The following is a 144,179-nucleotide window of genomic DNA, read 5'->3' on the forward strand; positions in this document are numbered from 1 at the left end:
ATTAATAGAGTCCAGTATCTTTTGGCCTCTTCACGACTGAAAAGAGAGATGCATGCATGTCTGTTTTATGTGAATATGGATGTGTGTAAGTGTCTACATCTGCGACTTCCCCCGTCAGTCGTTGAAGGAAAGCCCCTTATGAATTTTAGAACAGTAAAGCTCTGTAACTTTCCTTATGGAATGGGCTAAAACTCAACAAACAAGCATGAATATATGGAAATCTCAGCCTGTAAGAATTAGCCTTTCGCTTGACTTAAAAACAAAAACAAAAAAAAAAAATAAACAAAAACAAAAAAACAAAATCCAATCTCCTTAAAACTCAGACAAGGAAACCCTGCTTGAATATATACACTAGTTAGAGCCTATATGAACCAACTCACGTATTCGTTTGAGCATACTGCAAGAATATTTATTGAGCTCAAGCTCAATCACTGCATTGAACGCCAAGCCTGGCAAGCAAATGCATTTGCAATCTCGGAGCAGCTCTGAATCAACTCTTTTAAACCACACACAAAAAAATACCTATGTACGTATCTAACATGTATGCACGGATGGCACAGTCATTCGCAACCCTACCGCGGGCTGAGCACCCGTAATAGCAGCACCTTGGCTCAGAGCAGGAAAGGCACCCCGACGTGTGGAAAACCTACCTTTCACACATGTCACCGTCATTAAAAGGACCAGGTTCCACAAGGCAAATCCACTTTTAATCCCCATGCTCGGCACGCAGCTGAAGTCCACCCGGCCACATTGAGCACACCCGCGGTGGCAGACGCCTGGCGCGGGAGACTGCCTCTTTGCCCGGATTTCCCCCTTGCAGATCGCCTTCATGTTATTCTGGAGCGCCTCCGGTAACTAATCCCCCGGTCCTCGGCCAGGCGCAGTCGAGCTGCTGCTGCCGCTGCTGCTGCTGCTGCTGTAGCTGGTGCTCGGTCACAGCACAGAGTGAATGGTGTTTCTGGGATACCACAGCAACCTTGACGAGGACTCAACCCATCTCTCTCTCCAACGGGGGCACAAAGTCTCAGCTAACTCGATTTCATTTCCCCCTTCTTTGCTCTCTTCCTTCCCACACCCCGACCAAATCTACCTCCGTTTTTTTTTTTTTTTTTGGCTTGCCCCCGGAGAAGAAAAGGGAGCACGTTCGAAGCACGGAACACCGGCGCGAACAGTCACAAAATGATATTATTTAGCAGAGCGGTTGCGATTTTTTTTTCCCTCCTCCCAGGAAGATCAGTTCTGCCTGGGAAAAGGCTAAAATAAATAAATAACGAAATAGAAGAAAATATATGAGATTTTCACTGCCGCCCGAAGGAAAATATAGGAACTGATACAAGAGAACCATTTTGCTCTCAATGAAATAAAAAGTCCGTGTATGTATGTATGCAGAAGACTGATATCTTGGCTGTACATGGACTTGCACTCAGAATTAATACACTTTGTCTTAATGTGGTGCATTGGTAGTTTTAACCTGCCATTTCCAGTACTTCGTATCTCTTAGTTCTGAATCCACGAGCAGACAGATACAAGGCTGCACAGACTAGCTCATCGCAACTTCCAAGTATTCGCTTACGCGAAATGTGCAACAAAATGTTACAACACATAATTGTAACGATCATCAGCGCTCCCGGCTCCGAAGAGTTAACGACAAAGCAGGAAAGAGCACTTGTGCCATCTACAGGCTGCCATTCGATGATCTGTTAATTACCGCAATTCCTGCCGGGGCGCCCAGTTTTGACACGAGTACACGGAGATGTACGTGCTTATTTTTGCACCATTACTGTACAGAGATGGGAAACAGAAAGCGAGAGAGAGATAAAGTGAGAGGGAGAAGCAGCATCCCAGACTCCTACTCCCAAGACCTGCGAGCTAGGACTGGAGGGAGGGGGAGGGGGGGACGGACGGGACTCTTTCTTTCTGCGGATCAAAATAATTTAAACCACAAAAAGAGCAAGAACTCCCCCCCCCCCCCCCCCACACACACACACACACAAAAAAAGAAATCCCAGCAGGAAGTAAAAGAGAAAGACCGCATTCCTTTCGGGGCGGTCCCGCTCGATGCTTGTTGAGCTCGCCAGAACGTTTAATATGAAGGATGAACCTTGCCTACGCTTTGCATTCGGAGTGCAAAACGTCGCTGTTCTGCGGGTGTTTTCAGTTCTTCAGAGGCGCGATGAGTGTTAAAACTGATGGGGGGGGGGGGGGGGGGGGGGGGGGCGTTTGGAAGGAGGATCATTAGAGCTTGGCTGGTGAAACTGCCCATAGTGACTGTTGCATCCCCCCTCCTATCCCAACCTCTTTCCCCCCTTCCCCGGAACCTGGAGGTAGGAGAGCAAATGAGAGGAAACACTGTCCGGGCGCAAAGCAGGCTGCTGAGAGGCGAATGCCGGAGCAGCTCTAGTGGCAAATGCCGCTGGCTGCCCATCTACTGTATCATCCTATCTCTAATCTTTCTATCACTATGCAGCAAGCTCACCCATGTTGACGATGTTTACAGACACATTCTAGTTTGATTATCTGATTTTTATTTTCCTCACAGGGCTGTAACTGGACTGCGTCAGGCTGGGATCATCAATGGGGACTTGATGCAGAAGACCTAATGGAAGAGAGACGTCAGCTTTGACTGCTCAGGGGCCACCCTGGGTAAGACTCAAACAGGTCTCTCCAGCGCAAATGACAGTGTCAGTTCGACAGATCCCAGGATAAAAGAGCTGACGTCAGTTTAAGGCTGGGCGTGCTGCTCCTTCTCATCAGGAACGGCGCGATTAGCCTGCTCTTTTTTTTTTTTTTTTTTGGGTTCATATTTTTTAAAATTGTTTTCAGTGAAGTGTCTTGTTGAATAAGCCTGCCCCCTCCTCTGTAATGCTTATGACAAACCCTAAAAAAAAATATGTTGTAAGACTACAGGTACTAAATTGTAAAATTTGAAGTGCGAATCTGTATACTTTTGAACAGTTTATTTTTGCATGAAGAATACAATTTTTGGTCTGGTTTCAACACAGGTATAAATAAAATGCATTGCAGATAAGTATAATCGGCTAATTCCAGGTTCTGAGACAATAGTTTTGGAAACCTTGTAATAACAATATAAGTGAATGGGGAGCTACTTATAGGTAGGGATTGCTCTTTTCATGCTTGGTAGATACAGGTTTTTTTTTCTTGTTGGCACGGCAAAAGCCTATTGATCTTCCCGGTTACAGGTCAAGGATGAAAGTGGCTTGGCAAAGAGCATGAAGTCAATCACTATGATTAAACACTCTCAGGAGTTCTTAAAGGGTGTCCAGATTACAGCTCCATGCTAATGGAGCATCATAAACCTTGACAGTGGCTCTCTATCTCGTTAGAAATGTAAATGTTAATATTTGTGATGGATGCTTAATCAAACCACGAGTGTCCAAATGTCTAATGCCTTTTCTCTTTTGTATCCACATCATCATTTGCGTTGGCGAAAGTGAAAAGGGAGAAATAAACCATACATGTTAAAATATTTTAAACCTGTTATTTTCTCCATTTTTAGCACAGGTGCCTAATAAGAAATTGGTCTTGTAAGATTATTATGTGTTTTACTACTTGTCCATCTATTTGTCTGTTCCACTTATAAGCATATGCACCTTTCCTCTGTAACTTTTGCGCTATTCATACAATTTCTTTCAGATATCTGACACAGATAGTAGGACACTAATTCACCACTCAACTCAAGCAACTCACAATTTTTATACACTCCTGACACTCCCACATTTAGAAGTACGAGTTGTTTGTTTTCTGTCCTTAGTTTCCTATAGTTCAACTTGGTTCAGTTTCAAGGTAATCCCAGGCAGGTAAATCAGAGCACACTGTAATGTCATCAAGCATTTGTAAAGCTGCCCTGCTCTTGGTTCCTCATCCAATAGTCTGCAATACAGCAACATGCCACACAAGTTAGCTCAAAAAAAGCAAGGGACAAATTGAAATTGCAAGGAGGTCAAGGCATAAGGTAAATATCATGGAGAATTTTCAAAACTGCCCTGCCGTTAACTGTTGTTGAATATTTTGAACTGTCCTGCCAATGGTTAGAGTCATAGCCATATGCAAATTTCTATGCCAGACATCATGACAGGGCACATAGCTTCTTGTTTTATTTATCACCTTGTTATTTTTTTTCTGGAAGACAAAAAAATAACATTATATAAATAAGCTACACTAGGTAAGAAAAGGGACTGATCTATTTCTCATGACTTACATCATATAGCCTTATCTTCTGGTTAATTTAACTTCTGTGAAACATTTCAAAATCTAGGCACCTTATGCACCAGTAGATTATCCCCCGTGTGTATGCAGGAAAATCTATTGTACAATTAGTTCATATACTGCAATGTTCATTTGGATATGCCAGCTTAATTAATGATTTATATGTATCTGATCACTATCAGTTACAACTTTTCTAAAAGTACAATGTTTTAGAAATAATTGACAGCCCTTTAAATAGAAATGAAAGCCCATTTCTCTAGGTCTTTAATCTAGAAAAGCATTAAATGGTAATTAAAAGACCAGAGATGATTATTGATATTATAAATGTGAACTCTATCTTTGCTACTACAAATCCATTTGTTTTATGAGTGTTGATTTTTCAATGCAGACAATTTTTTTAATAGAAAGTTTCTGAGGTGCAGCTTTACTTTAATCCATGCTACAATTACTGTTGTAAAAATATAGAAACATAGATATTAGTAGGGATGTGCAGTGGCAACATTTTTGTTTTGGATCATTAATTATTTTTTTTAAGTTGCCTCTGTCTGGTTTATTGCAAATGGAAAAAAATACATTTATTCATTTTTTTGTTCATTCAAGGCAATGAGGAAAGCACAATTGGCCACCAAGATTGGGATTTTCTTATCAATTCTAAATACTTTTTTAGAAAGAAATTAGCAAAGGGGGACAGAAGTTCAAACAACTAGACTGCAGCAAATTGCACCAAAAGTGGCATGAATGGCCTAAGGCACTGTAAAGGGGAAAAGGGGTACCAGCTGTGGCAAGAGTTCTCCAAGACGTTGTGAAAGGAGCAAAGAAGCAGCAAGAGTGGAAAGTAGAGATGTGCTTCGGGTAAAAATTTTGTGTTCGGCTTCATTTCAGGGGCCCCCCACAGGAATTTCGATTTTCCCGCGATTTGGGTTTTTTTTTTTCGGGGGCCCCGATTTTCAGGTTAGTGCGCGCTAACTCAGAAATGAATTTTTTCCGAAATTTTGGAAAAAATTCAATCATTTTTGGTTTTCCCGAACCATTTCAAGTTAGGCATTTTCGTTGACATTGCCTAATTCTGGAAAAATGATTGCACATCCCTAGTGGAAAGAACACCTCAGGTCTTCAAAAGAAGGCATCAACACTAATGGCATGAACCCTCAAAAGCAGCATGAAAGGCAAAGTGGCACCAAAATGGGAATGAAGATCCTAAGGCACCAAGAAGGGGGAATGAGGCAGAAAATGTAGCAGGAAATATGCCAGCATATCAATAATGGAACAAAGCTGCACAAAAGAGTGGCACCAACAGATCGAGGCACCATGAGAGGTGCAAAGCAGCTCATCACAGTGGCAAGAACACCCCAAGTTATAGAGTCTGGGGTATGACAGCAAGGCAGAGTGACAGCAAGACCTCATGGTGCAAAGTCTGTGTATGGTAGTAATGCTGAATGGAAGAAATACTCCTATGATGTAAAATAAGGGGTACAGCAGCAAGGCAGAGCATCATGGGAGATGCTTTTCTTCCTCTTGAAACACTTATAACTTCTCAGATTTAGTACCAAAGAACAGTACCATTTTCATTTTAGTGACATAAGCTTTTATTACATTGCCTACTTGAAAATGATCTTGCTGCTGGATGGAATTTGGGGTTTCTTGTGAAATATGCTTTCTTATTTAAAATAGCATTACCATAAGAACATGGTAATGCCCTTTCATCCTTGTGGCTTTCCTGGTAATTTGTGAGGTTTGCTGTAATAAGAAAGTTTTTCACAGTTTTGGTAGCTGAACACAGTCTCTTCCCTTTGTTTATTTTCTCTTCCCATTGAAACAATTTGCACATTCGGAACCTATGAAAGGTCTCTCCCGTATATTTTTTCTTTTATGCTTGCATGAATTTTTTTCAGGCTTAGGGTATATATATATATATATATATATATATATATATATCTTCAGTATTAGATATCAGTATTAGATATCAGTATTAGATATCTTCAGTATTAGATATCTGCTGAGAATTTGCAACTGCATTTCCTGCTGGAATTCTTTGAACTTTTGCAGATACATGTATTCCTGTTCCCTTTCTTTTTTCTGCATCTTGTATTTCGGGGAAATTTCTTCCCTTCTAGATTCTTACAAAGCCCCCAGTGATGTGTCCCTGTATTGCTGTTTCTGAGATCATCTTTTTATGAAGATTAGATAGTAAAATGGGATAAACAGAGGGGATCCCTAATGGCTAAAGAATGGAGATGAAGGAAAGCTATAATCTAAGTTATTTGGGGTAACCTTCACAGAACAAAAGTTACTACTTTTTATTTAATTTGTTAAATTATTATATCACTTTTATGTATTTTATTAATGCAGTATTGTTATTTTGTACATATATGTGAAATTAGATTATGCATTTATTGATGTAAACCACTATGTACTGCCTATGGAACATGTGGATTATACATTTTATTAATAAATGAATAAATCAATAAATAAATACTACTATAAGGAACAAAAAATATCTGTCTATATGATGAAAATATTAGGGGCTCCATGTTTGCACATGCGCAATACAATGACATCACCCAAAGCATTATGAAAGGCTGTAGGCAGCAAGGGAGGACCACCAACATTTGGAAAGCAGAGCCAACCAATGTAACAGCAGTGCCAGCAACAGAAAATCTGATGGAGCTTCCTGGACCTCACCAGTGACAGTGGAGCAGGCAGCACAAGGGCTGGTGGAGGATTCCCAGGCTCAACCAGCACAAGGAAATAAAATGAAAAAGAACAATAAATTGAAGCACCAGCAGAAGAATATCTGGTGGGCTCCACCAGTGAAATAAAAGTAGTGACACAGGTAGCAGAAAAGCTGATGTGGTTTCCTGGGCCCCTCTAGTGCAGGAGAGAAAGAGAAGTCAAAGCAGGCAGCAGGTGGGCTGCTGGGGGTTCCTAAGCCCCAACTGTACATAAATGGAGAGGACTAGGAGGGGTAAGATAGTGAGAGAGAGTAGGGCCAGAGTACAAAGAGGAGGATGAAGAGGGAGATTAGTGGAAGAGTAATGAGGAAGAGGATAAGACTGGGGAGGGAGGAGTTAGGAGCACTAGGAGAGTGAGCGGTTTAGTGGGTGTTGGAGAGTGGACCCTTGAACCGAGGGGGAGTTGGCGCTGCCTGTGAGGGGAAGCACCCACAGGCCCCCACCATCAGTAGGCAAGGATGGATGGGAAGCAGAGGCCAGCTGGGGTTTCACCAATACCAGCCCACGTTCCCCGCAGGTTGAGCCCTTGGGTGCCAGGGCCAGCTGGACTTAGGTGGGCCTCTGCAAGGATGATCCCATTGGGAGATGGCCAGGAGGGAAGGGGTGAAGACAGACAGTGATATTTGTGGTTGAGCCCAGGCAAAAGGTATGGGGCATGCCGCAATACTCAAGGTTGGGCCAGGCACAAGGTTAGAGGCAGGTGGCAATGTTTGAGGTCAGGTCAAGGCAGAAGGTCAGAGGCAGGAGGCAATACTCATGGTCAGGTCCAAGCAGAAGGTCAGAGGCAGGCAGCAATACTCATGGTCAGCTTCAAGCAGAAGGTCAAAAACCAAGGGTCCATCCAAGGGCAGGAGCAGCAGGGAAGCAGGGAGGCAGGGCCATAGGAAGGCTGGAACACAGAAAAGCTGGAATGCAGAAAGGCTGGAACACAGGCACTCTGGAACATAATTCAAAGAGAGCAGTGGGACCTCTTGCCACGGCAAGTTCTGACTGTTACAGCTTGCGTTAAATAGGAGGATACTGATGATATCATCAGCGAGGGCAGCAGGTAATTTCCTGCCTCGGGCCCTTTATGTCTTCAAGAGCGACACGCGCACATGCCTAGGGGTTCACCCAGCCCAGAAGGAAGGCGACAGCATCTCAAGTGTGGCCGCCAACAGTGTTAGCAAGGTGGCTCGGCCCAGGGAGGGCTACCACATTGGTGAGAGTGGTGGGAGATGACAGGGCTGTGCGGCATTGGTGGCGGCTTCTTGCTTTGATCAGGGAGCCTGGGCTCGCCTCGGCAGGCTAGCGTCTGAGGGTGAGTGTAGCCGGCGCAGGGCCCTACGGTCAGCAAATATAAAAGTGGGAGAGAGAGGTATGAGGAGGGCTAGAGGAAGGGACAGGAGAGGAGCAGGGAGGGAGCTGGAGGAGAGGGGCAGTGGGGTAGGAGGAAAGTGAGGGGGCAGTGGGAGAGAGGAGAGGTGCAGGTGGAGATCTTTGGATGAGTGAGGGGGATGGGGCTGCTGGAGGAGAGTAGTGGGACAGAGACAAAGTTGTGGGAAAGAAAGAGGGAAGTGGGAGAGAGGGGGATCAATGGAAATGGGAGAGTGGATTGGGCTGGAGGAGGGGAAAAGTGGAGATTAAGAAAGGAGAAGGGCAGTGGAGGAGGGTGGAGGAGGGGAAGGACGGTGGGGGACTGAAGGGAAGTAGATGAGAAGGGGAGGTGGAAAAGGGGCTAGAGGGGGATAGAATGTACTTCCCCCTGACAGTTCCACACTCCATTGTCCCACATGCACACAGCCTCCATGCACATACCTCCCACTCTCCCATACCCACAGCCACAGGCATCCCCCAAAAGCTATGTGCACCTCAAACAGCCATGGAGCCCTCACTCCCTCACACACTCCCCAGACAAGCACACCCTCCAGAGACACATACATCTCCCACCTCCTCATACAGAAACACACCCCACCTACATCTGCACACACCTTCACACACACACATACACACACGCACCCACTCAGCGAAATGCACACCCATACACTGATTCACCTCTATACACTCTTGACATACCCAATCATTCCTCCACACCCCCAACACCCCCAACACTCCTGACACACCCAATCAAATCCCCACTTATAGACATTCCTAGTCACCCCCCACATGCATACACCTCATGCCCAATCACTTCCCTGCGTACATACACACACTTCAGTTATTCCCCAATGCACATCAGTCGCTCACACCAACCCCATAATACATACACAACCCCTCCCCCCACACTCACATACATTCCTGGAGGGAGGAGAGAGGTGGAGGGGTAAAATAGAGTGTGAGGAGAGAGTTCAGACAGACAGACAGACACACACCCAGCTCACTACCCCCCAGACATGCATACTACCCCCCAGACATGCATACACATGCATCCCTAATACCACTCACACCAGCTACATAATAAACACATACACTTTCTCTCACCATCCCCCCTCACACACACAAAGGGAGGGGAAGTCTGGAGTTGCTAAGAGGAAAGATTCCGTCCTCCAACACACCGCACCTCACTCTCATCTTCCCTCAAAACATTCTCACACACACAGACACATACCTCTCCTGCTCATAGATTCATTGGGAAGAAGGGGAAATGGAGAGCACATTGGGTGAAAGTGAGAATGTGCATTGGGAGAAAGGGAGAATGTGCACATGCACACACACACACACACACATACATTTGCACCGCCATACTGTTCCTCCTCAACACACACAATCACACACATTCCACTCACCTCCTGATACTACTTGCACATTCACCACACTCACATACATACCATTTCCATACAGGTTAGAAGGAGAGGGGTAGGGGGAGGATGTGGAGCATGTAAAGGGGAAAGTGCCCATTCAACCAACACCATTCAGACTTCTACCCCAATTCAATGACACTTCCAATGACACATCTAATCCACAACCAATGACAATCATCATAGACCCCACACCTACCCGCATCCTGCATGCCCACCACCACCAACTGCACCTCACCACCTTCACCGCAATCTGCAATCCTTCTGTCCTGTCCCTTCTCCACTGAAACCTTCCACCCACCACCCCATTCCTCCACCTCCAACAAAACAAGTACAATATACTGATAATTTACACATCCGGCTAATGGCGGCATAAACCCACTTTTTGTCTTTGCCATGCAATTATCACTTTCTCTTTTTTTTAGGGGGAGGGGTTCCCTTAATATCCACACACACTCAGTCAAGGAGTTAAAAAAGGATGCCTGGGGTGTAGAATTTCTGTAGCTTTCTCCCCATCCTTCCTTTCATTAAAGTCAGTTGCCTTACCCATCCATTTCTTGTATTCCCCCCCTAGGCACAAGAATTGGCAGGGTTGGTGAGTGAAGCGAGCAGGGCCACAGTTCCAAGAAAAATAAAATAGAAATTAAATTGCTGGGCAGATAGGATGGAAGGGAATTTTTCACCCATTATTTACTATGTTACTGTGCTACTGTGTGTTAGCACCAGAAAAGACGTTTTACTTTATTTTGTGTGTATGTGTGGGGGTGGGGCGACTAGCACCCAGTATAAACAAGAAAGAAGTAGGAAGGAGAACTAGGCTGGAATCCTAGAGCTATACAAACGAATAAAAAGTGGAGAATCAGGAAAGATGTGGGGTAGAAGGAAACATTGTATTTTTATTTTTTTTTCAATTTTTTTAACATTTTGTCTTGTGGACAAAACTCCCCAGGGTAACCAAAAAAGAAGGGTGAGAGAACTAGACTGGGATCCTAAAGATGTATAGCAAAATATTAAGGTAAGAAACCAGAAAAGAGGTGGAGTGGGAGGAGAATTTTTTTTTTTATTTTATTTTGGGAGAAAAGCTGCTCCCCCTTCCCTAGTATAACTAAGGAAAAAGTAGGATGGAAGAACTAGGCTGGGATCTAAGCAGAAAATAAAAAGAAGGATAGTGTAGAATCTGGGGCATGGCATCTAGGCCTAGTGGCAACAAAACTCTCAAGGTGGTTCATCTAGGGCCTGGCAACAAGACTTTGTGGCAATAAGAGCCACAGGAATAAATTCTAAAAAAGGACGTACAATTTTATAACACGCGCATGCTGGCGCACGCATTTTATAAAATCCTGGTCGGCGCGCGCAAGGGGGGAGTAGAATTTCATGAATTTGCACAGCGACACATCGTCGGGCTTTCCCAGTTCCCTCCCAGTCCTCTCCAATTAAGGAGTGGACTGGGAGGGAACTTCCCTACCCCCTACCCTACCCTAACCTCCCTTCCCCTTCCCCTATCCTAACCGACCACTATCCCATTCCTAGGCCCTCCCCATTTTTTTACTTACTTTTTACTCCTGGAGCAAGATCCCCTGGCACAGCGGCAAATGGTCACTATACCAGGCGCTTCTAGCCCTGCCCTGCCCCCCCCCCCCGCCCCCGGACCGCCCCTCTGCTGAGGCCTGGCTCATGTGTGCGTGCAACCAGGCCCCTTTCAAAATGCACGTGGCATGTGCAAGACCCGGCCGCACACGTAACCCCCGTGTTTTATGCGCCCTGGCCATTAAAAATCCAGCCGACAGTGTCTTACATCAGGGGCATGGTATACAGACAGATATACCCCTAAAGTGGTATATCTGTTGCATGGCAGATAGGCATAGTGTTATCATCATGACTAAAGAGGTATATTTGGGGAATGGTAGAAGAAAGATTGCCAAGGTAGTATATTAAGGTATGACATGTAGGCATGGTAAAAGTATCACACACAAGGTGGTATATCTGGGGCTTGGCGGGTAGGCAGAGTGGCATCAAGACCCCTAAGGTGGAATATCTGGAGCACAGGAGGTAAAAAAGTTCAACAACAAAACCTCCAATATTATTTCAGTCATCTTGCCATTCACATGGAAATTCTGGAAAGCCCAGCAAAGGCAGATTGCTTTTTAAAACACCAAATTTTCCATGCCAGTCTTGAATGATGAGGGCACACGATGTCCCCTGTCATTGAGAAGAAATGTTCACCGAGCATGCTGCTTGATGGGCAGTAAAGATAGAGCTGAGCCACTTTGGCTAGCTCCGGCCACACTGCTAACTTGTGAGCCTAATATGAAAATGCATCTGTGTCTATGCCCTCAATGGACTTTGCGAGTTAGCATTTCACAGAAATTTCTGCTGGAGTCTCCTTTGGGCAGAGGGACTCTCTTTCCAGCTGCTTTAGCAATGGCCTGTGTCAGGAGAGATGTTTCTTTTTAGGCAATACGGCTTTGCAGCTGACAGGGTGCTGCTTATGCTTGTACTACTCTCAGTTGTGATCACTCTTTCCTGTGCTTTATCCCCACTGTTCCTCTGCCTCTGGTGCTCTTGTTCACACATCCAAGATACCAGCATCTCCTTCATAGATGCTGGGAGTGGAGGATGAGATTCCCATTCACCCAAGGATTACAAACATAATATATTGGGTTTTTTTGTCATAGCTTTCAGTCTCACTTTCACCTCCTGCTGCAAGGCGTCCATAAAGTGCAACATCTCTGCTTCCATTTTTTTCTTATGTAAACACCTGGGTGGGGCAAACTATTCCTCAACATGTTCACGCAGGTAAACAAGGGCTTCAGTCTTTAGAGGTTTCCATTTTGAAGTTGTTAAACTGAAATAGTTTGTTAGATGTTGCACCCAAGGTAGATTCATCATTTAAAAACTCCAGTAGAATGAACATGTTTTATTAAAGAGCTTGTTTTATTAAAGAGCTAAACTGGCAACCATGAAGGTGTTTTTTTTTTTCTCTTCTTAGTCACTTTAAGAAATGGTGTTACTTACTGTACATATCAAGAATTTCACAGTGCAATAGTGCATTAATGTAATCAAGACAAGATAATTATGCAAAACATTCAGATAACACTTTGTTTTAATAATCCAACTATTTTAGGTTTCAGATATTCTACTTTGGAGCAAGTACTTTGAATGAACTCCAGAATAACTTCAGATACATGAATGTATCTTATATTTTATTATCCTTTTCTTTAGCTATTGCTAAACTCTTATTTTAACCTTAAGAATGGATTCTTTGTGCATTCTATATTTCAAGTATTAAAAAAAAAAAAACATGTCAATGGACTCAAGACACCTGTGTGTTTCTATCCCAAGTGAGTATTTTCCTTTCTCTATTTTCTATTTTTTTTTTAAATAAACTCTCTTTTTTTTCTCACTGCTTTTTGAATGTCTCTGTGTAAACATTCTTCTCGGGTTCCCACATAGTAGCAGCTTCTGAGCGGAGTTTGTAATCATTGCTTGAGGGCAATGAATCTGGTTACCAGGGATAATGAAAAGCTTTAGTGGAACTAAGAACAAAGCTAGCATTTGTGGCTTGATAACTTTTGACCACAATGTTCATCCATGTTGCAGGCAACATCTCTAACTACTACACTACCTTTAACCAAATTCTAAAGATGTACTATCTTCCTCCTTCTGAGATTTCTTCCACCAGCTAAATGTATCCTAGGTGTATGTCTTGCCAGCTTATTGTACTTATCCGCTAGCTATTTAAAATGAAAGGATAATTACAGTAACCTAACAATAGGTGCAGTAAGGGACATGAGACATGTGAACTGAAACTTGAGATGATGATGTAAACTTATAGAGAAGAAACCCGTATGAATTGTCTTAAATCCACTCCCCAAATCTCTTCCACTAATTTTATGTAAGACTACCCTGATAAACTTCACCTTATTTATCTCAAGGCCCCACTCTACACCAAATACAACAAGCCACGCTGTTAGGCAGATACAAGATAAAAAGTCACCTAGATTTAATAGAAAATCTTCCTGACAATAAACAAAATATAATTCATAATAGCATGTCTGTCCAGCCCTTACGTCACTACAAGGCCCTGACCTCAAAGGCTGTGCCTGCCTATCCAGCCCTTTCATCACTACAAGGGCCTGTCCCCAAATGCTGTGCCTGTCTGTCCAGCCCTTACATGACTACAAGGGCCTGACCTCAAATGCTGTGCCTGCCCGTCCAGCCCTTACATCACTACAAGGGCCGGACCCCAAAAGCTGTGCCTTTCCATCCAGCCCTTATGTCACTACAAGGGCCTGATCTCAAATGCTGTGCCTGCCTGTCCAGCCCTTACGTCACAACAAGGGCCTGACCTCAACCACTGTGCCTGTCTGTCCATCCCTTACGTTACTACAAGGGCCTGTCTGAGTTTAGATCTAATATCTCTAATTTCAGTTTCATGTATTTGTGCATCACTTCTTTCCAGAATATTCTTTTTCCTGTTTTGCAACATTTGGAATGTAAGAACATAAAAAGCTGACTTAAGATGTTTGGAGCTTGCTTATTTCATATGCTCAATAGTTTTCATGACCTTCATAATATAGGCCATTTTTCCTAAATGTTTCTTAGGTGCCTACATTAATGTTTCTAGTACTATAGAAAACTCGTGGTAGTTGTTCTCTAGTTCATCCTCTGTGTTCCCATAGCTTACAGAGGCAGTGTGGGGTACAAAATCAATATATTTTGTAGATTTGGACTTGAGTAGCAGATTTGGACTTGAGTAGCAGTTTTCTTATTTCTGAGAGCTCTTCAAGTTCCTTTGTCATCAGCTGAAGTGCATAACTACAGTTAATAGCTTCTGGGTATTCACTAGACACCAACGGAACCACCACATGTTCGGGCCAGACCCATTCCAGGAAGCCCTTTCCTGTGCAAAAGAAAGGGAGCTCTCCCCGGGTGTAGCCAGCCTATCTCTTAGTACCCGCTGACCCATGTTGATCCAGAACAGCTGTTCACATGGAAATGTCCTCCACGTCGACTTGCCACTATCATGGTTCCTCAGTGTGTTGATGCTAGTCTTTCTGCTTCCTATGTTCCCCCTTTATTGTGATGTAGGATGTTGATGCCACTTATCTTGCCACTTTGCCTGTCGTGCTACCTTCGAGGGTTCATGTAACTGTTATCGGTGCTCTCTTTTGAAGTTGTGGTGTGTTTTTGACACTCTCATTGCTGCTTTGCACCTCTGTTAAAGCACTCTTGCCACTCCTGGTACTCCTTTACCCCTTTACAGTGCCTTAGGCTACTCATACCTCTTTGATGCCACTTTGCCACAGTCTAAGTACCTTGGAGCTCTTTTCTCATTCCAATGATTGCTCCCCTGAAGTTTAATCAGAATTGATAAGAAAACCCCAATTCTGCAGCCAAAAATAGGCTACAAATACTTCCCCCTTTGACTTTAATAGGAAGTGAAAAACGAATGAAACTAATAAACAAAATAGTTTCCCCCCTATGAAACTAATGAAATGTATTTGGGTACTGGCGAAACGAAAAATAAAATGAAACTATTTTTTTCCTTCTGCACATCCCTAATATATACTGCAACCTGGATAATAATTTTTCATCTTGGCAGTAATGCTATAGTTCATGTAGGGATGTGAATCGTTTTTTGATGATTTAAAACAATCGTCAGATATATTTTAAATCGTCAAAAATCGTTAGAGCCACGATACAATAACAATTCCCCCGATTTATCGTCAAAAAATCCCCCGATTTATCGTCGTATGCCCTCACTATGTCATACGACCCGTATGACATAGTGAGGGCAAAAGAAGCGCCGGCGCCATTTTGAATATTGGCAATACGGCGCGAGTGCAGGAGGTCGCTCCCAGACCCCCGCTGGACTTTTGGCAAGTCTTGTGGGGGTCAGGAGGCCCCTCCAAGCTGGCCAAAAGTCCCTGGGGGTCCAGCGGGGGTCCGGGAGTGATCTCCTGCCCTCGTGACATCGGGTGACAGGAACCAAAATGGCGCCGGTGCTACCTTTGCCCAGTCATATGGTAAGGGCAAAGGGCCACCGGCGCCATTTCTATTAATGCAGCCGTGGCCTGAGAGTGGGAGATCGCGGGAGATCACGCCGGAACCCCCCCACTGGACCCCAGGTAATTTAAAACTTTTTGGAGGGGTTCGGGAGGGTGGGGGATTTGTTTTAAAGGGTCAGGGTGGGTTTTAGGATTGTTTTGGTGTGCCGGTTTTCCCGCCCTCCCCCGATTTATGATTTTTTACGATTTAAAAAAAACAAAAAACCATGACGATCAGATTTACCTCCCCCCCCAGCCAAAATCGATCGTTAAGATGATCGATCACACGATTCACATCCCTAGTATGCAGAGTGTGGTGAGAGTTAAGAAACTGCAGATTGATTTACTTTCAATCTCTTCTTTGTTTCCACATACATGGGTTGTTTGTTCTCAGATTATTCCCAAGTGGTGTGGTATGGAGTAGTGTCTTTTTTTGTGGTTCAAAGGACACAAAAGAAATTTGATCATTGGATGCAGACATTTGTAAATATTTTGGGATTTTATTAATTTGTGATGATTTGATTACTGGGGATTGTCCTTGCCTTTATACGCCTGATAGTGGTTATCAGTCTGATATGTCTTAATTCTGTTCAAAAATATTTGGAATTTCTGAGGTCAATATTTACAATTTATCCATGTAAATGGCAAGTTTCTGAAAACTAAGCCACTTGTCAGGCTAGATTTTTGCCTGACTAGTCATTAACTGGCTAAAACCTAGCCAGTTAAAAATGAGACATTCCGGAGACATTTCAGGAAGTAATTAAGTTATGCATCTAACTTATCTGGATTTCAGTTCTTTCTGGCTGTTAGCTGGATAATTCGTGGCATGGATGGCACTCTCCAGGGTCCTGCCTCCTACCTGCCTCTGGGGGCTCTCTGAAGCATTGCCCTTGCAACTGGTCCTCCTCTTCTAGTTGCCTTGGCTCCATGGTTTCCAGAACCTGCCCTCTCCGTGCCGTGAGTCTTGCCTGACTACGCTGACCGCTCCAAGCCTGACCATTGCCTACCTGAATATGCTGACCTCTCCAAGCCTGATCTTTGCTCGTGGTGAGCACACCTCTCCGCTACCTCGCCAGGAGACTCTTGGAGGCCCACCTAAGTCCAGGCGGTCCGGGTACCCAATAGCTCAACCTGAGGAAACCCCGGATTGCTATTGGTGAAGCCCCAGCTAGCCTTGGTCTCCTTGTGTGCTCTGCCTCCTGGTGGCAGGCACTCTCTGGGTCCGACCAGAGGGCCATACCAATCCTGCACCATGCCAAGGGTCCACCTCCAGCATAACAAAATGGAGCCACAATTTCAAAACTAGGTGGGCGAGTGGTCTTCAGGGGGAGGATGGCGGCATGTGAAGAGTGTTGAGGGAGGTGGCAATATGTCCATTATTTTTTTATTTATCAGAGAGGAAGGGGGAGGGTTGGAGGGCTGGCACATATAAATTCATTCCTATTTAAATTTTTAAGGGTTTGGAGGGGTTCTGTCAGCAGGGACTTTTGACATTTGTGCTAGGTGGGTGGGTTGGAAATTGGCCAGCAATCCAGCGATTATGGTTTGTTTGTTTTTTTTAAGGAAAGGCATGCTACTTAGCCAGAGAGCTTCAAAAGATATCTGATTAAATTGCTAGTTGTCCAGCCACACAAGGCTGGATACTTTTAGACCTAACTAGACATAAGAAAAATCTGATTGGTTAGTTTAAAGTTATCCCTCTGTATGTAGCTAGATAATTTTAGTCAACTATATTGAGCTCGATATTTATCCCACTGGATATCTGGACAAGTTATGTGGCTATTTTTAATTGGATAACTTGTCCACTCACTGCTTGTTTACTGAATATGACCACCCTTCTAGGAATGACCTCAGCAACTTATAATACTTGGGGGAGTCTTTGCCAAGTGAAGATTCACTGCAAGAGCCTCATGGTGATTTTCAGGCACTCTAATGGAAATAATGATTGTAACACTGGTTTAATTGTGAGGGAGCAGGGACCCTAATGAACCTTTGATGGGCTTTTCTGGTTTCTTGGCATGAGCTAAATCTAAACAAAGCTTGATGATAGCATGTAGGTCAGATTTAGAGTTTCACTGGAAGGGTGATCTGTTCATTCTTCAGTTTCTACAGCAGGAATGAGATTATCCCTCATATTATATATAGGTTAGAAGATAATGCTAGTGGAGGTCTGGCCACAACCCATCTTTAATGTATAGGGTGGGTTTTCCCATAACCTTAAAAGGCACAAAAGCTGTTTTGCACTTGTCTTGAAAGTCATCAGGTCAGGGTGTCTTAGGATTGGCACACACACAGCTTAATTATCAGAGAGATAGGTTTTATACAGCCTACCTCTATTTTCCTCTGCATAAATGCATGTAAAATGTGGTTTGTTATGATGATGCCATGAACCCCTAAATTGGTATTTTGGAATACTAAACTTTATTTGTTGGGTTCAATATGTTATTCAGTTTCAAATATTATGGTAACTTTAAAACATGTGCACATATGGGTGCATGAGCAGATATACGCTGGAATTTCATGGACACAGTGTTGTACTCCCCAGCCATGGCAGGCCCGTGGCCAGGTTCACTCACCTACGACACTGGGTCTCCGGAGCTGGCCTGACTTCCTTGGCAGTGGTGGGCAGTCACCTCCAGCTCATGCTCCCTTCATGACCCCGGGGCCCTCCCGTGCTGCCGCAAGTTCCTCTGGGGCCGACCAAGTCTCCCCACATGCGGCGCGGGAAGATGCCGCCACCTCTTTCTCTCAAGCCTGTCAGCCTTAGGCACACTCAACCCTCCAGGATTTAAAGGTGCCATGGCAGTAAAGACTCCCATAGCCCCAGGTGATGATGTCAACCGGCTCCACTATATAATGCAGGCTCAGACGTCAGAGCTTGCCTTGTCAACAGGTCTCTATGCTTCTTCGCTCTGTGCTTCATTGCTGATCCAGTTCCTGATCCAGTTCCTGTTTCAGTACCTGTTTCAGTTCTTGTTCCTGTTCCATTACCTGTTTCAGTTCCAGTTCCTGATACAATACCTGTTCCAGTTCCAGTTCTTGCTCTAGCTTCTGTTCCTGTTCCTGCCATACCTTTGGATGGACTTCCTTTGCTGGACCCAGACCTGAACCTGACCTTGCCTACAGCCGCCTGCCTCTGACCTCTTGCCTGGACCTGATCTCACCTATAGACACCTGCCTTCGACCACTCAGCCTGAACCTGACCTTGTCTCTAGCTGCTTGCCTTCGAACCTCTGCCTGGACTCAACCTTGGCTCTCATCTCACCTTGCTGAGACCCTATGACTCCGCTGCCTTCTGGACACCTCTATTGGGATCAACCATACGTTGGCCCACCTGTTCAGCCGGCACTGGTACCCAAGGGCTCAACCTGCTGGGAATGAGGGCTGGTATTGGCGAAGATTCAGCCAGCCTCCGATTCCCACTTGGTCTTGCCTCCCGACAGTAGGGACCTATGGGAGTTTTCCCCACAGGTGGTGCCAACACCACTTCGGGCCAGGGGTCCACCTCCTCAGCAAACAGTTGCATGTGTATGATTTAAAATATGCCTGGTGGCATAAAATTATTGGGTGGGTTATGGTGTTTGGGAATGGATTTGAGGAGGGTAATTTCTTTTTGAAAACTGATGTAAAGTGTGCAGGTTAAAAGTAGCCAAAAACTTTGCACCTGCTCTTTTGTACAGGAGGCTGAGAAAGAAATAGCATGGGAAAGAGTGTATTTATGTCACGTTATTTCAATTTTTTTTCTTTTGTTTTCTTTCCCTACATACATAAAATGCATGCTTGCATACATGTGACTGCTTATTAGCAGTTTTATGTGCATAAATATGTGCATAGGTTCAATCATTTTAAAAGTGGATAAAGGAACGGAAGTCAGCTTTGAAAATTATCCCTACAACTATACCCATACAGTTACCCTTTTTATTTGATGTGCATTGTTTTGCTAAGGTAATTTTTGATCAGAGATGTTAACTTTCATACCCCCCCAAAAGTTTTATCATACCTGCCGGCATGTGATCCTCCGAAACAGCGGCAATGGCCGCTGCGTCGGAAGCCTCTGGCCCTGCCACCACCCTGCCCCACCCACATCCCACCCCCTCCCCACCCCCTTTAGTAAAGCCCTGGGACTTACACTTATCTTGGGGCTTTACGCGCGTCGCCGGGCCTTTTTAAAATAGGCCCGGCGCGCTTAACCTTTTTAAAGTCCAACCCTTTATCTTTTTCTTTCTGGTTAAATCTTTTGCTAAGGTTTCCCATCTTGTCTCTCAATTGCCTTGTTGCCATCTTGATAAATTTGAGCTTATTGCATATGATCAACTCCAGATCCCTCTTCCAAATGTGTCCCTCAGTTCTTCAAACCCATCCTGTATTGCTTTCCTGGCTGGAGTTTTATGTCCAAGTTGCATGGCTTTGTACACTTTTCAATAAATCATACCTGTTATACTTTTGACAACATTATATATTTCACTTTTTAATTTAGTTTGGTTTTTACTAGATTTGAAGTGTCAACACTATAGCAGATATATTAGTGTTAATTGCAGAGACATACATATTATGCCTTTCTGCACTGTTGCGTATAAGGATTTTAAATATAATTGCCTTCAAGACAGATTATCATAGCATCTCCCCACTAATGCTCTTCTTTTTGAAGTGAATTTTGTCACCAACATTCAACAAGTTCAGAACCTAGCTTGTAGCCTTGAGACCCAACTTAAACCTGTTGAACTACTTAGACTTGCTTTGTTCTAATTCTTGGTCTCAATTTATTGTGTAATTTGTAAATTGCCTTGGGCTCTCAGGATAGCTGACAGATAAATTAAGTTAATTAATATAGATGTAGCTATCTATCTAGCATTTATATATGTCTGTATTGTTGCTCTAACATCAGTTCAGATGTGGGTATATTCTAGTGCTAAAGTAGAAGTATATACTAGATTCTTGAAAATATCAGTTTATCTTTTTTGACATATTGTTTCAAAGTTTAGACTTAAACTGTCTCTCCTTATTGGCTTTCACAGATTATAATTGTTCTTCACATGGTTATGTACACGGATTGTTTTTTCTAGTAATGATTACAAATTAAGGTCTGCTTGTCTAGCAGTGTTACATCCTGTCACATCCGCATGCAGCTAAAGCCATAGCACTATGAACTGGCTTTTCCATCCTGTTTTTTGGAGTCATTTATTTAAGGAATTTATTAATTCTAAAGAAGGAATTTATAATTTTCATACATTTCAGAACACTTGTTTTGATATAGTCATAAATAATGTGTGAAGAAAAATTATAATATGTGTAAGCCAATGAAAAAAGTATGACTGATAATTCTGGCATGTTACCAGCTTTTATAGCTTGCAAAAATAATGATGATATGGCTCAATACACCTTGAATCCTGAAACAGGAGCCTCTGTATACTGCATCCTGAATACTAAACGAGAAACCCCAATAAAGGCTTCCATGTCACCATATACCATATCAAGGCTTAAGAGGGATTGTAAAGATTCATTGCTGACATTATTTTCATTTGGTCAGCTTCTAGAGAATGAGAGTGGATCAGCTTTGGGGGTTATGCTTCTGTGTGTGTGTGTGTGTGTGTGTGTGTGTGTGTGTGAGAGAGAGAGAGAGAGAGAGAGAGAGAGAAAGGAGAATGGAAGGAGGGGAAGAGGGGCAGTGCTTGGGTGTGTAAGAGAGAGGGGAATGGAAGAAGGGGAAGAGGGGTCATGCTTGGGTGTTTGTGAGAAAGAGAAAGGAAAGGAGCCAGATGTGTGTGTTTGTGTTTGGATTTATCTATCTATCTATCTATCTATCTATCTATCTATCTATCTATCTATCTATGCCTATTACACAATGGGGCGGATTTTCAGAGCCCTGCTCGCCTAAATCCGCCCAAATCCGGGCAGATTTAGGCGAGCAGGGCCCTGCGCGCCGGTGAGCCTATTTTACATAGGCCTACCGGCGCGCGCAGAGCCCCGGGACTCGCGTAAGTCCCGGGGTTTTCGGAGGGGGGCGTGTTGGGGACGGGCCCGAACTGCGCTGCGTTTTTGGGGCGTGTCGGGAGCATTCCAGGGGCGGGCCCGGGGGCATGGCTACGGCCCGGGGCGGCCCGGGGGCGTGGCCGTGCCCTCCGGACCCGCCCCCAGGTCGCGTCCCGGCGCGCAGGAGGCCCGCTAGCGCGCGGGGATTTACGCCTCCGGGAGGCGTAAATCCCCCGACAAAGGTAAGGGGGGGGCTTAGACAGGGCCGGGTGGGTGGGTTAGGTAGGGGAAGGGAGGGGAAGGTGAGGGGAGGGCAAAAGGAAGTTCCCTCCAAGGCCGCTCTGATTTCGGAGCGGCCTCGGAGGGAACGGGGGTAGGCTGCGCGGCTCGGCGTGCGCCGGCTATACAAAATCCATAGCCTTGCGCGCGCCGATCCCGGATTTTAGTGGATACGCGCGGCTCCGCGCGTATCTACTAAAATCCAGCGTACTTTTGCTTGCGCCTGATGCGCCAGCAAAAGTACGCCTATTCGCGCGGTCTGAAAATCTACCCCAATATAAATAAATTGAGAAAACTGCATATAGATAGATAGATAGATAGATTGATTGATTAAAACACAAAAACATATAGCTGGCACCATTCTCTTCTCTTTCACACACACATCCAAGTGTTACCCCATTCTATATCTATCTATCTAGCTAGCTATCTATCTATCTATCTAGATAAAGATACAGCTAGATAGATAACTAGTTTGTGGGGAGAAGGGGGAGCATGCAGGTTCCCCAGCCATTCTCCACTTGCATAACCTCTCTAACCTCCCACCTAATCTGGTACATATTTAGATAGATAGATAGATAGATAGATAGATCCATATGTGTCTGTCTGTCTGTCTGTCTGTCTCTCTCTCTCTACATCTAGATAGAGATAGATTGATAGATAGAGGAGAGTCTAATGCAACCAGTGTGGTAGGATGGAGGAAAGGAGGTAGAAGAGGTAGAATATGGTAATGTCAAGGAATGGAGAAGGTAGAGAACTGGTATTGGGGAAGGAAGGAGGAGAGTGCTGTGGTCAGGGTAGTGTAAAGATAACTTTTTGATGACAGTCCAGCTGGTGGTGCATGTTGAACAGTAATGCAGGGAATGTTGTATCAGAGAAGGAAGACAGAGAACTGCTGAGGTCAGGAGGGGAAAGAGGGAAGCTGGTTTGGGAATGAGAGGGGGACAATGTTGGAGTTATACTATGGAAAGGAGGAGTCAGGTAGATTAAGGAAAGCCATTGCTGGGATACTATCCCTGAAAACATGTGAGCCAAGATAGGATGTTGCTATGACTCTCTTCATTAGAAGTCATCCAAAGTAGAGTCATCTCAAGCAGATCATTGCCATCTATAACCAGTAAGACAGCTGAGTAAGATAAGTTTGGTTTACAATTAATAGGCTGGACCATTGTTAACATCCCCTTAGGAAGTCCTACCTGGCAAAACAAGGACCGTTGTAAGGCCTTTAATGGTTCCAGGTTAAAAAACTTAGAACTAACAACTGAGATCAAATCAGGCTTCATTTAAAAACTCTCTTTGAAGACATATTACAGCTTGAAAATATGTTATAATTCAATGTGGATGTAAAAGATGTTTTTGACATCTCTTGTTTTCATAGGTTTTGGAGGTCTTACTGGGCTTTATTTGAAGACATTTATTATAACTGAAGCATTTAAAGACAATCTTTGAAGGATCAGTACAACTGAAGTATGGGGGGGCTGAATAAACTGCTTTCTATATTATGATTTGAAGCTTTGCTATCATTGTTCTGTATTTTAAATCCTATTAAGTCAATAATGCCATTGTTGATAAGGCATGACATGTATATTGTGTTTAATGGGATATTTTATATGTTTATAAACATGTGAAAATGAAAGGAATAGGTATTATTTAGTAATTTGGGGTTTGATTATATAAACATATTTATATTCACTAAGCAGCCACGCTGCCAACCAATGCTCAATGCTCCCTTTTTGTTCCTCTTTAAGTTGCTGATAGGAATAAACTCACACATATACACACATATGGGCACAGAGTGTTATGACCATCGGTAGCAGACAGCTGCGACCGATTTAACTCATATCATGTGCTGCCCTGCTCTCTTCTCCAGGTCTACTTGCGACTGAGGTTAGCTGCTACCGCTGCATACCTCTGCGTTCTCTGGGTCCTTGCGGCATCCGGGACACTGCCTCCATTCACACCAACCCCAGGCCTTCCTAGGCGCGTGTGCGCGTGCCACCAGGTCTCCCTTTGAAGGCCCAATGGCGGGAACCTCAGGGGTGTTCCTGACTGATGACATCACAAGGTTGGGATTCTTAAGCACCACCTTCGGCCCTTGCAAAGTGACTTAGCAACGAGTTCTTACACTACTGGTAGTGCTCCTGTCTCCGCGGACCATGGTTCCGGTAACGGACCTTCCTGCAACTCTGGACTCTGGTTCTGGAACCCGCTCCTCGGGGGCCTGCTTGCGCTCCAGTTGGATACCCTGTCTCCAGGCTTCCCCTGCTCCTCGAGCTAGCCCTGCGCCTTCCAGAGGTCCTGCCTGCTGGCCTCCCTGCTCCTTGGGGTTGTCCCTCAAGCTGCCTTACTGCTTTGGATACTCGACTCGGCATTTCCTCGCTCCTCGGAGCAGTGCCTAGACCAGTGACTGTGCCTGCGCTTCCACGCTCCTCGGGGCAGTACCTACATTCTACACCTGTGACTGTACTCTGTACCTCCCTGCTCTTCAGGGTAGCTCCTCCATTTCTCTATCAGAGATTCCTTCATGCGCAGCCCCGCTCCTTGGGGTTCCTTACATCACAACTTCAGAGATTCGACTCAGGCTTCCCTGCTCCATAGGACAGCCTACATCATCATACCAGAGCTTCTCTCGCTATGCAGCCCCGCCCCTCGGGACAGTCTCTGATGCATTCCTCCAGAATTTCCTGTCTTGTGCTCCCCACTCCTCAGGGCCTGCCTAGCACTTCTCTGTCAGAGGTCCCTGCTCTGGTACCTACTGCTGTTAGGAGGGACCAGTCTTGGCATTCTGGGGCATTAAGGGGCTCATAGGAAAGCCCCTGGATGATAGAGGACATGTAAGCCGGCAATCCTAAAGCATCAATCTTGTCACTTCCTATTCCAAGGCTAGAATTCCAGTGAAATTAAAACTGAAAAGTAAAACTAAACAAAAATAAATTACAACAATCAAAGAATTAAGGTGGGGAGGCCTTAAATCGCTTCCATGCAACTTTTAACATTCCAGGTGCATTTAAATTGATTCAATAAAAAAAGTGTTCAAAAATGGATTAAAACATCAAAAATAACTAAATAAAGTCTTGGGAATGTATGAGGGTGGGGGGGAATATCAAGGACCTATATTCTGAATGGCTAGTTAAAACCCTATCAACTATAGTGAACACTAGTATAAGGTTTCTAATTCTTAAAAGGGCTTTTATTCATTTAAAAATTGGAAAATCAGAAAATCAGATATGTTTGATTTTTTTTTATTATTTAAAGAATTAATAGAAGGGTTCAATAAAGCCTAAAATGAATGGAGACTTCATAAAACATCTTAGAAATGTTTAATTAGTAATATTTGAGGTAAATATTATTAAAAAATGCAAATAAATTGTACAAAATATCTCAGACCCATACATTTTTAACTAACTTGGTCCAGATTTTACCACAGTCAACAGTTCAGAGCATATTTTGGCAATATTGTATGGCTGTCACATATAGTTAGAGCCTGTGAAGAGGCTGATATAGTAATACTGTAAAAAATACAGTGATGAGTCATCACTAAGGACTTGGAAAACAATGTTACTTTAGAAAAGCACAAAAAAAAAATACACATTCATTCATTTCTTTACTAATCAGAGAAATTGAGAAGAGAGGTTTTAAATATTTTAACCACTGGTTTACTACATTCCCTGGTACTATTTTTCCCATACAATGTCATCCATGAAAAATTTACATTCAGTAATAGAGAACTGAATGGAACCTGAGGTAGCACAAAGAGTGCAGAGGTAATGTGTGGTTTTTCTTGACACAGGATCTGCTAAAATGCTATTAAAATGTTGAAACATGAACAGGGGACTTGTGGAGACATAATTTTTAGTGAATAAGTTTGTATGTGTGTTTTCTTTTTCTTTTTAATTTTTCTTTATTGTTTCCTGACCTGTCAGTAAGAACTAGGAAAAGAAGTCAGATAATTAAATTAAATGCTGAAGGCAGGTGAAAAATGTTCAGCTTAATTAGAAGATAAAGCAAGTATTAGAGCTGAGAGTGAGGTTGCTGTTAAAACAACATAACAGAAAGAAAACTCTCAGACATAAAAGAGGATTTGAATTTCTCAAAGGAGAGTTAACTTTTATCCCACTTTCAACAGCAATATTGAGTTTAAGTGTACTTTAAATGAATTTTAATTGGAAACTTTGAAGAAGTCAGAACTCAGAGTTAATACTCACCAAGAGGGTATTAGGGAGTTTGCCCATGAGTCCTCCCTGAGGGAACTTTGGGTTATTAAAATTGTGAGTGTCCTCTGAACTGAATATAAACTAAGTACAGTGTTAGAACTGTCCTTTAAAGAATCAGCAGTAGATTTGATAGTCTAAGGGATAAAAGGACAGTTGGTCTTACCCTGAGGAAAAAAAAATCTTTAAATGAGACTTGAATGTTCCTGAGTTGAATAAAGTTGCAGGAATAGAATCTCAGATCCCTATAGTTTTATCAAGGGTGGGGTTGATTTTTAAATTTTCCAGCACCAGAATAACAACAATTTCAGGATGAAATAAACAGATGGATCAGCTCAAGTATTTAAAGAAGAGAAATGGGAATATATATACGGTAGGCTGACTTCCTCCAGAAAACTTTAATTGCCTCACAGGACATCTAGGTGCAGGATACACAATTATTGTCCCAAAGCTGTTTTAAAAGAAAAGAGAAAGGTTTTAAAAGGAAAGACATGCATCAGTCCAAAGCTGCAAAATATGAGAGACTGAGACATAAGACAAAGAGCAAGGTAATGTATGTGTTTGTGACACAAGTCCACCTGGTATTACCAGAGGTAGGGATAATTAATTATCTTTTGTTTTTCAAATTAGATAGCGATCAGAACAACAAGCTAGCCAGACAACATCTAGGGAACATTCTAGATTTCTTTTTGGAAGATATGTGAGTTAGACTAAACAGACTCTTTCCTTTTTATTTTTTAAACTGCAGGCAGTAGGGTTCTGGAACCAGGAACAGAATCAAGATTGGAGCAATCAAGGACACAGGGACAGGATGAAAGGTCTCCCTAGCACTCAAGCTCTACCCACTAACAGTTCTCCCTAACATCAAAAGCCAGCTGTGGTAGGATGTTGAAATGGCATCCCCGTACTGATTAACATTTACTTGTTCCATTCCACTCATATTTTTTATAGATTTTTATCATATCTCCCCTCAATCGTCTCTTCTCCAAGCTGAAGAGACTTAACCTCTTTAGCCTTTCTTCATAGGGGAATTGTTCCTTTCCCTTTATCTGTGAGGTTCTTCCCATTTTTTAAGTTGGATTATAGAGATATAGAGATAGATATACACATACCTGGCTAGAATTGATCTGTCTATAAGGGTACAGGTAAATGTGGTAGTAAAAGCAGCCATTTTCAAATTTTGTATAATACTTAAGCTGAGGTGCCTTCCAATGTTGCAAGAATTGGTAATATCAACAATAGACTATTGTAACTCCACTTATTTTGGCAAGCCAGCAAATATTATAAGGGCCCAACAGATAGTTTAGAACTCCTCTGTCAGAGTTTTGACAAACACCAGATTGAGGGAGAACATTATTCCAGTGCTTTGCTCACTTCACATGCTACAAGTGAACTGGAGAATCAAATTTAAGACAATATGTTCATCCATAAGCTTCTAGGCAATAATACTCGACATTGGATCTGGACCATCTGTGCCATGTTGCCGATTTATAATCCTTCATAAGCTCAGTGTGGCCTATTTAAAGTCCTCTCTCCGCTTTTAGCCCATCTTTCTGAAACATGTGATTGGTCTTTTCCAGTAGCTGGCCCTATTTACTAAAATAACCTACAAAAAAGCTTGTGCACCATGATCTCTACAAATGCTTTGAAAAAGCAACTACATAATTTTCTGTTCAAATAAGCTTTTGAGCTTGAGATTTAGCATATCTAAGCTTTTTAAACAGATTTGTTATTGAATGATCTAAGCAGGCTTGCTGTGTATTTATTCGTTTCGATGTCTGTTAATGATTGTATTATTGCCATTATATGATTGTTCTTTGATATACCATGGTTTAAATTATGGAAATAAATAATTAAAATCTATCCTTCTCAATCCAGTTCTTGGGGCACACCTAACAAATGAAGTTTTCAGAATATTACAATAAATATATATGAGATAAATTTGCATACAATGGAAGCAGTGCATGCAAATCTATCCAGCGAGGAGTCAGGACGCCATTTCTGAACTCCTTTGCGAGGCATCACGTGATTCCCCACGGGTTCCCTCCGGCACCCTCGTTCGACCCAAAAGGAACTTTTGGCCAGCTTGGGGGGGCCTCCTGACACCCCCAAGCTGGCCAAAAGTTCCTTTTGGGCCGAACGAGGATCCCGGAAGCGACCCCACGGGGAATCACGTGACGTCGGCGCCACGTCGGAGTGACGCGGCGTCACGTGATTCCCCGCGGGTTCCCTCCGGCACCCTCGTTCGACCCAAAAGGAACTTTGGCCAGCTTGGGGGGGCCTCCTGACACCCCCAAGCTGGCCAAAAGTTCCTTTTGGGCCAAACGAGGATCCCGGAAGCGACCCCGCGGGAAATCATGTGACGCCGCGTCACTCCGACGTGGCGCAGACGTCACGTGATTCCCCGCGGGGTCGCTTCCGGGATCCTCGTTCGGCCCAAAAGGAACTTTTGGCCAGCTTGGGGGTGTCAGGAGGCCCCCCCAAGCTGGCCAAAAGTTCCTTTTGGGTCGAACGAGGGTGCCGGAGGGAACCCGCGGGGAATCACGTGACGCCGCGTCACTCCGACGTGGCGCCGACGTCACGTGATTCCCCGCGGGGTCACTTCCGGGATCCTTATTCGGCCCAAAAGGAACTTTTGGCCAGCTTGGGGGTGTCAGGAGGCCCCCCCAAGCTGGCCAAAAGTTCCTTTTGGGTCGAACGAGGGTGCCGGAGGGAACCCGCGGGGAATCACGTGATGCCGCGTCACTCCGACGTGACGCCGACGTCACGTGCTCCTTGCAAAGTTGGTCAGAAATGGCGTCCTGACCCCGCTGGACCACCAGGGAGTTTTGGTAAGTCTTGGGGTGGGGGGGGGGGGGATTAAGGAGGGTGAGGGGTTTAAATTTTTATTTGCACATATGGACATAGACTCAACTTATGGAATTCTCCATATGTCCATATTGACCGCAAATGAGACCCCCTTTCGACTTATGGACATATGAACTTAAACTTTTGCTCTGCACATCCCTAGTGGGTGGCATGCGCGCGCACACCCTAGTAGGCCCTTGGGAGGAGCATGGTGGGAGGCAGCATCATAGCCATTCTTGGGACACTGGTGAAGTCAGTTTGTAGACGCAGCGGTAGCCATTTTCCCAAGGTAAGCGGGAGGAGCCGTGAACAAGGTGAGGCCAACGGGACGAAGCCATCTAGCACCGATGGACGCAACATCACCATTCATTCAGTAATGGATTTAGGATTATGCTACCCATAAGCATTACTGGTGCTGAGCTCCCATCTCCCTCACCCTTAAGATCAGTCTACAGGGAGAAAAAAAGGCTTGTGACCTGCTTATTTCTATCAGATCTCACACAGGAATCAAAGGATTCACAGTAACAAACATTCAAGGAAGCCAGCATCAAAAATGATTTTTCAGGAGGTCATGTGATGTGGTGAAGCTGGAAGGACGTGCTTCGTGCCAGCTCTAAGCACCATCCACCTTAATCCACTGTAATCTGCCTCCATAGACTGGAAAAAACTATTCTTTCTGCAACAGATAAGTGCTGTACATGTCTATCGATAAATTTATGCTTAAATCGGCAACTAGCATGCCCTTGAGAGGGGGAAAAAAAGAAAAAGATAAAGCTAAGGAAACCTCAGACAAGATGGTGCTGGCACCAGGCCGAAATCCCCCCTCCCCCCAAGCCACAGAGCAGCATAGAGACATTATGCCAGATTTAACAACTCAAGTTACAGAAGCGGTGGTGAAGGCTTTAGACTCCCGATTTGCTGAGTTGGCCTCTCAGTTTCAGGAACTTAAAAACACCATCAGCGAACTTCCACCTCGCTTAGACCATGCAGAGGCTCGTATTTCCAGTTTAGAAGATGACAATCTTTCCCTGACTACAAAAATCCTCACACTGGAAAAGAAAGTAGAGGAACAAACAAATAAACTTGATGACCTTGAAAACAGGTCCAGAAGAAATAATATCAGGCTAACAGGCTTACCAGAGTCCATAGAAGAGCAAACTATGGAACAGTTTCTTGAAAAATGGTTACCAGAGGCACTGAGTTTAGCAGAATTAGAAGGAAAACTACGAGTTGAACGTGCGCACCGCTTAGGTAAAAAAAAGGATGGGGAACCCCGACCAAGAATGGTTATTGCAAGGATCATAAATTGGTCCCACAAACAAAAATACTACAAACCTTCAGAACTCAGGGGAATCTTAAATATCAAACATCCCAAGTGCGCTTGTTTCAAGACTTTTCTGCACCCCTTACTCTAAAGCGGAAAATCTTCAGTCCGATCTGTACAGCACTCTATCAGAAAAACATCAGATTCCAACTTCAGTACCCTGCCACGCTGAAAATATGGCACGCTGGAAAAGCTCATTTTTTCTCCGAGGTAGAAGCAGCAAAAGCCTTTGCAGAAGGAATTGAATAATATATATGCTAATACTGGCAGTTTACCTTAAACAAAACTTTGAAGGAAAGGAAACACCACCAGGGACTCCTCAGCAGGTCACAGTAGAATTAACCGTCAGGAAGATTTCAAGTTATGAAAGTTTAATTCTGATAAAGAAAATGTTGTTTCCTGTTCATTAACCACACAGAATAAAGTTTCAGTGGTTTGTTTGTTTTTTTTCCCTATGATGTCAGCACGTTGCAGATAGAGGGAGAACCATGTAATTTGAGAGCATTCTGGGATCCTGCGATGCAGAGGTTTATGCACTGCTTTTTTCTTTGGGCTGGCTGAATACAAGAGCTTGACACTGAGGACCGGACCCCAGCCACCTGGTATCTAATCAGTGACTCATGGAGGAGTGAGAATAGAGGGAGTGTTCAAGCATTTGTTTTGTTTATACCCTCAAGCAGCATCCGAACAGTTGCAGCTTTGGTAACATTTTCAATGCTGAAGGGATCCTCTCTTTCTTCTCTTAAAGTCTGGTAAAATGTTGTTTGTGGGGTTTTTTCCTGTTAAAAGTTGTAATAATGTTTTTTTTACCTGGTGGATGGTGCTGAAACACATCAGAACTTGTCCTCTTAACTACCCCTAATTTTAGAGGTAGTAACTTTACTAATGTGTTTTAGAAGGGATGGGAAATGGGAGGAGGGGGGAGGGGGAGAGAAGGGAGGGCAGAAGGGGGGGTTCAGGAGAGAGGGGGTGGGAGTCCTAGCTGGAGAATGGAGAGAAACTGGTCTGGCTGTTCAGGTATTGCTTCACTATTATTTAAACTGTCATAACATAGTATGGAGATGGATCTCCAAGTCTGTGAGCCTAGGCTGGGGGGCTCATAGACTCATTATAGCAGACATCACACTAGGTATTACAATTGTTTGTAATCTTAGGTAAGTTAAGATATGATTAGCAAGCTTAAATGTCAATGGGTTGGGGACACCTATTAAAAGAGCAAAAGTTTTACAGGCTCTCCGGAGGGTGAAAGCAGATATAACATGCTTACAAGAGACCCATCTGAATTCAGTCGAGAGTAAAAAATTGCACCGTGAATGGGTAGGTCAAGTATACTTTTCTCCGGCACAAGGGAAGAAAGCTGGGGTTGCAATTTTATTTCACAAAAATGTAAGTTTTCAACTTGTTACCGAAATTGCAGACCCAGAAGGCAGATATACCATACTCGTAGGAACATTAGAGGGGAAAGAAGTTACGATATGTAATCTGTATGGTCCTAACTCCATGTCTCCGAGTTTCTTCCAAAATATAAGAAACCTCTTGCTGACCCACAGACAAGGCTGGCTAATTATTGCAGGGGATTTTAACACAGTTTTGGATCCCCTACTAGACAGATCCACAACACCATATCAGGGAACGGTATGCCCATCCAATACTTGTCTAGCAAACCTCTGCAAGGACCTACAGGTTCTGGACCCCTGGCGGCTCCTACACCCAGAAGAAAGGGATTACACACACCTTTCTAAGGTCCATAAAACCTCCTCCCGTATTGATTACATTTTGGGGGCCCAGGAGATTTTTCCATTTGTTTCCGATGCCAGCATAGGGCATGCGAGTGTCTCGGATCATTCCTTGATATGGATGGACCTCGACATAGGGGTTCGGGCACAGCAAACGAGCTGGTGGCGTTTCCCCGCATATATGAAAAATGACCCAGATTTTCATCAATTCCTCCGCTCTAAATGGCTTCTTTTTAAAGAGAGTAATGAACAACACCTGGAAAATGCCCAGCTTTTTTGGGAAACCAGCAAAACCGTGCTACGGGGGGAAATAATATCTTACCTGCGACAAAGAAATAAGAAACTAAATGAAAACATTTTACAATTAGAAGGAGAATTAGTACAAGCCAAAAAGTTGATGATCCAACGCCCTTCTGAAATCCATATGACGCAATATCATACCATTCTTAGTACATTACAAAATTATTTACATCAGAGAGCAGTTAAGAAACTCCAATTTGCTGAACATAGTTTCTTTCAGTACGGCAACAAATCCGGAAGGTTACTTGCAAATCTGGTCAGATCACGCCGTAGCAAGACTAGAGATGTGCTTCATGTTTTGCTACCGGGTCGTTTTTTGACTCGGATACTTCGTGGTAAAGTTAGGTTTTTATCGTTTAGTTTTTTTGAAAAAAAAAAAAAAACTAAACGGGGAAAACCGAAACCGGGCCAAAAAACGATGCGGGAAAACAAAGCTAAAAAAAAAACCCACCCCACGCATTTAAATTAATTTTAATACATTACATACACCCCCCCATCCCGATCCCTCCCCAAGACTTACCAACATCCCTGGTGGTCCAGCGGGGTCCCGGGTGCCATTTGTCCCTCCGTGGCGTGCCCAGTGTGCTAGTGCTAGCCACACTCAAAATGGTGCCGAATAGCCTCTGAACTACTATGTCACAGGGGCTACCGGCGCCATTGGTCAGCCCCTGTCACATGGTAGGAGAACCGACCAATGGCGTCGAAAGCCCCTGTGACATAGTATTGGCAAAGGCTATCGGCGCCATTTTGATTATTGGCAGCCGACGACAACATCGCTCCAGGACCCCTGCTGGACCCCCCAGGGATTATTGGCAAGCCTTGGGGGGGTCAGGAGGCCCCCCCAAGCTGGCCAAAAAGCTTGCCAATAATCCCTGGGGATCCAGCGGGGGTCCGGGAGCGATGTTGTCGTCGGCTGCCAATAATCAAAATGGCGCCGATTAGGGATGTGAATCGTGTCCTCGATCGTCTTAACGATCGATTTCGGCTGGGAGGGGGAGGGAATCGTATTGTTGCCATTTGGGGGGTAAAATATCGTGAAAAATCGTTAAAAATCGTAAAAAAATAGAAAAATCGAAAAATCGAAAAACCGGCACATTAAAACCCCCTAAAACCCACCCCCGACCCTTTAAATTAAATCCCCCACCCTCCCGAACCCCCCCCCCAATAACTTAAATAACCTGCGGGTCCAGCGGCGGTCCGGAACGGCAGCGGTCCGGAACGGGCTCCTGCTCTGAATCTTGTCGTCTTCAGCCGGCGCCATTTTCCAAAATGGCGCCGAAAAATGGCGGCGGCCATAGACGAAAAAGATTGGACAGCAGGAGGTCCTTCCGGACCCCCGCTGGACTTTTGGCAAGTCTCGAGGGGGTCAGGAGGCCCCCCACAAGCTGGCCAAAAGTTCCTGGAGGTCCAGCGGGGGTCAGGGAGCGATTTCCCGCCGCGAATCGTTTTCGTACGGAAAATGGCGCCGGCAGAAGATCGACTGCAGGAGGTCGTTCAGCGAGGCGCCGGAACCCTCGCTGAACGACCTCCTGCAGTCGATCTCCTGCCGGCGCCATTTTCCGTACGAAAACGATTCGCGGCGGGAAATCGCTCCCTGACCCCCGCTGGACCTCCAGGAACTTTTGGCCAGCTTGTGGGGGGCCTCCTGACCCCCACGAGACTTGCCAAAAGTCCAGCGGGGGTCCGGAAGGACCTCCTGCCATCCAATCTTTTTCGTCTATGGCCGCCGCCATTTTTCGGCGCCATTTTGGAAAATGGCGCCGGCTGAAGACGACAAGATTCAGAGCAGGAGCCCGTTCCGGACCGCTGCCGTTCCGGACCGCCGCTGGACCCGCAGGTTATTTAAGTTATTTGGGGGGGGGGGGTTCGGGAGGGTGGGGGATTTAATTTAAAGGGTCGGGGGTGGGTTTTAGGGGGTTTTAGTGTGCCGGCTCACGATTCTAACGATTTATAACGATAAATCGTTAGAATCTGTATTGTATTGTGTTCCATAACGGTTTAAGACGATATTAAAATTATCGGACGATAATTTTAATCGTCCTAAAACGATTCACATCCCTAGCGCCGATAGCCTTTGCCCATACTATGTCACAGGGGCTTTCGGCGCCATTGGTCGGTTCTCCTACCATGTGACAGGGGCTGACCAATGGCGCCGGTAGCCCCTGTGACATAGTAGTTCAGAGGCTATTCGGCACCATTTTGAGCGTGGCTAGCACTAGCACACTGGGCACGCCACGGAGGGACAAATGGCACCCGGGACCCCGCTGGACCACCAGGGATGTTGGTAAGTCTTGGGGAGGGATCGGGATGGGATTGGGGGGGGGTGTTATTATAGTTAATGTTTGGGGTGGCTTTTAATTTAAAAAAAAAAGTGCCTCTCTCCCCATACAAACCCGAAAAATGGATTTTCCCCGAAGTTCGGGGAAAATCCTTTTCGGGTTTCGGGGCCCCCGAACCAGGACGAATTAGGCAATTTCTTTGTAATTGCCTAATTCGTGATAAACGATTGCACATCTCTAAGCAAGACATTTATACAGAAACTACGAACCCCTATGGGTACTTGGGCGACTCGGGAGGTGGAAATAGGGGAGACTCTCCGTGCTTTTTATGCTGCCTTATACACTGATGACAGGGGAGGGGGGAAACTAGAGGAAAATGAGTTCTTTAAAAATATTCAGTTACCTCATTTAACTCCCCAACAACTATTAATCTTGAATCAACCCATCATGCCCTCAGAGGTCTCACAGGTCATTAAAAACTGCAAGGTAGGCAAATCCCCTGGCCCAGATGGGTTCTCCTATGACTATTATAAAATACTTGAGAACCAAGTACAAGAGCCTTTATGTCAATTCTTCCAAGCTGGCCTAGCCCAAGGGTTTTTCCCCCCAGACTTTAATAAAGCATATATAACAATACTTCCTAAACCGGGGAAGGATTTGACCCAACCAGCATCTTACCGTCCAATATCCTTACTTAACTGTGATTTGAAACTGTTAGCTAACATTTTGGCCACTCGGTTGAGTGCTATCCTTCCTCATTTGATATCTAATCATCAAGTGGGTTTTGTCAAAGGCAGATCGGCAAGTCTACATATTAATAAACTTATCACAGCCATGGCTTACTGTAACAAACATAAGATGCCATCATTAGTGGTCAGTTTCGACTCTGAAAAAGCCTTCGACCGGGTTTCATGGCCTTACCTTTTTTCAGTTTTAGAACGCTATGGCTTTTCGGGGGCAATTATTCAATATCTGTCTCTTCTCTATTCAGACCCTACGTCACATTTGTTGGTTAATGGCATGCTCACAGATGCCTTTCTTCCTGGAAGAGGAGTGCGGCAGGGCTGCCCTCTTTCACCACTCCTCTACATATTATCCATCGACCCGTTATTGCGGGCTATTGCTTAGGATAATGACATCCAAGGCTTGGAAATGGGAATACACTCTTTTCGTGTAGCGGCGTTTGCTGATGACGTCTTAATTTTTCTTACTACCCCCCAACACTCATTGCCTGAAGTCTTAGAACATCAGCATAAATTTGGTAGTTTTTCCGGGCTCAAAATAAATAGGGAGAAGTCAGAGGCCATGGCAGTGCACGGTAACCTCCAGCAAAATTGGGGCACGCACTTCCCGCTTAGATGGTCAACTACTCACCTCAAATATTTGGGGGTGATCATCCCTACAGAAGTTGACAAACTTTACCATAGTAATATACTCCCAATGCTGAAGAAACTTAAATCTCACTTACAACAATGGGCATCACTGCCTTTATCTCTGACGGGAAGAATACATCTTTTCAAAATGATTGAGCTGCCCAGATGGTTGTACGTAATGCAGATGCTTCCTCTATGGTTGCATAAGAAGGACCTCCAAGAAATCCATAAATGCCTTTGTCACTTTATATGGGGAGGAAGGAGGGCTAGGCTGGAATTTCATTGGTTAGGAGCACCCTCTCGAGAGGGAGGTTTGGCATGTCCAGATTTTAGGAAATATAATGTTACATGTCTAATGGGACATCTGAAAGCTGGTTCACAGGCACGACATACTGCTCACCACATACCCATCTACAGACTTGGTTCCAGGGCTATGAACTGGCTACTTTAGTTCAGATACCACCCTCCTCGGTACCTAGCGAACTTAGGAATTACATGATTTTGGAATCTGGAAGACTAGCGTGGAAATTTGTGTGCAAGCTCTTCGGGCTAAGGTCCACACTTACCCCCTTATTAACCATTCAGGGAAACCCCCAATTTGCTCTTGGATTAGATTCAGCAATATTTCATCAATGGGCACAGAAGGGGTTAGTTACCATCAGTTAGATTCTCACGCACTCACCGGCGGCTCTATACACTTTTCAGGAATTACAGAATAGGTACCAATTATCCAGCAGAGACTTTTATGCTTATTTGCAACTTAGACATTATGTGATTACTTGGAATTTGCATACTTTCCCTGAAAATCACCTTACCAAGTTAACAAGCATTTTCTCAAATACACGCTTAGGTAAGATATCTTGTTTGCACTATGCTAAAATGTTTAGGGACAATATACCAAATAAACTTTATTCGGAGGTTGTAGCACGATGGGCACACTATCCACAATTCGACCTCTCAGAACATGATGTTAAACAATACATACGACACATTCACAAGGTGTCTGTTAATGCAAACCATAGAGAATTACTATTTAAATTCATTTGGCAACTTTACTACGATCCTGCAACTGCTTTTAAGATGAAAATATGTCAATCAGCACTTTGTCTTAAATGTAAAATATCTGAGGGAGATTACCTCCACTGTTTTTGGTATTGTCCAGTGATATGTTCCTTCTGGTCAAAAATTATAGCTTTATGTTCTACTCTGTATCCTCACTCTATTTCGGCAGACCCCAAGGTATGGTTGTTGGGGCAGTTTGTGGTGAACCAATCAAGATCTGGAAATTCACAAAAACTATTTCTGTGCAAGGCTGCCCTGTTAGCTAAACAGACTATACTATCCCAATGGCTATCGGAGAAAGCCCCGGAATTTCAACAGTGGACAAACAAGATGTTGAAAATGGCTATTTTCGAAAGCAAGACAATTAACCCAGCTCATGGACTTCGTTGGAAAATCACAAGGGAGATATGGACCCCATATATACAAAGCCATACCACGGAGATTCAACAAATGTTTAGGACTTTCTTGGCCTAACTGCTAAGCTACAAAGAAGTGAGGTACTAACCACAGTCTAATGTAAATGATAGAGCGTACTCCTATCTCTATATCTATCTTTTTACTTGTTTCTTCCTGTTTACCACTATGTTACCATTTGCTCACTACTGTACTGTTGTACTTTGAGGGGGTACACGTGCAGAGGCAATATCACACCGTAACAGATCATAGTATAAATAACTGGAATTTAAAGACAGTCGCAATACAGTCTACATAGAGTCTAAATACAGTTTAAATATAGTAATAAACATAGCCTACAAAACAGACTAGCAACATACCAGCAGGACGGGGTGGGAGGGGAGGGATGGTGGGTGGGGGGGGCTAAATGAAGGGGGAAGAGGGGAAGGGTAGAAAAAGAAGCTGGCTCAGAGAAGGTTCAGCTTTCACATTGGGCTGGCAACACTTAATGACTCTTTTCTGTAATTCAATGCCTCTCTAAAATAGTTTGTTATGCTACTCTTACTGTTTATACAATACGCACATTAAACTATGTATGCATTTCAACTTAATAAAAAAGACATAGAAAAAAAAATGATTTTTCAACATGGATGATGTCACCATCTTCAGCAAACATCAGGCCTTGATAAAGCTGTTAGTGAATGGGTAGGATAGTGCTAGTGATAGGGCTGTTAGTCCCTATTTGTGTACTTTGGAAGAACTTCAGGATCAAAAGTGAACTGTTGAAGGTTGGAGACCATATTATTCAGAGAGTCGGCCTGTCTTCTGACCTTTTTATTTACTATTTAAAATATGTGTTATTCACCTTATCAATCAATAAGCTCAAAGTGAGGTACAGGCATCTAATCACACAATATCATTCATAAATATAAAGAAGAATAGATGCAAACCATTATTGTTTGGCTTGAAGGATTTAGTGGCTTGATGCAATTCTTTCAATGTGAGGGCTTTATCTATGGGTGCTTCTATGATTTTTATGGCTTCCCTAGTAAAACAGTCTGGATTGACTCAAAGAAACATAGAAACATAGAAATGACGACAGAAGAAGACCAAACGGCCCATCCAGTCTGCCCAGCAAGCTATGCACATTTTTTTCTCATACTTATCTGTTACTCTTGGCTCTTAGTAACCTTTTGGTTCTATTTCCCTTCCACCCCCACCATTAATGCAGAGAGCAGTGTTGGAACTGCATCTATGTGAAATATTTAGCTTAATTAGTTAGGGGTAGTAACCACTGCAATAAGCAAGCTACAGCCATGCTTATTTGTTTTCCCAGACTATGTAATTCAGTCCTTTTTGCTTGTTGTCTGTATATAGATCCTCTTTTCTTCATTCCCCCTGCCGTTGAAGCAGAGAGTTATGCTGGACATGCATTGAAAGTGAAGCATCAGACTTTCTCCCCTGCCGTTGAAGCAGAGAGCTATGCTGGATATGCATTGAAAGTGAAGTAACAGACTTATTTGGTTTGGGGTAGTAACCCCCGTAACAAGCAAGCTACTCCCTGGTTTTTTGTGAATGCAAATCATTTTTTCCACATTCATTCATGTCCTCTAGACTTTATGGATCCACAGTGTTTATCCCACACCCCTTTTTAAGTCCTTCACAGTTCTGGTCTTCACCACTTCCTCCAGAAGGGGATTCCAAGCATCCACCACCCTCTCTGTGAAGAAATACTTTCTGACATTGGTTCTGAGTTTTCCTCCCTGGAGCTTCAAATCGTGACCCCTGGTTCTGCTGATTTTTTTCTGACGGAAAAGGTTTGTCGTTGTCTTTGGATCATTAAAACCTTTCAAGTATCTGAAAGTCTGTATCATATCACCTCTGCTCCTCCTTTCCTCCAGGGTGTACATATTTAGATTCTTCAATCTCTCCTCATAAGTCATTTGATGAAGACCTTCTACCTTTTTGGTCGCCCTTCTCTGGACCGCCTCCATCTTGTCTCTGTCTTTTCGGAGATATGGTCTCCAGAACTGAACTCAGTACTCCAGGTGAGGCCTCACCAAGGACCTGTACAAGGGGATAATCACTTCCCTTTTCCTACTCGATATTCCTCTCTCTATGCAGCCCAGCATTCTTCTGGCTTTAGCTATCGCCTTGTCACATTGTTTTGCCGACTTCAGATTGTTAGACATTATCACCCCAAGGTCTCTCTCCTGCTCCGTACACATCAGCCTTTCTCCCCCCATTGAATATAGTTCATTCGGATTTCCACTCCCCATATGCATGACTCTTCTTGGCATTGATTCTCAGCTGCCATATCTTCGACCACTCTTCCAGCTTCCTTAAATCCCGTCTCATTCTCTCCACTCCTTCCGGCATGTCCACTCTGTTGCAGATCTTAGTGTCGTCTGCAAAAAGACAAACCTTACCTTCTATCCCGTCACTCACAAAGATATTGAACAGGACCGGTCCAAATACCGATCCTTGCGGTACCCCGCTTAACACCGCTCTCTCTTCGGAGAGAGTTCCATTTACCACCACACATTGTTTTCTGTCCTTCAACCAGTTTGCAATCCAGGCCACCACCTCGACACTCACCCCTAAGCTTCTCATTTTATTCACCAGTCTCCTGTGCAGGACTGTATCAAAAGCTTTGCTGAAATCCAAGTAGATGACATCGAGTGCCCTTCCTTGATCCTATTCCTTGGATTCTCAGTCAAAAAAGTCAATCAGATTTGTCTGACAGGATCTTCCCCTGGCGTATCCATGCTGCCTCTGGTCCAGCAATTCTCCTGACTGTAGATAGTTCACTATTCTCTCTTTCAACAGTGACTCCATTACTTTTCCCACCACCGAAGTGAGGCTAACTGGTCTGTAGTTACCAACCTCTTCTCTGTTCCCACTCTTGTGAAGCAGGACCACCACTGCTCTTCTCCAAGCACTCGGCACCACTCCCGTTTCGAGGGATCTATTGAACAGGTCACACAGCGGACCCGCCAGCACATCTCTGAGCTCTCTCAGTATCCTGGGATGAACTTCATCAGGCCCCATTGCTTTGTCTACTTTCAGTTTCTCCAGCTCTTCCCATACATTTTGTACTGTAAATGGAGTTACATCTACTCCACTCCCCTCCAGTTTCTTGTTAACTAGCGACGGTCCTTCTCCAGGGTCCTCTTTAGTGAACAAAGAATTGAAGTATTTGTTTAATATTTCTGCCATTTCTTCATTTCTCTCCACACATTGATCCTTTCCACCTTTCAATTTCACTATACCACTATGAACTTTTCTCCTTTCACTGATGTATCTGAAAAATGTTTTGTCACCTCTCTTTACCTCCTTGGTAATCCTCTCTTCCGCTTGACTTTTTGCCATCTTGATTAATTTCTTCATCTCCCTCAGTTCTACCAGATATTCTTCTTTGTGCTCCTCCCTTTGGGATCTTTTATATTTTGTGAACGTGTTCTTTTAGCCTTTATTTTGTCAGCTACCTCCTTTGAGAACCAGATAGGTTTCATTTTTCTTTTGCTTTTCTTTACTTTTCTAACATATAGATTAGTTGTCTTGGTAATTGCTCCTTTTAGATTGGTCCACTGTTGATCCGCATCTCTCTCATTCTCCCAGCCTTTTAGTTCTTCCTTCAGGTAATTCCCCATTTCATCAAAGTCCATGTTTTTGAACTGCAAAACTTGGGTCTTTGTGCTTCTTTTCTGTATCTTTTTTGTGATATTAAACCATATCGTTTGATGATCACTGGTGCCGAGGTGGGCGCCCACCTGGACATCAGAGACATCAGAGACTCAGTGCTTGGGAGAATAGAGGCCTTCACAGAAATTTGTAACAACTTATCTGGGATTCTCTTTCTCATCCCAAGAGTTCCTTTCTTGTCTTGCAGCTATGTCAGGGGGGTACAAGTGAGACACAGCTTATTTAAATGATTCTATGGTAAGGATCATTTTAATAGTATAGATTACTAGTTTCCATAGTGTTCCTGGAGAAAACTGGAGTTTATGAAAGTTATGATAAATTTTAAAGAGCCATTAAAGGAGATTTTAGTACTTTTACTTTTGTGTATCCACAGACCTTTTCTTCAGATCTGAGGCTGGGCCAATGGGGTATTAAAGGCTTGCTATTGCAGTCTCTTTTCTTGGTCCTAAAAATGTATCATAACCTAGAAAAGCACAGTTATAAATCCCAATGCAATGACTGGAAATATATTAGCTCATTATCCTTCCAACATGCTAGAGCTGAAGAGGTGTGTACTGCTTCTGTACATTTCATCTTAAAGTAAGAAGTGCATTAGAGAGAATCAATAAAATCAATGCTTACTGATTTTTGCTCTTACATTCACAAGACATTTACTTAGTTGGATGAAAGAAAACCAGATTTTTCATTTTTCAAATTCAGACTTTGAAAGTGTAATTAGTATAAGTAAAAAACATGTCCTTTTATTTTAAGACATTTTTGGGTAATGGATAGATGTAAATGTCAGTTGATTGCACTGTTAGCAGCTCAAAATAGAATGACCAAATGTTCCTAATATACAATAACATTTTTGTGCTTGGATTTTCAGATGGCACATGATTGTTTCAACACTTTATCAAATTCAAGACTCCAGGAAGAAGAACATTTATAGACACTGGTAGTGTTTAATAACTTCTAACCTTTAAACTCATTGATGAATGGACCTTCCATAATTACTGTATCTGTATGACTTATGCTATACATACTTTGTGACTGATGTACTAAGTTGCAACATATTTTTGCAAAAGGTATTTTTTTTTCACATGAAAAATTTTACAATGCACCCACAGTCATGCAAACATAAGAAAGTGTGGACATTTTGCACTATATTGTTTGAAAAACCCTTTTGCAAAAAATGTTTGCTTTGCAGAAGCAAACTTCCTCATATAGTTCACTACACACAGATGTTTCAACAAATTGCCCAGTAATGAGCTCATTACTGGACAATTTTGTGAAAACAAGCAAGTAAAAAAGGTTTTGTGTGCCTGATTAACAACCCCCACCATCACCCCCCCCCCCCCCCCCCACACACACACACACACAAAGAAAAAAAGCGATGCCTCAATGTGGTTTAGTTTGTTTTCATTGTGGTCCTGGGAAATAGATTTTTACATGAACTACCATGGAGATATAATGGCTCTTCAAGCCCTCCTCCTCAAAGTGTGTGTTAAATTCCCCACCCCCTCAAAGTGTATGTGAAATTTCTATTGGTCTAATTACCCCCCCCCCCCCCAACCTCTACCCTGAGACCCTTGTGGGCTGTAAATGCAAATACTAGAACTCCTTTTAAAAGCCCTGCTCCCAAAACAAATCAAAATCTTAATTTATGGTTGCCTATCCACCTGTGCCCTCAAATTCTTACCCCAGCAAAAGGTCATCTTTGTGGGCAGAAGCAATCTCCACAATGACCTCTGGAGTTCCTTTGACATGAGCAAAGGAGCTCATGTGCTCAGCTGACTCCATTTTGGAACTGGGCATCAATGGGGCAGGAGTGAGTTAGGATTGCACCTGCCCTTGGGATAAGCATTTGGGGCATGAAGGGTTGTGACTCCAAATTGAGATTTTGATTGATTTTAGGGGGAAAAAGAGGTGGGAAAAGAAGGGAGCATGGCTTCTAAAAGGCATTAGGAGTTTACATTTAGGTCCTTGAGGGGCATGGGGTAGGAGTTGGGGGGGGGGGTACTAGACCACTAGTTAATTTTTCATATGCTTAAGGGGGTACCTCACAATGACTGTGAGGACCTTTAAATCCCTAGGTGATGTTAGAACATTGCCACTGCTGAGAACACACAAACATCCTGACCAGAGCAACACAATAAAAAGGTCTTTCACAATTTTGCTGCCTATGCTAATGAGCTTGGAACTCATTGGCATTCATAGCAAAATTGCACACAAATGACTTGTAACCAATAGTAAATACTGTCAGTTAGAACATCAGCTTTATTGCATTCCTTTTGGAAGAGGTGAAACTTTAAAAAAAAAAATTAGAGATGTGAATTGTTTCCGGAATCATTTCTGATATCGTGTTCTCACCGCTTTTTTTTTCAGCTGTCCCGAGCCGAAAGGGTTGGGGTGGGTTTGGGGTTTTTTTTTTCTGTGTGCCCCCTCCAAAAAAAAAAACCCAGTAAAAACCGATAAGAAAACCACACAAACATTTTGTGGGGTTTTCCTATCGCTTTTGGGGACCCCCCAATACTTGACAGATTAGAAAATATCATACGATATTTTCATCTGTCAGAAAAACGATTCACATCCCTTAAAAAAGTGAACACTTAATTAATTTTAAAAGCCTGACAGGTGTCAAAATTAGGGGATGCGCGAATATGTTGGGCTGAGACAGGCACATACTTGCTACTGCACACACAAATGAAAAGTTTCCCAAAAGGGGTGAGGCATGTACATTGTCTGGGCGGCTTGGGCGTTCCAAGAGTTTAAACTAAAATTTGTGCGTAAATTCTTACTCGCACTGATGCATGTTGGGGTCCGCTGTCACTGTCCCATAACTTTACTTCTGCTATGGTGACAATTAACTTCTAAATTAAAAAATCTAGGCTGATCAATCTAGATTTTAAATTTTGGGGCTAACAGAGAGGAAGAAAGGCTCTTAAACTAAGGGGGTTTCATTCCCAGTTTGCCCTTAACTGTGCAAACTGGAAATGAACTAAGAAAACTGGCAATAGCTTTGGCATGCATGTCTTTTAAAATCCCCCCACTTATGTGGTAGAAGCAGTATTTGCATGGACAGGAGCTCACCCACTTAAAATTGTGTGCACATGTGCACACATTCAAGCTATTTTAAAATATGTGTGCATAAACACATATATGTTATAAAATGGCTGTGTCCCTTGATGTGGACCCATGAACACGCCACTATGATACATAAAATCTCTTAGTGTATCTACTCAAGAAAGCAATGGTAAATATAAGTAAGCAAAGTAAATCTAAACCTGAATAAAAAAAAAAAAAGAAATCATAATGATATGTAATGCTGAATGAAAGATCTAAAAAAGATTTTCATAAGAATTGTTATTGAGCCCAGCATCCTGTCTTCAACAGTGGCCAATTTACCCCTAGATTCATCAAAATGCTATACAATTCAGATGAATAGCACCTGTGATAAAAAAAAAGGGGTGTGTTAATTTTTCACTTACTGCAATGTGTTCTATTTTAGCAGTTTGCATAGGTATTTTAGCACAATATGTGTTAAATTCATCACACCTGTGATATTTCTACTTTAGAAGCTAAGAGAAGAGAAAGAGAGACACTCTTTATAAGGCTCTTCTAATAGTCAACTATTTATACCTCAATAGGAGAGTCATCTAGTAACTTGAGGTGAGGTTTTGGTGATGGACTAGGGTTTGAGGCCAGTTTTACATACACAGTCAGACGTACGAACAGCACACTACACATCAGTGAAGACTGGATGTGATTTGAAATGAGGAAAGATACACAAAGATAAGATTTCTACAATGTTCTCTTGCCCTAGCTTGATTCATCTCTACCTGGGTATTATGCATGTAACTAAGGATACAGCCAATTGGAGTGCAGAACCATACCTCTAGCTAGCAAACTGCTCCTCCAATTGACACTTTTAAACTTTTTGGTAACATTTTCAGTTAGCACGCACTATGTTCTGTTAGTGCACACTCATATGAAGTATTAATTTTATGAAATTAGTCTATTTCATTTAAAACAAATGTACATCCCTACCTTCCTGACATAGGGCCTCATTTTCTAAAGTATCACAGGCCTGCAATACTTTAGAAAATTGCACTAAGGGGGGCGGTCCTGCGCTAGCCGGCAGCGATCGCACCTCCGCGGTGCGATCACTGCCGGTTTCGCACCCAATAGCACCACCCAATAGCGCCACTTTTTGGATTATCCAACGTGGCTTACAACAAAATAACTTGCCATTCCCTTTTTTAAATATTGAGGTTACATTAGCTATCCTCCAGTCTTCAGGTACATTGGATGATTTTAATGATAGGTTACAAATTTTTACTAATAGGTCTGAAATTTCATTTTTTAGTTCCTTCAGAACTCTGGGGTGTATACCATCCGGTCCAGGTGATTTACTACTCTTCAGATTGTCAATCAGGCCTGCCACATCTTCTAGGTTCACCGTGATTTGATTCAGTCCATCTGAATCATTACCCATGAAAACCTTCTCCATTACGGTTACCTCCCCAACATCCTCTTCAGTAAACACCGAAGCAAATAAATCATTTAATCTTTCTGCGATGGCCTTATCTTCTCTAAGTGCCCCTTTAAACCCTTGATCATCTAACGGTCCAACTGACTCCCTCACAGGCTTTCTGCTTTGGATATATTAAAAAAAAAATTTACTGTGAGTTTTTGCCTCTACAGCCAACTTCTTTTCAAATTCTGTCCAGATGAGTTCCAAGCTCATTAGCATAGGCAGCAAAATTGTGAAAGACCTTTTTATTGTGTTGCTCTGGTCAGGATGTTTGTGTGTTCTCAGCAGATGTATTCCACACATTAAGAAAGGTGTAAAGAAGGCAAAACGACTACCGGCATGGTTAAAAGGAGAGGTGAAAGAAGCTATTTTAGCCAAAAGATCTTCATTCAAAAATTGGAAGAAGGATCCAACAGAAGAAAATAGGATAAAGCATAAGCATTGGCAAGTTAAATGTAAGACATTGATAAGACAGGCTAAGAGAGAATTTGAAAAGAAGTTGGCTGTAGAGGCAAAAACTCACAGTAAATTTTTTTTTTAATATATCCAAAGCAGAAAGCCTGTGAGGGAGTCAGTTGGACCGTTAGATGATCAAGGGTTTAAAGGGGCACTTAGAGAAGATAAGGCCATCGCAGAAAGATTAAATGATTTCTTTGCTTCGGTGTTTACTGAAGAGGATGTTGGGGAGGTAACCGTAATGGAGAAGGTTTTCATGGGTAATGATTCAGATGGACTGAATCAAATCACGGTGAACCTAGAAGATGTGGCAGGCCTGATTGACAATCTGAAGAGTAGTAAATCACCTGGACCGGATGGTATACACCCCAGAGTTCTGAAGGAACTAAAAAATGAAATTTCAGACCTATTAGTAAAAATTTGTAACCTATCATTAAAATCATCCAATGTACCTGAAGACTGGAGGATAGCTAATGTAACCTCAATATTTAAAAAAGGGAATGGCAAGTTATTTTGTTGTAAGCCACGTTGGATAATCCAAAAAGTGGCGCTATTGGGTGGTGCTATTGGGTGCGAAACCGGCAGTGATCGCACCGCGGAGGTGCGATCGCTGCCGGCTAGCGCAGGACCGCCCCCCTTAGTGCAATTTTCTAAAGTATTGCAGGCCTGTGATACTTTAGAAAATGAGGCCCTATGTCAGGAAGGTAGGGATGTACATTTGTTTTAAATGAAATAGACTAATTTCATAAAATTAATACTTCATATGAGTGTGCACTAACAGAACATAGTGCGTGCTAACTGAAAATGTTACCAAAAAGTTTAAAAGTGTCAATTGGAGGAGCAGTTTGCTAGCTAGAGGTATGGTTCTGCACTCCAATTGGCTGTATCCTTAGTTACATGCATAATACCCAGGTAGAGATGAATCAAGCTAGGGCAAGAGAACATTGTAGAAATCTTATCTTTGTGTATCTTTCCTCATTTCAAATCACATCCAGTCTTCACTGATGTGTAGTGTGCTGTTCGTACGTCTGACTGTGTATGTAAAACTGGCCTCAAACCCTAGTCCATCACCAAAACCTCACCTCAAGTTACTAGATGACTCTCCTATTGAGGTATAAATAGTTGACTATTAGAAGAGCCTTATAAAGAGTGTCTCTCTTTCTCTTCTCTTAGCTTCTAAAGTAGAAATATCACAGGTGTGATGAATTTAACACATATTGTGCTAAAATACCTATGCAAACTGCTAAAATAGAACACATTGCAGTAAGTGAAAAATTAACACACCCCTTTTTTTTTATCACAGGTGCTATTCATCTGAATTGTATAGCATTTTGATGAATCTAGGGGTAAATTGGCCACTGTTGAAGACAGGATGCTGGGCTCAATAACAATTCTTATGAAAATCTTTTTTAGATCTTTCATTCAGCATTACATATCATTATGATTTCTTTTTTTTTTTTATTCAGGTTTAGATTTACTTTGCTTACTTATATTTACCATTGCTTTCTTGAGTAGATACACTAAGAGATTTTATGTATCATAGTGGCGTGTTCATGGGTCCACATCAAGGGACACAGCCATTTTATAACATATATGTGTTTATGCACACATATTTTAAAATAGCTTGAATGTGTGCACATGTGCACACAATTTTAAGTGGGTGAGCTCCTGTCCATGCAAATACTGCTTCTACCACATAAGTGGGGGGATTTTAAAAGACATGCATGCCAAAGCTATTGCCAGTTTTCTTAGTTCAGATATTTTCTAATCTGTCAAGTATTGGGGGGTCCCCGAAAGCGATAGGAAAACCCCACAAAATGTTTGTGTGGTTTTCTTATCGGTTTTTACTGGGTTTTTTTTTTTGGAGGGGGCACACAGAAAAAAAAACCCCAAACCCACCCCAACCCTTTCGGCTCGGGACAGCTGAAAAAAAAAGCGGTGAGAACACGATATCAGAAATGATTCCGGAAACAATTCACATCTCTAATTTTTTTTTTTTAAGTTTCACCTCTTCCAAAAGGAATGCAATAAAGCTGATGTTCTAACTGACAGTATTTACTATTGGTTACAAGTCATTTGTGTGCAATTTTGCTATGAATGCCAATGAGTTCCAAGCTCATTAGCATAGGCAGCAAAATTGTGAAAGACCTTTTTATTGTGTTGCTCTGGTCAGGATGTTTGTGTGTTCTCAGCAGATGTATTCCACACATTAAGAAAGGTGTAAAGAAGGCAAAACGACTACTGGCATGGTTAAAAGGAGAGGTGAAAGAAGCTATTTTAGCCAAAAGATCTTCATTCAAAAATTGGAAGAAGGATCCAACAGAAGAAAATAGGATAAAGCATAAGCATTGGCAAGTTAAATGTAAGACATTGATAAGACAGGCTACTTTTTATTTTTTGACTGGCTTAACTCTTTGAATCCCCACATCCAATTTAATTTTTGTATTCATTCATTACACATTTCATTTCTCAATATTCTTATTTGTGTTGAAAATAATCAATTTGTTACTACACTCTTCCGGAAACCCACAGACCGGAACACGTTACTGTCCTATTCTAGTTGTCATCCCAAGCCCCTGAGGGATAATATTCCAACCGGCCAATTTCTCAGACTGCGGCCTCTATGTTCATCCCGCGTTGATTTTATTCAACAATCGCGTTTTATGTCTCAGAGATTTTTAGATAGAGGATATCCCCCGCGGGTTGTGAAAAAAGCCTTCAAAAGGGCATTATACACCAATAGGGATTGGCTCTTTCTTCCCTCCTCTGAAGATGATAATATATCTTATAATTGTGTATTACCCTTCTCGGTTGTAAGTAAACCCATATCCTTAATGATCCGCAGACACTGGCATAATTTAGCTTTATCTTCTTTGCTTCAGGGAGATTTACGTTTTTTATTTCGACGAGGCAGTAACCTCCGTGATCAGCTAGTACACACGATGTTTAGCAGGAATGAGGTAGTCACCTGGGGGATGGGATGTCATAGCCCTTGTGGTCACTGCACAATGTGCAGCCACACTTCAGTAACTTCTTCCTTTAAACACCCTGACTCTGGACAGATTTTTCAACTACGTGGGATGTCTGATTGTACAACCAAATGGGTAGTTTATGTGGTACAGTGCCCTTGTCCCCGTTTATACGTGGGCAAAACCAAGAGAATGGTGAAAACTTGTATTATTGAACACTGTTCTAACATTAGACTCCTTAGAATCGAAGAACCACTGGTTTCCCATTGGATACACTCGGGCCACTCTATTTCTGACCTTACTTTTTCAGTTTTGGAGATCGTTCCCCCCTCTGTGAGGGGCGGTGACTATGCTGAGCTGTTAGGGAAAAGAGAACAAAGATGGATTTTTATACTAAACACCATTCACCCTCACGGGCTCAACAAAGACATTGAGTGGCATTTATTTGGTTAAAAAAAGGGGGCGAGACTGTTTTTGAAGTTCTCGCGATGGCATTTGTTTTGGCGCCAAGGCTTCTTCTTTAAATGAGTTGACAGGGTGAGGGCGCTCGCGCTCCATGGTCCAATTGAAAGGTGTGAGTATACACTTTATTTCCGATGTTTGAGTAGCCTCATATGTTATGTTCCATCATGATTGTATGTATTTGTATTACAGAATTTATAGTCACTGTGGTCCCTCCCGATGCAGCCACCAGCGAAACACGGGACGGTGTCGGGGGACTGATACTTGTTCATTTATACAAACGTGGAGTTGCCTTCTTCTACTGACTGTAAGAATAAAACTGAATATTTATATATTATACATTGGTGGAACTGTAAATCTTTTTTTTTTTTTTTATTCTTTATTTATTGGCTTTTTCAAATAATTTTACAAACCAAAATAGTTCATAACAGAAATCTCAGATATTAACACATATCATTTAACATTAAACAAAGGAAAACTTAGTATCTTAAATAAAACATATATGTGGTAATTCTTAATATAACTTACAATGACTCAAATTAAAGGCTTGAAATTTGTAGGAAGTAAATTTTACACCAGCTTTAAAAGAAAAAACAAGATGGTAGCAAAATAACACCTGTAATTTTATCTATGTATCTGGGGTTGAGGTGGGTTGTCCTTTAAGTTGTATAAACCTTGCCAAATGTTCAGGTGTAAAAAATATATTGCATTCATCCCTTTTTTTAATCAAACATTTACACGGAAATCGTAATTGAAAATTATATCCCAAATTTATGGCTTCTTGACGCAAAGTCAGGAAAGCCTTCCTTCTTTGTTGAGTAGCCATGGCTAAATCAGGAAAAACGTTTACATTAGAATCATGATAGATAACCGGGTATTTCCTAAAGTAAACCTTCATCACTTTGTTTACATCAAAAGTTGTAAGTAGAGAAACTAATAGTGTACCTTTATCAATTACCACTAGATTAGAGTTTTCCAAAAAATTGGTTAAGTCTCCTTGAAAAGTAATGTTAGATTCTCTACTTCTTGAAACAGGTAAAAAATAGCAGGAATTCACCACAGTTATATCTAAATCTGAGAAACCTAGTATCACTACCATGAACTTTTTCAAAGTGGTGTATGGTGACTCCCCTACAATACGAGGAAAATTTAAAAATCTTAAATTTAAACTTTTAGAATTATTCTCCAGAGTCTCCATACGCTTCTCTAACCTCAGTCGGTCCTTGGCTACTACAGCTTTAAATTCCAGAGTTTTTTCTTCTTTTTTCTCCATTTGGGTTATCCTGCAATTAGTCTCAGTTAGTTTCCCTTCTAAGACTTTTAATTCCTGATGTTGCTTGGAAGAAGCTTGGCTTAGTTCTGTGCAAACAGCTTTCATTTCAGATCTAAATCCCATTATTAAATCCCAGATACCTTCTAAGGTCACCACTGAGGGGCGGGGGGGGGGGGGTCACCTCTGAATCCGATGCCGACACTGGTCTCTCCCACTCCTGCTCCAGCAGTGTCTGGGGTTGTCACAGCCGTGCCTTCAATGAGGTGAGTTAGCTGCTGTAGCTCTCCCGGGTCCCGGGCTTCTTGCATCACGGGAATCCCCTCTGGGGTCGAAGGCGGTGTCTTCTCCGGCATCTCCGATCCAGCTCCCCCTTCAGCTCTGCGAGTGACCCCGGAAGCAGTACAATTCCCCGGGTCAATCGTCGCGTCGCTTTCATCGCCCCTTCGCTCCGGTGGCCTCCTCAGATCTGGACTCAGGGAAACCTCCTCACAAGGAACCAGAGACTCTCCCAGGTCTCTGCGTCCAGCGGTATCCTCGGTTCCTGGAGTTGCAGGTGAAAGTAGGTACCGAAAGATTTCTTGCTGAATCGGCGAGGGTATTATCTCAGATGGATATACCCTCACCTTTCCTTTTCTTTTTGGAGGCATTTCTCAAGGAAATTTAGAAATCTTTCAGCGGCGATCTTTTCAGCGTCTACTTCCTGCCACCATCTTGACCGGAAGCCCAATGAACTGTAAATCTTTTCCTTGCATGTTGTATTTTGGGTAATTGAAGTCTCCCATTATTACTGCATTACCAATTTGGTTAGCTTCCCTAATTTCTCTTAGCATTTCCCTGTCAGTCTCACCTTCATGACCAGGTGGACGGTAGTATACCCCTATGACTATAGTCTTCCCCGACACACAAGGGATTTCTACCCATAAAGATTCAATTTTGTATTTAGTCTCAGGCAGGATGTTTATCCTGTTGGACTCTATGCCATCCCTGACATATAGTGCCACACCTCCTCCGGGTGCTCCTCTCTGTCATTGCGATATAATTTGTACCCTGGTATAGCACTGCCCAATTGGTTATCCTCTTTCCACCATGTCTCTGAGATGCCAATTAAGTCTATGTCATCATTCACTGCTATACATTCTAATTCTCCCATCTTACTTCTTAGACTTCTGGCATTAGCATACAAACATTTCAAAGTTTGCTTTTTGTTTGTATTTTCATTCTGCTTTTTAATTGATAGGGATAAGTTAGAATTTTTTAGCTCAGGTGAATTTTTAGTTACAGGCACTTGGACTATTTTTCTAATTATTGGAACCTCACTGTTGGGATGCCCTAATTCTAATGCATCATTAGTATCCATTGAAGATATCTCTCTCCGAACCATGCGCTGCTGAGTGACTGTCGGCTTTTCCGTTTGTTCTAGTTTAAAAGCTGCTCTATCTCCTTTTTAAAGGTTAGTGCCAGCAGTCTGGTTCCACCCTGGTTAAGGTGGAGCCCATTCCTTCGGAAGAGACTCTCCCTTCCCCAAAAGGTTCCCCAGTTCCTAACAAAACTGAATCCCTCTTCCTTGCACCATCGTCTCATCCACGCATTGAGACTCCAGAGCTCTGCCTGCCTCTGGTGACCTGCGCGTGGAACAGGGAACATTTCAGAGAATGCTACACTGGAGGTTCTGGATTTAAGCTTTCTACCTAAGAGCCTATATGTGGCTTCCAGAACCTCCCTCCCACATTTCCCTATGTCGTTGGTGCCCACATGTACCACGACAGCCGGCTCCTCCCCAGTACTGTCTAAAATCCTATCTTGGTGATGCATGAGGTCCGCCACCTTCGCACCAGCACCTTCGCACCGGACCTTCACACCAGGTAGGCATGTTACCAGGCGATCCTCACACCAACCAGCCACCCAGCTATCTACATTCCCAATAATCGAATCACCAACTATGATGGCCGACCTAACCCTTCCCTCCTGGGCAGTAGGCCTTGGGGAGATATCCTCAGTGTGAAAGGACAATGCATCACCTGGAGAGCAGGTCCTTGCTACAGGATCCTTTCCTGCTGCACCTGGTTGGTGCTCTCCCATCATGAGACCTTCTTCATCCAAGGCAGTACCAGGGCTGCCAGTCTGAAGTTGGGACTTGATTACTATGTCCCTGAAGGTCTCATCTATATACCTCTCTGTCTGCCTCAGCTCCTCCAGGTCTGCCAATCTAGCCTCCAGAGATTGGACTCGTTCTCTGAGAGCCAGGAGCTCTTTGCATCACATGCACATGTACAACTTCTCATCGGTGGGTAAAAAATCATACATGTGACACTCTATGCAAAAGACTGGGAAGCCCCCCTCTTGCTGCAAAACTGCTGCCTTCATCTCAATTTTGATCAGTTCCTAGTTAAGTTTTAGGTTGCTATGGGACTAGGAATGTGTCTAACATCCTTTAAATGTATTAGTGAATTCACTATGTGTCTGGTAGTGGCCTACCAGGGTCCGATCAAATTCTGAATAAAGTTTTTGTTGATTTTTTTTTTTTTTGTGAAAGTGGCACCTGCCTATAAATGAAGGGATGAGCTAGGGGTGGGTGGCGAGGGGTGGGAGGGTTAGGAAATACAAACAGTCTAACTTCATTTAGTCAGCCAGAGTGACTCACTGCTCTCTTGATTAACATATGTTGGTCCCTATTCAAACCCAATCACACTACCTCAACACCTTTCCAAGGTGAGTAACTAAGCTGAACTATTCAACTTTTATACTTAGGTATACACTGCTTCTAGCTTATTTCTACCTTCGGGCTACTTTTGGGGGGGGGGGGGTTTGTGGGGTTTTTTTTCAATACAAACACTCAGTTTGTATTAAATACAAACACTAAGTTCTTTAAAAGTCTGCAGAACACAAAGTTGTCCATCCCAAATTATCAGAACCTCCCTGCCCCCCCCTTTTTAGGTAACCCCTATCCTGTATCCCACCTAGTTAATTATTACTTGTATAATCCACCCTCTTATTTATATGTTATTGTTATTATAATTATTATAACTACTGTTCCTCTTATAATCATGTGATAATTGTAAAGCCTGTTGCTAAGTTCTGTTCTCTGTAAACCGACGAGATGTTCCCAACGTTTGTCGGTATATAAAAGATATTAAATATTAAATAAATATTAAAGTTAAAAATAAACACACTATCTATTGCTTACTAGCTACCTTATTGACTGACTATAAAAAATTACAACAGTCTAACTTGTTTATTCACTGCCTTTCTGACTATTAAAGGCACAAACACACAAACACACTAAATAATATTCCCAAATAGTTAACTTTGTCCCAATACTTTAAAAAAAGACAATGTCCCAAGCAAAAACTTACTGATTCCTTTCAGCCACCAGCAAGGTGATCCTCTCCTCTCAGTGTTCCCACTGGATAATACTTTAAAATTGTCTGCTCAGTGTGCTGCAGCAGTCAAAAAAGCAAACAGAATGTTAGGAATTATTAGGAAGGGAATGGTTAATAGAATGGAAAAGGTCATAATTCCTCTATATCGCTCCTTGGTGAGACCGCACCTTGAATACTGTGTACAATTCTGGTTGCCGCATCTCAAAAAAGATATAGTTGCAATGAAGAAGGTACAGAGAAGGGCATAAAAAATGATAAAGGGGATGGAACAGCTCCCCTATGAGGAAAGGCTGAAGAGGTTAGGACTGTTCAGCTTGGTGAAGAGACGGCTGAGGGGGGATATGATAAGATCATGAGAGGTCTTGAACGAGTAGATGTGTCTTGGTTATTTACACTTTGAAATAATAGAAGGACTAGGGGGCATTCCATGAAGTTAGCAAGTAGCATATTTAAGACTAATCGGAGAAAATTCTTTTTCACTCAACGCACAATAAAGCTCTGGAATTTGTTGCCAGAGGATGTGGTTAGTGCAGTTAGTGTAGCTGGGTTCAAAAAAGGTTTGGATAAGTTCTTGGAGGAGAAGTCCATTATCGGCTATTAATCAAGCTTACTTAGGGAATAGCCACTGCTATTAATTGTATCAGTAGCATGGGATCTTCTTAGTTTTTGGGTAATTTCCAGGTTCTTGTGGCCTGGTTTGGCCTCTGTTGGAAACAGAGCTTGATGGACCCTTGGTCTGGGTCAGACCAAGGGTCAGTCCAAGGGTCTGGGTCAGACCCTTGGTCTGACCCAGCAAGGCAATTTCTTATGTTCTTATGTTCTTAAGGAACTTGTTGCCAAGTCGTAGGCAGACAGGGCCAGCCGGCTTAAGAGTCCATGGAGAATGATGTAATCTGGGGGGTTCCCTCCGTGGCGTGCATTGACTGGCCTGGAAGCAAGTGCACACGCATAAAGAACTCCGAGGGCAATATGTAGGTCGGCAGTGTCCATGCCGTACAAGGAGGCCCGGGAACAGAGGCAGGCCGGCCGGCGATAGCTGGCGGGGGCCGCAAGTCTTCCTAATGGATTCATTGCAGTGAAACAAGAGGTGAGCAACAACGATCGCAACTGTCTGCGACCGACGGGCGTAACATAAAGGGGCGGATTTTCAGAGCCCTGCTCGCCTAAATCCGCCCAAAACCGGGCGGATTTACGCGAGCAGGGCCCTGCGTGCCGGGAAGCCTATTTTACATAGGCCTCCCGGTGCGTGCAGAGCCCCGGGACTCGCGTAAGTCCCGGGGTTCTCCGAGGGGGGCGTGTCGGGGGCGTGTCGGGGGGCAGGCCCGGTCGTCGCGGCGTTTCAGGGGCGTGTCGGCAGCGTTTTGGGGGTGGGTACGGGGGCGTGGCTACGGCCCAGGTGGTCTGGGGGTGTGGCCACGCCCTCCGTACCCGCCCCCAGGTTGCGGCCCGGCGCGCAGGAGGCCCGCTCGCGCGCGGGGATTTACTTCTCCCTCCTGGAGGCGTAAATCCCCGGAGAAAGGTAAGGGGGGGGGTGTAGACAGGGCCGGGGGGGGGGGTTAGGTAGAGGAAGGGAGGGGAAGGTGAGGGGGGGGCGTTAGAGGATTCCCTCCAAGGCCGCTCCGATTTCAGAGCGGCCTTGGAGGGAACGGGGGTAGGCTGCGCGGCTCGGCGCGCGCCGGCTATACAAAATCGATAGCCTTGCGCGCGCCGATCCAGGTTTTTAGCAGATATGCGCGGCTCCGCGCGTATCTACTAAAATCCAGTGTACTTTTGTTTGCGCCTGGAGCGCAAACAAAAGTAGGCTATTCGCGCGCCTTTTAAAATCCGCCCCATAATGAATATGCATGAGAGATTTTAATACAATGCATGCAAATCTATCTCATGCATATTCATTGAGGATATCTTGAAAACCTGTTGAGAACCACTGGTCTTTGTGTCTTTTTTATTTTTAATATCTTATATTGAAACAAAATAAGACTAAGTTTTGAATTCCATTTTACACATTTTGTATGGATGGTACTTAATGCACTGCTTGTATTGTTAGTTTGTTAATCTTTGATACAAATATTATTGTAAAAATACAAGAGTGGATACTTTTAGTGATATTTAGCACATCATAAATTTAGTGTAGAATGCATACAACATTTAATACATTGTAAAAACATATTGGTCTTAGTGTTACACAATTAAGGGAAGTAAACATACTTTATGCACTGGGTTCATTTACATTTTATTTTTGCACATTCATCTTTCTTAAAATGTTGTGGTTCATGGAGCATTTTCAATGGGAAAAGTGTTAGTGTACAGACAGATAATTTTATTAGGATAAATGAGAATCAGGCTAGTACCCATTTAATTAAGACATTCAGATTGTTACTGAAGCTATAGCTCATTATTTATAATGAATTAATCAATCAACCGATTTGCCTAAAAAAGAATTAATGCACACCAGTAGATAGTTTCCGTATACTTTACTATGCTATACTAAGCTACACTTAACTCTGTTCTTCTGAATCTGTTTTTCGGTTCACATTCAATTTCTTTCTATTATGATCATGCTAATTAAAAAATGTTTCAATCTAGTAAACAGTTCTTTATGTATATTTGCATGAAGAATAAATTTCCAAAGTCTCTTATTTGTCCTGATTTTTTTTAATGGATTGTAAGCTATACAACTAAGGGACTGTCTCTTGCACAGTACTGCATAAGTATAGTAGCACTATAGGAGAGATAAGCAGTGGTAATAATAAAATATGACATATAGCAATTTCTTACAATGTACTTTAAATATGTCATCTGAAGAAAGGATCTATTACCTTGAAAGCTCAGTTTACTATGCCATCTTTGTATTTTTACCTTTTCCAATAAAACATATCACAATTTACAATAAATCATATTTTCTCCTGGATCAATAATATACATAAAAATATTAATGTATTGATTAACTGGGTGTTCCGCTCGGGAGTGGCCCCTTGTCCTGGAGCAGTGAAGAACGGCTCCCTGGTAGGGACCAGGAAGCACCTGCCCCCAGGATGGAGCACTGGAGGAGACAGAGGCTAGGATGAGCTTCACCACTGGAAGCCTGTGGTCCCCCCGGGAGTATCCCATAGAGACCCTGGCCGCTTGGACTTAGGTGGGCCTCGCAGGGCATCCTGGAAAGATAGTAGACAGGCATACCCACAAACAGCAGGGGAGTGTGGTCGGATTCAAGGTTGTAGGTCTGATGGAGCAAGGAAGACCAGAAGAGTGTAGGCGATGACAAGGCAAGGGACAGAGCCAGAATCAGGAGGTGCGGTCAATTAGACAGAGGTCAGAATCTGGGGGTCAGTCAGAGGAGTAGTCAATGAGGCAGAGGTCAGGTTCCAGAGGTCAGGTTCCAGAGGTCAGGTTCCAGAGGTCAGACGAGGTCACAAGGCAGGCAGAGATAAGGAGGCAGGCAGCAGGAAGAGAGGTCAAGGAACAGGCCGAGGTCAGTACCAGAGACTCAGTCTGAGGGTACTACCTGGGAGACGGATGGACAAACACAGGAACAGAGGGATGCTGGAACAGTAGGATGCAGGAACAAGGCTGGAACAGTAGGATCCTGGAACAAGGCTGGAACAAGACTGGAACAAGGCTTAGAACGCAATGACAATCTAGCATACAATACAATGCCAACCCGATTGCCAAGGTAAGGAAGTGCAGGCAGTGACTTCCTTAAGTCGTTTCTTCAATCAGGGCCCGCCGCGGAGCTAGGATCCTCCCCTGGCCCTACAAGAGGCCGAGCGGTCTGCATGTGCACGTAGGGGCGTGGCCAATGCCACGGAAGACGCTGAACTCCGGCGTGAGGCCTGGTACTCAGTGGAAGTCCCAGCGACCACCACCATGGGATGCTGAGGCCTGGAAGAGCTCGCGGCGGCTGCTGCTGGGGAGGCTGACCCAGGACCTGCAGAGGAGCCAGAGAGGTGAGCAGGCCTGTGCGTGCAACACTGGGATTCATCTAAAAAAGATTTCAGGAACTCAGAAAAGTGCATTCACAACATTTACACTTTCAAAAAAGGAGTGCTGGAAACAGAAAAGAAATACTATACAAATCAGATAACTACATTAAAAAAATGAACATTAATTTAAATGTAATAAATAATAAAATAATTTAATATAAAATCATAAAACCTAAAAGTATGTAAAATAAGAGCTTTAAAACCTTGACATGACCATGTTTTGGCAAATGTGCCTGCATTAGGGGTTAAAATCTATAACATTAATAATATAAAATATATAAAACAGAAATATAAATGTAAAAATATACACAATAATCATAAAAGCAATATAATCAAAAAGTAGAAACATAAAATAAATTCCAATAAAATCATCTTTTAAAGTGCTCACATAAAATAGGGATGGTAAATTTCACATGGGCAGGTGAGTGCACTTGTACAAGTGTGCGTTGGTGCACTCCCAGAAACATGGATATTTTACAACATATATGCACATACACATTATGTTTTAAAATAGCCTAGGCATGCATATGTGTATGCTCAGTTTTACAAGTAGGCACATACAGCCGCATAAAGTAAGGTTTGAGCCACTCAAGTGGGGGAATTTAATAACAGGCTAAAGAACCAGGGGGATTTGGAGGACCTAGGGTAAACTGGTGAACAAACTGGTGAAACTGGTCATGGAGTGGACACATATTTGTTCTAAAATTCCTCTACATGCACCGCTGTGATGATTTAGGTGTGTGTATAATGGTGTTTGTGCAAAAAGGCAGCCTTTAGGCAAAAAGCAGCAACAGCTTGAAGCTGGGGGACCAATGTTTACACTAGCAGGACTACAAATCCAAGGATTCCAGCCACTTAGTTAAAGAGAGGTGGTGCAAAAAGGGGAGAGTCAGAGGGAGGTTCTCTCAGCTCTCCAGTAGGCTGCTAGTTCCCACAAAAAGAACCAAAGGGGAACAGAGTCTGGACTGGGCTGCAGACAAGGGGAACCTGGCAAACAATGGAAGGTAGTACTGAAGAGGATGATGACCCAGATCAACATTCCCATTTCTAAGCTAAATCATTGTCTAGAAATAACAGGGAAATGGTGGCCATTCCCATGGGGATTTCAGGGGAACATGTCTTTAAAGCAACAAAAGGTTAAACATTTGAATTAATGTATCATAAAGTACTGCAGAAGACTAGTCCTTTTAGTGCACAACTCAGAGAGGAACAACTTTAAAAGAAATAAAATGACAAAACAAAGTGAGGCAAAGGGTTTATTTCAAACCACAGGGAACACTAATCCAGTGTGTGGCCAATTTCAAGGAGAGGAGCTTTTGCTGTACTTTAAGTTTAAGGTTATTGGCTAGAACCTGGTTTGAGAGAGAGACAAGCCCAACAATGGAGGCTGCAGAAAGGCTGAGCTGTATACATCCAGGCATAATAGACTGAAGTTACCTTAACCAGTGCTGGGGAAGCTTGTATGTGGGTTAATTGATTAATTTGTGTTCTGAAACCCTAATGCTGGGAATGCTGAACCTGTGTACTGAAGGTTTAGTATTTCTGAGCTGTGCTTGATAAATTCTCTTTCTGTATGCTTTTGGGGAAACTGTGGTGTTTAGAAACCCTTAACATTGGAGGTTGAAAGGTACTCCCATTAATTGTCTGTAACTTGTACTGCATACTGTGGGGCGGATTTTAAAAGGAGCGCAAATAGGCCTACTTTTGTTTGCGCTCAGGCGCAAACAAAAGTACGCTGGATTTTAGTAGATACGCGCGGAGCCGCGCGTATCTACTAAAAAACCTGGATCGGCGCACGCAAGGCTATGGATTTTGTATAGCCGGCGCGCCGAGCCGCGCAGCCTACCCCCGTTCCCTCCGAGGCCGCTCCGAAATCGGAGCGGCCTCGGAGGGAATCCTCTAACACCCTCCCCTCACCTTCCCCTCCCTTCCTCTACCTAACCCACCCGCCCGGCCCTGTCTATACCCCCCCCTTACCTTTGTTGGGGGATTTACGCCTCCCGGAGGGAGGCGTAAATCCCCGCGCGCCAGGCCGCGACCTGGGGGCGGGTACGGAGGGCGCGGCCACGCTCCCGGACCGCCCCGGGCCGTAGCCACGCCCCCGTACCCGCCCCCAAAACGCTGCCGACACGCCCCGAAAACGCCGCGACGACCGGGACCGCCCCCCGACACGCCCCCTCCGAAAACCCCGGGACTTACGCGAGTCCCGGGGCTCTGCGCGCGCCGGTAGGCCTATGTAAAATAGGCTTACCGGCGCGCAGGGCCCTGCTCGCGTAAATCCGCCCGGTTTTGGGCGGATTTACGCGAGCAGGGCTCTGAAAATCCGCCCCTGTATCTATTGGAACTCCAGGCTATCAGAGTTATCCTAGTCAATCACTTGGAAACTCTGGCATGAAATCATTTTAATCTGTGCAAGCCAGCTCAGGAATATAATAGGACTAGGAGCAGCATGTTTCTGCTTATATTTGTGTCTGCTTGAAAGCTTAAAGTTTGAGTTCTCTTAAGCCTCGCTGAATACCTCTTCCAAACTGTTGCTGCTATGCTTGAGTGTTAGTTGTTACTGAATAAACAGAATTTTGGAAATTGAATTGAGGCTTGGTTTGGAATCATTACTAAGGATTAGAATAGTACAAACAGTTTTGGGAAACAGGAGTAGAACATTGCCAGAATTGTGATGAGGAGATGATAGTCCAGTCCCAGATTTTGTTTGGAGCTGAAAGGGAAATGCATCATGGTCGCCCAAGACATAGTGAAGCAGGAAACATAAGAATCCAGTCTTCTGCATTGAGCTGGGCTTACTGGTTGACTGGTATTAAATTCATGACACACAAAATTCCCCACATTGCCTTATGGTAAGAGGTATAAGATGTATGTGCAGGGGAAATTCTGGTAATAGAAAGCCCTCATATGCACAGAAAGTGCTCCACCTCATGAAAATTGTAAGACCCAACACTTGAAATTGCTCATACTAACACCAGAAATCAGCCCTACAGATGCCCTGAAATGACGTGCCACACCACAGCAGCTCATACCCAGATATGCTTAGATGTGCATGACCAATTGCAAAATAGGGCACCAACATACCTGCACCTAGGCTACTTTATAATACATTCCTGTATGTTATAAAATTGCTGTGTCCCTTGGCATGTGTCGATGTACACATGTCAATGTGCATCCACATGCTCTAGAGACCCCATATGCATGTGTATATGGAGAACTAGTATACTATTTAAAAACTTGCATGTAACTAGTTTATGCAGATTTTAAAATATGAGTGTTTACCTTCCAACATATGTGTGTATGTTTCATGATGGCTAAATATCAGCAATGCCTTGAAAATACTTTTTTTAAATCTATTTTATAAGCATCTACTTGTATATTTTATGAGTATTTATTTATTTATTTATTTATTTAGAAGTTTTTATATACCGAGGTATAGCAAAAACTGCCTTCACTCCGGTTTACATTTACAACAACCTGTTACATCTAAAGCATTTAACAGTAACTGTAACTGGTTCTGAAACAACAACTTATTACAATCAATATCTACAATATAACGAGGTGTATATCAAATCATGTATAGGGAATGTATAGGGAATGAATTGATACTGGGTTTCATTGAGTAAGTGCTATAGTCTTTGGATTGATATTGCATACCCGAAAAGGAGATGCAATATGTGTGATCTGTGGTATTATCCAATGCCATCTTTGAATGTTTGACTGAAAAGCCATGTTTTGAGTTCTTTTTTAAAAGCTTTAATGTTTTCTTGTGAGCTCAGGTGTTGTGGTAGAGAGTTCCATAATTTCGGGCCAGCGATGGAAATGGCTCTGTTTCTTGTGGAGGACAGTTTGGCTAGTGGTAAAGATGGCACATCTAGATGTAGTTTATTTTTATTTATGTATTTATTTATTGTTTTTATATACTGACATTCGATCGAGATATCACATCGGTTTACATATAACTAAAACAAATAAGACATAACATGCTTATTGTACATTGTAACAAGATAACAGATTGTAACAAGATACTAGTTTGTAGCAAGATAACAGTTTGTAACATGTTAACAGGGAGAAACGAGTAAATGACTATACATGATAATTGAAGAGAATGGACAGATGACTGTACATATGGCTAATTAAATAATAAGGTTTGGTTATTTACATTATCAGGGGGAAAAGTGAACAAAAGGAGGGAGGGGGTGAAGCAGGGGGAGGAGGTGGCTGAGGGTGGCTGTGGGGGGGAGATGGTTCAAGGGAGTTGGTTCAAAGGAGTTGGTTCAGGGAGGGTTATATGTGAGTTAAGTATCTGGTGGGAAGGCTTTTCTGAAAAGCCAGGTTTTGAGTTGTTTTTTGAAAATTTGCAAGGAAGGCTCATTTCTAATGGGGGTCGGGAGGGTGTTCCAGAGTGTGGGGCCTGCCACTGATATTGCACGTTTGCGGGTTGACGAGTGGTGTGCTGTTTTGGAGTTTGGGATGGCTAGGAGTCCGGTATCTGAGGATCTGAGGTTTCTTTGTGTGGAGTGAGGGAGAATGGCATTGTTTAGCCAATTCATCTCAATGTTGTTTATTTTCTTGTGTAAGAGGGTAAGGGTTATGTATTGGATTCTTTGGTTGATGGGAAGCCAGTGAAGCTCTTTTAGCGTGGGTGAAATGTGGCTGCATTTTTTAATGTTTGTTAGTGCCCTTGCGGCTGTGTTTTGTAATAGCTGAAGGGGTCTGATGGTGGCTTCGGGGAGACCAAGCAGTATTGTGTTGCAGTAGTCAATTTTCGAGAAGATTATTGTTTGCAGGACTGTTCTGAAATTGTGCGCGTGTAGAAGGGGTTTGAGCTTTTTTAGGGTTAGCAGCTTGAAGAATCCATCTTTGATTAAGTTGGAGATGTGATGTTTGAAATTGAGTTCCTTGTCGATGGTCACTCCCAGGTTTTTTGAAGAAGGTGTGAGTTGTATACCAATGTCCATTATGGATGTGTTGATTTTCAGTGGGGTGGCAGGGTGCTCATTGGAGATGAGTAGGAATTCAGTCTTGTTTTGGTTGAGGCAGAGGGATAGTTGAGATAGCAGAAGCGTTATTGTTTTGCTAATTTGGTTCCATCCGTCTAGGGTGCTTTGAATGGATTTGTTTATCGGGAGTAATATTTGGATGTCGTCTGCGTATACGAAATATGAGAGGTGTAATCCTGTAAGGAATTTGTAGAGTGGAAGGAGGTATAGGTTGAACAGGGTGGATGATAGGGAAGATCCTCGCGGGACACCGTGAGTGATGGGTATTTTGGATGATTTTGAGGTGTTTATTTTTACATTGTATGATCTATTTGTGAGGTAGTTTACTTGTTGATCTGGTCGTACGTTGTGCCCTGTGATTATATATATATGACATTGTCAAGAGCTGTGTTGTCTGCTTTGTGAATTGTATTGTGTAGAATTGTTAGGACTTTGAATTTGATTCTTTTTTGTACCAGTAGCCAGTGTAAACTGTTGAGCACAGGGGTGATGTGGTCTGATTTCTTTTTACCAGTTAGGACTCTGGCAGCGGCATTCTGTAGAAGTTGAAGTGGTTTTAAGGCCATTTTAGGTAGCCCTATCAAGAGTGAGCTGCAGTAGTCAAGACTGGTGAAAATGAGGGCTTGTAAGATGGTTCTGAATTCATGGTGGTAAAGCATCAGTTTTAGGTGTTTGAGTATTTGGAGTTTATGGAAACCTTCTTTTGTTTTTGTTGCAATGTGTTTTTTGTAATTTAGTTCACTGTCAATCCAAATGCCAAGGTCTTTTATGCTATCTTTGAGTTGTATGCAGATGTTATCGATTTGGAAGGGTGTTGTGGTTATTGATTCTGAGATTTTTCTTACAATTAGAATGCATTCGGTTTTGCTCATATTTAAACATAATTTTAGGTGGTTTAGCATATTTTGAATTGCATCAAGGTATGAGGCTGCTAGCGACATTCCATCTTCTATGGTGGAAGTGATTGGAATGAGGAGTTGTATGTCGTCAGCATACATGTAGTAAGTTATGCCTAGGCTTGATAGGAGTTGGCATAGAGGTAATAGGGGTAAATATTGAAGAGTATGGCCGAGAGTGCAGACCCTTGAGGCACTCCTGTTTCAAGGGGGATGGCTTCAGAAGAGTTGTTGTTGATGGAGACTTTGAAATACCTGTTTTTTAGGAAAGAAGTGAACCAGGCTAGGGTTTTGCCTGCGAGCCCAATGGTTTCTAGGCTGGATATTAACCTCTTGTGGTCAACTGTGTCAAATGCTGCAGAGAGATCGAGGAGGATCAGTAAGTGGCCTATTTTGTTACCGAAACCTCTTAGTATATTATTGGAAAGGTTGAGCAGTAGGGTTTCTGTGCTGAGGTTTTTCCTAAAGCCGTGTTGGGTGGGATGTAGTATTTTGTGGTTGTCAAGATGTTCATTGAGTTGTTTTAGGACAGCTTTCTCAGTCAATTTAGAAAGGAGGGGTAGGTTTGATATTGGGCGGTAATTGTTCAAGTCGTCTGGGTTAAGGTTTTTCTTCTTTAGTATAGGTTTGATTGTTGCGATTTTTAGCTTGGTAGGAAGCTCGCCTTCCTCAAGGGATTTATTGATAATTGCTGCAACTGTCGGAGCTATGGAGTGAGCAATTTCCTTTAGCTCTCGAGTGGGGATGGTGTCCAGGTCATGGCGCGCTGGGTTTAGTTTTCTCAGCATATTTTCTGTTTCCATGGTGGAGATAGATTCAAAATTAGACCATGGGGTTATATTATTTGTTGATATTTGATTTTCTATTATCGAGGGGGTGCTGAAGGCATCAGTTATTTTGGTTATTTTGTTCCTGAAGAACATGGCTAAATCTTGGCTTAAATTTTTGGTTACGGGTGCGTTGGAGTTGAGGTTTTCAGAGATGATGTTGATTACTATGTTGAAAAGGGATTTGGATTTGTTGGTGGAGTTTTTTATTTTTTGACCGTAGTAGTCACGTGTAATGTGTAATTGAAATAATCAGTTTGCCAATATCTTTGCCATTCCACCCAATCTGTCTCCATTTCATTGAGATCCTCCAAGTATTTCACCCTGAACTTATCCCAGTTCACCCAGACCTCCCACCCAACATTACCAGATAAGTCTGATATTGAATTGTGCTAAATAATAAACAGTGTAAACTTGTACAAATAGGTTGCCTTATGTACTCCTCTTATAAAATAGTAATTTATACATATTCTTCTTGGCCCTAATGTAGAACATCCATAGACAGCCCTTTTTATGTGCAAGTAAATGTGTGAGCAAAATTGGAAATACACACATATTTTTAATGTTAATAAAATAGCATGTACATGAGTACAAGCTTTTTATGCACATATATGCAAATTATACATGCATAATTCCTTTGAAAATTAACTTGAATGTGTAAAGAAAACCATGGCTCCAAATGCTATAGAAAAGTTGACTTGTGACTTCCTGAAGTAGTGTTGGATCTAATAATGGATGATCATCTTGTTTCTGCGTTTATTTATTTAAAATATTTATATCCCGCACTGCCTGAGACTCTGGGTGGGTAACAAAGATACTATCTCATATTATCTACTTGTTTATGTCATGTTTCCTACCTTAAATAAAAAGAATTATAAAAAAAAAGCAAGCATAAAATGTAAAACATTTAACAGTAATATTAAACATTTACACAAAAAGACTTTGATCACCAAACAAGGTCGAGGCCAGCATACTACAGCACCTTATCATAATAAACTATAAGCTGCTTAGATGGTTGGACAGCTAAAGCTATATGAGGCAATCATCTGCTACTACTATTAGGTGTGGGTTTCCGATGTCTACTGTACGCTGATCATCATTTCTGTGTCTGTTAATAATCACAGAATGCTTAGGTGAACAGTTGTGCTTTCAACTGTTTCCTGAAATGTGACAAAGATGTTTCATGCTTAGTTCCTATTTTGATAAGTAGAATTTACATAGAAACATAGAAATGACGGCAGAAGAAGACCAAATGGCCCATCAAGTCTGCCCAGCAAGCTACGCACTTTATCCATTTTTTTTTCCCTTTTTCTCTCTCCCACCTGTTACTATTGGCTTCCAGTACCCTCCAGGCCTAATTCCCCTCCACCCAATTTAGAGAGCAGCTTTGAATCTGCATCCAAGTGACATCCAGCTCAATTGGGGGTAGCAACCGCTGCAACAAGCAGGCCACCCCCTTGCCCCATACTCTTACCCACCCCTGTTTTTATTTTATTTTAATTTTTTTTGAAACAGCAGCCCTCCATCCTTTCGCTCCGTGAAGGTGGAACACCAACTACTGGCCACTGGCATACCGCTCCGTGAACGCCTCTGTGGCTACTGCCGCTCCGTGCAGTGTTTGAATGCTGCTGTGGCTACTGCCGCTCCGTGCAGTGTTTGAATGTCTCCACTTTATTCACGCCCTCTAGACTTGATGGATCCACAGTGTTTATCCCATGCAATTTGGGTGCACTTTGGGGGGTGAGCATGAGAAAGTAAAGTTTGTAAGATATAGGGGGTGAATATTCTGTCTTGGGTTCACACTGTCAGATAGTACTAGATGAGGGAATCATTAACAAGGAGTACCTTTGTAGGGTATGCTTTCTCTCCAGGACCCCATGTCATATAAGTGTAACACATTAAGGCCTGGATTCACCATTCTCACATAGAATGGTGAATACAGCAGTAACGGGGGGAGGGTGGGCCTGCGAAAGCCGACAGCCATTGCACCACCACTATGTTATCGCTGCCAGATTTCGTATCTCATAGCGCCACCGTGAAAGGTGGTGCTATTGGGTGCGCTACTGGCGGCGATAACTGCTTACCTTATTGCCGCCAGCGAAAATACAGCCACATCCGTCTCCTCACCACCCTGCGTCCTCCCCTCACCATCCTAACTCCATCATGACTCCACCCCCGGCAAGCTATCGCATGCGAAAAAGGACTTTTTGTGTGCGAAAAGTCCTTTTCATAAGAACATAAGAACATGCCATACTGGGTCAGACAAAGGGTCCATCAAGCCCAGCATCCTGTTTCCAACAGTGGCCAATCCAGGTCATAAGAACCTGGCAAGTACCCAAAAACTAAGTCTATTCCATGTTACCGTTGCTAGTAATAGCGGTGGTTATTATCTAAATCAAATTAATTAATAGCAGGTAATGGACTTCTCCTCCAAGTACTTATCCAATCCTTTTTTAAACACAGCTACACTAACTGAACTAACCACATCCTCTAACAACAAATTCCAGAGATTAATTGTGCGTTGAGTGAAAAAGACTTTCTCTTATTAGTTTTAAATGTGCCACATGCTAACTTCATGGAGTGCCCCATAGTCTTTCTATTATCTGAAAGAGTAAAAAACCGATTCATATCTACCCGTTCTAGACCTCTCATGATTTTAAACAACTCTATCATATCCCCCCTCAGCCGTCTCTTCTCCAAGCTGAAAAGTCCTAACCTCTTTAGTCTTTCCTCATAGGGGAGTTGTTCCATTCCCCTTATCATTTTGGTAGCCCTTCTCTGTACCTTCTCCATCGCAATTATATGTTTTTTGAGATGCGGGACCAGAATTGTACACAGTATTCAAGGTGCGGTCTCACCATGGAACGATACAGAGGCATTATGACATTTTCCGTTTTATTCACCATTCCCTTTCTAATAATTCCCAACATTATGTTTGCTTTTTTGACTGCCGCAGCACACTGAACCGACAATTTCAATGTGTTGTCCACTATGACGCCTAGATCTCTTTCTTGGGTAGTAGCACCTAATATGGAACCCAACATTGTGTAACTATAGCATGGGTTATTTTTCCCTATATGCATCTCCTTGCACTTGTCCACATTAAATTTCATATGCCATTTTGATGCCCAATTTTCCAGTCTCACAAGGTCTTCCTGCAATGTATCACAATCTGCTTGTGATTTAACTACTCTGAACAATTTTGTATCATCTGCAAATTTGATTACCTCATTTGTCGTATTTCTTTCCAGATCATTTATAAATATATTGAAAAGTAAGGGTCCCAATACAGATCCCTGAGGCACTCCACTGCCCACACACTTCCACTGAGAAAATTGTCCATTTAATCCTACTCTCTGTTTCCTGTCTTTTAGCTAGTTTGCAATCCACGAAAGGACATCACCACCTGCCCCATGACTTTTTATTTTTCCTAGAAGCCTCTCATGAGGAACTTTGTCAAATGCCTTCTGAAAATCCAAGTACACTACATCTATAGGTTCACCTTTATCCACATGTTTATTAACTCCTTCAAAAAAGTGAAGATTTGTGAGGCAAGACTTGCTTTGGGTAAAGCCATGCTGACTTTGTTCCATTAAACCATGTCTTTCTATATGTTCTGTGATTTTGATGTTTAGAATACTTTCCACCATTTTTCCTGGCACTGAAGTCAGGCTAATCAGTTTGTAGTTTCCCGGATCGCCCCTGGAGCCCTTTTTAAATATGGGGGTTACATTAGCTATCCTCCAGTCTTCAGGTACAATGGATGATTTTAATGACAGGTTACAAATTTTTACTAATAGGTCTGAAATTTCATTTCATTGCATCACCCATACTAGAATTAACAGCAACTTACCTAAATCTGGAGCATCCTGCCAGAATATTGGGAGATTTTAACTTACACTCACCTCCACCCATATGCAAACCAGTCCCCTGGTCTGACCATACTTTAATATCTTCGGCCTTTTTGTTGGAACAAACAAGCAAAAAACCTGTCCCACAACCTGAATTTATATACAGGAAATCCTGCACATCAGAGGAATTACACAATCATCTTGTCCCAGAACTCCCACTCATAGACATCTCCTCACCCAACTCAGCCCTCCACTCTTGGTCCAAGATAACAGAAACAGCAGGAAACAAACTCTGTCCACTGGCAACAAAAAAACTCAAACACAACACCTCCAAAAGACAACCTTGGTTTAACGAAGAACTTCAAAAACTCAAACACTCCCTCCGACAGAAGGAAAGCAAATGGCGGAAAACACCAACACCGACCTCCCTCTATGCTTACAAACTCGCACTCCACCAATACAAAAGCGCCACATTAAAAACAAAAAGGGACTTCTTTGCACAGAAGATCCACCATATTATTTTTTATTCCAAAGCCAACTTTGCTTATGTATCTAATTTAACGCAAACCATTACTCCGGACATCCCTGCCAACCTAGCACAAGAAAAAGCACAGGAGTTGGCCCTCTTCTTTAGCAACAAAATCTCCAACCTGATAACACAGCTGAGACCCAACACTTCAGAGCCATCCAACCCATACTTCCATCACAACAAAGACATTACTCTACAATCCTTCGAACCCATCTCTACTTCAGAGATACTCTCTGCATTGAAGAAAATGAAACCTTCATCACACCCATCAGCCCACATCCCATCCAAACTTCTCCTGCTAATACCAGACACCATCTCCAATGCTCTGACAGACATTATTAACTGTTCCCTAGCACAAGGAATCTATCCTGATGACCTGAAAATTGCAACCATCAAACCACTCTTAAAAAAACCTAACTTAAATCCTAAAGATCCTACCAACTTCCGTCCAATATCCAATTTCCCGTTCATAGCCAAGGTAATGGAAAAATTAGTTAACTCCAGACTCTCAGACTACCTCGAAGAACATAAAATTCTGTTCCCGACCCAATATGGTTTCAGAAAATCTTTAAGTACCGAATCACTACTAATATCCCTGACCGACTACCTTATCATGGGCCTGGATAAAGGACATGCTTACTTACTGATCCTCCTGGACCTCTCAGCTGCCTTTGATACAGTTAACCACTCCACCCTTCTAATTCAATTAGCAAACATTGGAATAACAGGAACAGCACTGTCGTGGTTCAAATCTTTCTTAGGGAACAGAAAATACAAAGTCAAACTACACAACAAAGAATCTCAGCACTACTCTTCCTCTTCGGGAGATTCGCAGGGCTCCTCCCTCTCACCAACGCTCTTTAATATCTACTAGAGATTAGGGATGTGAATCGTTTTAGGACGATTAAAATTATCGTCCGATAATTTTAATATCGTCTTAAACCGTTATGGAACACAATACAATAGAGATTCTAACGATTTATCGTTATAAATCATTAGAATCGTGAGCCGGCACACTAAAACCCCCTAAAAACCCACCCCCGACCCTTTAAATTAAATCCCCCACCCTCCCGAACCCCCCCCAATGACTTAAATAACCTGCGGGTCCAGCGGCGGTCCGGAACGGCAGCGGTCCGGAACGGGCTCCTGCTACTGAATCTTGTTGTCTTCAGCCGACGCCATTTTCCAAAATGGCGCCGAAAAATGGCGGCGGCCATAGACGAACACGATTGGACGGCAGGAGGTCCTTCCGGACCCCCGCTGGACTTTTGGCAAGTCTTGTGGGGGTCAGGAGGCCCCCCCCAAGCTGGCCAAAAGTTCCTGGAGGTCCAGCGGGGGTCAGGGAGCGATTTCCCGCCGCGAATCGTTTTCGTACGGCGGGGTCCCGGGGTCCCGGGGTCCCGGGTTCCATTTGCCCTCCGTGCCCGGTGTGCTACTGCAAGCCGTGCGCCTCAAAATGGTGGGGGGGGGTCAGGAGGGGGCTCCTCCTGACCCCCCCAAGGCTTGCCAATAATCCCTGGGGGTCCAGCAGGGGTCCGGGAGCGATTTCGTTGTCGGCTGCCAGTAACCAAAATGGCGCCGATAGCCTTTGCCCATACTATGTCACAGAGGCTTTCGGCGCAATTGGTCAGCTCCTGTCACATGATAGGAGCACAAGATGGCGCTGATGGCCATGTGACAGGGGCTGACCAATAGCGCCGAAAGCCCCTGTGACATGGTAGTTCAGGCTATTCGGCACCATTTTGAGGTGCACGGCTTGCAGTAGAACACCGGGCACGGAGGGCAAATGGAACCCGGGACCCCGCTGGACCACCAGGGATCTTCGTAAGTCTTGAGGAGGGATCAGGATGGGGGGGGGGGGGTGGTGTATAATAGTTAATTTAAATGTTTGGGGGGGGTTTTTAATTAAAAAAAAAAAATTGTGCCCCTCTCCGCAGGCAAACCCGAAAAACGAAATTTCCCCGAAATTCGGGGAAATTTCATTTCGGGTTTCGGGACCTCCGAAACCACAACGAATTAGGAAATTTTGTGCAATTTCCTAATTCGGGCGAAAAACGAAGCACATCTCTAATATCTACCTGCTCCCTCTTTGCCAACTGCTAACCAAGTTAAACCTTAAACACTTTCTATATGCAGATGATGTCCAGATAGTCATCCCCATCAAAGAATCCTACACTAAAACTCTAGAATTCTGGGAAACTTGTCTTCAAAAAATTGACGGACTCCTCTCCAACCTAAATCTAATACTAAACTCTTCAAAAAGCGAACTCCTCCTAATTTCCTCTGAAAATAGTAGCATTGACACAAATCCACTACCCAATTTACAAACTCCACAAGTAAGAAACCCTGGGAGCTATCATTGATAACAGGCTAAACCTAAAATCATTCATAAATCAAACTACTAAGGACTGCTTCTATAAACTCCAAGTCTTAAAAAGAATAAGACCACTGTTTCACTTTCATGACTACAGATCTATTCTGCAATCAATAATCTTTGCTAAACTAGATTACTGCAACGCTTTACTATTAGGTCTTCCTTCATCTCACACTAAACCCCTTCAGATGGTTCAAAACACGGCTGCGAGAATATTAACAAACACACGGAGAAGAGACCACATATCACCAATTCTCAAAGACCTACACTGGCTGCCAGTTCACTACAGAATCATATATAAGTCCATAACCACTATCTACAAAGCCATACATCAACACTCTCAGCTCAACCTTCAAATTCCTCTCAAAAAATTTACTTCCAACAGACCAATCAGAGAGTCCTACAGAGAATCCCTACAAGTACCACATTCCAAACCATGCGGCACATAACCGCCAGAGACAGGGCTTTCTCCACTGCAGGACCAACACTGTGGAACTCCATCCCACCAGATTTGCGACAGGAACCCTGCCTTCCCACATTTAGGAAAAGACTCAAAACGTGGCTATTTATGAAAGCCTTTCCAGACCTAAACTGAACCCTAATCCATCATTAACTAGTCGCTTAGACTTTGCCTTAACATGGTAATTAATTAACTCCACCTCATCAGGGCAATTCATTAATGCTACAAATGCATTGATAGGCATATATGTTCTCTCTATTAAAACCCCAGCTTCTTTTCTCTGTTCCAAGTTGTATTACTCCCTTGTTTTATTGTAACTGCAACCCTTAGCTTTCACTTGTTTAATGTTTACTATTACCATTATTATTAGGATCAATGTTATTTATTACCTTTTTTGTTCCCTCTCCACTTGTTAATTGTAAACCGACATGATGCGATATTTATCGCGAATGCCGGTATAGAAAAACTTAAAATAAATAAAAAAATAAATAATATTGGGATAATTGAAGTCTATCACAGGAAATGTGGAACCCAAAAACAATTTCAAAAATTGGCCTAAGAAGGTGTCAGCAAGCCTTGACGTTATGTGTCACTCTCAAGCAGACACTAACCGGTCTTATCTATCATTCACCTTCATCATAATTTTAATGCAACAAACTTTTTTTCTTTTTTCAATTATTTAAAAATGTCCTCCATTCTTGATAAACAAATGACTCTTTCAAATAGCATTAGTAAGGAAAGCCCTACACGGGCCGGTGTTTCGCTGGGTAAGCTTCCTCAGGGGCATATAGAAACACTTCAGTTGTAGAGCCACATTTCATTTCAGACGGGACCAGACGTCTCAACCATCTAAGATGGCTTGCTGACACCTTCTTAGGCCAATTTTTGAAATTGTTTTTGGGTTCCACATTTCCTGTGATAGATTATATGTTGTGGTTTACCGCTGACTCCCTTGTGTGAGTAGTGATAATTGAAGTCTCCCATTATTACCACACTACCAATTTGGTTAGTTTCCCTAATTTCTCTTAGCATTTCCCTGTCAGTCTCACCATCTTGACCAGGTGGACGGTAGTATACTCCTATCATTATAGTCTTCCCCGACACACAAGGGATTTCTACCCATAAAGATTCAATTGTGCATTTAGTCTCGTGCAGGATGTTTATCCTGTTGGACTCTATGCCATCCCGGACATAAAGCACCACACCGTCTCCTGGGTGCTCCTCTCTATCATTGTGATATAATTTGTACCCCGGTATAGTACTGTCCAATCGGTTGTCCTCCTTCCACCATGTCTCTGAGATGCCAATTAAGTCTATGTCATCATTCACTGCTATACATTCTAATTCTCCCATCTTACTTCTTAGACTTCTGGCATTAGCATACAAACATTTCAAAGTTTGTTTTTTGTTTGTATTTTCATTCTGCTTTTTAATTGATTGGGATAAGTTAGAATTTTTTAGCTCAGGTGAGTTTTTAGTTACAGGCACTTGGACTACTTTTCTTATTATTGGAACCTCACTGTCGGGATGCCCTAATTCTAATGCATCATTAGTATCCTTTGAAGATACCTCTCTCCGAACCATGCACTGCTGAGTGACTGTCGGCTTTCCCCTATGTTCTAGTTTAAAAGCTGCTCTATCTCCTTTTTAAAGGTTAGCGCCAGCAGTCTGGTTCCACCCTGGTTAAGGTGGAGCCTATTTCTTCGGAAGAGACTCCCCTTTCCCCAAAAGGATCCCCAGTTCCTAACAAAACTGAATCCTTCTTCCTTGCACCATCATCTCATCCATGCATTGAGACTCCGGAGCTCCTCCTGCTTCTGGTGACCTGCACGTGGAACAGGGAACATTTGAGAGAATGCTACCCTGGAGGTTCTGGATTTAAGTTTTTTCTAAGAGCCTAAATTTGGCTTCCAGAACCTCCGTCCCACATTTTCCTATGTCGTTGATGCCCACATGTACCACGACAGCCGGCTCCTCCCCTTCACTGTGTAAAATCCTATCTAGGTGACGCGTGAGGTCTGCCAACTTCGCACCAGGTAGGCATGCTACCAGGCAATCCTCATGCCCACCAACCACCCAGCTGTCTACATTCCTAATAATCGAATCACCAACTATGACGGCTGACCTAACCCTTCCCTCCTGGGCAGTAGGCCTTGGGGAGATATCCTCGGTACAAAAGGACAGTGCATCACCTGGAGAGCAGGTCCTTGCTACAGGATCCTTTCCTGCTACACCAGGTTGATGCTCTCCAATCATGAGACCTTCTTCCTCCAAAGCAGCACCAGGGCTGCCAGTCTGAAGTTGGGACTTGGCTATTATGTCCCTGAAGGTCTCATCTATATACCTCTCTGTCTGCCTCAGCTCCTCCAGGTCTGCCACTCTAGCCTCCAGAGATCGGACTCGTTCTTTGTGAGCCAGGAGCTTTTTGCATCGCATGCACATGTACAACTTTTCACCGGTGGGTAAAAAATCATACATATGACACTTGATGCAAAAGACTGGGAAGCCCCCCTCTTGCTGCTGGACTGCTGCCTTCATCTCAATTTTGATCAGTTCCTTGTTAAGTTTTAGGTTGCTTTGGGAGTAGGAATATGTCTAATTAATGTCCTTTAAATGTAATAGTGAATTTGCAATATGTCTGGTAGTAGCCTACAAGGGTCTGATCAAACGTGGAACAGGGAATGCTTGGAGAGGAGACGGCTTGGAGAGGAGACGGAGAGGGGGGATATAATAGAGGAGATGGCTGAGGGGGGATATAATAGAGGTCTTTAAGGAGACCTCTGAGGAGACGGCTGAGGGGGGATATAATAGAGGTCAGGCTGAGGAGACGGCTGAGGGGGGATATAATAGAGGTCTTTAAGATCATGAGAGGTCTTGAACGAGTAGATGTGACTCGGTTATTTGCACTTTCGAATAATGGAGGGACTAGGGGGCATTCCATGAAGTTAGCAAGTGGCACATTTGGGACTGGTCGGAGAAAGTTCTTTTCCACTCGGCGCACAATGAATCTCTGGAGTTTGTTGCCAGAGGATGTGGTTAGTGCAGATAGTGTAGCTGGGTTCGGAAGAGGTTTGGATGAGTTCTTGGAGGAGAAGTCCATTGACTGCTTTTAATCAAGTTTACTTAGGGAATAGCCACTGCTATTAATTGCATCAGTGCATCAGTAGCATGGGATCTTCTAGGTGTTTGGGTAATTGCCAGGTTCTTGTGGCCTGGTTTGGCCTCTGTTGGAAACAGGATGCTGGGCTTGATGGACCCTTGGTCTGACCCAGCATGGCAATTTCTTATGTTCTTATGTTCTTAAACTCTGAATAAAGTTGTTGTTGTTGTTTTTTGTTTTTTTTGTGAAAGTGGCACCTGCCTATAAATTAAAGGATGAACTAGGGGTGGGTGGGCTGGGAAATACAAACAGGTTAACTTCAGTTAGTGAGCCAGAGTGACTCACTGCTCTCTTGATTAACAAAGGTTTGTACCTATTCAAACCAAATCACACTATCTCAACACCTTTCCAAGGTGAGTAACTGAACTGAACTTTTCAACCTTTTTACTTAGGTATACACTGCTCCTAGCTTATTTCTAGCTTCTGGCTACTTTTTGGGGTTTTTTTTTTGTGTGTGTGTGTGTGTGTTTTTTTTGTTTTTTTTTAATACAAACACTCAGTTCTGCTTATTAGCTGCTTCACAGACTTTTAAAAATAAACACACTACCTACTGCTTCTTACTAGCTGCCTTATTGACTGACTATTTAAAAATACAAACAGTCTAACTTGTTTATTCACTGTCTTACTAACTATTAAAAGCACAAACACACAAACACACTAAATAATATTCCCAAATAGTTAACTTTGCCCCAATACTTTTAAAAAAGACAATGTCCCAAGCAAAAACTTACAGATTCCTTTCAGCCACAAGCAAGGTGATCCTCTCCTCTCCTCCCCCAAAGTTTGTATGAGTTAATGTATTAATATAAAGCAATAATTTTTATGAGGACAGAGCTCAATAATCAGACAAAAGGATGTTCAATAAAATATGCTTATTTATTATATATGAGAAAGTTGATCAAGTTTTTTTCTAAACTGGATACAGAAAAAAGAAGAAAATGGTTATATTACCTGTATTGGTTAATTGAAGTCTCAGACTACTATCTCCAGGCACAGCTGAGTTTAAAAGAAAGCAGCCTCAATCTCACGATTCTTCCTATATTTATAGGGGTAGATTTTATAAAGTTGCGCACACGTGTACTTTTGTTTGTGCACCAGGCGCGAACAGGAGTACATGGGATTTCAATAGATATGCACATAGCCGCACGTATCCATTAAAATCCGGGGTCAGCGTGCGCAATGCTACCCAAAATCAGCAGCCTGCGTGTGCCGAGTGTGCAGCCTGCCTCCATTTCCTCCGAGGCCGCTCCGAAATTGGAGCGGCCTTGGAGGGAACTTTCCTTCGGCCTCCCCCCACCTTCCTCTCCCTTCCCCTACCTAACCCACCCCACCTGGTCCTATCTCCACCCTCCCTACCTTTGTCACGAAAGTTACGCCTGCTCGAGGCAGGCATAACTTGCGCCAGGCCGGCTGTCGGCGTGCGCAATGCTACCCAAAATCGGCAGCCTGCGTGTGCCGAGTGTGCAGCCTGCCTCCATTTCCTCCGAGGCCGCTCCAAAATTGGAGCGGCCTTGGAGGGAACTTTCCTTCGGCCTCCCACCACCTTCCTCTCCCTTCCCCTACCTAACCCACCCCACCCAGTCCTATCTCCACCCTCCCTACCTTTGTCACGAAAGTTACGCCTGCTCGAGGCAGGCATAACTTACGCCAGGCCAGCTGCCGGCACACCAAGTTCCAGTCGGGGGGCTGGTCCAGAGGCCGCGGCCATGCCCTGGGACACCCATGGCCAGAACCATGCCCGCGGCCCCTTCCCCGAATGACATGCCGGACACGTCTCACCCCTGACACGCCCCAATGATGCACCGATCGTGACACACCTCCTGAACGCCCCCCCAGGAAAGCCCCGGGACTTATGTGCATCCCGGGGCTTTGTGCGCGCTGGAAGCCTATGCAAGATAGGCTCGGCATGCGCAGGGGGGTTTGGGGTAGGTTTTCAGGGGTTACGCGCGTAACGTATGTGCGTAACCCTCTGAAAATCTACCCCATAATGTTTATCTGCTTAGTTGTTCATATACTTATAGGATCATACAATTATGTATGCCTGTAAACAATTAAGGCATATCCTATCTCTTTCAGATTAGCTGGTTTTAAGCCCAGTCATCCTATTCAGCTAGTTAGCTATATTGAGGTTATATTTATACTTTATTTTGATTGGTTCCAAAAACTTCCAATACTTATGTGCTTATAAAATTATAAACATAAAAATGTTTTACTTTTCTTACAGTATATGGTAAGTTTTATCAGCTTAATGGCTTACAAAACTTTGCATTGAGTTGTTGTCTTGGATGCCTACCAGGTCTTTTTGCTGAAGATATATAATCTTGGGGAAAGGTAATAGCAGTCCCCACTGGTAATGTTCTTATTAAAAACTGTATAATCTCTTTATTTCTCATGTGTGTCTTGGAGTCAAATAAAACCCTAAATCATATGATTCTGTCTGCATCTCTTTATGCAAGGTACCTGACATTAAGGATAAAGAAGATATCCTTGTTACTTCTGTTTGAGGTTCCCATGACAATTCAAATGCTACAAAGCTGGCTAAATTTGATTTATCCAGCTAAGTGGTTGCTGGCTATACTACTTAGCCAGATAGTAAGTGGGAAGACAGTTGTTATATCAGGCTGGCACTACGTGTCTGGCTAACTTAGACATAGATTCATCATGTTGCTATAAATTTTGCATGAATAGTGCCTGCAATTAAAAAAAGAGGCATGGTTAGGGTAATTTTTGAGTTATCGCAATGCACATTAGTTTACTGCATCTCAAGTTAAATTTATCACTCCCACAATATTTTGACATCGCAAGCTGAGAAGTGCCCAGACAGGCTTTTCCACATTTTGGATTGTTCTTGGAGAGAGAGGGAAAAACTCTATCAAGGTAGGCTGAGAGAAGATTATACAAACCTCATCTTTGTGTACCTTTCCTTACTCCAAATCACTTCAAATCTTCACTGATGTGAATGCAGAATTTAATGAAAGAAATAACTACAGCTATTTTTTGGCAGTATGGGGAATAAAAGATTTTATCATGCATACGCAGCCGTTAGCACAGATTGTAGCTATTATCATGAGTGATAATATAAGGCCTTCTATCAACCACCCCACCACAGCCTCCTGGCCCAATAAAAACACATGTTTTTGCCAGATCTGCCATCCTAGACTCATTGGGCTGGATTTCCAAAGGGTTACGCACTTAAATTAAGCGAGTAACCCTTAAAAATCCCCCCTGTGCACGCCGAGCCTATTTTGCATAGTCTCAGCAGCGCGCACAAGCTCTGGGATGTGCGTAAGTCCCAGGGCTTTGCTAGGGGTCATGTCAGAAGGTGTGTCGGGGGCAGCGCGATGTTCGGGGCGTTCCGGGGGGCGTTCTGGGGGGGTGTGGTGCTGGCCTGGGGGCATTCCATGGGGCGTGACCAAGGCCTCCAGACCAGTCCCCAGGTTGGGTGATGGTGCGGCAGCGGGCCATCTGCACGCACAGTTACGCCTGCTTCAAGCAAGCATAACTTGTGCGATAAAGGTAGGGGGGGGTTTAGATAGGGCCGGGGGGGGGGGGTTAGGTAGGGGAAGAGTGGGGAAGGTGCGGGGGGGGGGGGGGGTGTTTGAAGGAAAGTTCCCTCCGAGGCCGCTCCATTTTCAGAGTAGCCTCAGAAGGAATGGGCAGCGTGCGCCGGGCTCGGCGCGTTTGTTGCACAAATGTGCACCCCCTTGCACGCCCTGACCCTGGATTTTATAAGATACACGCGGCTACGCGCGTATCTTATAAAATCTGGCGTACTTTTGTTCGCACCTGGTGTGTGAACAAAAGTACATGTGCGCGCTGTTTTTTAAAATGTACCCCATTATGTTTAGGGCAAGTATATTAGTGTGGGTATACTGCATGCTTGAGGAGGCTCACCATAGCCAGAAACAAGAAGAAGACCAACAAGCACCAGGACAGGCCAAGGAAGTTCCTACTTCTCCTGGGGAATTCCCTGCACTGGAGCCTGAGTCACTGGCCCCAGAGGGAGAGCATCAGGGCCCAATATAGCACTTGGCATGCAGGCTGCCATGGTGGAGGAGATACAGAGAGGGTATCTTTTCTTCTCGAACCTGTTTTCTGGGCATGCCAGAGGATTATGTAGTAAGCAGGTATCGCTTCGGCTCTCGGGCTATCCTGGAATGATGAGGTTATAAGAGGATATCTAGATCTGGTCACACTATACCTTGTATCACAAAACTATTGGCGACCCTGATTTACTGGCATCTGGATCTTTCCAAACAACAGTAGGGGGTCTTTGGGGGAGTAACATACACATTGGCCATGTATAGGTGCACGAAGTGCTGCAGGTAGTCAGTACCCAATATATATGTGTGTCATTGTGTGACTCGGTGAGTGATGTGCTGTGCTAGCCTCTTTCAATCTCAGTGAAGTTGGACTTCTAATTTCCCCCCTTATCATACCAATGCATACCCCAGAGCAGGCAGTGTATGTGCATTCATTTTGCGTACACAGTGCTTCCACTGTTGAGAAGTGATGCCTCAAAGAAATGACAGTGTGGGCTGCTGTATGAATGGGCTCACAGGCCACTCATACAGCAGCCCACTCTGTGTTGAGGATGGAGGTGGAGTGAAACTTGGCAGAGTCAGACCTCAGATATGCAGTCTCACAGTCCACCCCCCGCCCTTGAGGCTTTTCTGTCTAGTTCCTGGAGTGGGCCTAAGAGTCAAGTTAATTTGGGGTGTGCAGGGTTCACAGAGCTTCAGTTGACAGGGAGGCTGGCAGGGAGGCTTCCCAGTTTTGGGAGAGGGGTTTGTGGGTGTTAAAAAGCTGTCCACTGAATGTGGGGATACAGGGATAGCAGGAATGTGGAGTGGCAATGGCCCCCCTAATGTCATAAATGTTGGGGTTATTCACAAAAAAGGTTTGGAGGAGGAGTTAGTGCCAGCATGTAGAAAATTCCTGGGGGGGGGGGGGGGGTTGTCGGTTTGGTTTGTTGGCAGGTGCCTGAGGCCTGACAGAAATCCTATTTGAGTTTCCCTTTTTCTTGTCAGGGGCCTCCTTAGCCTTTTTTCTGTATATCATATCATGGACAGTTGACACTTACTCTTCCATCTGTATACACTGGCAGGGTAGGGCTACCTGCATTCTGCCATATGCAGCTCAATATATTTTCTGTGCATACATAGAAGTGGTAGCATATATCTGCTGTAGAATTTAGGGGACAGGTTTCGCTTAAAATATTTGGCATGTCACTTGTCTACTAACCAACCTTTCCATTTGGCACCGTTGTTTACTTGCCGACTGCTGGAATAGGGTGTCAGCTGCTGTATGACAACTGAGGAGAAGGAGTGAGGGAGTTGTGTCATGTAGAGAATGCCCGCAGGCCAAAAGCAGAGGAGATAGAGGGTTGCTGCTTGGGACCAGGCAGATTTCCATAGACTGACTGGCACCCCTGTACTGGCTGGACTTGGGGATCTGTATAATACCTGTAATATCATCCTTAGCTAACACGTATTATACAGATCCCCAAGCCAGGCCAGTAAATGGGTGCCAGCCAGTCTGTGGAAATCTGCCTGGTCCCAAGCAGCAGAAGCAGCTCTCTAGGCTCTCTGCTCTTGGCCTGTAGGCATTCTCTACTCGACATAACTCCCTCACTCCTCCTCAGTAGTCACACAGCAGCTGACAACCTGTTCCTGCAGCCTGCAAGTGGATGATATATTTTGTTTAGTGTGAAACCTAAAAAGGATTGGGTACAGATAGCCTTTTAAGTAGAGTGATGACACAAGTGAGTGGGCACAAGTTTAAGTCTTGTGTGTTGATGACTGTAACTTCTCCTTAATACCACATGCATAATATACTCTCTGGCCCTGGCATCTGCACATTTCAGCAACCTACAGATTAACCACACCTTGGGCATGAGTTACTTTTCATGTTGGCCTCTGACAAAAGAGTGATATCATGACAGCATTCAGTGCCAAAGCCAGTGAGAAGAGCAAGAGAAGGTCAGAGGTATTATATTTTCACTATGGAAAAGGCGATGGTTATTACTGCACTGTTACCAGCTCATAGCTCTACAACCCATTGGGGCCCCCACAAAGTAAAGACATAGCTACTGCACCTATAGCCCTTTGGTACACCATGGTTTGATACTGTGGGGTGGCATGGCCTTGGGGGTCTTACCCCTGGGTCATCTCTCGGGTTGGGGATTGCTGTGTGGCTTTGAGTCCTGTGATGCTGGGGAAGGCACAGGTGAAGGCACTGGCATTCTTTGAATACCGGCAGCTGACAGCCCAAGTGCAGGAGATTGCTCCAGGACCCCCGCTGGACCACCAGGCACTTTTGGCAAGCCTTGGGGGGGGAGGTGTTCAGGAGGCTGGGGGTTTTATTCGTTAGTGATACGTTGCATTCATGGGGGTTCGCCATACGTTTCAGAACCCCACGAATGCAACGAATAGGGACCTATACATTGCGGATTGCGCATTCGTTCAAAACGAATGCACATCCCTACACTGTTCTGTTTGTTTGTCTCATTCTGAAAGTCAAAGTGGCCCCTAACCCCTACACGCCTACCTAAACTTCACCTCGAGTAACTATGTGGGCCTCATATAGAGGTATAAATTAGAGATGTGCATCGTTTTTTGTGTTCGTGTTGTTCTTCGTTTTTCGGCCGCCATGGAAAATGTCGGGTTTTTTTGGTTCGGGTCTTTTTTTTCGCGAAAAATCAATTTTTAGTTAGTGCGCGCTAACTCCCCGTTAGCGCGCACTAACTCCCGTTAGTGCGCACTAACAAAACCCGTTAGATTTTGTTATTTTTTGTTACTTTTTGTTAGTTTTTGTCAGTGCGCACTAACGGGAGTTGGCGAGCACTAACGGGGAGTTAGCGCGCACTGACTCCCGTTAGTGCGCACTAATCGGAAAAACGAATTTTTGCGAAAAAATGGGAAAATCCTGATTTTTTTCAGGCTCCCTGAAACATGCCGAATTGGACAATTTCATTGCAATTTTCCAATTCGGCAAAAACGAATGCACATCTCTAGTATAAATACCTACCTAGTATGAGGGAATTATGGCTAGGATCTCTCTCTCTCTCTCCCCAGTGGTTGTAAATAGGAATTACAACAATTCTGGTACTTCGTGCAAAAAAGTTATTGAAATTTGTGGTAATACCTATGTGAAGTGCTAAGATAGTGCACTTTGAGATAAACTGCCTCTTACCATAAAACACACTCCTTTTCCTATCACATACGATAGTTAGTACATTTTAATAAATCCAGGCCCAAGTCAGCCAATGATGTGCACTGTGCCCTCATCTGAATCTGCTGGACTAACCATAGTAAGATAAATAGTTATTCTAGCCAGGTATGATTCACTTACAAAGATGGCATATTGTACTAGTGCCTAAAAATCAGCATAAAAGAGGGGACTTGGGGGTAAACAACAATTCCTCTGACTCCATCACAACAGACTAGAAGGACCTGCACTTGTAAGGCAACATTTCTGTATCCTCAGTCCAGTGAGGCATCCTGAAAGACTTCAAAATCAAGAAAGTGCAAGTGAGAGATGAATAAAGACCAGATAAGTAGAAGAATTGTGTGCTAATAAGTATGGGCTACACTGTATCCTTTATATTGTGAAGAGAATAAGATTAATATTGAAGCTCAACATAGTTTGGTGTGAGTTTCAGTGTCTGTAGTGCTCATACCATTTTTCCCTGTTCTCTACTTACATAAACCTACCTTACCTGGTGCCAGCTAAACATCTCCCTAGTAAAACCTCCTTATTAATAATTTGTCTATAACAATTTTAGTTGATGGTCTGAGAACTTTGGGGCAGATTTTTAAAGGGGTATGTGCGTAAGATACACGCGTACCCCCCGAAAACCTGCCCCAAGTTCCCCCTGCGCGCCGAGCCTATGTTGAATAGGCTCGGCGGCGCACGCAAGCCCCGGGACGCATATAAGTCCCAGGGATTTCCTGGGGGGCGTGCCGGGGGCGTGTCAGGGGGTGTGTGTCACGGCGGCGCATCATTCGAGGGCAGGGCTGCGGGCATGGTTCCGGCCCGGGGGCATTTCAGGGGCGTGACCGAGGCCTCCAAAACTGCTCCCGGGCCGGGGAATCGCGCAGCCAGTGCACGCGAGTTACGCCTGCCCGAGGCAGGAATAACTCTTCAAACAAAGGTAAGGGGGGTTTAGATAGGGCTGGGGGGGTGGGTTAGGTAGGGGAAGGGAGGGGAAGGTGTGGGGGGTGGAAGGAAAGTTCCCTCTGAGGCCGCTCCGATTTCGGAGTGGCCTCGGAGGGAACGGAGGCAGGCTACGCTGCTCGGCACGCACAGGCTGTTGATTTTGCATAGCCTTGCATGCGCAAATCCTGGATTTTAAAGGATACACGCGGCTACGCCTGTATCTATTAAAATCCAGCGTACTCTTGTTCGTGCCTGGTGCATGAACAAAAGTACGAGCGGGCGTACTTTATTAAAATCTACCCCTTTGTGAATGCATTCAAGTAAACATCCATCTGCTTAGGATCCTGCAAGGATATTCACATTTATCAATGAAAATTACCCAATTTATTAGTAGCAAATTAGAGAGAACAGGATGTCTATCAAATATCATGAAACAGAAGAACACGGCTTAAATCTAAATTTTGCCTTAATAAGAATAAGCTAGTTATTAATATTGCAATTTTAAAAAAATGGCTAAGGCAAAGTGATAGAGATGAGTGATCATAAATAAATATCCATATCTTACAAAATGAAAAGAAGACAAATACATGCTGAAAACATTAATGAATGAGGTAATGTCAGGATGGGGAAGACCGAATTAACTTGAAGCCTGGCATGGTTGGGGATGTGTAACATTTCTGCCTTAAAGAATAAGCAATTACAGGTTCATGAATACCCAGGACATTCTGACTATTCAATTTCTTACTATGAAAGGGGGGAATTTTTTTGCTGAAAAATAGAATACTGAGATAAAATTATACAGTCTAAAAATATTAATATAAATTCTAATATTTATTTTTCCATTGTATTTGGCTATTATAATGAAGCCAAAAAAATCAGATAAATCTTGACTATGTTTAGTAGTGTCTAACAATCATAAAGGGTAATAAAAGGCAATTTTTCTGTAAACAGGCATCCTGTAGTAAAATGCAGATCAACTCCACAATTCTTGGCTTTTCCCACATTTTTGTTCACAAAGCCCAGTTTGCATAACAAATTGTACATTTTGAGATGTGCTATAGTAAAATTTCACATGTAGTCTTCTATGTGCTAAATTTTATTTAAATTTAAATTTAAATTTAAAGAACAGCTGTAATGCAAGATCAAGCAAAGAAGCTCATTAATTCTGAATTTTGTAAAAAAAAAAAAAGCAGGGGAAAAAATTATTTGGCCAGTTTTTACAACAAAGAAAACTACATTTTAATAAGAGGCACTTAGCTGTTAGTAAATTGACCTCTTGCTATCCTGCTTCACAGTTTGCATCTATTTATTTAAAATTCTTATATTCCACCTACGTTGGACTTGCCATGCTAAGCAGATAACAATAAGAACATAAGAACATAAGAAAATGCCATACTGGGTCAGACCAAGGGTCCATCAAGCCCAGCATCCTGTTTCCAACAGTGGCCAATCCAGGCCATAAGAACCTGGCAAGTACCCAAAAACTAAGTCTATTCCATGTAACCATTGCTAATGGCAGTGGCTATTCTCCAAGTGAACTTAATAGCAAGTAATGGACTTCTCCTCCAAGAACCTATCCAATCCTTTTTTAAACACAGCTATACTAACTGCACTAACCACATTCTCTGGCAACAAATTCCAGAGTTTAATTGTGCGTTGAGTAAAAAAGAACTTTCTCCGATTAGTTTTAAATGTGCCCCATGCTAACTTCATGGAGTGTCCCCTAGTCCTTACTATCCGAAAGAGTAAATAACCGATTCACATCTACCCGTTCTAGACCTCTCATGATTTTAAACACCTCTATCATATCCCCCCTCAGTCGTCTCTTCTCCAAGCTGAAAAGTCCTAACCTCTTTAGTCTTTCCTCATAGGGGAGTTGTTCCATTCCCCTTATCATTTTGGTAGCCCTTCTCTGTACCTTCTCCATCGCAATTATATCTTTTTTGAGATGCGGCGACCAGAATTGTACACAGTATTCAAGGTGTGGTCTCACCATGAAGCGATACAGAGGCATTATGACATTTTCCGTTTTATTCACCATTCCTTTTCTAATAATTCCCAACATTCTGTTTGCTTTTTTGACTGCCGCAGCACACTGAGCCAACGATTTCAATGTGTTATCCACTATGACACCTAGATCTCTTTCTTGGGTTGTAGCACCTAATATGGAACCCAACATTGTGTAATTATAGCATGGGTTATTTTTCCCTATAAATGGCTATTGATAAAAGGTTTGGCTAAAGAATATATAAAAATATATGAAATACATAATAGATGTGAATAAGAAAGAATCACAGTCAGGACATTCCAGAAAAACTGGCACAATTAAGGAAACTAAAAAGAATGTGTCATTACAGAATTGGGGAAAAAATTGTGCTGCCCGCATTTATATTGAACTGTCAAAGATTCTCTCAATAACATAAAATTGATGTGGTACATTTTTCATTGCAATAGTCAGAAATGGTATTTGAGTTCAGTTTAGATAGGGCAAAAGGCAGAATAATGAACCATGGGTGGTAAGAATTGAACTTCAATATGTCTTCCACCTGCTACTACTTTGGCACAATCTCCATGCCACATTTGAATTTGCTCCCATTTTGGCTTGAGTTTATAAAGCATCAAGTCAAAACAAGACTCAACACAGTAATTAGTAGGGATGTGAAGGAAAATAATTGTTTCAGTTTAATTCATTCAGTTTGTTGGGACCTATATTTATTTTATTACTTTCAATATGAAAAAACAAATTAATTTAATTAGCTTTATTCATTTTCTATTAAAACCTAGGGGGGAAGCATTACAGTCTACTCTGGGCTCCAGAATAGTGATTTTTTTTTTTAATCAATTCTAATGAAACTTGTGAGAAGAAATCATCAGAAGGGGAAAAGAACTGCAAGGTATTTAGAGTGTGGCAAAGTGGTATTAAAAGTGGCATAAATAGTATCTTAAAGCTCCGCCAAAGGGTTCCAGGCTTACAAGATTGACGGGACCTCTCTAAAACAAAGTGAGTGGAGCAAAGTGGCAACAAGAAAAGTAAGGACACCCCAAGGTGCATAAAGAAGATGCCAGCCCTGTAATAGTGTCATGAATATTTTGCATCACGAGAGGCAAAGTGGCACCAAAAGTGGTATCGGCACTCTAAGGCACCATGAAGGAGGAATGATGCAAAAAAAGTGGCAGAAAAAATACTAAGGTACAGAGAAAGGGACCAAGAATCAGAAGAGTGGTATAAAGATTTCATAAGCATAAGAGAGGTGCACAGCAGCACCCCAGATTGTCAAGAAAACGTCAAAGTGTAAAAGCTGGAATATGCCAGGAAGGTACAATGGCAGAGAGAAGTTAAGAAACCCAAGGTGTAAAATCTGCACCTGAAAGCAAGGCTGAACAGCACAAGGATCTGAAGGTGTAGGAGGAGGGACATAGCATTAAGTCAGAATGGCATGGGAAATGCCGGCCCGACCACTCCATTGGAGCATACAGACAAACATAGAGGGGGATGCTTCTCCCTGTCAAAGTATGGCAGCACCTGGATGATCCATCAGTCCAGTAGGATATGTTTGTCATGGAGTAAGCCATACATATCATAGGTAGGAACCCAAGTGCACAGTAGGGATGTGAATCATTTTTTGACGATTTAAAATATTGTCCGATATATTTTAAATCGTCAAAAATCGTTAGAGCCGCGATACAATAACAATTCCCCCGATTTATCGTCAAAAAATCGTAAATCGGGGGAAGGGGGAGGGGAAGGGGGGGGTGGGGAAACCGGCACACTAAAACAACCCTAAAACCCACCCCGACCCTTTAAAATAAATCCCCCACCCTCCCGAACCCCCCCAAAATGCCTTAAATTACCTGGGGTCCAGAGGAAGGGTCCTGGTGTGATCTTTTACTCTCGGACCTCCGTGCGTTGTAGAAATGGCACCGGCGCTACCTTTGACCTGTCATATGACAGGTCAAAGGTAGCGCCGGCGCCATTTTGTTTTTTTGTCCCCCGACGGCAGGAGCGTAGGAGATCACTCCCGGACCCCCGCTGGACCCCCAGGGACTTTTGGCCAGCTTGGGGGGGCCTCCTGACCCCCACAAGACTTGCCAAAAGTCCAGCGGGGGTCACACACTACTTGTGTGTGACCCCCGCTGGACTTGTGTGACCCCCCGCTGGACTTGTGTGACCCCCGCTGGACTTGTGTGACAGGATGTGACAAGCCCCGGTTGTCTTGATGGGGACAAGTCAGGAGGCAGCAGTGTATGACAGGTCCCAATGCTGTTGACTGGGTCAAGTCAAGAGGTAGCAGGGTGTGACAGGCCCCAGTGTTGTTGATGGGGACAAGTCAGGATGTAGCAGTGTGTGACTGGTCCCAGTTGTCTTCATGATGACAAGTCAGGAGGCAGCAGGGTACAACAGGCTCCAGTGTTGATGATGAGGACAAGTCAGAAAGTAGCAATGTGGCAGGCCCCATTTGTCTTCATGGAGACAAGTCAGAAGGCAGTAGTGTGTGACAGGCCCCAGTATTGATGAGGACAAGTCAGAAGGCGACAGAGTGTGACAGGCCACAGTTGTCTTGATGGGAACCAGTCAGGCAGTAGCAGGATTGGTCACATCCCAGTGATGATAAACAGGGTAAAGCAGGCAGAAGGGGTCAGTGAATGAATGTTGTTCCCAGTTGCTTAGGGCTAGGCAGGCAGATTGTGTCAATGCATGTTGGCCCCAGTGATGCTTCTAAGGGCTAGGCAGGCAGAAGGGCTCAATGCATGTTGGCTCCAGTGATGCTACTCACTCCAGGAGAGAGGGGGTGCCAGCATGGCCATTTGGCTAGGGCATACAATGTTCAAGGGGCCTACTTTTATTGGGCAACATTTTAAAAAAAGCTAAATATATCTATTTCTAATATGTATAAATACAAATTTCAATTGTAATTGAAGAATTTGCTAACAAAAAAGCTTGTAAAGCCTTCTTAAATAAATAAAAATTATTTGGGAAATTTAGAAAACAATTTCTCTTCTTAAGTATCACATCAGAATCTTAAATAGGGGCCTAGTTTTCTTAGCTGGCACGGGCCTAATTCCTGCTCTCTCTGGCCCTGATGCTGCTAAGGGCTAGGCAGGCAGATTGTGTCAGTGCATTTTGTCTTCTGTTATGCTTTTGGAGACATGGCAGGAGGAAGCAGGATGTATGTGTGGCCCAACTGGCATTGTTATGGACACAGCACTACTCAGCATTGGTGTGCTGTGACCCTTGGATAGGCTTTTCGGGCCAGGGAGGCAGCAGTAGTATGGTTGACGAAGCGTGGCCTACTGGCAGGGTTGGGGGACACAGAAGCACTCAGCACTGCATGTTCCATCCCTTGATCAGTCATCTCGGGTTTGGGCAGCAACAGCAGCAGTGTGATTGTTGAAGTGTGGCCCAATTGGTGATGTTGGGGACATAGCAGGTTTCAGAATTGGTGTGTTTTGATCCCCAGAATGCTTTTTGGGCCTGGGCAGCAGCAGCAGTTTGGTTCTTGAAGTGTGGCCCAACTGGCACTGTTGGTAACACAGCAGGAAACAGCATTAGCAGTTTGTGGCCCTTGGAATGCTTTTTTGGGCTTGGGAGGCAGCAGCAGTGTGGTTCTTGAAGTGTGGCCCAACTGGAAGTACTGGGGACAATGCAGGACTCAGTATTGCATGTGTTCCTGCACTTGATCTGGCATCTAGGGCCTGGGAGGCAGCAGCAGTTTTGTTGAAGTATGACTCACCAGACACTCACAATGGGAATCCGAAAACCCAAGCAAAGGCAGATTAATAATCAGGAACACTAGCTTCTCCATCAAGTGTGATGACAGCCTGGAGCTATGAGGGCTTATGATGTTTTCTATCATGGAAAACACTCTTACACTGGTGACAAGAGAGATAGCACTGAACCACTCTTGCTAGCTGTGGCCAAATGCTGGACTTGTGAGAAGAATATGTCAGCACATCTCTGTCCATGCTCTTGATAGTCTCTGTGAGATAGAATATCACTGATGTGCCCTCCTCCCCCCTTGGTCAGGACTATGCTTGGGGTGGGGAGTGCCATATGAGAAATCCTATTTAATAATATGATTTATCTTTGGGCTCATAGCCTCAGAGGAGGGTGAGACAGGGTCCCAGTCACCCCAATAATCACAATTGGGCGCCCTTCCCAAACAACCTTTCACTCGTGACACCACAGACCAGATAAAATCATCACACCAGAATAACACAATAACTAACCCTTTTACTAGCATTATGTAAGTAAATAGTAAATCCAACCAGAACATTCAATTGGAAAAGTTCAGTAGTGAAGTATAATATAAACTTGCAGTTTTCTTATTTTATACCAAGCAAAGGAAAAATAATACTTGGTATGTCCTGAAAGCCAAGGCAATCAACATAGTCATATGGATAGTAAAAAAAGAAAAAAAAAATGCTAATAGAGAAAGATTGGGGGGGGGGGGAAGCAATAAAGTACTCAGCTTTCAAAAATTATTTTACCCCCGATTACTCAAAAAATATGTGTGTGTGGGGGGGGGGGGGGAGGAGCAGATCCACCCCAATGTCATCAGTTTGCACCTGTCCCAAAACATATCTCAGGCCAAGGGTCCACAAACCCACAAACCATAACACCAATGCTTAGTTTTAAATCTACCAGCTTCAAGCTAGTTTCATAGAATGTCGCCTAGTCCTAGTAATGTTTGAAAAGGTAATTAACCATTTTTTATTTTTTTTTACCAGTTCCTCCTCATTCTGATTTTATAAATTTCGGTCATATCCTTCTCAGTCATCTCTTTTCAAAATGAAAGAGTCCTAATCTGTTTAGCTTTTCTCCATAAAGGAGCTCTTCCATCCCTTTTATCAGGTTTATTTGCCCCTTCTCTATACCTCTTCTATGTCCTCTATGTTTTTTTCTGAAATGGGGGCGACCAGAACTACACACAATATTCAAGGTGCGGCCATAACATGGATCTATATAAAGGCATTATGATATTCTCAGTTTTATTCACTATTCTTTCCAAATAATTCCGGACATTCTATTTTCTTTTTTTTTTTTTTTTACTGCTGTTACAAACTGAGCTGAAGATTTCAAGGTATTGTCCACAAGGACTCCAAGATGCTTTTTCTAGGTGGTGACTCTTAACACAAAATCCAGCATGGGATGATTTTTCACTTTCTACTTGTCCACATTAAATTGCATATGCCATATAGAAACCAGGTCTTCTAGTCTTATAAGATCCTTCTGCAGTTCTTCATAATCTACTGCTGTTTTAAAGACTCAAAATAATTTTGTGTTGTCTGAAAAGATGGTCACCTCACCCATTGTTCCTTTCTCCAGATCATTTATGAATATACTTTAAAGCAGGTGCAAAATAAAAGGGTGCAAGATTACCCTCATTGAGTTTTCCTTTAAGAATTATATTGCAGATCCTTGAATACAAATCATCAGTGATAGCTGGAAATTTCCCTTTCAATGTAGAATTCTCTGATTTTTTGCACAAATGCTGAAAAAAAAATCTGAATCTATTATATTATTTCCAAGATGTACAACTCTTCCTTACAATGCGTCAGCAAACTGTAAACTAATTTTGGGGGATTTGTTGCCACATATTTTGTTGCAGATGTGAGCTCTGTAATTGATATATTTATGCTTGTCAAACTGCAGCAGTATTACACTTGAAGTCTGAGTGATGTATTAATTTTAGGCATCATCAATCTTAATGTAGTCAATCAACTTCATGTCAGTCAATATCAATAAAAGTTCACTGTACAGACTTATTATAATGAAGGGGTACTACAGAACCTAAGATTTTAAGTTTGCTTTTCATCTCTAAAATTCAAATTAAGTATGAAAAATTCATGCTTATTCTTTCTGTCTCTTGAGTTGCAACTCCCCTTACTTCCTATTATGAAGAAACATGATGATTACTCATTTAAATATTTCTAAAAACATCATGTGAAAAAATTCAAAAGTTAACAAAAAAGAGCTTGGTGTTAGCACTGCCTACAAAAATAATTTCAATCAATTTCAAAAAACGGCCATAAGGAAATGAGAAACACTCACACAGATGTCAAATACTGAAAGGTCATACAGATACAAACAATTATAGTGAACCTCATTTCAAATAGAAAATTGTAAAATAAATTAATCAACCAAGAAATAAAAATAACGATCGTGCTTCCATGAGGTGGTGGTTTTCATGCTTTGATTGGAATATTGGGTTTGCTTTTGCTTCCTTGATACAGCTTCAGCAAAATATGGTCTATGTCGGAAATTATTCTAGAAAGAGTTGTTTTGGTTAATGTTGATTGATAATTTATCTATAAATATTTGATATTCCAGCTATTCCAAGCTATTTACAAGTGGAGTACAAACAAATTTGTAATTCAATTCCTTTTATTTTAATTTTACAGTTTACAATCAACTTAAGGAACAGGAAGCAGCACATATTAAGGAAGAGCGTATAAAGAAAAGGAGTCTCGGTCACTAACTTTAGTACAGTTTTGTCACAGTTTTAGAAGTGAAATTTTGGGGAAGGCCTGGAAAGGAGGTTCATCATGATTACAATTTTCTGTATTTGACAGTCGCTACTGTGTTTCCTTACGGCCTTTCAGTACTTGTCAGCTGTATGATTGTTTCTGCTTTCCATATGGTTGCTTTTTGAAGTATAAGTAATTTGGCAAATAACAAGGTGTCTTAATGAATAAATAAAAAAATATATCCAAAACACCTCTACAAAAGCTACATGCAAATAAAGTTCCTTAATAAATAATGTACAGGTCCAAAACATTTCATTTAAATGGTGATGCTTCAGTTTCATTGCAACCAGTTAACAAGAACCAGAAACTTTTCTATTGAATATACTGACATATATCTTAAGTCTTCAAAAATTGTGGAAAAAAAGCCAGTTTGTATAACCATAAAGCTGCCTAATAGCCTAGCTTAAAAGTTTTAAAATTACTGGCAAAAAACACCCTCCTTTCACCACTGTGAATAAAAATCATAATCATGGCTCAGTAACCAAATAAGATATTCTTTAGAAATATCACTCTTGTATCAGGGTCTAAATTCTCTTATGTATAAAAACCAAATGTCCCAACAGTAAGGTTTTATTTTACAGCTAAAGTCCCAATGTCCCAGCAAGTAATAGTTTTATGCAGACTTTCAGTATGCAGACTTAAAGTATGCTTTTTGCAGTAACCATAAGAAAAGGAGATCCACAAATACACTCTTTGTTTTGTTGATTTTATAGATATGGTTATTCATTTTTCCTTTTTGATTTTTGCTTAAACAGTTCAGGAGTATCATGGAATACATTCTGTTATGTGCGCTGGCTGTGGCAGACCCACGGCTCAGCCCCCTCACCTCTCTCAAAGTGATCTAGCACCTAGTCCCTCGTCTCTGGCGGCTGTGGGCCATCGGCTTTGTCCTCGGGCTGCCCCTGGGGTCTCCGCCTCTGCTAAGCTCCTGATGCTCCACGTTGGGCCTCTCCGCATGGCCCGTGGAGAGATGCCATCCCGACCAACATCGCGCCCCTCCCTAGGCACGCACGCGTGAACAGCTGATCCTTTAATAGGGCCCGTGGAAGGAACCTGGCCATGGCCCCAGATGATGACATTGACTGAGCTCCGGTATATAAGCCCGGGCTCCACTCTCTCAAATTGCCTTTGCAACAGGTCCCCTCGCTAGTTGAGTACTCGTTGCCTCTCCTGTTCTTGGTTCCTGATACTGATTGCCTTCGTTCCTGTTTCCTTGTTCCTGAGTTCCTGTTCCTTCATCTCTTCTTTGGATTGCTAACCTGATTTGACTTCTGCATTGCCTGACTATTCTATTGCCTCTCTCCAGCCCAGGACCTCTGCATTGCCTGACTATTCGGTTGCCTCTCTCCAGCCACGGACCTCTGCATCGCTTGACTACTCCATTGCCTGTCTCCAGCCACGGACCTCTGCATCGCCTGACTACTCCATTGCCTCTCTCCAGCCCCAGACCTCTGCATTGCCTGACAACTCCGATGCCGCTCTCCAGCCCCCTGACCTCTGCATCACTTGACTATGCCGTTGCTTCTCTACAGCCCTGGACTTCTGCTTCGTCTGACCATTCTTTTGACTCTCTCCTCGGTTACTCCTCAGCCTTGCTTGCCACTGCTTCCAGAATGCCGCCAGCCCTGATCCCAGCTTGCTTCAAGATGCCTCTTCAACCTTTGTCCTAGACGTGGTTCACTCAGGCTTTGGCCTGCAATTGTTCGGTCGCCCTCTGTCAGACTGAGTTCCTATTGGCACCCGGGTCTCCAAGACTCTGCCTCGTCCAGTACAGACTGATAAGTACACTAGTTGCTACCTCTTGGATGACCTCAATCCATCCATCGATGACCACTGAAGGAGGGCACCTAAGTCCAGCCGGCCCTGGCACCCAAATGCTCAACCTGTGGAGAATGAGGACTGGTATTGGTGAAACGCCAACTGGCCTCCGTCCATCAGCCATCTCTGCCTGCTGACGGTGGGTACCCGTAGGATCCCTCCTATGGGAAGAGTCAACCCCACCTTGGCCCAAGGGCCCACCTCCGATGCAAGACATTCATAATGGTGTGAGAAGGATGGTGAGTCCTTCATATAGTTTTCAACAGCCATTTTAGTACATACCTGTAGCTTTTGATAATGACATTGTTAGGATTTGCATGAACCCTTAGGTGGTAGTGTCTCACTACCACAGGTGGAACCCCTGCTAAACCATCAGGACTCTACTTGAATCCAACTGTCTTACCTTGGTGCTGACAGCTGGCAGGACCTCAAAAGTCCTGAAGCAGGGACAGGTCTAGAAGCAGCAAATGGTACGCAGGCAGTAAACAGCAAGTACAAAACCAGGTAAAGCATTGAGGGAAGTGGCAAACAGCAAGTCCAGAACCAGGAGTAGCGTCAAGGCAGGAGGCAAACTGCAAGTCAATAACCAGTCAAAGTCAGAATCAAACTGCAGATGGAACAGGGACACCATAGAGACAAGGAAGGACCAGAAAGCATGGACAAGGAACAACCAGGAGACAAGGAGAGCACAGGAAGACAACAACACTGACAGAACTGTGTCAGCAGAAAAAGCAGACTCATTAAAGCCCATTGCTGAGGTGAGGAATAGCAGGAAGAATGGCACCTTAGCTACTGGCTGCTGCTTATAGCCTACCCCTGAACTTTTGCTGACAGCACATAATGTTGGGTATTGGCAACATGCAAGCATCTGCAGCGTGGGATGGAATGAGCTGCTGCTGCTGTCATTGTCAGCATTAGGAGTGGTGGGGGAGGGTCAGAGCCAGGTAAGTCCCATGGCAGGAGCACTTTGTGACAGTACCTCCCCCACAAGTTCCCCTGTCTGACTCCTAGGTCTGGGTTGAATGGAAAATATCAATGAAATTTGTGGATAATTTGAGGGGCTTGAATATTGCTGGTGTGCTCACAAGAGGTATTGCAACTCTTTCCTTATGCTCATGATGTTGAGGATTTCGGCCACCTCATATTGTATGTCATCTTTGTGAATCATGGGTGGAGGTTGTGGCACATGTTTTGATGGCCAAGACAAAATAGCACCCATGGAATGCATCATGGATTTGAAACATGGGTGTTATTTGAGTTGATTTGCCACATTTTCAATCTGTCTAACTAATTGAAAAGGTCCCACAAAACGAGGAGCAAATTTCATTGAAGTTATTCACAATCAGAGGTTGAGGGTACTTAGCCACATAAGTTCCCCTGGTCAGAATTGTGGAGCAGGACATCAGCCTGATTTTTTGGATTGAGCAGCAGCCTGTTCCAGGACTTGATGTGTGGTCTGCCAAGCATTGTGTAGTTCTTGGTTAACAAGACTAGTGGCAGGACAGGTTGATGGTGTGGTTATTGGCATTGGTACCCATGGATGTCATTCAAAAACTAGGTAGAATGGTGAGATCCTATAGCTTGGTTAACATGATTATTGAGGCACATCTCTGCTCAAGAAAGCAAGGAGGACTAGTTGTCCTGACGTTGGTTCATGTGACATCACAAAAAGGATTTGAGTGATTGGTTGATGCATTCTGCTATTTTGTTTGAATGAGGGTGGTATGCTGAAGAGAAATCAAGGTGGATTCTGAACTTTTTATATAAGCCCCTCCAGTAACGAGTGGTAAACTGAACCTCACGGTCAGACAGGATGTGGTGAGGGAGACTGTGTAAATGGAACACGTGTTGAATAAATAATTATGCTAACTCAGGGGTGAGTGCAGTCCGAGTAGAGCAATTAAGTGGGGCATTTTTGAGAACTGGACTATGATTACCCAAATTGTATTGTTTCCTTTAGAAGGAGGAAGCTTCATGATAAAATCAGTGGCAATGTGGGTCCAGGGTTCCTCAGGAGCCGATAACGGTTGGAGTAGACCCCAGGATCAAGCCCGAGGGCTTTTATTATCCACAAATGCAGGACAAGATTCCACATATCTTTTGATGTCTTTTTCCAGCTGAGGTCACCAATAGTTTCAGAAGAGGAGCTCCTTGGTACATTGGAGGTGTGGGCATACTGGAGGAACTGTTCTCACAAATGCTGAGAAATTGCCATCTTCCCCATGGGAACCATCAAAGTGGTAGCAATTATGATTCTGGCTGGATCAATTATCTGATGAGGTGGGTCAGGAATTTCATCAGTTCTTCTCTGCTAGATGAAAACAGATTGAAGTCAAAGTGACTGAAAAATAGGGACCACCATGCCTGTCATGGATTCAGCCATTGGACATGAGAGAGATATGCTAAATTTTTATGATCTGTATAAATCATTAATATATGCCTCTCTCCCTCCAGGAGATGGCACCATTCCTCCAATTTAAACTTGATTGAGAAAAATTATTGGTCTCCTGTGTTGTAATTCTTTTCTGTAAATGAAAACCTTTTAGAAAAATAAGTGCAGGCAACAAATTTCCCTTTGGTGACAGGTTGCAGAAGGTCTGCCCATACCCCTAAGAAGGAGGTATCCACCTCAATGTTGAAGGGTTGGGTGGAATATGGGTGTCGCAATTGTTGAAATGCCTGAAAGGCATCTTGAGTCCAATTGCAGGCATCCACAAACTTAAGGGTTAAAGTTGAGAGGGGGCCACCAGTGAAGATTATCCATGGATGAACTGATGTTAATAGAGAATAGGGATGTGAATCGTTTTCCATATCGTCTTAACGATAGAAATCGTGTGGCAGGGCAAGAAAATCGTCTTAGGCACGATTTTTTAGTTAAAAAATCGTTAAAAATCGTTTTTTCCGATTAGTGCGCACTAACTGGGAGTTAGTGCGCACTAACTGAAAATGATACAATTTGACACTTTTCAGGTCAGTTAAGGTCAGTTTAGGAATGAATATGTATTCCTATTGGCTGCCCTCTTATTTATTCATGTTACCAAGTTTCCTACTGACAGTATATGGGGGATGGGAAATGGAAACAGTTGGTAGCTTGACAAAACAAGTAATGTGATCAGTCAATGTGACTAGAACTTGTGCCCTAACCCTGATACCAGGGGTATTGTGATCTTCCTGCACACAGTGCCCTATCCCTATTAATACCAGGAGTGTTGTGATCTTCCTGCACACAGTGCCCTATCCCTAATACCAGGGGTGTTGTGATCTTCCTGCACACAGTGCCCTATTCCTGATACTGGGGGTGTTGTGATCTTCCTGCACGCAGTGCCCTATTCCTGATACCGGGGGTGTTGTGATCTTCTTGCACACATCCCGGTATCAGGGATAGGGCACTGCATGCAGGAAGATCACAACACTCCCGGTATTAATAGGGATAGGGCACTGCATGCAGGAAGATCACAACACTCCTGGTATTAATAGGGATAGGGCACTGCATGCAGGAAGATCACAACACCCCTGGTATCAGGGATAGGGCACTGTGTGCAGGAAGATCACAATACCCCAGAGGAGTGAGGGTCAGGCAGCTCCCCCCTGTCTGTGAAGCCAGCCTCTCACTAGTAATGCAGGGAGGGAGCTGTCTCAGACTTCACCATCCTCCCCCCCCCCCCTCACCCACACACCATTCACTAGCTGGGACATGGGGGAAGTCAGGAGTGAGGGTCAGGCAGCTCCCCCCTGTCTGTGAAGCCAGCCTCTCACTAGTAATGCAGGGAGGGAGCTGTCTCAGACTTCACCATCCTCCCCCCCCCCTCACCCACACACCATTCACTAGCTGGGACATGGGGGAAGTCAGGAGTGAGGGTCAGGCAGCTCCCTCCTGTCTGTGAAGCCAGCCTCTCACTAGTAATGCAGGGAGGGAGCTGTCTCAGACTTCACCATCCTCCCCCCCCCCCTCACCCACACACCATTCACTAGCTGGGACATGGGGGAAGTCAGGAGTGAGGGTCAGGCAGCTCCCTCCTGTCTGTGAAGCCAGCCTCTCACTAGTAATGCAGGGAGGGAGCTGTCTCAGACTTCCCCATCCTCCCCCCCCCCTCACCCACACACCATTCACTAGCTGGGACATGGGGGAAGTCAGGAGTGAGGGTCAGGCAGCTCCCCCCTGTCTGTGAAGCCAGCCTCTCACTAGTAATGCAGGGAGGGAGCTGTCTCAGACTTCACCATCCTCCCCCCCCCCCCTCACCCACACACCATTCACTAGCTGGGACATGGGGGAAGTCAGGAGTGAGGGTCAGGCAGCTCCCCCCTGTCTGTGAAGCCAGCCTCTCACTAGTAATGCAGGGAGGGAGCTGTCTCAGACTTCACCATCCTACCCCCCCCCCCCCCTCACCCACACACCATTCACTAGCTGGGACATGGGGGAAGTCAGGAGTGAGGGTCAGGCAGCTCCCCCCTGTCTGTGAAGCCAGCCTCTCACTAGTAATGCAGGGAGGGAGCTGTCTCAGACTTCACCATCCACCCCCCCCCCCTCACCCACACACCATTCACTAGCTGGGACATGGGGGAAGTCAGGAGTGAGGGTCAGGCAGCTCCCCCCTGTCTGTGAAGCCAGCCTCTCACTAGTAATGCAGGGAGGGAGCTGTCTCAGACTTCACCATCCTCCCCCCCCCCCCTCACCCACACACCATTCACTAGCTGGGACATGGGGGAAGTCAGGAGTGAGGGTCAGGCAGCTCCCCCCTGTCTGTGAAGCCAGCCTCTCACTAGTAATGCAGGGAGGGAGCTGTCTCAGACTTCACCATCCTCCCCCCCCCCCTCACCCACACACCATTCACTAGCTGGGACATGGGGGAAGTCAGGAGTGAGGGTCAGGCAGCTCCCCCCCTGTCTGTGAAGCCAGCCTCTCACTAGTAATGCAGGGAGGGAGCTGTCTCAGACTTCACCATCCTCCCCCCCCCCCCCTCCCCCACACACCATTCACTAGCTGGGACATGGGGGAAGTCAGGAGTGAGGGTCAGGCAGCTCCCCCCTGTCTGTGAAGCCAGCCTCTCACTAGTAATGCAGGGAGGGAGCTGTCTCAGACTGGTATCAGGGTTAGGGCACTGTGTGCAGGAAGATCACAATACTCCTGGTATTAATAGGGATAGGGCACTGTAAGAGATGACTGTAGTAGATTGAATAAAGATCTGATGTTTCTGCTCTCCTCACACCAAACAAAAACAACACACAAGCAGAGAAGCCCTTCTTACAAAGCTGAGCTAGTGAGTTAAGTAGGAGGAAAAGTAAACATACTGGTGCCAGTGTGGCTACTTAAAAAATACACTTACCAACAATCAATTACATATATTTGAACTGTGTACAGTTCCAGCCAGGACCACCTTTCTAAAATGCACAGTGATTGGCAAATTCAACATGCACTAGCATTTCAGGTGCCTGCTAACAAAAATAATAAACAAACAAGTTCTAGTCAGGTGAGTGCTGATCATTACATTACTTTTTTTGTCAAGCTTCCAACTGTTTCCATTTCACATCCCCCCAACCATATTGGTAACATCAATAGATAAGAGCACAGCCAGCCAATAGGAATACATACATACATATTCATTCCTAAGTGACCTTTACTGACCTGGGAAGTGTGAACACTTTGTTTCATTTTCTGTTGGTGTTCGTTAGTTTCCAGTTCCATTTCCCATCCCCCCAACCATCACCTCAGTGGTAACCTTGGTAACATCAATAGATAAGAGGGCAGCCAGCCAATAGGAACACATATTCATTCCTAACTGACCTTCAGTGACCTGGAAAGTGTTTATTTGTATCATTTTCAGTTAGAGCGCACTAAATCGAGTTAGTGCGCACTAACGGGGAGTTAGTGCGCACTAACACGATTTAACGATTTTTAACGATAAATCGTTAGAATTTCTATTGTATCGTGTTCTATAACGATTTAAGACGATATAAACATTATCGGACGATAATTTTAATCGTTGAAAAACGATTCACATCCCTAATTAGAGAATCCCAAAAAATGTTGTAATGCCTTGAGGCCCAATGGTTCTGGATATTCCAAGATATCCTTTAGTTTTCCCGAGTCTATACAAAGACTTGCTTGTGAAATTATATAATCAAGAAAGGGCAACTCCTCTTGGTGGAAGACACATTTCTCTAGTTTGGCAAACAGCTTGTGCTCATGTAACCATTGCAGGACACGTTACACATGATATTGATGCTGATACAATGTTTTAGAAAAAATAAGGAGTATACAACAACATCTGAATTTAAAAAGTCCTGAAATATTTTGATTACCAAAGCTTGGAACACTGCAGGAGCATTGCATAATCCAAATAGCATAACTAAATATTCATAATGCCATCTTGAGCATTGAATGTGGTCTTTCATTCCTCTCCTTCCTGGATTTGAATCAAGTTATAAGTTACTCTTAGATCCAATTAAGTAAATATTGAAGCCTCTTTGAGTTGATCAAAGAGCTCCATGATAAGTGGCAAAGTATATCAATGCTTTTTAGTAACAGTGTTTAGTTCTTGATAGTTGACACAGGACCATAGAGACCCATCCTTCTTCCTCATAAAGAAGAATCCAGCTTTCACCAGGTATGAAGATGGTCTGATAAAGCTTCTGGCCAAGTTATCTTGAATGTATTGCTGATGTGTATACTGCTCCTGAGAGGGAGGAGTTAGCAATCTTGTTGTGAACTGCTCCTGTGGAAGGAAGAGTTAGCAAATTTGTTGTGGATCTCCTAGGGAGTAGCAATCTGTTATGCTTTGGCTTCCTGTGGAAGGAGAAGTTAGCAAACTGTATGGTCTACTCCTCAAGAAGGGAGGAGTTAGCAATCTGATATGCTCAGCTCCTGTAGAGGGAGTAGTAAACAATCTGTTTAGGTTTTAGACTGTGGAGTAGCAATCTGTATGAAACTGTTGCTGAAAACTCCTGATAGAGAAGGAGTAGCAATCTTACCAGCAGAATGCTTGGAGAGGACACTCAGCTGTAGAGGAATGTAGATAGGTGGATCCTTGGGCCGATGGCAGATGACTGCGCCCCCAGGAGGATATCCTGAGAGGGACCACTGGCTAGGCTTGAGTACGGAGACAGACACAGATAATTCTTTTATTAGACAGGTTAGTAGAACCACCAGAGGTGGCAGTAGTGAGCTGATATGCCTGGCAGGGCTGATGTCCCTCAGGTACTGGAACAGTGATCCCAGGGTTGAGCTGTAGAGAACTATAGATAGTGAGTAGACAGGGTATGCTGTGTTCATAGCCAGAACTGGATGACAAGACTCACATAATGTCTTTAAGAAGCTCAGTAGCTGGAAAGGGTTAGGCCCTCGAGGAGCGAGTACTTGGTTCCAGAGAAAGATCTGAGAGAGTGATTGTAACTCACAAATGTCTGTATCTGCAATAGCTTCCAGGCAGTAGAGAATCTTCAGAGTGTTCAGGAACATGGGTCCTTGAGGAGCGAGTACTGGTTCCTATCGGCAATCTGAAATAAAGAAAAGAGAGCGAGGCCCTCGAGGAGCGGGTACCCCTGCTAAGTCCGAGGAGGCAGAGTAGCTTGGACGAATCCTTGCTAACTCGATGTGTTAGCAAATTCTGAGACCTTTTATATTGGAAGCGGATGATGTCATCTCCAGGGGATGCCCACGAGGTTCGTGCCCTTGCTGGTACATCAATCAGAGCGGTGTGAGCGCGCCCTACGTCATCAGGAACATGGCGGATCCGCAGCGTCGTGCCGATCCGGGGATGCCGGAGAGATGGCAAGAAGACTCCGCGGCAGCTAACAGTCCATCAGACCCAGAGGGAGTCACCACAGAGGTAAAGAGGGTGGAGTGAGGGCATCGAGCAGAGACAGACGCAACAATTGCACCATGGATTCTGTTTCTGGGGCTGACAGTGAGTACACTCTCCCACAAGGAGGCATTTTCGCAGGAATCAATTCAATGGAACAGTCATAGTCTTGATGCAGGGGCAAGGTTTCCATTTGCTGTTTACTGAAAAATCAGTGAAGTCTGCATAGGGGTTTGCTAGCCCAGGCAGGGTGGGAATAGCTCACTGAAGTATAAGCATCAGGGCCTTCACTTGGGTGAAACAGTATCCATGGCAAATGCGGCTCCATTTAGTCAGTTGCAGAGTACCCCAATAGATGTGGGGATGGTACAAAATTAACCAATAGCAAACCCAGAATTACCTGATTGACAACAGAGGGCAGGACATAAAAATGAATATTTTCCTGATGTAGGAGTCCAGTATTAATGGTCAAAGGTGATGTGATTTGGATAATCCTCCCCAGACATGGTTTTCCTGAGACAGAGGAGACTGTAAGAGCAGATCTTAAGAAGTTGGTGAGGATCTGATATTCCCACACTAGTCTTTCTTCTAAGAAACTCCCAGCAGCACCGGTATCCAGGAAGGCTTGAAGATATAGTCAGTTATTTCCCAAGGGAAAGCTCACACAAAGTAAGATCTATGGAGAGGAGTCCAAGTGACCTACAGTGGCCTCTCCCATCAGTCCTAGGTCTGACAGTTTCCTGCCATGAGGGGACAAAAATCCACATAGTGACCAAGGCCAGCACAGTAAAGGCAGAGTTTGAGCTCCCGATGCCTCTGACTTTCCTCAGGAGAGATCCTGAGGAGAGCCACTTGCATGGGTTCTTCAGATGAGGTTCTATATTTCAGGGGCTTAGCCAGAAGAACCAGGCACTGGAAAGTGGGAGATAGTCAGACTGGTCAATGGGTTAAAGCCCTCTCCTAAGACTATTCCCAGAACCATAGGTCCATATGGATTGCCTGCTGAATCAAATCTTCCAACGAGTCTTGAAGCTCTCATCCAGCCAACTCATCTTTTATGTTTTCAGCTAGTCCTTGATGGAAGATTACCATAAGGCTATCATCTTCCCTCAGTAGTTTAGAAGCCAAGGTTCAGAACTGTACTGGATACTCCCGACAGAATGAAGTTCTTGATGGATCTGTAATAGATCAGAAGCAAAAGAGGTGGATCTTCCCAGTTTGTCGAATACCAGATGAAAATCTCGGAGGAAATGATATGAATCTTCCAATAGAGGATCCTCTCGCTCCCAAAGAGGGGACACCCAAACCAAGGCCGAGCCTTTGAGAAGGGTCAGAATGAAGGTAACCTTTGACTTGTCAGTAGGGCACAGAGAAGCCTGAAGTGAAAAGTGAATGTGACACTGGTTAATAAATCCTCTGCATTGTTAAGGATCTCCATTGAATCATGGAGGAGGTAGTAATCAAAGCACAGAAATTATAGGTGGTATGAAAGGAGCTGGTGCCGGTGCTGATACAGCAAGAGCAACTATTTATGCCGCAAGATTTTCGAGGATCCCTGTTATCTGGTCCAACATGCCAACATTCCTTGACAGAGTTGCCAGTACAGAAATGGCTTGTAAGACTGTCAGGTCCACTGGGTCTATGGCCTCTGTAAACTGTTAGGTTTTGTGTGAATCCTTAGATGGTAGTATCTCACTTACAAAGGTGGAACCCCATCGAACAGTCAGGAGCTCTTCTTGAATCCAACTGTTTTACCTTGGTGCTGACAGCTGGCAGAGATTTGGAAGTCCCAAAGCAGTGACAGGTCTAGATGCAGGCAAATGGCCCTCAGGTGGTAAATGGTAAGTCCAGAACCAGTTGAAGGGTCGAGGCAGGCAATAAACAGCAAGTCCAGAACCAGGCATAGGGTCAAGGCAGGCAATAAACAGCAAGCCCAGAACCAGGCAAAGTTAGAATCAAACTGAAGATGAAACAGGAACAGGGACATCAGGAACACAAGGAAGGACCTCAAGGAATGAACAAGGAACAACCAGGAGACAAGGAGAGCACGGGAAAACAGCAACACTGAAAGAACTGGAGCAGCAGAGAAAGCAGACTCACAAATGCCCATTGCCAAATTAAGGAACGGCAGGAAGAATGGCCCCTTAAGTACTCTCTGCCACTGACTTACTACCCCAGAACTTCTGGTGACAGTGCATAAGGTCGGGGGTTGGCAGCATGCAAGCACCTGCCATGCGGGGAGGAGGGAGCTGCTGCTACTGTCGTTAGTGGTGTTCACAGTGGCAGGGAACGCCAAAGCTGGGAAAGTCCCACAACGGGGTCATGTTCTGACAGAAGTTATATGTAAGAATACAACAATAACATTAAAATATCTCTTTGTGGCTTGAACATAGTTGAAGATACCACAGAATCACTATGCTATTGCTATCAAAATGATTCTTCAGCTGATTAAATTTCAAGTAGACATCATGGGATACTGGCTTACTGAGATATCTACAGTTAAAACATTGAGAAGGATTGTGTGTTCCATTTATATTGAACAAGCCGTTAAGCCCGTTAAAACGGGCTACATCCCTCTGTCTCTCACCTCCCCCTCATTCTCTCTCCCCTCACTCTTCACCACCCCCCTCCCCCACCCACTCCTCTCCACCCTCCCTCTCCTCTCACTCAGTCCCCACTCTCCCTCCCTCCCACTCACTCAGTCCCCCTCTCCCTCCCACTCACTCAGTCCCCCTCTCCCTCCCTCCCTCCCTTCACCCACCTCCATTTCCTCCCGGCGCCGTAAGCGCGACTTCCCGCAACCCTCACCCGGCTCCATTAACTCCTCCCGCTCCTGCCGGCAGATCTCGGGGGGGTCACTCCCGCGCGCGCGGCAGTGACCCCCCCGAGATCTGCCGGCAGATCTGGGGAGGAGAAGTAGCGGCACCGCGCGCGCGCGGTGCCGCTACTTCTCCTCCCGCTCCTGCCGGCAGATCTCGGGGGGGGGCGCGGGAGTGACACCCCCCCCCCGAGATCTGCCGGCAGATCTGGGGAGGAGAAGCAGCGGCACCGCGCGCGCGCGCGGCGCCGCTGCTTCTCCTCCCGCTCCTGCGGCCCCACCGCCATTTTTTTTTTTCTGATCGACATCCTTGCCCGCACATGCGCAGTAGAGCTGCGCTCTACTGCGCATTTGCGGGCCGTCGGTCACAGGCCATTTATAAGGTAGATATTTTTTTTATGAATAAGAAGTTAGCAACATTGTGATATAATTTTGTGGTACTGACCAAACACTGAACTTGTGTGTGAGGATGGCATTAATATATTTGAACCTTTCTCTAATCTCCAGTCCTTGAACATTATTCTAGAATGAACCACTGAACTACCTATGCACCTCTGAAACAGGGGCTCATTGAGTGCTTATAGATTACAACATTATAAATTTCATTCCACTTCATTTATTAAAACTTTATAAACCACTTTTAAAGCATGTTACCCAAACCTTGGTACAAAGAAAATTAATAACAATCATAAACTTCATATAGCATAAACTAAATAAAATAATTAAAACTAACAATCAAAAGTTAAATCGCCAAAGAAATATACAAGTTCAGCAGTGTTACAGCATCACCAAAGCACAATCATCCACTCCATGAAAATACGTTAAATATTAACAAATTCCTTATTGAAAAGTCAGATCTTAAGTGCATTCCTGAACTTTAAATAATCAGAAATAGAATAACAAGTGATAAGGAGTTCCATACAAAAGGTGCTTGATAACTGAATGTGGTTTCTGTGGTGGAATCTAAACAAATTGTGGAAAATGAACAGACATGAAGTCCTGCTTGAGATGACCGTAAGAACGAGATGAAACATTTTAGAGAAATAAAGTGACAGATCCATTGATAGTGCATTAAAAGCAAGACTTATGACTTTAAATTGGATCCTATAAAAAAAACTGGTAACCAGTGCAAATGTTTCCAAACTAGTGATATATGGTCATATTTGTGGAGACCAAAAATCACCCATGCTCTGGTATTCTGCATCAACTAGAAATGTTTTAATTGTGAATTAGGAACCCCCACTAACAAAAGTTACAATAAACCAGCTTTGAAATCACAAATGCATATACCAGGGACTTAAAATCTTTGACATGTAATAATGATCAAATCTCCCTAATATACCTCAAAGAACAAAAATATTTTTTGATTGTTGACAATAATATTTGACATAGAAACAGCAGAATCTAACTGAACACCTAATGAGATCACCATAGGTTTACTGGAATAGATATGCCTAACATCATGAGAGTCACAGCTAAAGCAGTAGATTTAATAGTAAACCAAATTGCCATTCTAATCTTCAACTCTATCTAAACAGTGTCATTCATCAAAATGCATTATTGTAGGCCCTAATGCCCATGATAAACATTACATTGTGTGGTGCAAATTGAAATTTTTCAAATGAGCAGGATTGCTCAGGGATTTGGGCAGGATCAATGAAAATGAGGGGTATTGTTGTCCCACTGTGTGATAGCATAACACATGTTTTTAATGTCAGAAATAACTATACCTTTTTTCCTGGCTAGCTGTGTTAGAGAGCGAAAGAGACTGAGAGAGACTGAGAGAGAGAGAGAGAGACAGAATCTCTAAGGTGGTACACATAGTAGTCAACTTTTTACACCATTATAGGAGGGCAAGCTAGTAACTAGAGGTGCATGCAGAACTGGACCCAAAACCTTAGACCACCACCAAAACCTCACCTCATGTTACTAGCTTGCCCTCCTATAGTGCTATAAAGAGTTGACTACTATGAGAGCCTTATAAAGAGTCTCTCTCTCTCTCTCATTGTAACGTGTGCTAAAGTGCCTATGCAAAGCACTAATATGGCACAACAACTCTTAAATTATAATAGCCATACTCCTTTTCCTTATTGTGGGCATTATTCATTAGGGATGTGAATCGTTTTTTGATGATTTAAAACAATCGTCAGATATATTTTAAATCGTCAAAAATTGTTAAGAGTCGCGATACAATAGAAATTCCCCCGATTTATCATGAAAAATTGTAAATCGGGGGAGGGCGGGGAAAACCGGCACACCAAAAAAACCCCTAAACCCACCCGACCCTATAAAACGAACCCTTACCTTCCCCCACCCTCCCGAACCCCCCAAAGCTTTATACGAGTACCTGGTGGTCCAGTGGGGGCGCGGGAACCGATCTCCAGCTCTTGGTCCATCGGTGCCATTTTGGCTACCACTCAAAAATGGCGCCGATGGCCCGATAAGAAAAAAACCCACCCAACCCTTTAAAAATGACCCCTTAGCTTCCCCCACCCTCCAGATCCCCCCAAAACATTTTAAAATTACCTGGTGGTCTAGTAGTGGTCCCGGGAGCGATCTCCCGTTCTCAGGCCGTCGGCTGCCACTCATAAAGATGGCGCCGATGGCCCTTTGCCCTTACCATATGACAGGGTATCCGTGCCATTGGCTGGCTCCTGTCACATGGTAGGAGCACTGGCTGGCCGGCGCCATATTTAAAGATGGCCGCCGCCGTATTTAAAAATGGCCACCGCCATCGTAAAGATGGCCGCCGCCATCTTTAAAGATGGCACCGGCCATCCAGTGCTCCTACCATGTGACAGGAGCCAGCCAATGGCACGGATACCCTGTTACATGGTAAGGGCAAAGGGCCATCGGCGCCATCATTATGAGCGGCAGCCGACGTCCCGGGAACGGGAGATCGCTCCCGGGACCACCACTAGACCACCAGGTAATTTTAAAATGTTTTGGGGGGCTCGGGAGGGTGGGGGAAGCTAAGGGGTCATTTTTAAAGGGTCGGGTGGGTTTTTTTTTTATCGGGCCATCGGCGCCATTTTTGAGTGGCAGCCAAAATGGCGCCGATGGACCGAGAGCGGGAGATCGGTCCCCGCACCCCCACTGGACCACCAGGTACTCGTAAAAAGCTTTGGGGGGGGGGGGGTTCGGGAGGGTGGGGGAAGGTAAGGGGTTAATTTTAAAGGGTCGGGCCTCACTAAAAAAAAAAATAACGATGTGAATCAGAACCAATTCCGATTCACATCACACACGATCAGATTTTTCCCCCCTCTAGCCGAACCAGATTGTTAAGACGATCGGGCACACAATTCACATCTCTATTATTCATGTTAAATTTATCACATTTTGATGAATCTAGGACAAAGAGAGTTAAATCATTCAATTCTTTTTTTATTGAAAAAAGCTGTAATTTGTAGATCATCCGCATAGAATGAAGGACGAAACCCCAAACCCTGGATTAACATCACTAATAAAGAAACAAAGATGTTGATCAACAAAGGTGATAAATCCTACACCACACTACAGAACTCCTATAAATCAATGGTTACTCAATGGATAATTGCTGTTCATCTGCTCTATGTACCCAGAGCTAGCTGTGATGCATGTGGATTTGCATGCATTCATTTGTGAATTGGATGCACAAGAAATCCTTTGCTATGTCTTTAGATGAACACCTAAGTCGGGTTAACTAGCATATCCCTATACTGGATGGGACAACAAAGGATTTGATGGGATTAGCTAATGCCAGCATTTATTCATAAGAAAATGTTTCTAGCTCCTCCCTGGGTGGTGGTCCTCCATTTCTGTGGCAGTAATTTAATACTGATGAACATTGTACAGCTCGTGGAAATGATACAGAATGAGTATATTTCCATCACTGACTTATTCCTATTGGTTTTATCTAGTATTACACTATATCATCCCCCACAAAATGGTAGGGGAAGAATCATACCAAGAACCAGAAAAAAATTGAATAAATGGATACATTTGCTAAGATATAACATTGGGATTTCTCAATTTTACATGAGTTTAATGTTTAATTTGCCTTAGGTCATACCAACCAGATGGGGTGCATCTCTTTGATATGGACCTGAATATTTTATATAGCAATATACCAGATGTGTTGCAAAGCTTAATGATTTGATATGGCTGCAGCAGTGGGGGAGCTCACTGCAAGCAATATGTCTCTGCCATGAGTTATGGTGGGGAATAACCACATTTAGAAGGACATACAGCAAGTAATTGGTAGAGTAATGGCAAACAGGGACTAAGTAAACAGTTTTTTCAGCCTCCACTTTTGTTGCAAGAGATGATACAACTTTGTCAGCTGGGATGAGATACTCTATAATAGAGGTTTACTCTGCATATAAAGGAACCCATTTGGGCTGTTTTATGAAGCAGGAAGTTGACATTCAGAAGAGAAATTTTTATCTGCAATTAAGGTTTGATTATTTAGCGGTGACAGTAAGACCCATAAATTCCCTCTTACATTTGCAACATGATAGGGGTTGGCTTTTATATCTGATGCTTACTAGCAGGATGATGATGATTAGATGATTATGAAAATTATTTGCCAGAGCTGAGTTTACAGACATGGGAGTTCATACCACATAGGATTTTAGACAGTGCTGGGGAGGAGCCGGCTGTCGTGGTACGTGTGGGCACCAACGACATAGGAAAATGTGGGAGGGAGGTTCTGGAAGCCAAATTTATGCTCTTAGGTAGAAAGCTTAAATCCAGAACCTCCAAGGTAGCATTCTCTGAAATGTTCCCTGTTCCACGCACAGGTCTCCAGAGGCAGGCAGAGCTCCAGAATCTCAAAGCGTGGATGAGACGATGGTATAAGGAAGAGGGATTCAGTTTTGGGGAAGGGGGAGTCTCTTCCAAAGGTGTGGGCTCCACCTTAACCAGGGTGGAACCAGACTGCTGGAGCTAACCTTTAAAAAGGAGATAGAGCAGCTTTTAATCTAGAACAAAGGGGAAAGCCGACAGTCGCTCAGCAGCGCATGGTTCGGAGAGAGGTATCTTCAAAGGATACTAATGATGCATTAGAATTAGAGCATCCCGACAGGTTCCAATAATAAGAAAAGTAAGTCCAAGTGCCTGTAACTAAAAACTCACCTGAGCTAAAAAAAAGTCTAACTTATCCCTATCAATTAAAAAGCAGAATGAAAATACAAACAAAAAACAAACTTTGAAATGTTTGTATGCTAATGCCAGAAGTCTAAGAACTAAGATGGGAGAATTAGAATGTATAATAGTGAATGATGACATAGACTTAATTGGCATCTCAGAGACATGGTGGAAGGAGGATAACCAATGGGACAGTGCTATACTAGAGTACAAATTATATTGCAATGACAGAGAGGAGCCCCCAGGAGGCGGTGTAGCACTTTATGTCCGGGATATCATAGAGTCCAACAGGATAAACATCCTGCATGAGACTAAATTCACAATCGAATCTTTATGGGTACAAATTCCTTGTGTGTTGGGGAAGACTATAGTGATAAGAGTATACTACTATCCACCTGGTCAAGATGGTGAGACAGACAGTGAAATGCCATAAGAAATTATGGAAGCTAACCAAATTGGTAGTGTGGTAATAAAGGGTAGGGGTGTGCATTCGGTCCCTACGTATTGGCAATCCGCAACGGATGTGCCAATATTTGTTGTATTCATGGGGTAGCAAAACGTATCGCGATTCCCCACGAATACAACAAATTTTCGCCGAATTATTCAGCCGCCAATTTAAACAACCCTCCCACCCTCCTGATCCTCACAAAACTTACCAAAACTCCCTGGTGGTTCGGGGGGGGGGGGGGGGTCCGGGATCCATCCCCTGCACTCTCACACCCTCGGTACATTTCAAAATGGCGCCGGTAGCCCCTGTGACATAGTAAGGGCAAGGCTATCGGTGCCATTTTGATTCCTTGCACCCGACGGCATGTGTGCAGAAGATCACTCCCGGATGCCCGCTGGACCCCCAGGGACCTTTGGCCAGCTTGGGGGGCCTCCTGACCCCCACAAGCCTTGCCAAAAGTCCAGCAGGGGTCCGGGAGCGACCTCCTGCACTCGGGCCGTATTGCCAGTATTCAAAATGGCGCCGGCGCTACCTTTACCCCCACTATGTCACAGGGGCCGACGGTCAACCTCTGTGACATAGTGAGGGCGAAGGCTAGCGCCGGCACCATTTTGAGTATTAGCAGCCGCTAGCCTTTGCCCTCACTATGTCACAGGGGCCGACCATCGGCCCCTGTGACATAGTGAGGGCAAAGGTAGCGCCGGCACCATTTTGAATACTGGCAATATGGCCCGAGAGCAGGAGGTCAATCCAGACCCCCGCTGGACTTTTGGCAAGTCTTGTGGAGGTCAGGAGCCCCCCCCCCAAGCTGGCCAAAAGTCCCTGGGGGTCCAGCAGGGGTCCCGGAGCAATCTCCTGCACTCATGCCGTCGGGTGCCAGGAATCAAAATGGCGCTGATAGTCTTGCCCTTACTATGTCACAGGGACTACTGGTGCCATTGGTCAGCCCCTGTCACATGGTAGGAGCACAAGATGGTGCCGATGGGCATGTGACAGCGGCTGACCAATAGCACCGGTAGCCCCTGTGACATGGTAGGTCAAAGGCTATCGGCGCCATTTTGAAACTGGTTTGAGGGTGTAAGAGTGCAGGGAATGGGTCCCGGACCCCCCGCTGGACCACCAGGAAGTTTTGGTAAGTCTTGGGGGGGTTCAGGAGGGTGGGGGGTTGTAGTAAATTTAATTTTAGCCGGGTACCGAATAGGATTAGACATAAAACCGTATCAGGGTGCCATACGGACGTATGCAACGTATTTGCCCCCCAACGAATACGTATCCCGAATGCAACATATGGCGTCCCTCTGAACATCCCTAATAAAGGGAGATTTCAATTACCTCAATATTGAGAGGGTAAATGTATCATCGGGACATGCTCGAGAGATATGGAATAAATGACAGTTTTATGTAGGAATTGGTTCAGGAACTGACGAGACAGGGAGCAATTTTAGATGTAATTCTCAGTGGAGCACAGGATTTGGTGAGAGAGGGAACAATGGTGGGGCCGCTTGGAAATAGTGATCATAATATGATCTAATTTGATTTAATGACTGGAAGGGGGACAGTAAGAAAATCCACAGCTCTCATGATAAACTTTTAAAAAGGAAACTTTGATAAAATGTGAAAATAATTAGGAAAAAACTGAAAGGAGCAACTACAAAGGTAAAAAGTGTGCAAGAGGAGTGTTCATTGTTATAAAATACCATCCTAGAAGCACAGTCCAGATTTATTCCACACATTAAGAAAGATGGAAGAAAGGCAAAACAATTACCGGCATGGTAAAGATCTTCATTCAAAAATTGAAAGAAGGATCCAACAGAAGAGAATAGGATAATGCATAACCATTAGCAAGTTAAAGGTAAGACATTGATAAGGCAGGCGAAGAAATAATTTGAAAGAAATTGGCCGTAGAGACAAAACTCACAGTAAAAACTTTTTAAAATATATCCAAAGCAGAAAGCCTGCGAGGGAGTCAGTTGGACCGTTAGATGATCGATGGGTTAAAGGGGCACTTAGAGAATATAAGGTCATTGCAGAAAGATTAAATTATTTATTTGCTCTGGTGTTTACTGAAAAAGATGTTGGGGAGGTACCCGTACCAGAGAAGGTTTTCATGGGTAATGATTCACATGGACTGAACCAAATCACGGTGAACCTAGAAGATGTGGTAGGCCTGATTGACAAACTAAAGAGCAGTAAATCACCTGGACCGGATGGTATACACCCCAGAGTTCTAAAGGAACTGAAAAATAAAATTTCAGACCTATTAGTAAAAATTGGTAACCTATCATTAAAATCATCCATTGTACCTGAAGACTGGAAGATAGCTAATGTAACCCCAATATTTAAAAAGGGCTCCAGCGGCGATCCGGGAAACTACAGACCAGTTAGCCTGACTTCAGTGCCAGGAAAAATAATGGAAAGTGTTCTAAATATGAAAATCACAGAACATATAGAAATATATGTTTTAATGGAACAAAGTCAGCATGGCTGTACCTAAGGCAAGTCTTGCCTCACAAATCTGCTTCAATTTTTGAAGGAGTTAATAAACATGTGGATAAAGGTAAACCGGTAGACATAGTGTACTTTGACAAAGTTCCTCATGAGAGGCTTCTAGGAAAAGTAAAAAGTCATGGGATAGGTGACAATGTCCTTTCATGGATTACAAACTGGCTAAAAGTCAGGAAACAGAGAGCAGGATTAAATGGACCATTTTCCTAGTGGAAGGGAATGGGCAGTGGAGTGCCTCAGGGATCTGTATTGGGAACCTTACTGTTCAATATATTTATAAATGATCTGGAAAGAAATACGACGAATGAGGTAATCAAATTTGCAGATGATACGGAATTGTTCAGAGTAGTTAAATCACAAGCAGATTGTGATAAATTGCAGGAAGACCTTGTGAGACTAAAAAATTGGGCATCAAAATGGCAGATGAAATTTAATGTGCATAAGTGCAAGGTGATGCATATAAGGAAAAATAACCCATGCTATAGTTACACAATGTTAGCTTCCATATTAGGTGCTACCACACAAGAAAGAGATCTAGGCGTCATATTAGATAACACATTTAAATCGTCAGTTCAGTGTGTTGCGGCAGTCAAAAAAGCAAACAGAATGTTGGGAATTATTAGAAATGGGATGGTGAATAAAACAGAAAATGTCATAATGCCTCTGTATTGCTCCATGGTGAGACCACACCTGGTATACTGTGTATAATTCAGGTTGCCACATCTCAAAAAAGATATAGTTGCAATGGTGAAGGTACAGAGAAGGGCGACCAAAGTGATAAAGGGAATGGAACAGCTCTCCTATGAGGAAAGACCAAAGAGGTTAGGGCTTTTCAGCTTGGAGAAGAGATGTCTGAGGGGGGATATGATAGAGGTTTTTAAAATCATGAGAGGTCTAGAACGGGTAAATGTGAATCGGTTATTTACTCTTTCAGATAATAGAAAGACTAGGGTGCACTTCATGAAGTTAGCATGTGGCACATTTAAAACTAATCGGAGAAAGTTCTTTTTCACTCAACGCACAATTAACTATGGAATTTGTTACCAGAGTGTTAGAGATCTAGCTCCTACGGAAGGAGGAGTCAGCAATCTGTTATAGACCTACTCCTCATGAAGGGAGGAATTAGCACTCTGTTATAGATCTGGCCACCAGGGAGGCAGAGTTAACAATCTGTTAGCGATTACCCCACCAGGGAGGTGGAGTTGGCAATCTGTTCTGGATCTGCTCCCCAGAGGGAAGGAGCCAACAATTTGTAATACTCTGTAGGTGGAGTTAATGATCTGTTGTGGGATGGCTTCCAAAGAGTGGCAGGCTGTTATGATACTGCTCTAGTAGTGTAAGTAATAAACACTTAATGGAAATTAGTGAATCCTTGGGGTGATGGCAGATGACAGTGCCCCCAGGAGGATATCCTGAGAGGGACCACCGGATAGGCTGGATTCTGGAGACAAACACAGATAGTTCTTTATTAGATAAGAAGTAGAACCACCAGAGGTGGCAGTAATGAGCTGATATGCCCAGCAAGGCTGAAGTCCCTCCAATACCGGAATTGCAATCTCTTCTAGTGAGTAGATAGGGTATGCTGGATACATAACCAGTAGTAGATGATACACTCACAATTGTAAATATCTGTAATGGCTTCTATCCAACAGAGAGTCTTCAGTATATTCAGGAACAGGAGCAGTGGGCGAGTACTGGTTCCTGTATGCAGTCTTGAATAAGAACTCACAGTATCTGTGTATGAGATGGCTTCTGGAATAGAACAGAGTCTTTGGAGGGATTTAGGAACATGGGCCCTAGTGGAGCGAGTACCAGTTCCTATCTGTAATATGAAATAGTACTGTACCAGATATAGGTATGCAATATCTTCTGAGATAGAAGAGAGTCTGTGAAGGTTTTTAGGAACATGGGCCCTCGTGGAGCGAGTACCGGTTCCTATCAACAATCTGCAATAATAACTCACGATCTCCGAACCTGCGATAATGTCTTAGACAGAAGGGAGTCTTCAGAGATTAGGAACATAGGCCTTCATGGAGCGAGTACCAGTTCCTATCTATAATAGCACTCACAGTGTTCACGTCTGTGATCGCTTCCAGGCAGTAAGGAGTCTTCTGAGCATTCAGGGATGTAGGCCCTCGAGGAGCGAGTACTGGATCCCGTCCTAGCAATCTGAAATCAAGAAGAGAGAGAGGGGCCCCCGAGGAGCGGGTACCCCTTGGTAAGTTTGTGGAGGCAGAGCAACAGAGAATTAATTCCCCTTGCTAACTTGATTCGTAGTTGCAAACAAAGACCTTTTAAGTTGGAAGCGGATGACGTCACTATGGGGGACACCCCCAAAGTTTGCGCTCTTGCCGGTATAAACTCTTGATTGTGCGTGCCTTACGTCGTCAAGAACATGGCGGATCCACAGCGTCAGGCCAGCCTGGGGATTCCAGGGAGAAGCGGCAAGGAGGTGGTCCAGAGAAGAGCGACCAAAAAGGTGGAGGGTCTTCATCGAATGACTTATGAGGAGAGATTGAAGAATCTAAATATGTACCCCATGGAGGAAAGGAGGAGCAGAGGTGATATGACACAGACTTTCAGATACTTGAAAGGCTTTAATGATCCAAAGACAACGACAAACCTTTTACGTCGGAAAAAAATCAACAGAACCAGGGGTCACAATTTGAAGCTCCAGGGAGGAAGACTATCAACCAATGTCAGGAAGTATTTCTTCATGGAGAGGGTGGTGCATGCCTGGAATGCCCTTCTAGAGGAAGTGGTGAAGACCAGAACTGTGAAGGACTTCAAAGGGGCGTGGGATAAACACTGTGGATACATAAAGTCTAGAGGATGTGAATGAAGAGTGGGTGGCTCGCGGGAATGACAGCTACTACCTGGAGATAATACCCTTATTCAATAAACATACACATGGTTAATCGACTCCAACATTTCTCTAAGACTCCAACATTGCTCTAAGCTTCAACGGCAAGAGGAAATGTGGAAAAAAGGATTTGCATTCACAAAAATGCGGGGAGTAGCTTGCTTGTTACAGCAGTTACTACCCCAAACCAAATAGCCTAATACTTCACTTTCAATGCATATCCAGCATAGCTCTCTGCTTCAACGGCAGGGGAGAAAGACTGATACTTCACGCATATACAGCATAGCTCTCTGCTTCAACAGCAGGGGAGAAAGACTGATACTTCACTCATATCCAGCGTAGCTCTCTGCTTCGAGGAGAAAGACTGATACTTCAGGCATATCCAGCATAGCTCTCTGCTTCAATGGCAGGGGAGAAAGTCTGATACTTCACTTTCAATGCATATCCAGCATAACTCTCTGCTTCAACAGCAGGGGGAATGAAGATTAGTGGATCTATATACAGACAACAACCCACAAGGACTGAATTACATAGTCTGGTTAAACAAATAAGCATGGGTGTAGCTTGCTTATTGCAGTGGTTACTACCCTTAACTAATTAAGCTAGATATTTCACTTAGATGCAGTTCCAACATTGCTCTCTACATTAATGGTCGGGGTGGAAGGGAAATAGAACCAAAAGGTTACTAAGAGCCTAGAGTAACAAATAAGTATGAGAAAAAAAAAAGTGAAACTTGCTGGGCAGACTGGATGGGCCGTTTGGTCTTCTTCTGCCGTCATTTCTATGTTTCTATGTTTCTATATATTGGCCACTTAAAGACTTCAAATCTGGCCTATCATCTACCAGTGATAGTGTTAAATGCTGTGGATTGGAAGCAATATTTCTTCATTGCCTCTGGGACTGTCCCGATATTCAGGAATTCTGGAATTCTATAAGTGCTTTCTGAGCACTTACCCAGTATTAGTTGGACAATGTCTTTTTGTATTCTGGGGCACATTGAGAGATCTAATCTTTTAAGGAGAAAACAGACCTGATTCCTTGTTAAAACCTGTCTGGTGGCAAAAATAAGTATTTTGATGAGGCTTATCCAGCACTTGCTGCATGGAAATTAGCTATGTTGGACTTACTCCTCCTTGAATTTAAATTAGTAGATATTTCTCATCCCATCTCTCTCAGAAGTTTTCCTGCAATTTGAAGACTTTTCTTCTCATTGCGTTCTGAAGAACTAAAAGACAAAATTAGTATATATAGAGAATTACATGTTTTGGCATTAATACTTACTTTTATTAATATGACCTGTAGTGGAGTTGATTTAGTGATCGCTTTTGGAAAGTGGAAATTGGGGTGGTCGGGTTGGGGGATAAGCTTTGGTTTGGGAATGAATAAAGAATAAGGGATATTGTTGGACATTGTTGTGATGATTATATATTAAGCTCTATTATTACATGGTTAAAGTTACCTGTATTCATACTGGAAATTTTATATGTATGTAAATTTTATATGTACATATAAAATTTTATATGTCTAAATGTCAGTATTAACAAGATTGCAAAAAACTCAATAAAAATGTTGATCTAAGAAAAAAAAAAGAAGAAGTAGAAATGATAGTGAGAATGCAAGACAAGAAATATGCATTGGAGGATTAATTATTCCAATATTAGAAGAGGCCCGTAACCTAAGAATGGTTTTAGATTCAAGACTAACATTGAAGTCTCAAATGCAAAGGTAGCTAAAGCTGCATTTTCTAGGCTTTGTTTGGTAGGGGTGTGCATTCGGATTGACCGCATTAGTAAAACGCAACTCATATTTTTTTTTTACTTAAAAAATTGATTCGACATAAACGATCGGATTTCCCACATATCGAACATAGATATGTTCGATTTGTGGGAAATCGCGATTGTTGAGCCAAAATAAAAATATAAACCCCCTCACCCTCCTTAATCCCCCCCCCCCGACTTACCACAACTCCCTGGTGATGGAGCGAGGAGTGAGGACGCCATTTCTGCAATCCTTGGCGAGAAGCATGTGACGTCGGCGGCACGTCGAGTGACGCCGGCGTCACGTGATTCCCGGCTCGTTCGCGCCGGACGGCTCGTTTGGCCCAAAAAGAACTTTTGGCCAGCTTGGGGGGGCCTCCTGACCCCCCCAAGCTGGCCAAAAGTTCTTTTTGGGCCGAACGAGCCATCCGGCGCGAACGAGCCGGGAATCACGTGACGTCGCGTCTGAGTGACGCGGCGCCACGTGATTCTCGCCAAGGATTGCAGAAATGGCATCCTCACTCCTCGCTCGATCACCAGGGAGTTGTGGTAAGTCGGGGGGGGGGGATTAAGGAGGGTGAGGGGGTTAAAATTTTTTTTTTGCACATATGTACATATACCCAACTCATTGGATTTTTTTTATGTCCATATTGGCCGCAAGTGGGACCCCCTTTCGGACATAAAAAATATGAACATAAAATTTTGCTCTGCACATCCCTATTGTTTGGTTTGACAGTTGAAGATTTTATTATCCTCATCAGATTTTAGGACAGTGGTCCAGTCTTTAGCAATTAGTAAAATTGACAGTTGCAATGGTTTGTATGTGGGGTTACCACAGAAATTAAGGGTTTCTGCAGTTAGATATGAATGGGGCAGCACGAGTGATTATGGGACCCCACCCAAATGAGTATATAACCCCAATTTTGTAAAACTTACATTGGTTGCCAGTGAATGATATAACACATTTTAAAATGTTGGTATTGTTTTTGAAGCATTGCATATTGAAGATTATTCATTATCAATATTAATCCAACCTTATAGTAATGCCCACATTTTACGCTTGATGGAGAAAAATTTCTTAAGGAAACCAAATTTTAAGGTTTATAATTATCAGGAAATGCAAAACAGAGGACCACAGATGTGAAATATAATAATGAATTGAGAAAAATGGAAGATTTGAAACATTTTAAGAAATCTTTCAAAACATCTTTTTAAACAATCATATTGTACAATTTAATAGGGTCATTCAGCAAAATGTGTTATGGCATTAACGCATGCGATAACACATTTTGCTTGATAGTACCCTGTTATAGAGTCCATCAAGCTAGGGTGAGAGAACATAGTAGAAATTTCATCTTTGTGATACTTTCCTCACTCCAAATGATGTCAAATCTTTACCAAGGTGTACTGTGCTGTTCGTACATCTCAGTCTACATGCAAATCTTGCCCCTAAACCCTAAACCACCACCAGCACCTCACCTTGACTTATTAGATGGCCCTCCTATAGAGATATAAATACTTCACTACTATGAGTACTTTGTAGACTCTCTCAATCTCTCTCTCTCCCCACAAAAATAGGGATTAATTGTAGGGTGCGCTAAGTTTACCATACTATGTGGTAATTCTTAATGCAGGCATTATCAATGCATTAATAATACATTTTGATGAACCTAGGGGTAAGATTGCTTTTTAAAAATTAACAGTTTGTTATTTGTGGACAATGCCACATGGATTGACAAATGTGGATGTTGCAGATTTTAAATGTAGCAAATAAATAAATAAAGGCAAAGAAGATGGGGGCTTTCATGGTATCTGTTAGAGATGTGAATCGTGTGCCCGATCGTTTTAACGATCAGGTTCGGATGGTGGGAGAAAAAAATCGGATCTTTAGAGATGTGAATTGGAATCGGTTCCGATTCCAATTCACATTGTTAATTTTTTAGTGAGGCCTGAGCAGATAAAAAAAACCCCACCCCGACCCTTTACAAATGACCCCTTTGCTCTCCCACCCTCCCGAACCCCCCCCCCCCAAAAATGTTAAATTACCTGGTGGTCCAGAGGGGTGGGGTCCGGGCGTGATCTCCCGCTCTCGGGCCATCGGCGCCATTTTGGCTACCACTGATAAAAATGGTGCCGATGGCCCGATAAAAAAAAAACCCACCCCGACCCGTTACAAATTACCCCTTTGCTTTTCCCACCCTCCCGACCCCCCAAAAAACCTTTTACATGTACCTGGTGGTCTAGCGGAGGGTCCGGGAGCCATCCCTTCAATCATACCCTCGGTGCCGGTGCCGGTGCTGGAGGTTTCAAAATGGCGCCGATCGCCTTTGCCCTCACTTTGTCACAGGGAGCGACCTTCACTCCCTGTGACATAGCGAGGGCAAAGGCAATCGACTGCCAGTATGGTGCTCCCTGTGACAAAGTGAGGGCAAAGGCGATCGGCGCCATACTGGCAGTCGATCGCCTTTGCCCTCACTTTGTCACAGGGAGTGACGGTCGGGTTGGGGGGTCGGGAGGGTGGGAGAAGCAAAGGGGTAATTTGTAAAAGGTTGGGTGGGTTTTTTTTTATCGGGCCATCGGCGCCATTTTTATCAGTGGCAGCCAAAATGGCGCCGATGGCCCGAGAGCAGGAGATCGCGCCGGGACCCCCCCCCCACTGGACCACCAGTTAACATTTTGGGGGGGTTCGGGAGGGTGGGGGAGGGTAAGGAATTAGTTTTAAAGGGTCGGGGTGGGTTTAGGGGTTGTTTTGGTGTGCCGGTTTTCCCGCCCTCCCCCAAATAATTCCCGTGCCCTATTTAACGATACAATACAAATGCCCCTGACGATAAATCGGGGGCATTTGTATTGTATCATGCACTCTAACGATTTAGAACGATTTTAAAATTATCTGACAATAATTTTAATCGTTCAAAAACGATTCACATCCCTAGTATCTGTTGCTTTGCTTGCTTGATTCACTTGGCAGTGAGGGATGATTTGGGGTTAGGGCCCAATGATGAAGGGTATCCATTCCTCAAGGAACTGATTGAGAATTGTAAGAAAATAGCAGGATATATCCATAGAAGCTTGAAGGGGGAACAGCTTCTCCGTGAGAAGCAGCAATAATTCCGGATGCCTCACAAGCATCTGATTTTGTCATCTGCTGGAATTACATCTATATAATTTGCAGAGGAAAGTGGAACAGCAGATACTCCTTCATGAGTTATTTCTGAATACAGAGATAGGTGTGCATTATATCCTGGGACATAATGAATGGATAGTGATGCAGTAGCTGGTACAAATCCTAAGCCCTTCATGGATGCTAGCAGGATCTGAGTTTCAGAATTCCTACCCTGAGTGGAGTCATCTCTATAGTAAATAATTCATAGAAAGTTAGAGCTCTTCTGTGAGCAAGAGGGAATGGAAACAGAAGTGTTGCACTTTGCGGATTCCATGCAGCAGCAGATGCAAGAGAAACTGAAATCTCTCACAAAAAATCTCATATATATTTGATACACTTTGGGATCCATGGGTGAATGGGAGTCTTGCCTTCCAGTCCCAGCATCTCATATATATGAAGGAGATGGTGCTAACTAGTATATGTGAACAGGAGAACCAAAGGCAGAGACACAATGGAGATATAGCACAGGGATGAGTGGCCATCTCAGAGATTAGTGCAAACAGGAGCAACACCCTGTCAACTACCTCTTCCTCTCCCAACTTTCCCAGAATAACCAAGTGAACAACCCCACACACAAAGCAGGACACACACGGGACCTGAATTTTACTAATAGCTATTTCTCAGATACATCCATTTCATACAATCTAGTCCCCTGGTCTGATCACCATCTTTTACTATGCAAGACTCAAATGAATTACAGCAACTCAACCAAATCTAATGAAACACAAAAATTCTTCAAATACCGACCACCATTTCAAACTGATCTTCTCCAACAAGAGATGGGATATCAATTAGCAAATCTCGATCTCTCAAATATAAATAACGCTAACCAATCCTGGTTTCAAATCACTGAAGAAACCGCAAACAACATTAACCCAGAGAAAGTCAAACGACTAAAGAACAAAAGAGATCAACAAAACCCTTAGTTCCATACCATACTAAAAAACATGAAAACGGCCCTCAGGAAAATTGAAAAAGAATGGCTAAAAAACAAACAGCCCGTATCACAGCAGAGATACCGCACACAACTAGCCGCCTACAAAAAAACAATCCAGAACATGAAACGTGACTACGGTAAAAAAATAAAAAACTCCACCAACAAATCCAAATCTCTGTTCAACATAGTAAACAACCTCATCGCCAAAAGCATCAACCCCAACACAACCGTAACCAAAAATTTAAGCCAAGATTTAGCCATCTTCTTTAAGAACAAAATTTCCAAAATAACTGATGCCTTCAACACCCCATTAATCATAGAAAATCAAATATCAACAAACAACATAACTTCATGGTTTGATTTTGAACCTATCTCCAACATGGAAACAGAAAAAATGCTGAGAAAAATAAACCCAGCGCGTCATGACATGGACACCATCCCCACCCGAGTGCTAAAGGAAATCACTCATCCCATAGCCCCGACAGTCGCAGCAATCATTAACAAATCACTGGAGGAAGGCGAGCTTCCTACCAAGCTAAAAATCGCTACAATCACGCCATTACTAAAGAAGAAAAACCTTAACCAAGAAGACTTAAACAATTACCGCCCAATTTCAAACCTACCCCTTTTTGCTAAATTGATGGAGAAGGCAGTCCTGAAACAACTTAACGAACATCTTGACGACCACAAAATACTATATCCCACCCAACACGGATTTAGGAAAAACCTCAGCACAGAAACCCTCCTACTCAACCTTTCTGATACCATACTAAGTGGCTTCGATAACAAACTAGGTCACCTACTGATCCTCCTCGACCTTTCCGCAGCCTTTGACACAGTTGACCACAAAAGGCTTATTTCTAGCCTAGAAACCATTGGGCTCACTGGCAAAACCCTAAGCTGGTTCACCTCTTTCCTTAAAAACAGGTTTTTCAAAGTCTCCTACAACAACAACTCATCTGATGCTATCCCCCTTGAAACAGGAGTACCACAAGGGTCTGCACTATCGCCCATACTCTTCAATGTCTACCTTCTGACTTTATGCCAACTCCTATCAAGCCTAGGCATCACTTACTACATGTACGCTGATGACATACAACTCCTCATTCCAATCACTTCCACCATAGAAGATGCAATGTCAAGAGCAGCCTCACACATTGAAGCAATTCGAAATATGCTAAACAACCTAAAATTATGTCTAAATATGAGCAAAACCGAATGTATTCTAATCGTAAGAAAAAACTCAGGATCAATAACCACGCCACCCTTCCAAATTGACAACATTTGCATTCAACTTAAAGACAATGTAAAAGACCTTGGCATATGGTTAGACAATGAACTAAACTACAAAAAACACATTACAACAAGAACAAAAGAGGGCTTCCATAAACTTCAAACACTCAAACACCTAAAACCGTTGATTCACCTCCATGATTTCAGAAGCGTCTTACAAGCCCTCATCTTTTCCAGTCTGGACTACTGCAACTCTCCCCTGATAGGTCTACCTAAAATGACCTTAAAACCACTGCAGTTACTTCAGATTGCCGCTGCCAGAGTCCTGACTGGTAAAAGAAAATCTGACCACATAACCCCCGTACTCAACAATTTACATTGGCTACCAGTAGAGAAAAGAATAGAGTTCAAATTTCTTACAATTCTACACAAGACAATTCATAAAGTAGACTAGACAGCCCTGGACAATATCATACATATACATAGGTCACTACGTACGACAAGGTCAACAAGTAAACTTCATCTAGATGTTCCATCACTACCACAAGCCAAACTGTCCTCCACAAGAAACAGAGCCATCTCCATCATTGGCCCAAAATTATGGAACTCGTTACCTCATCACCTGAGCTCTCAAGAAAACATTAAGTCTTTTAAAAAAGATCTTAAAACTTGGCTACTCAGCCAAACACTCAAAGACAGCACACTCAAAGACAGCATAGGATAATCTACAGACCACACCCATTGCGTGTCCCACCTTGGGCATGCAATCTCCCTCCAATGACTACCACTCTGACTCTCAGAAACCTTCTCGATTTTTTCTCTGTATCAGCTGTCCCCTTACATGATTTGAGCACAGATATATACCTAACTATATTGTATATCTTGATTGGTATTAAGTTATTGTTCAGTACCAGTTTCTGTTTTTCTGTTAAATGCTTTAAATGTAACAGGTTGTAAATGTAAACCGGAGTGAAGGCAATTTCTGCTATACCTCGGTATATTAAAAAAAAAAAAGCTAAATAAATAAATAAATAAATAAATAATTCCTGACACAGGCCATAGCTAAAGCAGCTGATAAGAGACACTATCAATACATACCTGCAAAGAAGAATTGTAAACTTGTGCGATTTGTAGTTTTTTACAGGAATGTCGGTACATAAAAAGTCTAAATAAATAAATAAGAAGACGCCAAAACACAAATTTCTGTGATGTGCTGCTATTTCACAGAGTCCATCAAGGACATGGACACAGATGTACTGGCTGTTACGCATGCCATCCGTGGCAGACCCGCAGCACGGCACCCTCACCTTCTTACAAGTACTCCAGCTTCTGGTTCCTCCTCGCTAGAGGCGGTGGGCCACCAGCTCCGAGCTCGGACCTCCCCCGATGCCTCTAGCTCCACCATAGTCCCCAGGATTTCAGGTCAGGATACCATTGCTCATCGGACCTCTCTGCTTGGTCCGCGGAGAGATACCACTACCCATGCCGTGCTCCTCCCTATGTGCGTGCGCATCGCTGATCCTTATGAAGGGCCCATGGCAGGAACCTGGCTGTGGCTTCGGATGATGATGTCAAACTCTTCATTGTATTTAAGCTCAGGCCTCGCTCCATAGCATTGCCTTTGCAACAGGTCTACTCTCTACTCGATTACTTATTGCTGCTAGAGATTCGTCTCTACTCCTCATTCCTGATCCTCATTGTTCCTGGTTCCTGTTCTCTTCATTCCTGCCCTGCCTATGCTTCAGATTGATTGCACGGACTTCAACTTCGCTTCACCTGACTACGCTACAGCCTATCTTCAGATCCAGACCTCCACTATGCCTGACTGCGCTACAGCCTATCTCCAGACCCTGATCATTGCCTCGATTGACTAACACTAGTGACTTCTCGTGATCAGATCTCAGCATTGCTTGCCACGACCTTCGCATTGCCGCTGGCCCTGATCCAAGCTTGTCATATGACGCCTCTCCAAGCCTACTTCCTGGGCATGGACTTATTAGGCTTTGGCCTACCTTTGCTTGAGTGCCCTCAGTCAGCCTCTGTTCCATTGGCGACCGAGTTTTAGTACCTTACCCAGTCCAGAGTAGGACTACGCCAACCATCGCCTGCTGTCTCTGGGCTGAACCAACCTCTCTTGCTATTCAACCTCGAGGCCCACCTAAGTCCTGCTGGCCCCGGCACCCAAAGGCTCAACACACGGGGAATGAGGGCTGGTATAGGTGAAGTTCCAGTAGCCTCTGCCTATCAGCCCACTCCACCTGCCGATGGTGGGGACCCATAGGTCCTCGCCTATGGGTTACGTCAACCCCACTTCGGCCCAAGGGTTCACCTCCACTGCAACACTGGCATTATTAATTAATTGATTTCTATTTTATTTAACATTTTTTAAACCGTACAAATCAGCCAAAGCCACTAAGACAGTTTCCACTAACATATAAAATAAATATCAAATACAAAAAATTAAAAACAAAATTTGCTCAAACAGTTTACAGGTAACATACAGAATAAATATCAACCGCCCACATTTTCTACCACTGCAATTTTGCCAGATTTATCAACTCAACATTCCTAAACTATAATCATATCCCTTCACTGTTACTTTAGTTTCTTACCTAACCAACCCAATCATGAAATAAAAAGCTCTTCACTAGCTTACAAAACTTTTGTAAACTAAGTTCTGCTCTGATAAAAAACTGGTAAACTGTTCCAGAGTTCTGGCACCATAATAGTAAAAGTTCTTTTTACAATTCATTGACTTTTAATTGCATTCACAGCTTCTAATTGATGACCCTGGGAGGACTACAATTCTTTCCCTGCCACATACCATTTTAATTTCTTTCCCTAATATTCTGGTCCCTTACCCTGCATACATTTAAACACTGTCACCAATAGCTTAAATTTTACATGTTCAACTACAGGTAGCCAGTGTAATTCAATTAACAATGACTTAGCACTCTCATAACAATTCTTTCCAAAAAGCACCCTTGCTGCATTATTTTGTAGCCCTTGCAACTTCTGAATATAATTTTAGGTGCTCCAAGCACCAAAATATTGCAGTAGTCCAATTAATTCATAAACATAGATGATGCTACCGTCTGCAAAGTGAAAAAATAAAAAATGGCTTCAGTTGACGCAATGTCCTTGGCTGCAGAAAAGTGCATCTTATAACCTGACATCCCTATATTTCAGATGATAAACTGGCTTTTAACTCAACCACAAAACTCTTTACTAGGGATGTGCAAACCAAAGGTTTATGTTCATAAGTCCATAAGTCGAAAGGGGGGGTCAATTTCGGTCAATATGGACATATGGAGAATTCCATAAGTTGAGTCTATGTCCATACGTGCACCGATTCCCTAAATACAAATTTAAACCCCTCACCCTCCTTTTGGGTCCAACGAGGGTCCCAGAGTGAACGCGCGGGGAATCACGTGACGTCTGCGTCACTCCGACGTGACGCCGACGTCATGTGCTCCTCGCAAAGGAGTACAGAAATGGCGTCCTGACTCCCCGCTAGACCACCAGGGAGTTTTGGTAAGTCTTGGGGGGGGGGATTAAGGAGGGTGAGGGGTTTAAATTTTTATTTAGGATCAACAATCGCAATTTCCAACGTATTCAACATAGCTATGTTGAATAAGTTGGAAATCCGATCGTTTTCGCCTCATCACTTTTTTAAGTTAAAAAAAAAATAAGTTGCGTTTTACCTATAAGTTCAAAACGAATGCACACCCCTACTCTTTACCTTCTTAGCAACTACAAGAGAGCAGCCATCTAATTGTACATGAAATTCATCATGCCTATACTCTTCAAATACCCTTCCTACCCCAATATCTGAGTTTTTTCCTTATTCAGCACCAATTTATTAGCCACCTTCCACTGCATTATTTCATTCACATACCTGCAAGAACTCAATTGCAACTTTCACAGTCCAATCAATAGGGATCCAAAACTGGATATTGTCAACATAAAGATATGCCTCTACACCTAACCTAGTAAATACATCAGCCAAAAGACATAAATAATAGGGATGTGAATCGTTTTTGAACGATTAAAATTATCGTCAGATAATTTTAAAATTGTCCTAAATCGTCATAGTGCATGATACAATACAAATGCCCCTGATTTATCATCATAAATCGTCCTATATCGTTAAATAGGGCATGGGAATTATTTGGGGGAGGGCGGGAAAACCGGCACACCAAAACAACCCCTAAACCCACTCCGACCCTTTAAAACCAATTCCTTACCCTCCCCCACCCTCCCGAACCCCCCAAAATGTTAAATTACCTGGTGGTCCAATGGGGGTGGGGTCCCGGCGTGATCTCCCGCTCTCGGGCCATCGGCGCCATTTTGGCTGCCACTAATTAAAATGGTGCCGATGGCCCAATAAAAAAAAAAAACACCCGACCCTTTAAATTGACCCCCCTTAGCCTCCCCCACCCTCCCGACCCATCTTTAAAGATGGTGCCAGCCATCCAGTGCTCCTACCATGTGACAGGGGCCGGCCAATGGCACGGATACCCTGTCACATGGTAAGGGCAAAGGGGCATCGGCGCCATTTTATTTTAGCGCAGCTGATGCCTGGGAACGGGAAATCATCCCCCGAGGCCCCCCTGGACCACCAGGTAATGTTAAAAGGTTTTAGTGGGGCCGGGAGGGTGGGGGAGGCTAAGGGGGTCGATTTAAAGGGTCGGGTGGGTTTTTTTTTTAGCGGCGCGGGCCTCCCTAACAACAAAATTAGCGATGTGAATTGGAATCAGAAACGATTCCAATTCACATATCTTAACGATCAGATTCCCCCCCCCCCCCAGCCGAACCTGATCGTTAAGACGATCTGGCACACGATTCACATCTCTAATAAATAAATATTAAAAAGTAGTTGCATTATGGACACAAAAGTCCATAGTCTGGCCAGATATAGCCAAAGTGGCTCAGCACTATCTTTCATACTCACCAATCAGTGTAACGATCAAATGTGACTTCTCAATGGCAGGGAATATCATGATCCCTGATTGTTCAAGTCTGGTGCCAGAATTGATGGAAAAGCAGATCTTTTTGAAAATCAGTCTGCCTTTGCTTGGGTTTCTGGAGTTTCCATACAAGTGGAAAGCTAACTGAAAGCAACTTGAACACCTTGCTGTTGCTCTGCCTACCTGCCATGTACCAGATACACCACTTTAGTTGTTTTGCTGACCCCACTCTTCCTACCTGCTAGGCCCCTCCTCATATACCAAACATAGGATTCTTGCTGCCACATGCCTCCTGGTGTGCCCCTTATGTACCATCTTAAGGGTCTTGTTGCTATGGGTTTGCTTCTCTGCCATGCCCCTGTATAACACCTTAGGAATCTTGTTGCTACTGTGATGCTTATCTGACATTCCTCTTTCATTCTACTATATGGGTATTGTTCCTTCTATGTTTACCTGCCATTTCCTAGCTGTACCACCTTAGGGCAGTGGCATAGCCAGAACTACATTTGTTGGGGGGCCCAAGGTTAACATGGGTGGGAGGTAGACATACAGATCTAGGCTCTACTAGTTGTACTCTTATTGATTAAATAATGCCTTAGCATGCACCCTACAAATGTTAAAGGACCAGGCCCACTCAGCCAGCACGCAAATAACTTGGAGCCAGGGGGATCTCACGGCACCTTGCTTACCCCCGCACTATATCTCTGGATCCTTCGTTCTCATCCGCCCATCAAGTCAATTGTATTGGTGAGGCACAGGAGGGGGAGGCAAGGCTGGTGGCGGTTTGGTTGGGTGTCACATCCTTTTGGGTGTGCGGCTGGGAGGGCTGGTGGCATAATTCCTTGCAAGCGCAGGGCCAATGAGATTTTGCATGGCCGCACATGAGCGAGAGGGGAGACAAGTTCTGGTGCTGTGTGCTGTGATGACGTGGGTGTCTGGTATTTAAATCCAGGACCATCACACCAGGCACCATATTTGCAGTGGCATTGAGCACAAGCACTGTGTGACTCGCATCGAACAACCATGCAGTGGCACTTAATCAGGCAACCAAGTGGTGGAACTGGCAGTGAGCCCATGCGGTATGGTGGTATTGGAGCAACTGATGAGGTAGCGATCTACAGCATTGGCCCAGCAACGTTGATTCTCGGCGGCTTCCTGTTAACATGTGGTTACAGGCTTGGACTGAGCATCCTCCCCCCTCCCCCCTCTCCTGGTGCTCGGCAGCACACCGCTATAGATACAGCTGCAGGACTGCAGCAGGTGGGTAAGAATGACTCAGCTGAGGAGAGCAGCAGATATGCATTTTGGTGGCATGGAGGATTAGGGATGATGGTGGGACTTGCTTTCCAATGCCACATGGAAGGACGGTCTGGCAGTGGAGAGGGGAACTGGAAGCCATGGTGCCATGGGATTCGAGACAGTCAGAAATGGAACCAGGCCAAAGACTCGATGCAGCAAAGGGAGCGGGAAGCATTGTGCAGATGAGATATATGTGGGGTTGGTGGTGAATGGTGATGAAGAGGAGGCGGCGCTGCACTCAAATGCAATGGGGGAAGTGCATCCATGAGGAAGTACAGAGACTGCAATGATGATGGGTTGCTCACTGGCAGCTACTTGCACCAGCCATAGTCCCGCAGTTCAACTTAGTGTGGCGATAAGGGTGGGAAAGCTTCTGGAAGGAGCCCCACCCTGCGTGATTCAGCATGAGATTCGGAGGGCAATTGGGCATGCCATGGCTCGGTCCACACCAGATGCACATTTGGCTGCCTGGGCTAACCCAGAAAGTCAGTAAATGAACATTTGCCACGTGATGAATGTTCTGTCCCATTTGCCTCCTTTGACAGCTTGGTAGCATTGCTGAGGGTTTGGGAGGGGGGTGCCTTGATGTCATAAAATGGATATTAAGTCAGCTTTCCGGTTGCTTCCCATCCATCCAAGTAGTTTTCTTCTATTAGGGTTTCAGTTCTAGGGTCAATACTATTTTGACAAATGTAAGCTGATGGGCTGCACTGTTTCCTGTGCTTGTTTTGAGTTATTCAGTTCCTTCCTGCATTGGGCAGTGTAGCAGTGAGTTGGAGTGCTGAATGTTATCCATTATCTGGATGATTTTCTCTGTGTGGATCCTGGCGGGTCTGACCCTTGTGCCAAATTGTTAATCGAGTTCCAGGACATGGCTGCAGAGTTTGGCATGCCTTTGGCCTGGGAAAAACTGAACCTCCATCTAAGGTTTTGTCTTTTTTGGGCATCGAGCTTGATTCAGAGAAAATGGTATCCAGGTTACCTGTTGACAAGCTTTGCAAATTACACAAAATGCTCCAGAACATGTTAGCAGTGAGGAAGCCGACAGTGGCCAGCATTCAGTCCCTCATCAGTAGCCTGAAATTTGCTTGTCGGGTCATACCTAAGGGAAGGGTATTCCTTAGGAGGTTGATGCAGGCCACAGCAGGTATCCATTGGCTGTATCATTTCATATGTGTATCTGCGTCCATGAAGAAGGATTTGGCCATATGGGTTAATTTCCTTAGCGAGTTCAACAGGGTATTGGTGTGGCAGGAGCTGCCGGTCTCTAACCGTGACCTGGATATTTACTCGGATGCATCTGGGGTTGGAGATTTGGTATATATTGCCAAGGCTCATGGTGCGCTGAACCGTGGCTTTCAGCATGGAAGGAGGGAGGGCTGACAAAGAACATAATGCTCCTTGAATTATTCCACATATTGGTAGCACTAGTGGTGTGGGGCAAGAGTCTTGCCAATATGAAAATAATATTCTGTAGTGGAGGTTCTCAATAGGCATGACAAAAAAATGACTGAAGGTTGTGAAGTTGTGTAGGGAAATAGTTCAGATAGTTCTGCATTTTTTGTGATTTGATAAGACCAACAGAGCATGGCAATTAAGTGAGTAATGGGGTGGCTAAACAATTTTACATGCTAAATGGGATTCTTTTCACTCACATTCACTGAATGAGGATGCAGAGGCTACGACATTCCTGGAGTGACTATGGAGTATTGGGGCATTTCCACCAGGGGCCTGTTATGTGAAGCGCTAGCCACAATGACATGGGCTGCTTACTGTCGCAGATATAATTGTGTGCAGGCATTTATAGGGCAACTGGGTTGGGTGCCTTCTGTCCTGCACTTCTGTGCTGCTCTTAGTTGAGTTTCTGTATGCAGCAGGAGGTTCTGCACTCTCTGGAAGCCCCAGACTTTTACTATGTTCTCCTTGATAGCAGCCCGCATCTCTGGAGGTTCTTTGCTTTTAAAGTTCCAAGTTCCGAGTTTCAAGTTCAGAGTATCCTGTTTCAACCTCGGAGGGTCTTGGGGCTGCTTCTTCCAAGTCCCATGTCTGATGTCCAGAGCTTGCTCTGTTCCCCTTGTGGTCCGTGACCAGCCGACTGGCTGTGTAGGGCACGTAGGGGAAAGTGTGGTCTGTGACCAGCTTGCCTAGGTCTATGTAGGGCGCCTGAGGGACCTTGCTCATCTGTGTCTGAGTCTCCACGTTCCAAGTTCCTGTCCAGCCTGCCGCCTCTGCCGTTACCCAGCAACAAGTCCGAAAGGGCTTGGAGTGGTCAGAGGACTACTCAGAGGCCAATTTTGTGTGTTTGGCCTCCCTGAGGCTGTGCAGGATGGCAGGGTCCTGGGCTTCCGCCTTCTGTCTCACCTGCCTCGGTGCTTCCTCGGAGCTCCTCTCCCGGTTCGCTGAGGTCCAAGGGCACACTTCTCTTGTTCCCGTGCAACAGCTGCTCATGGCCTCCCACGCGCAACATCTTGCCAAAGCCTGAGTGCGCAATAGCTCTAGAACACTAATACACTACCTATTGAGCAAACAGAACAAACCAGATTGCTACAAATCCTTACAGAGAAACTAGATGCTAGCCAAAATACTACATCATTGTCACACATACACAACAGACTCTTATCTAAGACAGAATAAGGGACCTCAAATTAGAAACAAATATGCAATCAAAACTGTGTTGCGTCCGTTGGTCTTCAATGGCTTCGCCCTGCTTGTTGCACCCCTATCTCGGCTCCTCCCACTTACCTGGGCAAGATGGCTACTGCAGCATCGTCAAGCCGACCTCTCTGGCATCCCCGGAATGGTTATGATGCAGCCGTACGCCATTGTTTCTCCCAGGTACCTGCTAGGGTGTGCGCACACACGCAACCCACGCAACCCATGTCTAAGTATGCCCAGTGGTGCGAACCTCGAGGGCGTTCCTTCATCTGACGTCATGCCAATCCGGGTATATCTACTTCTCAAGATTGCTAGCTCATTGAGTTGGCAAAGGCTTGAATAGGCTCGTATGGACACAAACTGTTCCTGTCTGCGCTATTCTGCTGCTTCCTTGCTGCCTGTAGGAAGCTCTCCTTATGGGTTTTACTACTAACTTGGGTACCCGCTCCTCGGGAGCCCTCTGTTCTATTTTCAGGTGCCATTCAGGTGCCATTCAGGGCCTTCTCTCCCTGCCTCAGTGCCTGTACCTATGACAACTATCTGGTGGAATCGCATCCATAACAGCTAACACCGAGTGAGTACTCTAATATCTCATCTTTCTCATCCACAGTAACTCCTTGCTGTGGAACCTCCTGACGTCACCCAGGAGAGAAGGGCTCCCTCTGCCGAGGTCCCTAATACTACAACTTATCACTGCCACCTGGTGGCTATCTTCAAGCTGTATAATTAAAGAGTTCAATTCCGGTGTTTTGTGTAAAAGAGTCTAGCCCAGTGCTGTGGCTCCTCACGGAGCTCCTCCCCGTGGGCGTGGTCATCTCCACAGCACCCAAGGATCCACTAAAACACATGTAATAACAACAAACCAAAATGGAAAGCCTGAGAAACCAGACTCTGTGAGCACTGGAATACTGAAAGAAAAGCCAAATACAAATATATAAGAAATGTACATTCCCATAGATGACATATTCCAATTGCTGAAAGGCAAATTTTGTTTTTACCTTTGTTGTCTGATCTTATTTTTATAATCAGTTGGTCCCAGTCTCTTTCTCCCCTTGTCTGTATTTTCCTTATTCCTTTTTCAGGGTCTCTTTTATTCTTTCCTTCCTCCTTCATATACACACACAGACTCTCTCTCACATGTTCTCTCACACACACATGCTTTCTCTCACATAAGATTCCACTCTTCCATGCTCTCTCACATACACACAGGGTCCCATTCCCACAGACACATATAGGCTCTCACTCTTATATACTCTTTCACACATGCTTCCATTTCCACAAACACAACATTCAGGCTCTCACTCTCATATGCTCTCTCTCTCACATGCAGGCTCCTGCTCCCACTTCCATATATATGTACACACACAGGCTTTCACTCTCAAATGCAGACTACCACTCTCACCAGGCCCGGCACCACTGGGTGTGCAAACCGTGCAATTGCACAGGGTGAAATGCCCGGTGGGGCAGCTTCGGGAGCAGGGAGAGTCCAATGGTGCTGCCGGTGGACCCTATCCTACTTGTGGTGGAAGAAGGTATGTGGTTCCACCGGTGGACCCAATCCCACTACTGGAAGAAGAATACGAGGCTTGTGGTGCTGGCGGTGGACCCGATCCCACTGGTGGTGGAAGAAGGAGGTCCGTGTTTCCGCCAGTGAACCCGATCCCACTGGTGGAAGAAGAAGAGGAGGACTGATGTACCAGTGGTGGACCCAAGCCCACTGGTAACAAAAGGAGGTCCATGATTCCACCGGTGGACCCAATCCTACTGGCAGAAGAAAAAGAGGAGACCTGTGGTGCCGGCAGTGGACCCAATCCTCCAGTGGTGGAAGAAGGAGGTCCGTGGTGCCTCTGGTGGATCATATCCAATCAGTGGTGGAAGCAAGAGGCCACAGCAAAGGAATCCCATCTGTAAGCTCTTCCATACGTGCTGGCTCTGTGGTATCCAACACTAGCGGTGCTACCACTTCCTGTATTCTCATATCATGAGATGAGAGTACAAGAAATGCTGGCACCACAAATGGGGCCAGCACATGAAGAGGTGCTGTAGAACAGCTTTTCTCCCAAATAAGGAACAGGCTGGCAGCAGCAGCAGAGGAGGAATAACTCATGGACCCTGACTGCCTGGTCTGCATGTGTGTGTGAGTTAATGGGAGGCTGCCTAGAATGAGTGCATGTGTGAATGGGAGACTGCCTGTGATGTGTGTGTGTGTTTGTGTATGTATGTGAATGGGAGGCTGCCTGGGATAAGTGTGTGTGGCTGCCTGGGATTGGTGTGTGAATGGGAGGCTGCCTGGGATGGGTGTATGGTGAATGGAAAGCTGCCTGGGATGGGTGTGTGTGTGTGTGTGTGAATTAGAAGCTGCCTAGGATGGGTGTTTGTGTGTGAATGGGAGCCTGCCAGGGATGTGTGTGTGTGTGAGAGAATGGGAGACTGCCAAGGATGGGTGTTTGTGTGTAAGTGAATGGGAGCCTGCCAGGGATGGGTGTTTGTGTGTGAGTGAATGGGAGCCTGGCAGGGATGTGTGTGTGTGAGTGAATGGGAGGCTGCCAAGGATGGGTGTTTGTGTGTGAGTGAATGGGAGCCTGCCTGGATGGGGAGGTGTATGAATGGGAACCTGCCTGGGGTGTGCATGTGTGTGTGTGTGTGCACGCACATGCATGCTGGGAGCCTTCCTGGGATGAGCAGGGTGTGTGTGTATATGAATGGGGGCCTGCCTGGGGTGAGTGGGTGTGTGTGCTCATGGATGCAAGGGAGCCTTCCTGGGAAGAGCAGGGTGTGTTTGTGAGAATGGGAGTTTGCCTTGGATTTGGGTGGATGTAGCTGCCTGGTATGTGGGTGTAAATGGGAGCTTTTCTTGGGGGGGGGGGTGAGAGAGAGAGAGAGAGGGAGAGACAAAGAGAGAGAGAGAATGTGAGCTGCCTGGGTTGTGTGTATTTGTGTGAGAGAGAGAAAATGGAAGCTACAAGTGGATTCCTACCTGCCAGCAGCTGAAATGAAGATGAGTGCCTGGGGCAGACGATAGATCCCATTCAAAGAAGAGCTATGGGGTAGATTTTCACAAAGCGCGCCTTAGCGTACTTTTGTTGGCGCATCAGGCGCAAACAAAAGTACGCTGGATTTTAGAGGATACGCGCGTATCTGCTAAAATCCTGGATCGGCGCGTGCAAGGCTGCCGATTTTGTGTAGCCGGCGCGCGCCGAGCCGCGCAGCCTGCCGCCGTTCCCTCCAAGGCCGCTCCGAAATCGGAGCGGCCTCGGAGGGTACTTGCTTTCGCCCTCCCCTCACCTTCCTCTCCCTTCCTCTATCTAACCCACCTCCCCGGCCCTATGTAGACCCCCCCTTACCTTTGTCGGGGGATTTACGCCTCCTGGAGGGAGGCGTAAATCCTCGCGCGCCGAGACGGGACCTGGGGCGGTTCCGGAGGGCGCTGCCACGCCCCCGGACCGCCCCGGCCCGAAACCACGCCCCCGGGCTGCCCCCAAAACGCCGCGTCCCGCCCTGAAAACGCTGCGCCGGTCGGCCCCGCCCCTGACACGCCCCCGGCACACCCCCCTCGAAAAACCCCGGGACTTACACGAGTCCCGGGGCTCTGTGCTCGCAGGTAGGCCTATGTAAAATAGGCGCACCAGCGCGCAAGGCCCTGCTCGCGTAAATCCGGGCGGATTTACGCGAGCAGGGCTCTTAAAATCCGCCCCTATGTGTGTTTGAGCTTGTGTGTATATATATAAGAAAGAGAAGAGAAAATTTGTGCATCCCACTCCCACTAGTCCACGACAATCCCAGGGTGAGTGAAAATCAAAAGTCCCCAGGTATGCAGAGCGTGAGTTTTTTAATCCTTTTTAGTTTTATTTTTCAGGTGTTATTTGCTGTGTCTGTTGATTTAAAATATTTTATTGATGTTTGGGAAATTTAAAAAAAAACTTGTAAATGAGTTTTTAATTATTTGATCTTTTATTCATCAGCTTTTTAAAAAATAATATTATTAGTAAGTTTTTAGTATTATGATTATGTATTTATTTTATTTATTGGTTTTATTGGTTGATATTTGAGGAATGGTGATGGTTCTGTTTTTTCATTGTTGCACTGCATAGAGTGCCTGGCCTCTTACGGTTTCCAGTTCAGTTTTTTTATGCGCGTTTGTATTTCTACTTTATGGCTGCTCTATTCTGTATTTGGTAAAGGTCTGTTTATGTTCTGCATGTATGACTGTGATGAGGCATTTTCCTAATAGGAAGTGTATTAGTGTATTGGGCACACAACCAACACACATCACAGTAGGCCTAATAATATATGTGTTCTATGTGTCTTTTTTGCAGAGATTTCTGGTTGGCATCACAGTAGTACATGTAAATATAATATATTTTTACATCAGAATACTGCACTTTGATATTTTTCATGTAAAATATAAATGCATAACTCTTAACTGTGTGTGTGCAATGGGGCTGGGTGGGGTTGCAAGGCTATAAAGTTGGCCAGCCATTGGTTTGGGTGGGGTGGTAGTGGTGTTAGTTTTTAAAGTTTGTGTCACTGAAGTGAGATGAGCTTTTTTTGGTGCACCTGGGACAGAGAATGAATGAATGTGTGTGTGTGTGTGGGTGTGTGTGTGTGTGTGTGGGGGGGGGGGTTGAGGGGGGCAGCACAGTAATTGTTCACACAGGGCAGCAAAAAAGTTAGCACTTGCCCTGACTCTCACACAAACACACAGGCTTCCACTCTCAATGCTCTCTCTCAAATGTAGGCTCCCACTCTTATATAAACAAGTTCTCACTCCCACTTGCTCTGTCTCTCATACATAGACACACTCAGGTAGGCTCTCATTCACATCCCCTCGAGCAGGCTCTCATTCACATACATACATCAAGGCAGGTTCCCATTGACTCCCTCCCCCCCCCCCCAACTTCCAAGCATGCTACCATTCACATACATTAACAGACAGACTACCATTCACATTCACACACACCCAGGTAGGCTACCATTAACAGACACATACACACACACACCCTCCTCAGGAAGACTACCAATCAGATACACACCTAAGTGTGTTTGTGTGTGTGCCCAGGCAGACTTCCATTCACATTCTCATACCCCCATAGCCCCACCTCCAAACCCAGGCAGGCTTCAAATCACCCACTCCCTCCCCACAGGCGGGCTCCCTTCACACACACCCACCCCCAGGCATGCCTCCTTTCTCACACAAATACACACACACATATACGCACAGGCAGGCTACCCATCAGTAACAAAAGGGGGAGGCTATTCTGCTGCTGCTCCACATGTGCCTGCCCACAGTATTCAAAACTTGCCTGGATAGTACTTCTCTTTGCTTATCTTGCGATGAATGAGATCAGCATAGAGCTCTTACTGGCCACAGAGATTTTGAATGCGGAGTTCTGGCACACATTGAGGAGCAGGAGAATGGGTGCCTTCCTGTTGAAAGGGTTGGGTTTTTCTTTTACCACTGGCCTCCTGGTCCTACTCCTCTTCTCAGCAGCATCACTGGCCTCCTCCTCTTCTCTGCCGTGGTAGGATGGAGTCCACTGGCAGCCTCATGGGCCTCTTTTCTTGGCCATGGTGGGATCGGGTCCACTGGCAGCTTTGTGGATCTCTTCCTTCTTTCACCCAGTGAGTCCTCTGTGGCCCTGTGCCAGGATCTCATTTCTTGGGCCACTGGGCAATGCTGATTGGATGGGCCTGAGCCAAAAGTGGGTGGTTCACAGCAGGCCCACTCGAGGTTATATCACTGCATTAGAGCTCTTGCTGATACTGCTCTATCTAACAGAATTGCCCCGTGTATAGAAACATGGGGTGAGGATCATGCTGTTTATATATCTACCTGCCATGACTATTGTGTAACTTATGGAGAGTTTGGTGGCTCCATGTTGTTTGCTGCTTTGATACCAGCCTAAGTCTCCCACCTTGTTTGTTTGTTTGTTATACTGGGACACAGTATATACAGTGTAAAACAAAATGAAGAACCAGATAAAATATGTGAAAAAAAAGAAAAAATACAAATTTTTCCTCACATTAACTCTCTTTTATGGTTCTTCATTTTGTTTTACACCTCTAAAATCCCAGTCTAGATCTCCCACTCTGTTTCATTGTTAGGTGTGTTTTGTCCCAAAAAAAAAAAAAAAAATACAATTTTCTATTTTCATCCCACTTCTTTTCTTGTTCTCCACCTTAAAGTTTTGTTGTACCCCTCTAAAATCTTATCTTAGTTTTCTCACCCTGTCTGTTTGCTGGTTATACCGGGGTGTTTTGCCCACAGGAAAAAAATATAAAAAATACAAGTTTTTCCTCCCACACTATCTTTTTTTCCTGGTTTTCTACGTTCTTGTTTTGTTGTACATCTTTAGGATTCCAGCCTAGCTCTCTTATCCTTTCTTCTTTCTGTTATGATCATCTGTCGCAGTTGGCTGCAACCGCGTCTACTCATGCCCTGCACTGTCCTGCTTCCCTCTCCGGGCCTGCTCTCGGCGTGGGCTAGTCTCTGCCGCCGCATACCCCATGGTACCTCGTGGTGGTCGTGATGCCACCGCCACCCACGCCGACTCTGGGCCTTCCTAGGCACGCGCGCCACAGGGGCCTCTTTTGAAGCTACTACCGCGGGAACCTCTAGGGTGTCCCTGATTGATGATGTCATTGGATCAGGGTTCTTAAGCTCCGCCTTCGCCCCCAGCTAGCTGACTTGGCAATGAGTTCCATCGCTACTCTATAAGCTCCTGTCTCCGTTGGACCTGTGGTGAAGTTACCGGACCCTACATGGACCCTGGCTGCTCCCACTCCTCGGGGGCCAGAGTTCGCTCTCTACAGAGACCTGGTCTCCTGGCTTCCCCCGCTCCTCGGGCTGCCTTGCGCCTTCCAGAAGTCCTATTCTGCTGGCTCCCCGCTCCTCTGGGCTGCCTCTGGGAATGTCTTCACCACTTGGGTGGTCTATCTCCGTGCTTCCCCACTCCTCAGGGCAGTGCCTACATTCTATACCAGAGACTGTCAGTGCTTCCCCGTTGCTCGGGGTAGTGCCTACGTCCTACACTTGGGACTGTTGTGCTTCCCCGCTCCTCGGGGCAGTACCTTTATTCAACCACCGGTGACTGCCGGTGCCTCCCGCTCCTCGGGCTTGTCTACGTCATCACCTGGAGACCTGACTCGGGCTTCCCCGCTCTGTGGGTTAGCCTACATCATCATGTCAGTACCTCTCTTGCTACGCAGCTCTGCCCCTTGGGGTTGCCTCTACAGAATACCTCCTGCACGTCCTGTCTCGCGCTTCCCACTCCTCGGGTCTGCCTGGCGCCACCCCGTTTGGAGGCCTCTGCCCAGGTACTGATCTCCAGTCTGCCTGCTTACTGCGGGGGTCCCCCCTTGCTGTGTCTCTTACCCCACTCTTCAGGACCTCTCCACAGATTTTCACCCAGAGCTCCCTCTGTGCTTGACCTCGCCTCCCAACAGTGTGGACCTGTGGGGCTCCGCCCCACAGTTGGTAACAACTCTCACCTCGGGCCAAACATCCACAAACCCACAGACCATTACACTTTCTTGGAGTGTTTTATCCCCAAAAACCCTCAGTAAGAAGGAATAAATTCAGACATAACACCGCATGCACATATGCGCCAAATTTCAAGTGGGTGAGGGTCTATGTGGATAAATCCCAGTTCTACCCTGTAAATTGGGGAGTTTTATTAGTTTGTCTACCAGTTCACCCAGTTAACAGATAGGTCCTCCAAACCTCCCTTGTTTATAATCTGCACTCCCCCCTATTTACCTCAGTACTTTTAAATAACTGAGAAATGGCTCTTTCTTTTTATTTTTAAATGTATGCCTCCTCCATATTAGAAGTAAACTTACATGCAGGGGATCTGGGAGTGCCCACAGGCGTGTCTGTATTTATGTGCACATATCTTGTCCACACCCCAAAATGCCCATGTCCTGCCCAGACCATGCCCAAATCCTTCCCCTTTTAGAAAACATTTGAGATGTGCATGCAGCGGGAGGTACGCACACATCTGGGCATCCTTTAAAATTTGGTGGGTACACTCGCACCAGGATTGTGCATATATTTCCCCGATTTTGGTGCATGCTGGGCAATTAAAATCTACCTTTAAGTGCCATACTGTCATTCTGCCTTACTGTCATATCCCAAACGCTATACCTTGGAGTCAATGTAACCTCATGTCTTGAAAGACTGTGTGCACAAACATTTTCCTTCTGTGCTTTTTATAAGCAAAATTCAAATTTGTGCACCATGAGCCAATATAATACAAATAAGATGTGGATTTCTTATGCACACTATAAGGTGAATTTTAAAAGTCCAACACATGCATTAATTAGGAAATGCACAAATATGTCAGGTTTGTGCGCACTGAGTGGATTTTAAAAGCCACCGAGATATGCATGTATCTCCCAGAGCACGCATATCTCAAAGGTTTTCAAAAAGGGATGGGGATAAGGGGCATTGTCTGGGCCCTTGCTTTCTAAATTTACATCTGCCTTGCATGGCAATGTAAGTTAAAAAATAAAGAAAACTTGGCAGATCTGAGGGATTTTAAGGGTTGGGACTAAAAAAGGTGGGTCAAAGGCTATTAAACTAAAGTGGTTTGGAGGACCTATCTCTTAAATGGGTGAACCTAGGATAGACTGCTAAAACTGTGAATGGTATTGGTGTGCACCCCTTTTAAACTCCCACCAATTTACATCATAGAAATGGCATTTGTGCGCACTTAAAATTTGATGCACTTGTGCGTGCTGCCAGGCTATTTTATAACAAGCTAGCCAATGTGTGCCCACACAACAATTTGAAAGTTACCATCCCTGTTCTGAGTATGCATGGTTTCACAACCTCTTTGCACATGCATACAAGCACAGATTAGAGAGAACAGTGCTTGGGGAGTTATTGCCCCTGTGAGGGGCTGCTTTGAACCTCTCATGGTGCCTTGGTGGGTTGATGACACTCTCTGTACTGATTTGTCTCTTGATTGGTGCTTTGTGGTTTTTCTTACCACCTTTTCTGTTTCGTTCCCCCTTCATGTTGCCTTAGCATGTGCTATTTTGCCTTTGAGGGTTCATACCACTCTTGTTGGTACCCTCTTTTGAAGCCTTATGGTATTCTGCCCCTTCTTGCTGCTTCTTTCCTACTCTCACAGTGCTTTGGAGAACTCCCATTGCTGGAACTCCTTTGACCCTTTATGGAGCTTTGCCACCTTTGGATCCACTGCACCATGGAGATCTTTCCCCCTTCTGATGATGGGTTCCCACAAGTTTCATTGGTGAGAAATCCCAATTTATGAGCCCAAATTAGGCTCCCATGTTTCCCTCATTGATTTTAATGATAAAAGGTTGAATAAATAAAATGACCAATTTTTTTTTTTAATTTGAATCTAATGAACCAAATAGAAAAAAATAAATGGACTAAAACAATTTTTGTTTTCATCTGCACATCCCTATATTCCGGTTGACATTTTTACCCAGTATTGCCCAAGTCCCATTATGGAAACTTTGTGTATATACTGTGTCCTAGATATACCCTCATTAAATCGACTTAAACATTCCTACCCACGGAAAATCTAATTCTTTTTCCAACACTGAATGGAAGGTATCATGTTCTTCAGACCAATAAAAATAACTAATGAGCTGGGAAACTAATGAATGAGCTAGTTATATCATCTTTGCTCATTTCCCTGTCTGACCTGTCACTATATATTACTCTGGAGAACCCTAAAGCGTATGTGATGAGGAATTGTCTTTGCTTTCATGAAATAATTCAACTCCAGTACTTCACATATAATAAATTCATCCTATGCAAGTATAGAATTAGTCATATCCATTTAAATAAAATATCCACTTTTTTTTCACAATGGTTTGAATTAATAATTGAAGAAACATAGTTTTCTTCAATTTGGTAAATATCAAATTGTTTTTTCAAATAAAGCTTTATTCCATCCTGTGCCTATGTCAAACATTTTTTAAAAAAAATATTTCCTATCATAATTATACTTTATACTTGTTGGTTCTGTCTAAAGACTATTATATACAATTATTACTGTAAGCTGGTAATCAAAATGAAAGTGTTCAGTATCTTGATTTATATCTGATACCTCTATTTTTTAATAAAATATGTTTTCTTCCTATATTATTTGTTTGATGTGAAGCTTGTAAACCTTATTCACTTCCACTTAGGGATCTACTCAGGAAGAAAGATTCTGTGCTGTATTTGGCCTCAATGTTCCCTATACCTGTGAATCTCAGCTTTGCATCTCTCATGCTAATTAATCAGCTGATCTCAGAAATGAGTGACATAAAAATCTGTAGAGCTGTAGTGTGAGTCAAGAAAGAACAATCTCCAGTAAATAAGAGTTTTTCCCCTTGTGGACTGTTATTCATGATCTAAGGGACTTTTTTTTTTTATTCCCCATCCATGGCTATATTGTCAGTTTTTCAGCCTAGAAAGTTAATACAGCAAATTGAAATGAATTAATTCACCTCTTCAACTTGAGCAAGAGTTCAAAATGGAGCAGCATGATATCCTAATATATGTAGATTAGTAGAAATACCTGTTTCATCATATTTTTATTTTTTTCATCTCAATTGAGAATTTTGTACTATTTCTTCCCCTCTTCCCATTTTCTGATAAAGTCTTTGTTCAGTTTCTAATTTTGAATCACTTTTTCCCATCTTAATGAAAACCATGGCTTGTTTACTCCAACTACCAATCAATGTGGGACTGAATATCCATGACAACTTACCCAGCTAAATTTAACCAATAAGTTGTCCCTGTTTTTGTTTCTGAACTAGTAAAGATGGAACAAAATCACATGGTGAATCCTGTGCTCATCTCCCTCATCCCCAACAGAACTACAGGAAGCTCAGATTTTACCAAAACAGAATATGAGGAAGTAATTAAAATCTAATCAGACGTGAGTACAAAACCCCAACTCTGGGATTTCTCTTTTGTGTCCCTACCCCTGAGAAGGATTGCTCTTAATATGTTTATGCTACAGGGATATGGCAAGGATCCTCCACCTTTAGGTGCCAGGAACTTGCACTCCTTTCTGCCCCCAGGTTCCCACTCTCTGTCAGTGCTAAATTAGGGATCCTGCTACTATTCTCCCCTTGATCAGCTTGATCCACCTTCCGACTACCCACCTCCCCCTGGGAACTTTGAGTTGTGGTCGCCCGGAGTTGCTGTTGATTAGCGGTGGGTGTTCTTGGCAGGGGAAATAAATGGAATAATATGCATCAACTTTCTTCTTCCACCCACCCCCACCCAACTAATCCACACTTTCTTTTTCTCCCACCCATCATCATCACCTGGCCCCCCCCTCCCAAGATGACCCAGCATACTTCCCCTTTGTCTCTCCCTGACCCCAGCACTCTCATTGCTCCCTTCCCCTATAAGTCTCAGCTCCATGACTTATGCATCCTCACTCTACCCTTAGCTGAGTGATTCCCAAGTCCTGGAATCACAGTTGCAGACTGAGTTTTTTGTGTATTGCGGCCCCTCTTCAGTTTATCACCACATGCTGCTTGCAGTGTCTACTCTGGTCTCACTTCTCCCGTTCTCTGCAGGCTTATTGAGGAAGGGGAGTTGCAGAGCTGTATACAGAGAGGCTCTTAGATTTTTTAGGGATGTGCAGACGGACTGCATACGTTACATTCGGTATTCGTATTCGTCGGGGGGGCAGATACGTTGCATTCGGCAAGGGGGACCCCCGATCCATTCATATCTTCCATTCTTATTCGTTTTCCAGCTAAAATGTAACCCCCCACCCTTCTTCCCCCCCCCCCCCCAAGACTTGCCAAAAGACCCTGGTGGTCCAGCGGGGATCCGGGAGCAATCTCCTGCACTCAGGCCGTCGGCTGCCGGTATTCAAAATGGCGCCGATAGCCTTTGCTTTTACTATGTCACAGGGGCTACCGGTTCCATTGGCCAGCCCCAGTCACATGGTAGGAGCAATCTTGTGCTCCTACCATGCGCCATTTTGAATACCGGCAGCCAACGGCGTGAGTGCAGTAGATGGCTCCCGGACCCCCGCTGGACCACCAGGGAGTTTTGGCAAGTCTTGGGGGCATCAGGAGGGTGGGGTTTTTGTTTAAATTTGCTCCTTTAGACGGCTGAATAATTCGGTGAAGATTCATTGTATTTGTGGGAATCGCGATACTTTTCGCTTCCCCACGAATACAACGAATATAGCCCTATACGTTGCGGATTGCCAATATGTTGCAAATGAATGCACACCCCTAAGATTTATAGTGTTACCCTTACGACCCTGCAATTGATACAAATCCTTTGAGTCTCAGGGTAAAATACTGAGAGTTCTCAGGTATGCACATATGCACACACTTGGCAATCATTTCTCCTACTATCCTCTACCCCCAGATCATTCCTTCCTCCCTACTTATTGCCAATTCCACCCCTCACACAGCCACCAGCTCCATCCATAACCCTTCTGTCCTCCCCCAACCTATTTGCTCAATTCCTTCATTACCCCACTCCCCACTAAAGCCCTCCTCCCATCACCGTTGCTTTAGGTGCAATCCCAGTTCTATACCCCTTTCTGTTGCTAGTGGAAGAGGGATGGCACTTTTCAAATTCATGTTCATTGAATTCGCCCCACGGCGACAGTTCAGTTTCTATGTAAACTGGTGCGCTATGTATCCTATACAGGAACATCGGTATATAAAAGTAATAAATAAATAAATAAATAAATAA

At 43.9% G+C, this 144,179-nt stretch overlaps 1 protein-coding gene across 1 annotated transcript in view; it reads right to left on the reverse strand.

Annotated features, from left to right (window-relative positions):
• CSMD3 (CUB and Sushi multiple domains 3) overlaps window positions 1-831 on the reverse strand; it is a 3,551,396-nt gene extending 3,550,565 nt beyond the window's left edge. Inside the window, 1 exon segment of the mRNA XM_029591914.1 lies at window positions 651-831. Within this exon segment, the coding sequence (XP_029447774.1) occupies window positions 651-831 (181 nt within the window).
• Between the last annotated feature and the right edge of the window lie 143,348 nt (window positions 832-144,179).

Source organism: Rhinatrema bivittatum, chromosome 2, assembly GCF_901001135.1.
Source record: "Rhinatrema bivittatum chromosome 2, aRhiBiv1.1, whole genome shotgun sequence".
NCBI classification, from domain to species: domain Eukaryota; kingdom Metazoa; phylum Chordata; class Amphibia; order Gymnophiona; family Rhinatrematidae; genus Rhinatrema; species Rhinatrema bivittatum.